The 144,179-nt window shown below is 42.0% G+C and overlaps 2 protein-coding genes across 2 annotated transcripts; both read left to right on the top strand.

Moving 5' to 3' along the window:
• The first annotated feature begins 26,236 nt into the window (after positions 1–26,236).
• On the top strand, positions 26,237–89,396 carry FRMPD3 (FERM and PDZ domain containing 3). Its single transcript, XM_037062786.1, has 14 exons — positions 26,237–26,385; positions 29,448–29,550; positions 34,026–34,071; positions 42,865–42,969; positions 47,197–47,304; positions 50,043–50,174; positions 51,620–51,739; positions 56,911–57,047; positions 57,386–57,512; positions 59,592–59,681; positions 61,751–61,930; positions 73,957–74,101; positions 83,108–83,929; positions 85,506–89,396. Exons 1-14 carry the CDS (start codon positions 26,238–26,240, stop codon positions 88,541–88,543), a joined length of 5,301 nt encoding a protein of 1,766 aa, XP_036918681.1. The 5' UTR covers position 26,237; the 3' UTR covers positions 88,544–89,396.
• An 11,100-nt stretch (positions 89,397–100,496) lies between these two features.
• On the top strand, positions 100,497–123,580 carry PRPS1 (phosphoribosyl pyrophosphate synthetase 1). Its single transcript, XM_037062784.1, has 7 exons — positions 100,497–100,786; positions 111,395–111,578; positions 112,857–112,955; positions 114,230–114,354; positions 116,928–117,101; positions 121,056–121,215; positions 122,569–123,580. The coding sequence occupies exons 1-7, from the start codon at positions 100,665–100,667 to the stop codon at positions 122,659–122,661; spliced, it is 957 nt and encodes a 318-aa protein (XP_036918679.1). The 5' UTR covers positions 100,497–100,664; the 3' UTR covers positions 122,662–123,580.
• The last annotated feature ends 20,599 nt before the right edge of the window (positions 123,581–144,179 follow it).

Below are 144,179 nucleotides of genomic sequence, written 5' to 3'. Positions count from 1 at the left end.
GAAAACAAACACAGGGAGGGTGCCAAATGAGGAAACAAAGAAATGGCCCAAATGAAGGAACAGAACAAAACTCCAGAAAAAGAACTAATAGGGAGAAGTAGAGATGAAGTGGGAGACACACAGAGGAGGTACATAGCTACTGGGACTGTGGATGCTGGCACCAGAGAAATTGGGGTGCCAGCAACAATTGAGACAGGTAGAAAAAGTGGGGCTGTGTGGTGCGTTTGTTAAGAGTGGTAGGCAGCTGCTTTGTAAGGAACTCTCCAGCAGCGGCTGGCACACCCCAAGGGAGATTTCAGCTTTGCTCACTCAGAGTGAACGGCAGAGAAGAACTGTGCACCCTGCTAGTATGGCTCAGTGCACCCAAATACAGTAGATGAGTGGAACCTTGCACACCACCTGTCTTGCCCTGCATGCACCCAGAGTGAGTGGAGGAGGGGAACCCTGTGCCCTGCTGCTCTGGCACTGTGTCCACAAAGACAGTAGTAGGGGGAACCATGCACCCTGCTTGTCTCGGGCTCCATGCCCAAGATTGACTCACACTGAGTAGCTGAGTGGCTGATTTGAGCCTGGAAGCTCATGGAAGACCAGGGCTGGAGGCCAGGAAACTGTGAATGGTGCGACCCAAACCTGGTCCCTATCCTCTCAGAACCAAAGGAAGGGAAAAAAGCAAAGCTCAGCCCCCTCTTCCTGTAGCAGCTAGGAAAACCAGCATAACTCAATGAACAGGTTTAAAGTCAGCAGGAGGCTTATTATTACCTTTTTTTCCTTTTTGGATCCTCTTTCTTTTTGTCCCCCCTTTGTTTTCTTGTTTTCTTTTTTTATTCTTCATCCAAGTAAGACAATAAGACAGAAGTTACAAAAGGTTGAGAGACAGATAAAAAAGGGGGAGCACAAGGCTAACCTCAAAAACCCAGAAACTGAGACAAATGTCACTTTGCTATCCCACAGAGCTGGCATTTTATTGTGTATGTGTATTATTATTAGCGTGCAATTGTTTTTTACTATTTTTATTTTATTAGTATTTTTTAATTTCTCTTCCTCATATTTAGCTTTCCTCAATTTATTTCCCTGTTTAATTGCATTGCTTGATTGTTTTTCTGTATTCTCACTCTGTATTGTGTTTTAATCTTTCTTCTTTCACTTTACCCAATGCTTGATCAGGTAATTTATATTCTGTTTATCCAAGTCATTTATTTCTTGTCATATTATTGTTGTTGCAGTACTATTGTAAATAATTCTTGTTCTATACAATTGTACATACTATATAGCACTCTCCAGGATCTTAGCCCATTTCACTTTAACTCTGACAACTAGTATTGTTGCGGTCAACTCTATTCTCTCTCACAGTACATCTACTTTCTATAATTTAATCTCACTATATCTCATCATCTAACCTTGCACAAGCACTCTGTTTTCTGGATTCAGCTCACAATCATCCTCCCCTCTAACAAGAGCCTTATCTCTCTTGCACCTTTTATAAAAAGTAGCTACTCGTGTGAAATATCACAGTTAACATTATATTAACCCAAAGAATCTTCTACCTCTTCTCAACTTGCTGGTATTTTAAACCCGATAAAATACTCTCTTGCTGTTTTACTCCATTTTGCCTACCCCCTACCACTGAGCAAATACAAGAATAGGTGAGACCTGTGAACATCAAAACTGGAGGAGAAAAACCACCAATGAAGGAACCACCAAAAAGTACAAACCCAAGTACAACAAGAGAGCCCACACAAACAGAAGAAAGGGTAAACCTAGAGCATCCAGACAAGGAGATCAGAGACCACACCACTGAACCTCATGGAATTCCTACCATAGAAGTTCACCCTACAAAGAAAAGTAACAAAGTGAAACATCAGAAAGCACAGAAACAAAAAGAGTCATCGAAAATGGTGAGACAAAAAAAGAACATGCAATCAAAAGGAATGGAAAACTCCCCACTAAAAGAGCTAAATGAAATGAAAGTAACCAAACTATCAGATATAGAATTCAAATTAATAGTTATAAAGATGTTCAAGGAGCTCACAGACACTACAAGGAACTGAGTGAGAACTACATCAGCATAAAAAGGGAAATACAAACTATAAACAAAATCAAGGAAGAAATAAACAATAAAACCTCAGAAATAAAAAACACATTAGAAGGAATTACAAACAGGCTGGATAAAGCAGAGGATCGAATCAGCGAGTTGGAGGACAAGTTAGAAAAAGACTCCCAGATAGAGCAAGAGCAAGAAAAGAGACTCAGAAAGAATAAACAGTTGGTGAGGGAACTGCAAAACAACAGGAAATGTAACAATACCCAATGTAATAGGGACACCAGAAGAAGAAGAAGAAGAGAAGGGGATAGAAAACCTGTTTGAAAAAATAATAATGGAAAAGTCACCTAATTTGATGAGAGAAAAATTCACACAAATCCAGGAAACACAGAGAGTCCCAATCAAGAGGAACCCAAACAGGCCGACTTCAAGACACATCATAATTAAAATGGCAAAATTCCAAGACAAAGAGAGGACCTCAAAAGCACCAAGGGACAAAAATGAAGTAACACACAAGGGAGCCCCAATAAGGCTAGCAGCTGATTTCTCAATGGAAACGCTCTAAGCCGGAAAAGAATGGCAAGATATACTCCAAGTAATAAAATCCAGAGGCTTGAAACCCAGATTACTCTACACAGCAAGGCTCTCAATTAAAATGGAAGGCCAAATAAAGAGCTTCCCAGACAAAAGACTAAAAAATGCACCTTCACCAAACCAGCTCTGCAAGAGATGCTAAGGGATTGCTTTAAGAAAAGGAATGGAGTGAGATAGAGAAGAACACAGGTATGAAAAAATGGCCATGAATAAGTACCTATCAATAATAAGTAACCTTAAACATAAGTGGATTAAATGCTCCAATCACAGGAGATAGGGTAGCCAAATGAATAAGAAAGCATGACCCACACGTATGCTGCCTACAAGAGACCCATCTCAGAACAAAAGACCTAAATAAACTAAAAATGAAGTGCTAGAAGCAAATATTTGAAGCGAATGAACAGCAAAAAGAAAATCCAGGGTAGCAATATTCATATCAGACAAAATAGACTTCAAAAAAAAAAAAAGCCGTAAAAAGAGACCGAGAAGGTCACTTCCTAATAATCAAGGGAAGAATACATCAAGAAGACATCAACATTGTAAATATATATGCACCCAACATAAGAGCACCCAAATACATAAAGAAAATATTAAAGGACTTCAAGAAAGATATTGACAACAATACAATTACAGTAGGGAATTTTAACACCCCACTGTCAAAAATGGACAGATCTTCCAAATAAAATATCAACAAAGATACTGTGGTATTGAAAAATGCCATAGATGAGCTTTTCCTGTGTTCCTGGTGCCTTTTCAGCTGCTGTTCCTTTTCTGGAGCCTAGAGACTTCCGCCAAGATGGAGGCATAAGTGGAAACACTGTGCCTTCTCCCACAACCAAGTTTGAATACAACAAAGGTTTGGAGAACAAAGACACAGCCACAAAACAGAAAATTGAATAATACGGAAGTCCAACACCCACTAACCATTCAACGGGGATGGTAAGAGGGGCGGAGCAGGGTCGGGTAGGAGAGATCCCCCAACCTATGCACACAGGGAGCCCGGAACCATTTGGGATGTGGGGCAGATTGACTGCGGTTGCACATTCGAGCACATTGACACGGACCACGCAGGCCCCAGGGGGTGAGGGCTGATGGCGGTGGCACACTCGCATGCAGTGGGATGAAACGCGTGGGCCGGGTCACGGTGGCAGCTGCCACACCTGTGGGGGCCGTGGCAGGAGATGGCAGACAGATGCCTTCATTCCTAATTGACCCCGCCCCCACATACAGTGTCACAACCCAGCGACTTAGTTGCCCTGCTCTGGTGAAGACGTAGGGATCCGATCTTGATACGTAACAGGCATGAACAGCCCAAAAGATGGCGCAAGAAGAACTCAAAGTCCCAAAGCCAATAACTCTAAGCGACCGAGAAATTGCCAGCCTCTCAGAAGCACAGTTCAGGACACTGTTTATCAGGATGCTCACAGAATTGGTTGATTATAGTCACAAATTAGAGGAATATATGAAGGCTAAACTAATTGAAATGAAGGGAGATGTCCAGGAAACCAATAGTGATGGAAAGGAAACTGGGACTCAAATCAATGGAATGGACCAGAACGAAGAACAAAATATCCCACCAGAAAGGAATGAAGTAACGAGAATTCAAAAAAAATGAGGCGAGGCTTAGGAACCTCCAGGACATCTTTAAACATCCCAACATCCAAATTATAGGGGTACCAGAAGGGGGAAAGAAACAGCCACGAGTGGAAAACTTATTTGAACAAATAATAAAGGAGAACTTCCCCAGTCTGGCAAAGGAAATAGAGTTCCAGGAAATCCAGGAAGCCCAGAGAGTGCCAAAGAAGTTGGACTCAAGAAGGAACACACCAAGGCACATCATAATTACATTAGCCAAGACTAAAATGAAGGAGAGAATCCTAGAAGCATCAAGGGATAAGGGGACAGTCACCTACAAAGGAGTACCCATCAGACTGTCAGTGGATTTCTCAAAAGAGACCTTCCAGGGAAGAAGGGGCTGGAAAGAAGTATTCCAAGTCATGAAATCCAAAGACCTATAGCCAAGATTGCTTTATCCAGCAAAACTTTCATTTAGAATGGAAGGACAGATAAAGTGCTTCTCAGATAAGGTCAAGTTCAAGGAGTTCATCATCACCAAGCCCTTATTATATGAAATGCTAAGGGGACTTATATAAGAAAAAGAAGATGAAAAATATGAACAGTGAAAGGACAGCAAACTCACAGTTATTAACAACCACACCTAAAACAAAAGCAAACCAAGGGGACAGCTAGATCAGGAGTGGAACCATAGAAATGAAGAACACATGGAGGGTTAGCAACAGGGGAGTGGGAGGAGGAGAAGGGGGGAGAAGGCACAGAAAATAGCATAGACAGTAGGTAGAAAATAGATAGGGGGAAGGCGAGAATAGTGGGGGAAATATAGAATCTAAAGAACTTGAGACACGTGGTTATAAACTAAGGGGGCGAGAATGGTGGGGGAGGGAGTGTGCAGGTGGAGGGGAATGAAAGGGGGGAATAGAACAACTGTAATGGTATAATCAATAAAATATATTTAAAAAAACTAAAAAAAAAGGAAACTGCCATAGATGAAATGCATTTAACTGATGTATATAGACCCTTTCATTACCAAAGAAGCAAAATACACATTCTTTTCAAGTGCACATGGAACATTTTCAAAGATAGACCACATGATAGGACACAAAACAAGCCTCAACAAATTCAAGAAAACTGAAATTATAGAAAGTATTTTCTCTGACCACAAGGGACTGAAACTATAAACCAACCTAAATGAAAAACTCAAAAACACTGAAATTCATGGAGATTAAATAGCATGCTATTAAACAATGCATGGGTCAAGAAGAGATTGAGGAGGAAATCAGAGTCCCTAGAAACAAATTAAAATGAATTCACAACCCCAAATTTATGGGACACAGCAAAGGAAGTCCTGAGAGAGAAATACATAGTTATACAGGCCTACCTAAAAGAAATAGAAACATTTCAAATAAACAACCTAACCCTATGCCTACAAGAACTTGGGGAACAACAACAAAGACAACCCAGAGGAAGTAGAAGGAAGGAAATAACCAAGAGCAGAGCAGAATTAAATGACATACAGACTAAAAGCACAGTTCTATGGATCAATGAATCCAGGAGCTGGTTCTTTGAAAAGATAAACAAACTTGACAAGCCTTTAAACAGGCTCATCCAGAAAAAGAGAGAGAGGACCAAAATAAACACAGTCAGAAATGAAGGAGGAAAGATTACAACTGATACCACAGAAATAAAAAGGATTGTAAGAAATTACTACAAAGAATGGTACATCAAAATATTTGAAAACCTAGGTGAAGTGGACAAATTTCTGGAAAAATATAATCTTCCAAACTCAATGACAAAAAAGCAGAAAGCCTGAATGGACCAATAACAGCAGATGGAATTGAAGCAGCAATCAAAAAACTCCTGACACACAAAAGCCCTGGACCAGATGGTTTCACAAAAGATTTCTATAAAGCATTTAAGGAAGATCTAACCCCTATCCTTCACAGACTGTTCAAAAAATCCAAGGAGATGGAACACTCCCAAACTTTTATGAAGCCAGTATCATCCTAATCCCATAACCAGGTAAAGACAGGAGAAAGAAAGAAAGAGCGAGAGAGAGAGAGAGAGAGATACAGGTCAATATCGCTGATGAACATAGATGCTAAAATCCTCAGCAAAATATTGGCAAACCGCATCCAGCAATACATTTAAAAGATCATAAAAGATCATATACCACGACCAGGTGGGATTCATTTCAGAAATGCAAGGATGGTACAACATTCGCAAATCAATAAATAAAATACATCACATAAACAAAAGCAAAGATTAAAATCACATGATCATATCAATAGAGGCTGAAAAAGCATTTATAAGGGACAGCACACATTTATGATTAAACCACTCAGCAAAGTGTGAATAGAGGGAGCATTCCCCAAATTAATAAAAGCTATATATGAGAGGCTTACAGCCAACATCATACTCAATGGACAAAAACTAAAAACATTCTCTCTAAGATCAGGAACAAGACAAGGTTGTCCACGTTTACCCCTCCCATTCAACATAGTATTGGAAGTTCTAGCCACAACAATCAGACAAGAAAAAGAATTAAAAAGTATCCAAATTGGACAGAAGAAACAAAACTTTCATTGTTTGCAGAGTATATTACAGTGTACATAGAAAACCCTACAAACTCCAGCAAAAAACTGCTCAACCTAATAAATGAATTTGGCAAAACAGTGGGACACAAAGTCAATATTCAGAAATCAAAGGCATTTTTGTACACCAACAATGAAGTATCAGAAACAGAAATCAGGGGGAAAAATCCATTTGATATAGCAACAAGAAAAATGAAATACATAAGAATATATTTAACCAACGAGGTAAAAGAGCTGTACACAATAGTGAAGAAAGAAATTAAGGAGTACAGTTCTTCATAGTAATTTCTTACAATCACATCTATTTCTGTGGTATCAGTTGTAATCTCTCCTCTTTCATTTCTGATTGTGTTTATTTGGGTCCTCTCTCTTCTTTTCTTGAAGAGCCTACTTAAAGGCTTATTTTGTTTTTCTTTTCAAAAAACCAACTGCTGGATTGATCCTTAGAATTGTGCTTTTAGTCTCTATGTCATTTAATTCCGCTCTGATCTTGGTTATTTCCTTCCTTCTACTTGCTCCGGGCTGTCTTTGTTGTTCTTCCTCGAGTTCTTGTAGGTGTAGGGTTAGGTTGTTTGTTTGAAATGTTTCTATCTTTTTTAGGTAAGCCTGTATAGCTATGAACTTCTCTCTCAGGGCTGCCTTCACTGTGTCCCATAAGTTTTGAGTTGTTGTGAGTTCATTTTCATTTGTTTCCAGAAGCTTTTTGATTCCTTCCCTAATTTCAATCTTGACCCATTCGTTGTTTAATAGCAAACCATTCAGTCTCCATGATTTTGGGTGTTTTGGTTTTTTTCCTGTGGGGTTGGTTTCCAATTTCTGTCCCTTGTGATCAGAGAAAATGCTTGCTATGATTTCAATTTTTCTGAATTTGTTGAGACTCGTTTTGTGTCCTATCATGTTGTCTAGCTTTGAAAATGTTCCATTTGCATTTGAAAAGAATTAGTATTTAGCTTCTTTGGGATGAAGGGCTCTATATATATTAGTTAGGTCCATTTCATCTAGGTTGTTGTTTAATGCTGCAATATCTTTGTTGATATTTTGTTTGGAAGATCTGTCCATTTTTGACAGTGGGGTGTTAAAATCCCCTACTATAATTGTGTGGCTGTCAATATCTTTCTTGAGGTACTCTAGGATTTTCATTGTATATTTGGGTGCTCCTATGTTGGATGCATATATATTTATGATGTTAATGTCTTCTCAGTGGATTCTTCCCTTGAGTGTCATGAAGTGACCTTCTGGGTCTCTCTTCATGGCCCTTTTTTTTTTTAAGTCTATTGTGTCTATGAGAATTGCTACCCCGGATTTTTTTTTTCTTGTCCATTTGCTTGGAAGATTTGTTTCCATCCTTTCACTTTCAGTCTGTGGTGGTCTTTTGACCTGAGGTGGGTCTCTTGTAGGCAGCATATGGGTTGGTCATGCTTTCTTATCCATTCAGCTATACTGTATCTTTTAATTGGTGCATTTAATCCATTTACGTTTAAGGTTATTATTGAAAGGTACTTATTCATTGCCATTTTTGTACCTGTGTTCCTCTCTATCTCTCTCTTTTCCTTCCTTTCCTTAAAGCAGCCCTTTTAGTAATTCTTGTAGAGCCGGTTTTGTGGTGGCGTATTCTTTTAGACTTCTTTTGTCTTGGAAGCTCTTTATTTGGCCTTCTATCTTGATTGAGAGCCTTGCTGGGCAAAGTAGCCTTGGTTATAGTCCTCTGGTTCTCATTACTTGGAATATTTCTTGCCATTCTCTTGTTGCTTGGAGTGTTTCCATTGAGAAATCAGTAGCCAACCTTATTGGGGCCCTCTTGTATGTTATTTCCTGTTTCTCCCTTGCTGCCTTTAAGATTCTCTCTTTGTCTTGGAGTTTTCCCATTTTAATCATGATGTGTCTTGCAGTGGGCCTCTTTGAGTTTCACCTGATTGGGACTCTCTGTGATCCCTGGATTTGTGTGACTTTTTTTGTCAACAAATTAGGGAAGTTTTCCCTCATTACCTTTACAAATTGATTTTCTATCCCTTGCTCTTCTTCTTCTCTTTCTGGTATCCTAATTTTTCGGATATTATTATGTTTCTTATTGTCTTGCATTTATCTTAATCCTTCCTCATTCTTTCTGAGCCTCTTTTCCTTTACTTGCTCTGTCTGTGAGATTCTTTCTTCTTTGTCCTCCAACTCACTGATCTGCTCTTCTGCCTCATTGATCCTGCTTTTCATACCTTCTACTGTATTCTTCAATTCAGAAATTATATTCTTCATTTCCTCTTGGCCTTTGCTGATGGTTTCTATTTCCTTTTTCATGTTGATATAGTTTGCGATGAGTTCACTGTAGCTCCCCTGCAGTTTCTGGTAGCTCATTGTAACCTCTTTTAATTTCCTGATAACCAGTGCTTTGAATTCAATATCTAATAGTTGACTTGCCTCTATTTCATCTAACATGCCTTCTGAGACTTCCACCTTTCCTTTCATTTGGGGATTGTTTCTTTGTCTTCCCATTGTTTGTGATACTCTTCTTGTTGGCCTCAGCTTCTTAAATTTATCTGTTCTGATTCCCTGGGTTTCTGGTGTGAACTTCTGTGGTAGAATACCTGTGAGATTCAGTGGTGCAGTCTCCTGTAGGTATCTTGGTGTTCTCTGCTTCTACCTACTCCTTTTTTTTGTACATGTGTGATCATTTGGAGGGGGAGGCAAAATGGTTTATGATAGCGGAAGAGTATTTTATGTTATTTACAGTCACAGTCTGTAGAGAAGGAATAGAGAATCTTTAGGCTATGTATAGTGTTAACCGTACTCTTCGACCTAGGTTGCCACTTTTTTTTTTAAGATTTTATTCATTTATCTTTAGAGGGGAAGGTAAGGAGAGAAGGAGAGAAACATCAGTGTATGGTTACCTCTCCTGAATCCCCTGCTGGGATTGGCCTGCAACCCTGGCATGTGCCCCAACTGGGAATCCAACTGCAAGCGTGTGGTTCGCAGGCCCGCACTCAATCCACTGAGCCACACCAGCCAGGGCCAGCTTGCCACTTTTAAGAAAGGATGGACAGAAGATAAGTCTCTTGTTGGGAAGGGAAGGCTTGTGAGTTGTATCTAGAAAGCAGTAAGGTTTTGGGTGGTAAGATTTTGAGGTAAGGTGAGAGTGAAGGATAGTAACTAGGTATAGCATGTGAGCAAATAGAGTTAATCACTACAAGAATACAGGTACTTGTAAGGTGGTCTAAGGTCCGAGAGATGTGTTGTGAAGTATTTGCCATTGTATAGAACAGCTATTATATACAATAATATTCGAGCAACATTCACATGACAGACTCTATGTGATCTGTCTGAATGGGGGTCATAGAGCTTGGGTAGTATGCCAAAGGAAAGCAAGTGATGTGAAGTACAGAAAATTACCAATACAATGTGGAGGAAGGAACAGGGGAAACCTGTCAACAGAGACCCATGAAAAGATGCTAAATATTGCTAGCTATCAGAGAGATGCAAATTAAAACCACAGTGAGATACCACTTTACACCAGTCAGAATGGCCATCACAAACAAAGCAACAAACAAGAAGTGTTGGAGAAGTTGTGGGGAAAGGGGGACCCTAGTTCACTGTTGGTGGGATTGCAGACTGGTACAACCACTATGGAAAATAGTATGGAATTTTCTCAGAAAACTAAAAATGGACCTGCCTTTTGACCCAGCAATTCCACTGCTGAGATTATATTCTAAGAACCCTAAAACACCAATCCAAAAGAACCTATGCACCCCAATGTTCATAGCAGCACAATTTACAATAGCCAAGAGTTGGAAGCAACCTAGATGCCCATCGGTCAATGACCGGATCAAAACACTATGGTACATTTACACAATGGAATTCTATGCTGCAGAAAGGAAGAAGGTAGCAACATCATGGATGGAACTGGAAAGCATTATGCTGGTGAAATAAGCCAGGTGATGAAAGACAAATACCATATGATCTCACCATTAACAGGAATCTAAACAACAAAACAAACAAGCAAGCAAAATATGACCAAAGACACTCAAATACGGAACAGGCTGACAGTGACCAGGAGGGAGAGGGGAGAGAATCACAGGGGAAAAGGGGAAGGATTCACATGAACAAGTATAAAGGACACATGGACAATAACTAAGGTGGGAGCCAGAAATGGGAGGGAGGTTGGGAGCACTGGGGGTGGTGCAGGGCTGGGAATATAAGACAGAAAACTGTACTTGAACAAGAATTAAATAAAACAATTCTATGGTACATTTGCACAATGAAATTTTATGCAGCAGAAAGAAAGGAGGAGCTACTACCCTTTGCAACAGCATGGATGGAATTGGAAAGCAATAAGCTGAGTGAAATGAGCCAGGCAGTGAAAGACGAATACCATATGATCTCACCATTAACAGGAAGGTAAACAACAAAACAAACAAGCAAGCAAAATGTAACCAAAGACACTGAAATTCAGAACAAGCTCACAGTGACCAGAGGGGAGACGGGAGACAATTTCAGGGGAAGGATTCACAGAATCTAGTATAAAGCATATATGGAGAACAACTAAGGGGGGGGGTGAAAATGGGAGGGAGGCGGGGAGCACGAGGGGGGTGGGCTGGGATGGGAGTGGGGGATAGAAAACTGTACTTGATCAATAATTAAATAAAAAATAAGCTAAAAAAATTAAGGAAGACATAAACAAATGGGAAAATATACCATTTTCATGGATTGGAAGAATTAACATCATCAAAATGGCCATACTACCCAAATGGCGATTTATAAATTTAGTGTAATACCTATTAATGTACTAATAGCATATTTCACAGACATAGAACCAACACTCGAAAAATTTAAATGGAGCCATAAACAATCCTGAATGGCAGCAGAAATTTTGAGAAAGAACAACAAGTAAGAGGAATCACAATACCTGATATCAAAATGTATTACAAGGCCACTGTAATCTGAACAGCCTGGTACTGGCATAAGAACAGATACATTGACCAATGGAATAGAATAGAGAGCCCCAAAATAAACCCAAGCCTCTATGGTCAATTAATATTTGACAAAGGTGGCAGCGGCATAAAATGGAGCAAAGATATCCTCTTCAACAAATGGTATTGGGAGAGCTGGATAGCTGCATGCAATAAAATGAAACTTGACCACCAACTTACACCATACACAAAAATAAATTTAAGGTGGATAAAAGATTTAAATGTAAGTCTTAACACCATTAATGTCCTAAGGGAGAATATAGGCAGAAAATAGTTTCACTGATATGTCCCCTAGAGCAAGGGACATAAAGGAAAGAATAAACAAATGGGATCTCATCAAAATAAGAAGCTTTTGCACAGCTAAAGAAAACAGCATTAAAGTGAAAAGAGAACCAACTGTATGGGAAAACATATTTGCCAGTGGTACCTCACTCAGACAAGGGTTTTATCTCCAAAATATATAAAGAATTGACACATCTCCACTCCAAGAAGACAAGCAACCCAATTGAAAAATGGGCAAAGGAGTTGAACAGACACTTCTCCAAAGAGGACATACAGGGGATCCAGAGACACATGAAAGGATGCTCAGTATCGCTAGCCATCAGAGGAGTGCAAATTAAAACCACAATGAGATACCACTTTACACAGGTAAAAGTGGACGTCAGAATCAAGGCAACAAACAAATTTTAGAGAGGGTGTGGAGAAAAGGGAACCCTGGTGCACTGTTGGTTGGATTGCAGACTTGTGCAACCACTATGGAAAACAGTATGGAATGTCCTGAGGAAACTAAAAATGGAACTGCCTTTTGACCCAGGAATTTCACTGCTAGGATTATATCCTAAGAATCCTGAAACACCAATACAAAAGAACCTGTGCACCCCAATGTTCATAGCAGCACAATTTACAATAGACAAGTTCTGGAAGCAACCCAAATGCCCACCAGTAAATGAATAGATCAAATTATGGTACATCTACGCAATGTAATTCTATGCAGCAGAAAGAAAGAAAGAGCTCCTACTCTTTGTTATAGCATGGATGGAACTGGAGAGCATTATGCTAAGTGAAATAAACCAGGCAATGAAAGACAAATACCATATGATCTCACCATTAACAGGAAGGTAATCAACAAAATTAACAAGGAAGCAAAGTGTAGCCAAAGACATTGAAATTGAGAATAGGCTGTCAGTGAACAGAATGAAGAGGGGAGGGGATAGAGAGAGGAAAGGGTGAAGGGTTTACAGGAACAATTATAAAGGACATGTGGATAACAATGGGGGGTGGAATTGGGAGAGGGAGGCTGGGAGGACTGGGGCAGTGGGGAGGGGTGGGGGGCAAGACATAAATAAATAAATAAAATTTTAAAAAAAGAACTAACAAAATAGAGAGAAGAAATCTACTAGATGCAGAGTTCAAAACACTGGTTATTAAGATGCTCAGTGGACTTAGTGAGAACCTTAGGAACATAAAAAAGACCCAGTCACAAATGTAGTATACAGTAATTGAAATGAACAATTTATGGGGAATAAACAGTAGAATGGATGAAGCCTCAAATGAAATCAATGATTTGGAATATAATGAAGCAAAAAACAACCAATGAGAATGGCAAGAAGGAAAAAAGAATTTCAAAAAAGAAGGATAGTATAACGAGCCTCTGGGACAACTTAGCTGTACCAACATTCATGCCATGAGGGTGCTGGAAGGAGAAGAGAGTGAGCAAGAAATTGAACAACTATTTGAAAAAAAAATAGAAAGAAAACTTCCTTAACTTGGTGACATAAATGGACATACAAGCACAAAAGCGCAGAATCCCAAACAAGATGAATCCTAAGGAGTCCACATGAAGACACATAATTTAAATGCCGAAAGTTCAATATGAAGACAGAATCTAAAAAGCAGCAAGAGAACAGCAGTTAGTTACCTACAAAGGAGTTCCCATAAGACCGTCTGTTGCTTTCTCAAAAGAAACTTTGCAGGCTAGAAGATCTTGACAAGAAATTTTCAAAATGATGAAAAGCAAGCATCAAAGCCAAGATTGCTCTATCCAGCATAGCCATCATTTAGAATCAAAGGAGAGGTAAAGAGCTTCTATGATAAGAAAAAGCTAAAGAAATTTGTTACAACCAAACCAGTAATGAAATGTTAAAGGGTCTTCTAGAAGAAGGAGAAGAAGAAGATTAAAAATATGAACAATAAAATGGTAATAAATACTTATCTACAATTGAATCTAAAAACCAAAATAAAGAAGCAGAACAGAACCAGAATAATAGATACAGAGAATGCTTTGATGGTTACCAGAAGGGAATAGAGTCAGGGGGATTGGCGAAAATGGTGAAGAGATTAAGAAGTACAAATGTGCAGTTACAGAATAGTCACAGGGATGTAAAGCATAGGGAATATAGTAGCCAAAGAACAGAAAACTGTACTTGAACAGCAATAAAATTCAAAGGTATTTAGTAAAAAAAGAACATTTATGCATGACCCATGGACATAGACAACATTGTGGAGATTGCCTGTGGGAGTGGGGGTGGCTGGTTGGAGGGAAGCAAATGGAAAAATTGGAACAACTGTCATAGCATAAACAATAAAATATAGGCTCTGGTCAAGATCGAGGCATAGGTAAACACATCTCACCTCTTCACACAACCACAGCAAAAATTACAACTAAACTACAAAACAACTATCACCCAGAATCATCAGGAAACTGAGCTGTACGGAAGACCAACAAGCAAGGACATGAACCCCCCAAAACCTAGGATAAGCTAAGGAGCCTCTGGGACAACTTCAAATATACCAACAATTGAATCATAAGGGTGTCAGAAGGAGAAGAGAAAGAGCAAGAAATTGAAAACTTATTTTTAAAAAGTGACAAAATTTTTCTAAATTGAAGGAAATAGACATATAAGCAAGGAAGTACAGAGAGTCTCAAACAAGATGGACACAAAAAGGACTGCAGCAAGAAACATTATAATTTAAATGCCAAACATTAAAGATAAAGAGAATCATAAAAGCAGCAAGAGAAAGGCAGAGAGTTACCCACAAAGAAGTTCCCATTAGACTCAGCTGATCTCTCAACTTTGTAGGCTGGAAGGCACTGGCAAGAAGCATTCAAAGGGATGAAGAGCAAGAACCTATAACCTAGATTACTCTATCCAGCCAAGCTGTCATTTAGAATCAAAGAACAAATAAAATGCTTCCCAGATAAGGTAAGACTAAAGGAGTTCATCATCACCAAGTCATTATTCTATGAAATGTTAAAGGGACTTAAGAAAAAGAAGAATATCAACACTATAAACATTAAAATGGCAATAAATTCACAACTATCAACAATTGAATCTAAAAAACAAATAAGCAGATCAGAAACAGAATCATAGATATGGAGATCATTTGGAGGACTATCAGTTGGGAGGGGGAAAGAGGAGAATCAGGTAAAGGTGAAGGTATTAAGAAGTTATACACCCCAGAAGTACAGATTGACAGGTATAGAATAGACAGCAAGATGTTAAGAATAGTATAGGAAATGGAGTAGCCAAAGAACTTATCATATTTTGCTGTGTATAATGTGCACTTTTTTGTCCAAAATTTTCAGGGGAAAAATGATGTGTATTTTACATGGGAATAATGATTATATACTATGAGTATAATCCATGTATGATGCATACAAAAACATGGGTGCACATTATACACAGCAAAATGTAGTGTATGCGTGACCTGTTGACATGAACTAATGGGGGAGATTGCCAGAGGGAATGGGGGTACTGGGTGGAGGGGGAGAAAGGGGATAAAATTGGGACAACTGTAATAGCCTAACCAATAAAATATAATTTATGAGCCCTGGCTGGTGTAGCTCAGTGGATTGAGCACAGGCCTGTGAACCACATGATCGTGGTTCGATTCCTAGTCAGGGCACATATCTTTTCCTCTAAAGATAAATAAATGAAATCTTTAAAAGAAACAAAAAAATTAAATATAATATAATATAATTTAAAAAAAGAAAATACACCCTGGCTAGTGTGGCTCAGTGGATTGAGTGCCAGGTTGGGAATCAAAAGGTTGCTGGTTCAATTCCCAATTAGGGCACATGCCTAGGTTGCAGGCCAGGTTCCCAGTAGGGCCATGCAAGAGGCAACCACATGTTGATGTTTCTCTCTTTATCCCTCCCTCCTCCTCTCTCTAAAAATAAAACAAATAAAAAATAAAGCTTTTTAAAAAGAAGAAAATAGGAAAAAATATAAAACAATAACAAGTGTTCGCAAAGTGTGGAGAAATCAGAATGCTTGTGGTTAAGCATGTAAAATGGTGCACTACTATAGAAAACCATATAGTGATTTCTCAAAAAATTAAATACAGAAATACTATATGATTCAGCAATTCCACTTCTGGGTATGTATCCAAAAGAAGTGAAAGCAGGTATTCAAACAGATATTTGTACATCCATGTTCACAGCAACATTAGTCACAAGAGCCAAAAGGTAGAAGCAACTGAAGTGTCCATTGACAGGTGAATAAAATATAGTACATATATACAGTGGAATATTATTCAAGTTTAAAAAAGGAATTCTGACACATGCTACAACATGAATGAACCTTGACAGAGTTACAACTAAGTAAAATAAGCTAATCAGAAAAGGCAAATATTGCACGATTCACTTATACAAAGTTCTTAGAATAGTGAAATTGATAGAGACAAAAAAGTAGAATGGTGGTTGCTAGGGACTGGGTAGAGAGGGGGTTGAGGAGTAAGTGTTTAGTGGGTACAGAGTTTCAGTTGGGGATGATGAAAATGTTCTGGTGGTTGCACAACAATGTGAATGTACTTAATGCCACTGGGCTATATACTTATAACCTGGTTAAAATGGTAAATTTTATGTTACAAATATTTTACCACAATAAAATAAAAATAGTTGGAGTAGAGGAGAAGATCGCCTGTGACTAGGAATTAAAGTTCTCAGACAATGTGTGGACTACCCAAGAAGTTGTAAATAACAACTAAGAGGGGGAAGCCCAGAATCACAGAGGTGGGTGGCAGGGATGTTTCTCAAAGGAGAGGGACATTTGCAGAACAAAATGAGTAATGGTCTGGAAGGGGAAGGCATGGCAAACAAGAAAGACACCTACCCTACCTAAAGGTCTTGAGATTTGAAAGGGAAAAAGACAAAATAGCTCCCACTTCAGAGGGCTGGTGGAGAAGTGATGTCTTCATGGAACAAATCAGTGCTACATTGGGAAAAAAAAGTGAAGAGCACTTTCAGAGAATAAATTAAGGATATAGGGAAATTTGCTGTGACTAAGAGTTTCAGAGGATGCTGTGGAAGAATTCAAAGGGAAGAGAATGGTGGCATTAGTGCATGAACACACTACAGTGGAAATGAAAGTCTGTGCTCTAAGGGATGACCAGAAGTGAGTAGACTTGTTTGTAATGGTGACTGAGGTTAACAGGCATTTAAGGCCTCATGGGATGAGTCTCCCCTATGGGAGAGTGGACTTAGAGGTATAGAAAGTCTTTTCTGGGACTGGGGTCTCCAATATGTGCCCTCATGTGGAGACTCAGGGAGGGTGCTCTGACAGTCACCACTGGGATGGCCCTCAGTTCACTTGCAAAACAGCAGTCTTCTGGATCCTCCCACTGAGCCTGGTCATCCCCTGCTAGGCAACTGGTCAGTCCACATGTGCTTGGCAAAAATCATGTGGGAAAATTGGCTCAGGAGGTAGTCAGACCGAGGTTAAAATGGTAGTTCCACCACAATGTATACATGTGTATGTCCTGGAGCAATTTACTCAATACTGTCCCAAAAATATGTTTTCTTATCTATAAAATGACAATAATACCACCTACTCATGGGTTTTTGTGAGGCTAGAGTGAGGCAATATGTGGACAGTACCCAGTGCACAGTGAATCCTCAAGAAAAGGCAACTACTGTTTTCTGCACTGTCCTCTCTTTCAACATCTTCCTTGCCTTATTCCCAGAAGTTATGAGTACTTAGGTACTTCTGTTGACCAGACTTTTCAATAGGGCTAAATAGCATCCCATTGTCCAGATTTTTCTATCCTTTCCCCTGATGCAAACTCACCTGTCTTATTTTATTTAAAAAATTATTGTATTTTTCCATCATCATTTAACCCTTTACATCCCCCTCACACCCCACAATCACCTTACCATTACACTTTCCATGTCCATGAGTCCTTTTACCTTTTTGCTTGATCCCTCTATCCCCTAACCCTCCCATAACAGTCATCCTGCTCTCTTTCTATGAGTCTGTCCCTACTTTCTTGATAGTTCAGTTTGTTCATTAGATTCCACATATGAGTGAAATCATGTGGTATTTGTCTTACTGCCTTATTTCATTTAGCATAATGTTCTCCAGGTGTATCTATGCTGTCACAAAGGGTGAATTTTTTTATTTTTTTTTATGGCTGAGTAGTGTTCTATCATATAAATGTCCCATAATTGTTTTATTCACTCATCTATTGATAGACACTTGGGCTGCTCCCATATCTTGGCTATTGTAAATTACACTTCAATGAGCATGGGGGTGCTTGTGTTCTTTTGAATTAGTATTTTGTTTTTTTCCCCAATAAATTCCCTAAAAGTAGGATCACTGGGTTAAAAGGCAGATGCATTTTTAATTTTTTGAGGTATCTCCACACTGCTTTCCATAGTGGTTGTACCAGTCTGCATCCCCACCAAGAGTGCAAAAGGGTTCCCCTTTCTCCACATCCTTGCCAGCCCTTGTTGCTTATTGATTTATTGATGATAGTCCTTCTGACAGGTGTGAAGTGACATCTCATTGTTGTTTTAATTTGCATTTCTCTCATGATTAGTGAAAGTGAACAGCTTTCCATATATCTATAGGCCATCTGTATGTTCTCTTTGGAGAAGTGTCTGTTCAGGTCCTTTGCCCCTTTTTTAATTGGACTGTTTGGGGGGGGGTGGGTGTTGATTTTTGTAAATTTTTATAAATTTTGGATATTAAGCCTTTATCAGATGCCTCAGCAAATATGTTCTCTCATTCCATGGGTTGTCTATTTTCTTGATGGTTTTCTTTTCTGTGTAAAAACTTTTTATAGAGCAAAGTTTGATGTAGTCCCATTTGTTTATTTTTTCTTTTGTTTCCTTGCCTTAGAAGATATATCACTAAAAATATTGCTATGAACAATGTCTGAGATTTTACTGCCTGTTTTCTTCTAGGATTTTTATGATTTGGGGTCTAATTCTTAAGTCTTAAATTCATTTTTGAATTTACTCTTGTGTGTGGTGTAAGGTGGTCTAGTTTCATTTTTCAGCATGTATTGTCCAGGTTTCCCAACACCATTTATTGAATAAACTATTTTTTAATAAACTGTCTTTAGCCTATTGTATGTGCTTGCTTCCCCCCTCAAATATTAATTGACCATAGAGACTTGGGTTTATTTCTAGGCTCTCTATTCTGTTCCATTGATCTATGTGTCTATTTTTTGCAAGTACCATGCTGTTTTGATTATTATGGCCTTATAGTATAGTTTGCTATTAGGTAGGGTGATTCCTTCAACTTTGTCAGGATTGCTATTCTTATGTGGGACCTTTTATGGTTCCATGTAAAGTTTTGAAATATTTGTTCTAGTTCACTGAAATTTATCATTGGAATCTTGATAGAAATTGCATTGAATCTGTAGATTGCTTTGGGTAGCATGAAGATTTTTATGATGTTAATTATTCCTATCCATAAACATGGTATGTGCTCCCACTTATTTGCATCTTCCTCAATTTCTCTCTTCAGTGTTTTATAATTTTCTGAGTACAGGTCTGTTACATCCTTGGTTAGATTTATCCCTAGTATTTTATTCTTTTTGAAGCAATTGTGAATGGGATTATTTTGTTAATTTCCCTTTCTGTTAGTTCATTATTGGTATATAAAATGCAACTGTTTTATGGATATTAATTTTGTATCCTGCTATTTTGCTTAACTCATTTATCGGTTCTACCTGTCTTATTTCATATCCATTTAGTGGCCTTTGCATTCTCTCCTGGGGTAAATCTGATTCCACCAGTGAGTCCTCTGCATGAATTTATGTGTCCTTTCTCCAGGATAACATTTGTGTTTTAATGAGACCTTCAGTGCCATAACCTAACTTTAATAAATGTACCACAGTACCCCCACTTGATTGTGGCCTTCTCATTCTCTGAGAATAACATTCTTTTAGATCCTTGCTTTTCAAAGTGTGGTCTATGAACCAGCAGTATGGACACCACCCTGGAATTTGTTAAGCTCTCAGACCATACTCCAGACCTATGGCATCAGAATCATTATAGTAATATCTCCAGGTGATTCATATGCACATTCAAGTTTGAGCAGCACTGCTGGGGTAAGGAGCAGCTAGCCAAAGTGAGGGCTCCTTTATAGGAAGAAGGAGTTGTGTTTGAGCTCCTTATAAGAGGCTTCAGAGCTCCAGGGATGAGGCTCCCATCCCTTCCAGCAGGAGAAGATGGCATCTCCTGGGGTTCCAGTTGCCATGCTGGATCCCTGGAGCTTCCAGGAGAGTCAGGCTCCTGTGATTTGAATAAAAGGGCTAATTGGCCCCACAAGGCTCCAAATCTTGCCAGTTGTGAGGAGAGTGACAAGACTCCCCAAGGAGCTGACCAAGTGTAAAGAGAAAGAAGCTAAAGGTTGATGCTGATGCTTTGGAATCTAAGCTGTTGTATCTCTATTCTGCCAAAAAGTGTTAATGAGAGAGCATCAGCTCAAAACCTTTCCATCTATTCAGTTCACTTGTCCTTTAGCCATGTTCTGCCTAGCAATAGTTCTCAGTGTGAGCTCTAGGAACCTGTCCCTCTTTGGGCAGTTTGGGGAAGAGATTGGTTTAGCCCACAGAGGAACTGCAGTCAGGGAATCCCCAGGGAGCCAGGTTGGGTCAGAGAAAGAGCTGCCTGGAAAACAAGGGAACAGAGTGCATTGTGGAGCTGCCTGTTAGAGGCAGAGTTGATGGTGGAAGGGCCTGCACTTTATGAAGTGGGTGAAGTTTATCTTTAGCTCTCTTTCTCTGCTCCTCTGGCCATCCCAAACAATGCTACTGGTAATACTGCCATGTCTGCATGTGCATGATACATTTAACCTTCCAGAGTGCTTCTGTAGCCACATTTTATTTTATTCTACCAGCAACTCTGAGTGAATGGGATCAGATTTAGGTTCATTAGTATGTGGGGTAGCCATCCAGAACTGGCCAGGACAAGGAGTGCTGCTGGCCATAGGGTTGGGCCAGCCCTGTAATGGAGACTCAATAGCCAGAGAGTTCAGGCCCCTGAGTGGGTATAGGCAGGGGTGCTAGGGTTGTGGACCCTGTCTGAGAGATTTGGCTCCAGCTGGGCTGCTAATGTGGTTCACTTCCCTGGGTCACTTCTTCACTTACCTTGGGGGCTGGGATGAAGGAGGAGTAGTAACCTAGCCTATTTGTCAGGACAGTTAGAGACTGTGAGGGAATAATGGATGTGAAAGCACCTTTTCTCAGATGAGGTAATAAGTATAAAAATGAAAAAAATTGCCTGGCTATAAAATGTCATCATTAGGCAGAAGAAAAAGGCTAGGCCTTTACTTGGGTCACTGACTACAGAAGGTAAACATGGCTAGCACAGGGTTAGGGGATACCTTTGAGAGCCTTAGGTCATAAGGAGACAGAGTGAAGGCATTGTATTCTTTGGACAAACAAGAGAAGAAAATAGCAGGGCCTAGAAACAATGCTGGGTGGGGTGGAGGGACTATAAGTTTTGGCTGCTTCATAATTTTGTTCAGAGTTGCCTTGTTTGAAGGGACCAGAAACCAAACATCTTTTGAACTCATACTGTTTATTTCTCCCAGGAGAGAACTCATGTGACCTATGGGGAGCTGAGCTCCTGTCATCCATTTTTGCCTTCAATGTCACTCCCAAGTGTCCAGGCACTTAGAAAATTTCAAAGGAACTGAGCTATAGGTACAGAAAGATGTAAACCCTAGGAGGGAAGGGACAATTTCCATTTGCATTTTAAAATGGCCTTCTGGTCTGTCAGTGAGGGTGTTTCTTCTCTGATCACAGATGGCTGGGAAGGCCCAGATGGTATGAGGAAAGGGTTGCCTGCAGGATCTGGGGAGGACCTAGTTAGGGACCGTTTGTCCAACTCAGTTAGGAACAACCCCAGGATGATGTGCTCCATTCACACCCAGAGACATGTCTGCTTTGTCTGTGGGAAAATAGCTCAGTCCCTTGTGGGAAGATGGGGGCCACCCATGCACAGAACTAGGCTTCATGTCTCTCTTGTCATCACTGGTCATTTTAGCACAATGCTTGCCTGTTCCATGGATCCCTCTTCAGTTACTACACCTCCTTCTCTGAATACACAACTTGGACATTAATGCTGGACTTTGTATACTATTCTCAGTTACCACTCTAATTCTTTTGTTCAGTGTATACTTGTCTCTTTTCCCCCTACTAGACTGGAAGCTTTTCAAAAATATATTTTATTTATTTATTTTCAGAGAGAGGGGAAGGGAAGGAGACAGGGGGAGAACTATCAATGTGTGGTTGCCTCCCATGTGTCCCCCACCTGGGAACTGGCCAGCAACCCAGGCATGTGCCCTGACTGGGAATTGAACCACGATCCTTTGCTTCACAGGCCCACACTCATTCCACTGAGCTACACCAGCCAGGGCTAGACTGGAAGCTTTTTGATGGCTGAGATCTGTAACTTCTCTTTCCCCGGAGCTCTGATTGCCTGAGTAGGCATTCAATAAATACTTGTTGATGGATTAACATGAGTCAAAACAGTAAAGCAGAACACTTATGTCACAAAAGGCTCTTAGCTTGTTGGTTCCTCTGGTTCCAGTAGTGTCCATTTTCATCAATATTGATGGTACCTGGAGGCCCAATGAAAACTTAAGTGTCTCCCATTTTGATAAAAGAAAATGGCAGCATACCGAGTCTGCAGTGGTCAGGGAACCCTGAGCTCAGAACACTACTGAGTGCTTCCACGTTTGTCTGGATCTTCCTTGCCAGTGTCCCTGCTCCTTGTGTCACAGGCTGCACAGCCCAATGGGCTCTCATCCTACAGCCTGCCCTGGCTGATGCCTGTGTCAGGAATGAGCTGGTGTCATCTGAAGAAGAGGCCCTTTTCATGCCAAAAAGATCAGATGGCAAGAGGCAAAAGGCTCATTTCAGAAGCAGCCTCAGGGGTGAGGAAAAAAACCCCAGCAGCTACAGGAAGATGTTCTCTGGCTCCCTTCAAGGCCAAGTTCCTGCTTGCCACCTGGAGCAGAAATGAGAGAGGTGCTAGCCTGACACCATCTTTGCTGAACCCTTCTCCTGGGAGGGTGCCTATCCAGGACACCACCAGCTATGTTCCAGCATCTGAGTGATTTTCTATTAAAAAGTGACCATTTATATTACCAGTGTGGGAGGAAAGGGGCCAGTTTCTTAATTTATTTTCGTCAGGCTTGACCTCATCCCAGCAGCCCCTTTTGGCTTCTTTTTTTTTTCTTTCCATTTTTTTATTTAATTATTTTTCAAGTACAGTTTTCTGTCTATTACTCCCATCCAATTCCATCCCCGTACTCCCCCCGCCCTCCCATTTCCACCCTTCTCAGTTGTTGTCCATGTATCCTTTATATTTGCTCCTCTAAATCCCTCCCCTATTTTCCCTGAAATTCCCTCCCCTCTCCCTCCTGGTCACTGTCAGCCTGTTCTCTATTTCAGTGTCTTTGGTCATATTTTGCTTGCTTGTTTGTTTTGTTGTTTAGCTTCCTGTTAAAGGTGAGATCATATGGTATGTGTCCTTCAACACCTGGCTTATTTCACTCAGCATAATGCTTTCCAGTTCCATCCATGATGTTGCAAAAGGAAGGAGCTCCTTCTTCCTTTCTGCAGTATAGAATTCCATTGTGTAAATGTACCATAGTTTTTTGATCCAGTCATTGACCGATGGGCATCTGGGTTGCTTCCAACTCTTGGCTATCGTGAATTGTGCTGCTATGAACATTGGGGTCCATAGGTTCTTTTGGATTGGTGTTTCAGGGTTCTTAGGATATACTCCTAAGAGTGGAATTGCTGGGTCAAAAGGCAGGTTCATTTTTAGTTTTCTTAGAAAATTCCATACTGTTTTCCATAGTGGTTGTACCAGTCTGCAATCCCACCAACAGTGAACTAGGGTCCCCTTTTCCCCACAACCTCTCCAGCACTTGTTGTTTGTTTCTTTGTTTATGATAGCCATTCTGACTGGTGTTAATATAAATTTTTGAAGTGTTTGTTCTATGTCTGTGAAATATGCCATTGGTACTTTAGTAGGTATTGCATTGAATCTATAATTGCTTTGGGTAGTATGAACATTTTGATGATGTTAATTCTTCCAATCCATGACCACGGTATATGTTTCCATTTATATGTGACTTCCTTGATTTCTTTCTTCAGTGTTGTGTAGTTTTCTGCATACAGGTCTTTTCCCTCCTTGGTTAGATTCATTCCCAGATATTTTATTTTTGTTTTTGCTATATCAAATGGGATTTTTTTATTGATTTCTGCTTCTGCTGTTTCATTGTTAGTATACAAAATTGCATTTGATTTCTGGATATTGACTTTGTAACCCGCTGTTTTGCCAAATTCACTTATTAGTTCGAGCAGTTTTTTGGTAGAGTCTATAGGATTGTGCATGTACACTATCATGTCATCTGCAAACAATGACAGTTTTGTTTCCTCCTTTCCAATTTGAATGCCTTTTATTTCCTTTTCTTGCCTAATCGCTGAGGCTAAAACTTCCAATACTATATTAAATAGAAGTGGTGAAAGTGGACAACCTTTTCTTGTTCCTGATCTTAGTGGAAAAGCTTTTAGTTTTTGCCCATTGAGTATGCTGTTGGCTGTAGGTCTTTCATATATGGCCTTTATTATATTGAGGAATGCTCCCTCTATTCCCACTTTGCTGAGTACCTTTATCATAAATGGTTGTTGTACCTTATCAAAAGCTTTTTCCACATCTGTTGATATGACCATGTGGTTTTTGGCTTCTTGAGGAGTAACAGGGCCCAAACCGGCTTGTGTGCAGCTAGAGTTGTTGTGGCTGAATTCAAATTAGCCATAGTCTGCCTTTATTCTAGAGTTCTTTTATGAGAATGACAAGGCCAGAACTTTGAATTTCCCTTTTATACAATTACTTTCTCCTCCCCCCATAAATAGTTCTAAAGTTCTCTCTAATTACTGAATATGTGTCCTGATAAATGAACTAATTGTTTAAAACCATTTGTTAGTGAGGTATTTGGTATTCTTAGCTAGTAAATACTCATTCTCATAGTGTGAGAACCTTCCACTTCTTTTACAAACTTTATACTGGTTTGATTAATTAGCTCCTGGCCCTCTGTATCTTGTTCAGAACCACTCTGCCTGGAATCCTAGTTTTCAAGGATATATGCACTGAGGCTAGGGAACTCAACCCATTTGTTAAGCCAGAGGGTAGAGTGGTGCCAAGTCAGGGAACTCAGGCCCTGGGTTTCTTGCTTCTGGTCCCCCCTCCTCCACTTCCACCTACCCTGTCCTACCTATTGGCCATCCATTCCCCTCTTTACCTCCTTCCCTGCCACTGTCACACAGTGCCCTCACCCCTCAGGTCTTTTCGTTGTAATACTTAGCTCAGAGACATACTTCTGTGCAGTATGCCTTGCCCTGGCCCTTGCTGTGGAACCTTTATAAAGTCCTTGTGTAATTCATAACCCTCAGTAACTTAAGCTGTGGGCATTGAAGAACCATCTGTAATCCCTCCCAGGTACTGGGGCAGTGATAGTTCTTCTCCCAGCTCATCTAGAGTTCTGTTCTGCTGGCAGCCATAAGGCACAGCTCCTCTTCTTGCCCACAGGAGCCATTTTTCAGTTATTCCATTTACTGAAATTAGTTGGCATTATGTACAATTGTGTAAGGCAATGGTCCTCACCATTAGCCCATTTGTTTATATACGCCATCTAAATGTTTTATTGTTATATATCACCCAAGGGACATTAAAGTTTAAAATCGCTCAAGTACTGAATGAAGGTGCTCCACATTCTGAAATGACTTCACAGTCCTTCCCTACATACTTGCTTATTTTGTAGTCCCTTCCCTCAGAGTTTTGGTTTCTCTTAAGGAGGTAATAGCCAATTCAATGGATAGTACCAAATAACCTTCAGAACAACACACTTCCATTTAGGCTCCTTTTAGAGTCCCAATATCTTGAGGAAAGGACTGACTAATGTCAGGCTCTGGCACCAGTGTCGTCTATTGACTCTGGCTCTGTAGACAAGAGACAAGTGGCTTCTCCTTTCCAGACTCTTCTTTCTCCAATCTGAAACAGGAGGCAGTCTTTGCCTCTGCTGATTTCAAAGGATGCAGGAAGTTAAGTGTGTGAACTCCCAGGTGCCATGGCCGGCACCCTAATTAGTGTAACTTACATCTGCTTCTGAGGTTTAGTTGCCTTTGCATCTTGTTTTGCTCCCATGTTCCCCTTCCCTTAGTCATGTGATGCAGGAAGAGAGTGCAAATGATATGGAATGTGAGCAACTGCCAGCAGAGACACTGCGACAAGTGACCATTCACCGAGACCCTATATATGGCTTTGGCTTCGTGGCCGACAGTGAGAGGCCTGTGGTGGTGCAATCTGTGAGGCCAGGTAGGTGTCCCTCAGATACCCCCCTGGCCCTGGCTCCTATCCTCCAACACCCACACATCTTCCCAAAGAGAAGAGCTCCTGAGTACATTGTGTTGGCAAATAATTTATGAAGAGTGGGTAAAGACTTGCCAGCCAGTTACTGTGTGAGGGAGCTGGTCTTTTAAGACTGACTGACATAAGTTTTTGAGGCTGTGTGGTGCTCTAGGCAGAAGCTGCAGTTGATAGTTTAGTAGGGGTCTGGATCTTAATGAAGCTTTCCATTTGCCTAGAATCTTCATAGAAGAGCCATACTGCCTTGGATGAAAATTTTAATTTCAATTCAACAAGTATTCATAGATTGCCTACTCTAAGACCAGCAAGGTTGTAGGGAAGTACATGATGTCGTTCCTGTCCCCAAGAATCTAACCATCCAACTGCAAAGACTGGTACACACTCATGAACTACGTCAACCACTGAAGACTAGAATCAGGATTCAGACCATAGGTGAGAGAGGAGAGGAAAATGAAATCTCTGAATGCATAGTGGCAACAACAGTAAAATAATCAATTTACCATTGACTAAGCACCTACTGCATGCTTTACATAATCTCATTTAATCCTCACAGCCAAGCCTGCAAGGTAAATAATATCATTGTCATCTTATAAATGAGAAAACTAAAGCAGAGAGGAAGAGAGATGACTTGAGCAGGGTCACTCAGCTAGAAAGAAACAGAGGCAGGATTTGTAACTGAGCCTGACTGATACCATGCTGGGGAAGCAGGGCTTGAATGGGGCCATGTGAGATGAAACAAGCAAAAGCCCCACCTGAACAGTGAAACATACCATCATGAATGAAATAGAAAATGGCTTAGGCACTGTTTTGTTCCAGATCTGCTAGGCATTGACAGAAAGGATAGGCAGAAAGCAGCTTTATTCCTGACTTGCTGGGCCTGAGGATTTAGATGTTTACAACAGTTTCTCACTTAGTCAAGAGGAGCAGCCAGAGTAAAAACCTTTCTAGCAGAAATTTGATAAATTTTGTAATCCTCAAAGGAAAAGAAATAGATTTTGTAAGCTTTCTCTTCAACTAGAGGGCATGGAGAAAAAAAATCAATTCAGTACAGGAGTTTGTGGCTGACCCAAGACTCCCAAGTCAGTCATGCAGTTTGGCAAAAGGTTTTTGGTTTCAGAGTCTCTGATCAGAAGTCAAATTAGTCCTGGGTAAGAGGAACCAGATAAGACTTAGTGACAGGACACCGGGAACCTCTTCTTTCACTTCAAAGGAGACAGAATTCACAGGGCCAAAGGTAGCCTTGAGCTTCAAGTGGTATAATGAAGAAGAAGAGTTGGAAGAGTAGAGAGAAGGAAAGCCACTAGAAAGGGCCACAGAAAGCCATGGGACTGGCAGGCCAGTCCAGTGTAGACTTGGGCTGATTCACAGAGCTGTTTATGCCCCAGGTGGCCCCCATATGCACATGACTTTTTTGATTCTATATTTGAGACCTTAAGAAAGGACAAGAAGTATCCTATAGAGAAATGAGTATGGTTGAGCATGCCAACAAACCATTCTGTGAAAGCAAGAGAAGATGAATGCTACCTACCACTGCCATCAGAGAGTTGAGTTCCATAGGACATTTTCTATTAAAGGGAAGGAAGGGAGAAAGGGAGGGAATATGTAGAGTGGCCTCCACTTAAAAGATTGACATTTATGGCAGAGGTAGATAAAAGGAATGAAATGAAGAAACCGTCCTTCAGAAGGTATAACTAACAGTTATCAAATTCTTACCAACATCAATCAATTGTTTTAAGTGCTATACATTCATCATCTCAATTATCCTCCCAGCATTATTATGACCTGTAGGTCTAAGTATTTTCCCATGTTACAGATGAGGAAAGAGATTCAGGGAAATTAAATGTCTTGTCCAAGGCCACACAACTAATAAATGGCAGTTGGGATTAGAGTCCAGGTCTGGCTGACTGCAAAGAGTGGACTCTTCACCACTATGCTTTCTGCTCCTGAAGTCACTGTGCTGTTGAGAGACTTGGCTGAGGGGGTTGAAGGGCATTGCCATCAGAATGGTGATCCCTGCTGGATGAACTGGCACAGCCACCCTCAATACAGGCCACATGTTCCAGAGCCATTGAGTTACAAGCTCAAGTGACATAGTTGCTTGCATTTTGTTCATGTTTTTGGAGTTTGCATAGGACACTTCTTTGTAGAGAGAGGAAGCACTTGAAATCTGGCCCTTTAAAGTGGACACAAACAAGAGTTCAGATTGGTTTGAGATTGGAACATGTCATTAAACATTTCTTTTGGGTTTGAGTGAGGCTGGGTCTCATTTCTCATTGTTTCTGAATCTGTGAAAAGCTTTCCTACAAGAATATCTTTGCTAAACACCAAGGGCAGCACTGCCTGTACCACTCGACCCCCATGCTTTACCTCAACCAAGAAGATAATGTCCCTCAAACAGACCTGCTTTCTTAACCTCAACAGTAAAAATGGGAATGAGAGAAAGCAATTTCCAACTCCCCATGATTTAGAATATTTGCCTTCCCCACCATCGTTTATTGGAGAAGAACATCCCTCAGAGTTGAAAGAAAATAAACCCTTTGGGTTTTTTAGTCAATCCCCCTGTCTCCAGGCAAGTGAATTTCTAAATATTTCAGAGCAGCGAGTATGAATAGTGTTCAAGTAAGAAGATTCTTCTCATCATCTGTACCACCTCCAGTAGACTGAAAGTCATTCCCTAAGCCTGAGCTTGGTGAAGTGGAAGCCTGTGTTCTTTTTTAGAACCCAGCCAGGACAACACTAATTTGCCTCATCTGAGGCCTTTGCTACCACACTGCCCCCATCCAAAGGGGGTCCACTTCATTGTCTTTCTTTAGTCCCCTGTCCTCCATCTTCCACAGGCAGCAGTGGCAAAGCTCAAACACCACCCCCCCCCACCAGCACCACTCAGCCTCCACCATCTCCTACAGGATTCAGCACACACTTCAGCTTCCTCAGACACTGGGAATTCCCTCAGAACTGAGCTTTCCCAGCAGTGGCCCCAAGCCCTCATACCTGTCTCCTCTCCTCTGCAGGAGGCCCCGCTGAGGACAAGCTCCTGGCTGGTGACCAGATTGTGGCTATTAATGAGGAGGACGTGAGTGAAGCCCCCAGGGAGAGGTTCCTAGAACTCATCAGGTAACAGGTGTCATTTGGATCTTGGCAGGAACTGAGTACTCCCCCTTCTTCTGTCCCACCAGTGGCATAGGGCTACCATGGTCCTCCCTGGCACTGGAAGAGGAGACCTTTCAGGAACAGCAACCCTAGCCAGGGCTCCTATCTATGTAGGACTTCAGGGTTCAGCCCTTCTGGGACTCTAGGGGCCCTCATACACTCTGGTTTAGCCTTCTCCAGTGATGTGTGCAGACACAAAGAACAGCCTCCTGCCAGAGCTTCCCTCACACTTTCTAACTCACTACTCACCTCACCCAAACCCCTTGGTTTTTGACTTATTGTGCAGTGGGACAAACCAAGTGACAAATGAGTACCAAACAGGGAATTAAAAGAACACCCTGAGCCCTGGCTGGTGTAGCTCAGTGGATTGAATGTGGGCCTGTGAACCAAAGGGTCGCTGGTTCGATTTCCAGTCAGGGCACATGCCTGGGTTGGGGGCCAGATCCCCAGCAGTGGGCAACCACACACTGATGTAATTGGCCAGGTGTGGGGCCCATGCATATGTATAAAAAGAAATTTTAAAAACTACACTCTGACATAAGCACAGTGTAAACAAGACATTGTTTTTTACCTTTCCACCCCTCCCTCACCCCCACAAAAAAACAAGAAGAAAATCAAAATCCCTGGCCAGTGGTTTGAGGATGGGAACCTGCCATTGTGGATTTTACTCATGGTATGCGTGGCTCCTTCATGACCTCCACATGGGGGCAGGTGAGAGAGAGAAAAGAATATCAGGGGACCACAACCACCTGTATGTGGGAATAATCACATTGACTTTTTCCCTTCCTTACACCATTCATACCACATACCATATACTCCATGCACAACACACACTCACACACATACCATGCCACTACATAATGCACACATACACCATTCACGCTACATACCATGCACATGCTCACCACATACCATGCCTTAACATAGCACTTACACACCACATGCCATACATACACCCTATCACAACACCCACTCACATACACCACGCACACCACATACACGAGGTGGTGTTTCTGTCCAGAAGGTATCCAGCCATGTAATATGAAAAATAGAAACATTTACAGAAGAAGAGAAAAGGTACAAAGAACATTGAACATAGGACAATGAAGCCTCAGTCCCCTTCAAAGTAGGCACCTTAGGACCTCACACACTTCTCCCAATCTCCATCAGCTACCCTGTCATATTTTCCCGAATGTCATCAATAGTCTAAAATCGCTTCCCTTTCCTTTTTGTTTTTAAGATTTTACTTACTTATTTTAGAAAGAGGAAGGGAGAAAGAATTAGAAGGAGAGAAACATCAATGTGTAGTTGCCTCTTGCATGCCCCCTACAGGGGACCTGGCCTGCAACCCAGGCATACGCCCTAAACTGGGAATCGAACTGGTTATCCTTTGATTCAGAGGCCCACACTCAATCCACTGACCCACACCAGCTAGGGCTTGAAATCTCTTCCTTTCAAAGGTGGTTTTAGTTTGGGGAAAATCCAGAAGTCACAGGGCACCACATCTGGGCTGTAGGGGGTCTGAGTAACCTGGGTGATTTGATGTTTCACCAAAAACCTCTGCACAAGACGTGATGCAGGAGCGGGTGTGTTGTGGTGATGAAGCTGCCAATCACCAATCACCTATACCTATGGCCTTCTGATTCATCTGAATAGTTTCCAATAGTTTCTGCAGAGGAATGATCAAGCTTAACACAAAATTTGATGCAGATCTGTTGCCTTACTTGCTTAGTCATTTTGCATGCAATAGCCACACAGTACTGCCATGCTCAGTCAATGGCATCTACCACCCCCACTAATATAATGCAGTCATCATTGTTCATGCACATGCATTCCAGTCTACTCTCCTTGGCTGCCAGGTTACATTGATGTTACACAAACCATTCTCATTGTATTATTAATGGCTGGAATTTTTCTGGACAGACTTTGTATGCTCACAAATACACTGTGCACACTGCATACCTCCAACACCATTTACTGTCTATCTTATACCATGCACACAATACACAGACACTGTGCACCCACACCCACCCCACACATACACCACAGATTCATGCTATGCTACCACAAACCACACATACCATGCGTAATACATACCACACAGCTTGCACATACTCATAACATGCCACCACACAGTACACACATGCTTATATCTACCTGTGCCACATGCTCACACACACATACATACATCATACACAATCCACTACCTCACACTCCCACCACATGCACACATACATACCACCCACACATACCCTTACATAGACTTGTTGTTAGGGAATGAAAGGACAGGGGTGCAAGTTTTAAATTCCATGGGCTAACCTTAGTTTGGGGGACCCCAAATGCAGCCATGTGCTGTCTCTCACTCTCTTTCTCTGCCTTATGTAGTCTATTCTATCTCTGCCTCCATCTCTTTCAACCCTTCTTGGTTCAGAATAATTTTATTGCACTCATCTTTCTTGCCCTCCCAAAGCCCACCTTACCCTGAGCCCCTGCCTCACCTTCAAAGGCAGACTTAGTGCTTTGAGTATGCAGCAGCACCCTTTTGCTAGCTCTAAAGGGATTTGGAATCTTCTCTCTTGAAGTCTAAAGCAGGCCTTTCTCGAACTGCCCCCTTCCAGCTCAATATATTGGAATGTGTCTGGTCGCTAATGACATTTAGTTTGTCCCTTCTCTAAGTTCAGTCATCCATTGTATTCCACACTTCTCCCTCTATCACCACACCAGTATGAAGTGTGTTCTTTTAACCTAATCAGGACATGTTTGGGTTCTTTCAACCCAACCTCTAAGAAGTCTTTGCTTTGCTTCCAGGGAATATCTTTATACCCTAGAACAAGGTAGCCCAATCTTGTGAGGGAGTCCAGAGCTCTTTTGGGGTCAAAATGGAGCTTGCTCACTTGATATCCTTAGGGGCTAGTGGATCATTCATTCACTAGTTCATTCATTCATTAAATATTTATTATTGAGTGTCCACTGTGCACCAGACACTGTTCTAGGGCACTGAATATAAATCAGTGAATAAGACAGATAAAATCCATGTGCATTAGAGTTTACATTCTAGTGGAATTAAATACACTATCAGCAATAAACATGATAAATAATTATACAGTATACTAGAGGCTGACGAGTGTTACTGAACTAGAATGTGCATCAGAATAAAGATGATTGGGAGTACTGAGCACAGGAGTACAGGATGCAACTTTAAATAGCATGGCCAGTGTCGGCCTCATTGAGAATGTGACATTTGAAGAAAGTCTTGAAAGAGGTGGGCATGTTGGAGAAAGAGCCAGGGCCAAGGCTCTAAGGCAAGAGTGTGTCTGGCATATTTGGGGAACAGGAGAGAATTCAATGTGTGGAATGGGGTAAGGAAGGGGGAGAGTTGTAGACACTATAAGGACTTCAGCTTTTTTCTACTTGAAATGAGGAGGTGTGGCAGGGGCTGGAGCAAATAAGTCACATAACTAAATATGTTCCTGCTGTCTGTAAGAGACAGATTTTTCTGTGGTGTTTTCCCTGGAACACAACTCCTTCTTTCTCCTGGGAGCTTCCCAGACCCTGGCACTGATTCATCCTGGAACTTTGCCTCACTGAATATGCATAATGTTCCAGTCTTTAAGCAGAGGCCTTGGCTTTTCCTGAATCACCAGAATCAAGGGCAGTTTTCACTCTTTTTCTGGAATACCTTTATTCCCCCCAAATTTTGAAAAAGGCCAGCAATGAGAGGGGATGCTCCTTCAAGGCAAACTCCTTCCAGTAATTTTAGTTATTTTAAAGGATTATGCATTCCTAGGAGAAAATGTTCATACCTCACAGCCTGTTTGATCATTGGCATAATTCATGTTGGAAGAGTTTCAGTTTCTCCATTCTTTTGAATACTTGCTATCGGGAGAGTCTTGGCTTCCATATGTGGCTCCCTGGCTCATGTTTTTGATCATTCAATTAAAACAAATCTGTTGAGTGTCAGTCATGGTGACCAAATGACCTCCTTTGGGGTTTTCCTTTGAGTTTCCCCTCTTGCTTAAATACCAAATTGCCAATAATCATAGTACATGGTTCCCAAGACTGAGTGTATGCCCTTTGAGTTTCATAATTCCAGCCTTAAGTTTTTCTTGAGAATTTTCTAGTCTGCAGATAAAATTGCCCCTAAGGTTTGGGGATTTCTACATAGAGAATGTGAAAAGGAATATTTAAAATCCTGAAAAATGACAACCTCAGGGATAATGGTAACACCATTCCAGATGCCTGTGTGAACCTATATAGATGGTGTGTGTCAGCTGCCACAAATGATGGAGGTAAGGCAGCCATGCAGATCCTCAGATTGCCCTCTGTCCTAATCTATATACCTAAATGCAGCCCAGGGGGAAATTCTGGTGTTGCTTCTTGTGCTAGATGAGTACCTAGTGCATGATACACTACTCTCCTGTTCCCTCTTCTCTCTTTAGGAGCACTAAGGAATTTGTCGTTCTTACAGTTCTGCATACTCATCAGGTGAGTGAGCTTCTTTGCTATCTACCCTTCTTCCTGACATGAGAGGACTCTATATTGAAAAGTGACAGTGATGAGAGAGAAGGTGGGAGAAGAGACTAGGACCAGTATTTTGTAAGCCAAGGAATTAGAACTAAATTTAAAACATACCTTCTTAACATCTTGTCTACTCCTGTGTCCAAGGTTTGGGAATTTTAAAGGGCTATACAGTGCTCTGTGCCCTCTGCTTTATCCCACTTAAGCTGCCCACCTCCACAGTTCTAGAGGTACTTTCCAGAGATATTATCTACTTCTTTTTTTCTGTGCCCTATCAAAATTTATCTGTCCAGTGTTTAACTCCCATAAAGTCCTTGCAGGCAGTGAGTGCAAATCTTATTCATTCATTCATACAGATATTTACTAAATGGCCTGCAATGTATGAGACCACTGTGGGTCTCATACAATGTGGGGAATTCAACATTAGTTTCTGGGGAGGTACGGTTCAACAAACAGATTGAGCTGTGTCCTGGTTCAATCACTAATTGGCTGTGTGATCAGTTAAAAGTTCAGTTTCCTTTTCTGAATCTGTATCTTTATCTATAAATTGAGGGTTTAGACTAGAACAGTGTTTCCAAAATTTACCTGATCATATAGTCAGCAGGATTACTTATTAAAAGTGAAAATCCCCAGGCTCCTCTCCTTAAGAGTTGGATTCACAAGGCCCAGTGTCCATTGCTAGGTTATATCCTGATAGTAATTTTAACTCAAATGCACAACGTCAGGTATGAACATTCCATGTGCAAAATTCAGAGCCTTCCTTACACCTCCAGTCTGGTTGTCCCTTCCCAGTGTCTACAACACTCCCCTATACTCCAGCACTGAGGTTTCACTCCCATCCTATAGCCACACCTGTTGGGGGTGAGGAGCATGAAAGCAGGGGAGGCTTCACAGAGGAGGATTCACATGAGCTAGACCTTGAAGGATGGGGCAGGATTTCCCAGGCAAAGATGGGAGGAAAGATTTTTCCAAAGAAAGATGACATTTTGTGTAAGGCCAGGGACAGTGCACAGGTACAAATCAGGCTGCATATCACAGGCCAAGTTTTCATTTCTTTGGGACACATGCGCAAAAGCACTATTGTTCAGTCATAGAATATATTAAATGAATAATTTATCAAAGAAACCACCATACCATTTTCCAAAGTGGCTGTGACATTTTACATTCCTGTGAAATATTATATTTATATGTATTTATTGTATATATCCCTCATTTGAATATCAGCTCCATGAGGATAGAGACTGTTTTTTGTTCACTGCTGTATCCCCATTGTCTGAAGTAGCACCTGACACAGAGATGGCACCTGATAAATATTTGTTAAAGGAACGAAGGAAACCCAACTACCAGCCATCACAGCAACCTAAATTAAAGTGTCCAAACTTAGCTGCAGAATTAAGAGGCAAACACTCCCCCTATCTCCGTCTCAACTGTTATCCCAGTGCCATCACCCTTTGTCCCCAGTTCTGATGCCCCCACTGTCCTATTCCATGGCCTCTTTGCTAAGGCCAGACTGTTTTCCTTCTCCTTGTACATTTCTTAGCTCTTACTGCCCTGCAGACTTCTGTCCTTGTTTTAGTCCATGTCTCTTCTAATAGATGGCTGTTTCCTTTAAGACTTGGCATATGACTCATGTCTTCTAAACACCTGTTCCTGACTAACCTTAGTGAGAATTTCTAATTCATTCATTCATCAAACCTTTACTGAATGCCTACTGTTCTAGGTGTTCTTCCAGACTAGAAATATAGCAGTGCACAGGACAGACATGGTTGCTCCCTCAGAGAGCTTAAATTCTAGTTCTTGGCCTTGTGATCTCTAAACTCTTTGAGCATAGACATGGAAGAGCACATACACACAGGGGTGATAATCAAAACAATGAGCAACCTGTACAGTACGGGCCATCTAATCAGAATGTAAGCTAATAGGCACTGGAGTAGAGTCTTGAAGGCCCCCTAACTGTACCGGGTGTTAACCCTTTGGTTGATCATGTGTAAAGAGGTCCCAGAGAAGAGGTCAGGTGGCACCCAGGAAGCGTAGGGCAGTGGCTACATACCAATTAGTGTGAAAGAATCCCTCAGTATTTTACAATAGGTATGGCCATACCAGTGCATCCTGACTGAATGTCAACCTTGCATACATACACAATTGATCCTCATTATCCAGATCCCATGTTTGCAAATTCACCTATTTCCTAAAATGTATTTTTAACCACAAAATTACCACATTTTGCTTGTATGACATACTTTTTTGCCCAAACTTTTGAGGGAAAAATAAGGGCATGCATTATACATGGTTAGCAGTAAACTGTGGGTGCACATCATACATAGCAAAATACAGTACTACTCACAATGCTTTCCTGGTCATTTGCAGACATGTGCAGATTATGAAAAAAATTGAGTCTCTTAACGCACACATTCCTAGCTGAAGTCAAACAAGGCAACAAACACTCTGTCTTGTTTCCGCAGTCATACAGAGGTGTTCCAGAGGTTAGAGGTGGTAGGGCGCAGTGCAATGTACTGCAAGAAACTCTGGCTGTGGTGACGGTTTCATGGGGTCTGAATCCCAAGTCTCACCCCTTTAGTAGGGTGGCCTTAGGAGAATCACTTAACATTTCAGAAACTCATTTTCTCCTGATAAAATAAAGGAAATAGAATCTACAGGATTAGTTGTTTTTAGAATTTAAGATTGTAATATATGTAAGATACACATGTACACTTTCCCCCTAGTAATGACTGTTCAGTATTTATTAGTTCAGTTTTCAAAGTGACTTTTTAGACCATAACCACTGTGAAGAACAAAAATTTACAGAGAGACTCTCCTCTCTAAAGCTATAGTGAAAGCTTCCTGAAGACTGTCAGCATATGTTCAGTATTATAGCCCCTATATCACAGAACATATTAATAGCACTGTGTCCAAAGTAGATACTTGGCATCTCATGGGTACATGGAGACTGCTGCCTCTTGCCAAACCCTTGTTATGTTCAAGCTTACCACTTTTTCCAGAAGACAGTCTCCCAATCGATCCGGAATGTGTTCCAGTGATTTATTTTTAATTAAGAGACACAAGTAAATCTGATGCTCAGTAGAATTTAGGAAACATTGGACCAGAAAATGTCTAAGACTCCTGGTAGTTCACTCCTACATTCCATGGTTGATAATGGTCTAATATAGTGGTTCTCAACCCTGGCTATGCAATGGAACCCCCCCTCAAGAAGCTCTTACTAATATTAATACTTGGGCTGTAGCCCTGAGTGCATTAGAAGCCCTGGGAATGGAGCCCAGGCATTGGTCTTTTGAAAAGGCTCCCTAAATGATTCTGATATGTAGCCAAGGTACGTATTATGAACTACTGGTCAAATATATAGTCTCTTTCATATGGCATTTTCTTTTTAACAGAGGGACTTGTACCATGGCAGACCATTTGGGGGATATATTGGGCAGTCACAGGGGTCCTTTCCCAGGGCCACTCAAATCATTCTGCATAGATAGCCACTTATTAAGCCTATATGCATTTAAGGCTGTTTCTTAATCTTTGAGTGGCCAACTATTCCCCATTATTGACTGAATCTGTATTAATTTGGTACTGTTAGACCTTGGCACATAGTATGTCCTCAATAAATATTTTTAAATAGATGAAGTACTGGATTGTCCCATAGAATGGCCCTGGTAAAGCAAGCAGACAGTCCCTTCAGATGGTTCTGAAAACTTAGCCTTTACCCAAAGAGCCACTCTCTGCTTAGAGCCACCTGGCCAAAAGAAAAAAAAACACCAAAATAATAGGAACCACAGAAGAAGCATTGTTTTTCCACAGAGCTTCTTGGAGTATAGTGCTTGGAAGTTGGTAGGTACTCAAACAGTATTTGCCAAATTGATTAAGTAATTCATTATTAACCTTAGCAATCAGCTATCTTTTTTCTGTGCTGCTCTATGCTAGGTGCTAAGGGGAGACACAGTAATGTAAAATGTCATCTCTTCTATAGTCTAGTGGGGGAGGTGAGCCCCATTATCATGTGGATTAACAAGGAGTACTATAGGAAACCCAGGGAGGAGAATGGAGGAGTTGGGAAGGATTCAGGATCAATGTAGAATTTGAGCCAGGTTTTAAAGATGTCATTTATCTGAGCAAAAGGGACACTGGAGGCCATGGAAGTCAGGGGTGGTGAAGAGAGAGTATGAGATGGGCACAGAAGAGCTCAGTGTGTCCAGGGAGCTGTGAGCACAACCACCTGACTAGGTAATAGATGGGAATCATGTGTGGCTTGTGGGGGACCCTGGAGGATGGAGAGAGGACATGTCCACCTCTAGGCAGTTCCAAGTCAAGGAAGGAAGACCACCTGGGTCATTTATTAGTGGGCCCATGACACCAGGATAGCTCTTTATTATCTCAGGGTCCCGTAGTGCTTGCTATGGGACTTGCTTATAATTAGGCTCAGGTGTGAAAGATAGCAAGCCATCAGAAAGAAGAATCAGGAGGCTGTCAAACCTTTAGGAAACTGAGCTTCATCTCAAATTTTTTTCATAGTTATCAAAGTAGGGCTTTATCATGCACTAAAATGTTTGGCCATATACTGAACTTTGGCCAATACATAAGTGAGCACAACCCCAAAATCTGTACTAATAGAGCCATCAAATTTTAAAATGACCAAAGAATTACCAGCTTCTGAATTCAGTTCTGAAGGAGAGACAGGATCTCTCCTCTATTGCTTATGTTACCCAGCTGCTGGCTTCATATTTTTTTCAAGGGGCTTGCAGTGTCCCAGTGGCCCTTTAGCAATTCTAGTCCCATGTTTCAACCAAAAATTCATTTTAACCAGAAAGGGCACCTATTGCAAAATGAGGCTCCCAGCTGCATGAAGGAAAAATGGGTTAATGAAGAGCTCAGATGTCTCATCTTTAAGATGCTCAATTAATCTATGCTTAATGGGTTAGGACATTATCAACAACATAGATTCCTGGTCCCCATCCCCTCAGAGATTCTGACTTTTTAAGTCTGGTGTAGGTTTAGGACTCTGTATTTTAACAAGCGTTCCCTAATAATTCTTGTCATCAGGAAAGTTTTAGAAACAGTGTGTGACTGTATGCTAATGAGTTAGTATAGGGGTCAGCAAACTTTTTTGTAAAGGGCCACATTATTTTAAGCTTTGTAGGCCATACATGATAGCCCAAAAGCAGCCATTGGCAATATATAAATGAAGGGCATGGCTGTGTTCCAATAAGCTTTATTTATTTAAAAAAAACATTTGGTATGCAGCATTTGGCCTACACATGCCCATAGTCTGATGGTCCCTGAGCCCCTGAGCCCCTGAGCCCCTGAGCCCCTGAGCCCCTGATCCCCTGAATTGTGTTCATTACTCCTCCCTCATACCACATTTGTATTTGACCAGGGTCTTCTCAATCCTCAATATTTTAATTCAAATGAGTGATCTCAGTGTTCAGAACTTTAGGCTCCATAGCTGAGCTTTGAATATGCTTTGATACAGGGTAACCTTTGAGAGCCCCTTGTATCCACACAGCAAAGCAGGTATCACTGTGTCAAACCATAGGGCTAGGTGTGACTCCGTGACATGTGGCAAAGAACAACTGGCAATGAGTGAGTCGCAATCAGCCATTGAGGCTGAGTAGTAAGAATAGGATGGAGTCTTAGAGACCAAAAGGGCAAGGGTTAATGAGTAATGGGGCACAAATAAGTTGAAAATAGCTTTATAACAGACACCAAAAATGATTATAATCCCTGAAAATATTGGCAATTCCACTTATCCCTTCATGATTTTGTTCCCTTATATCTGAATCTTTTGTTTCAAGTGGTATCTCTAGGATAGGATCTAACCTTGGACTTTTTTGATAAGTATAGCAAGGAGGCTATTCCTTCCATACAGGTAAATACATGAAAGAATACCAGTTGGGGTTCTTCGTACATTTGAATATATTCAATAGGACCAAGGTAGAACTATAATCAGTGGATGAAAGATCAGGAATGGACTTTCAGCTTTGGCCTGCTGTGGGGAGCAATTCACTACTCCAAGACTCAGGAAATCTGGGTTCTAGTTTCAACTCCACTATGAAATTACTTTGATAACTCTGAGTAAACCATATCATCTTCCCAGGCCTCCATTTCCTGTCTAGAAATGAAGGGTGGACAGCATTTCCCATTCAGTTCTCTAGAGATGCCTCTTTCCACACGGCACAGGAAGGTATCCCATGATAGATGATTGCAGAAAAAGGGTATCTGTCAGGTAGCATGAAGATTTTGCTTGACTCATGTCTGTGGTGCCCATGGAGTCAAACAGAGTTGCCTGAACATAGCTACAGATCTCTTTATCTTGCTCCTTCTTTGTCTTCCTGCTACAGCCTGCATGATTGGAGCACTAAGATGTGTAACACACAAAGGCATTTCTCAACTCCCATGAACAATCAGTACTGTAATCTGCAATGATCTCCAGCCCTGTATTTCGTTGTAGTATATCATCTGCAGCCAACAAATTGACCCTGTGTCTCAGGATAAGATGCCCAAGGTTCCTTTAGTTCAGTGGTTTCCTACATTAGCTTCATTTTGAAATCATCAGAAGTTTAAAAAAATACCAATACATGGGACCCATTCCTAGGAATTCAGTGTAATTGCTTTGGAGTGGGGCTTGGTCATCAAAATTTAAAAGCTCCTTCAGTGTTTCTGCCATGCAGCTAGTACTGAGACCCACTGAGGTTTTGCTGGACTCAGGTTGAATAGGTGGCTTTCTGCAATCTGCCTTATATGGGGAATGAGATTGCTGGTTGTGGAAGAGAACACAGCTAGGGCCAGGGCCCATGACCTGATGAGGACATTTGTTCCTGCAGTGTCTTTATTTTAGGGCCCTGCCCTCCTGTGGCTGATCTGGTAAATTAATCTCAACCCAGAATTAATGGCAGAGAATAGTTAATGTATGGCCTTCTGAGATGGCAGAGACCTTAGGGACCTTAACATGAAGGAATTCTGGATTGTAGGACATGAAGGCTTCCTGACAAGGCTGGTAGGGGAGGTGGTTTGAAGGAGCTCCAACCTGATTTCCCCCAGTCTCCCTCATCTCAGAAAATAACAACGCTGTTTTCCCTGTAACTCCTCTCTTTTCCGCCTCCTATATCCAATTCATCAACATATTGTCCTGGTTCTATTTTCAGAATATATCAAAAATTCACTCACTTTTCATCATCTCCATTATTACCATCCTAGCCCAAGCTGCCATCATATTTTAACTGTATTTTGGTGGTAGACTCATAATTGGTCTCCCTACTTTGGCATCACACTCCTATACTGTTTTCCACACAGCATCCAGAGGGGTCCTTTTATGAATAAAATGCAAGTCAGACCCTATCTGCTCAAAACCATCTAATGAAGTAAAATCCAAAATTCTTGCCATGGATTACAAGGCCCTACATGACAAAGCCTCACACTACCTCTGTAAGCACAATCCCTCTGAACCACCACCCCTCAATCATTCTGCTGCATCACACTGGGATCCCTTGCTGTTCTTCACATACCCCACTTTAACTTCCACATAAGAGCCTTTATTGTTCTTTCTAGATGGATGGCTTTGTCCAGATAGCCTCATGGCTTCTCTCCCTCACTTTCTCCAGGTTTTTGCTTAACTGTCACCTTCTCAAAGGGGTCTTCCCTGGCCATCCTGTCTAAACTAACACCCCCATTAACTTCCACCCTCACTCAGACATTCTCTTGTGGCACGCCTTACCCTGTTCAGCTTGTCCTCATAGTCCTTATTTGCTACCTAAATTATATTAGTTCATTGTATGCTTGTCCCTGCTAGAATGAATGTTCCTTGAGTTCAGAGAGTTTTATCTGTCCTGTTTACCACTGAATCCCTCATCACATAGAACAGCTCTTAGCACATAGAAGGCCCTCCCTAAATTTATCACATGAATGAATAGATGCACCTGAAGACATGACTCCTGTATTTCCTACAATACAAGGAGCACGCAGGAAAGACTTAGTTTCAGCATTTGCTAACCATGTATTCTGATGAATTTGTGGGACAATTCTCAAGAACTAGAGATACTAGCTGAGTCTATGAGCATTTCATAAGGAATTGTATGAACAAAGTGGCAGAGAGCCCAGAACTGGAAGACCAGGACACCTGGGTAAATCCCCAATATCTATGTTCCTGAATAGTATATAAATTGTAGATAAATCATTTTGGAGTGCTAGGCACCCTTTCTCCTACACCTAAAATAATATTTTCTACAAGCTGCCTTCCTAGGGGAAGGGCATAGCTATAAGATGAATAAGATCGATAAAAATCACCACTTAGGTCTATTTCACATTAAGAAAACCAAATACATAGAAATTCACTGTATGTTATTGTTAAAGAATTTTTTCAAACTCCCTTAGACCTAAAGCATTAATAATGAGATTCAGTCTACCCAAATTTGATTCATTCATGCCCAGTTTTTTCAGAACACACAAATCCTAGGGTGGGGCAAAAATAGGTTTACAGTTTGTTCATATGGAAAATACTCTAATACAATAATTAAGAAATGGTAATACAAAAAAACTGTGTTTTACATACTCACAACTGTAAACCTACTTTTGCCTCACACTATATAAGGAAGCACTTAGCACATTGCCTTGTACCTAATAGGGGATTAATACTTATTTATTGACTTATTGACAAGTAAGGGAAGGTGTACCCTCTCTGAGACATCTTAACTCTGGTGTGGCAAAGGCCAGGTTTGTCTCAAGAATGGAGAACTCACTAGCTCTCTGTTCTATTTCCAGTCCCCCAAATCTGCCTTCATCAGTGCTGCCAAGAAGGCCAAGCTGAGATCTAATCCTGTGAAGGTCCGATTTTCTGAGCAGGTGGCAGTTGGAGAAACAAATGCAGTAAGTGCAGCTTCTGCTCTCTTTCCTCACTCCTTGGCCAGAGTCAACTCTGCCTTTGAGATCTCATTTTGGGGCAGTTGCTCATCTGAGTGGACAGCATTATGAAGGGGTTAAAGGGGGAGACCTCAGGGTTCTGGGTATATAGCAAGTGAGGAGTGTGTGTCATTCAGAGAGGCCCTGGGCATTGTGGGGAGAAATAATATGTTGTCAACTCACTCAAGACCCTCATGTTGCTTTGAGAAATTTCATCTCTAGCACAGTAGCTTATGCTCAGAACAAGTGCTCTATAAACATCTTTTGGCTACTTAATAGAAACAGGAATGAAGTAGTGGTTTTCTGAAGACCCAGAGAGAGAGAGTGGCTAATGAAATTAAGGTCTCTTCACAATGAAGTGGTCCTGCACCTCCACATCTTGACTGAAGAACTGTGCAGTGAAAGGTGAAACAGACTAGGGAAAATGATACAGACTCTATTAAGTCACAAAGCTTTTTATTAGACACCTGCTATGCTCCCAGCATTGCAAGGAATATGAAGTAAATGTGTTTTCTGCCACTGGATATGTTTTGGTGATGTTGGGGGGTGAGTGCTTCAGATGGAGAGAGTGTAGGATACCCCACTGAGTGGTATGGTTTTGAGGAGCAGGTGAAGCTTGGCAGCTCATACTATGTACTAGCCAATTTGGGAGGTCATGGTCCACTTGCAGTCTTTCTCACTTCTATGTGGGGTTTACATGAGCTGAGCTGTCTTCTCCAGATAAGCAAATGAGAATAGGTAGGTTGAGAGCAGAGGGATGTGTAGTAAGCTATCATGGATTATGGCCAGAGTCCCTCAGGAATCTACAGATGTTGGTGATATCTGGTTGGGGTAAGGTGGGGTTGGGTAGTGGAGAGGGATAGCCAGAGCTACCAGCCACCTGTGTGCTTTTACAGGCTGTCATGCCCTGGGCTTTTGGGAGGCCCATAGCCTTTATGTACTGAGGCACAGCTGCAGTCAAGAGAAATTAGTAGGCCTAGACTGAGTGGGAAAATCAGTGGGGCAGAGGCACTCAGAAGGTACAGAAGACACAGGTGTCTTTCATTTCCATTTGCCTGACTCTTCTTCCCAAACTCAGCTCAGGCCCTCCTTCATTACTTTTGGAGGAGGACTATGAAGCCCAAGGGACTAACTACAGGGCCCCACTGGTAAGCTGTCTGAATAACTGGTGGTTGGACTTTACTTCAGTCCTAGGAGAAGAAGCTAAAGAGAGGCAGGGGTTGGTGAGAAGAGAGGAAAGGGAGGAATATGGAGTCACTGCAGATCAGGAAGAAGCAGACCCTGAGGTCCAAATCACTAAGAGGATGTTTATGTCTTGAGACCTTGAAAATCCAGAGAAAATGTAACTTGATGTTGTAAAGTATAGACAGGTGCAACCTATTGAATCTCAGCATTATAGAGTAATCAACCAAGGCCAGGCCACTCAGTAAAGAGCTCCCTCCCTCCCTCTTTTACCTTCTTCCCCTCCTTTTTTTCTCCCTTCTCTTCCTCTCCCTTCCACTCTTCCTTCCCAATTCTTCCCTTCCTCCACCATGACTTCCCTCCCCATACATGTGTCTCAGCTAGCCACAGGCAGAATCAAGCCCCACTCCAGACCAGTCTGAATGCAAATACCCCAGAGCAGCTGAGGCCCTCCCAGGTTATTTCTATTACTGCTAGACAGGTCACTAGGTGTGGTATGAGGCTCTTATCTGCAAGAAGGACAGACATCAGTCTTCCCATTATAGTTGTGCTCAGGAAATTATATGATGTCACAATAGCATACCACCACCACTGCCATCAGTATGGACCATAGCAGCCTCACTATTGGTTGGGACTTGGGGGAGTCCATGTATATCATCACTTTCCCTTCATGTTCCAGTGCTTTATTAAGCAGCCACAGAAAACAATAAATCCTGTGGGTGGTCCTTTCCAATTCTTTTTTAAAACAAGATCAATTAGGTAATTATCTGAGTTCGACCCAGTATGCTAAATAAAACCTGCTACCACTGAGTGTCATCAGCATGGGGATCTGAGCCTCTGGACTTAGCAGGAGCAAGGTATCTTGGGATCAGGGAGAGAACCAGGTAGTCACATATTTTCAACTCTATAACCCATAACTTCCCACCATGGCTTAACTCCTGGCTCCCCACCACTGCCAACTATACCCCAGCCTGGGAGGATTTATTTGTTCATGCTTTCATACTTTTCCTGTGACAGTACATAAATCTCTCCTGTTCTCTTATGGCTTCCTAATAGTCCACACCCAACATCTCCTTCAAAATAAATATCTAGCCCTGGCTGGTGTGGCTCAGTTGATTGAGTGCCAGCCTGGGAACCAAAAGGCCACTGGTTCAATTCCCAGTCAGGGCATATGCCCAGGTTACCGGCCAGGTCCCCAGCTGGGGATATGTAAGAGGCAACCACACATTGATGTTTCTCTCTCTTTCTCCCTCCCTTCCCCTCTGTCTAAAATAAATAAAATCTTTAAAAAATAAAAAATAATAAAAATCCAGTTTACCTCATCTGGGAAAACTTAGCACCTGTTGGTATGTCTTGGTTTTTAATGGTTTTCTAATGACTTCTTGTATGTGCACATATGCATACACACCAAGTCACCTCAACAAAAGTGTAAGACTAAACCCAGGTCTTCTATTTTTCTCCATACCCACCATGGGGCTCAGTACAGTGCAGGGCATATAGTAGAGGCCCAATGAATATTACTGAATTAAGGAATCTGGCCATCTTATGCAGTTTTTCAGTTTCTGGAAAACTGATAATGTTGACCCATGGGAATGGATGGATTCTTGTGATGAGTCTAATCATTCAAGTAAGCACATATCAAGCACCTACTGCCCATATATTCATCAGTAATTTATTGAGCACCATCTGTGTGCCAGGGACTCTGCTTAGTGTTATGACTACAAAGATTAAATAGAACATGGTTATTGTGTTCTGAGTTCACTGTTCAATTATGAAAGACAAATACTTTTCAAAAATATGAGAAGAGCACTGAGAGAGGAGTGTATAAGCTGCTGTTGGAACATGTGAGAAGACCAGGTCCAAGGACCTGATGATACTGGACAAGGTTTTCCAGAACGCATATTTAAGCTGGATTTTAAAGGATGAGTAAGAGTTTACTGAGGAAGGAAAGAGAAAAACAGAGGGAACAGTTTTTATTTTATAAATATTTATTGATAATTTAACATGCACTGCTCTATAAAGTAGAGATATCTGGGCCAGGAAAACTTTTGCTAAGGAATAATCAGGTATTCAAAACTGGGCTTTTTCAGTGGTTCTCAATCAGGGTCAGTAGTATCCACTTACAGAAAACTTTTGGAAATGTCTGGTGCTTTTTTGGTTATCCCCATGGTTTGCTGTGTTATTGGCATTTAGTGTCTCAGGGTCAGAGATGCTAAGTGTCCTGCAGGGAATGAGACAGTCCCTGAATGATGTCAGAGGTATGGAAGCATGAAAGAGCAGCATGGGTACCTGAAATGGCAAGACATGACTCTGGGGAAGTAGGCAGGTGCCAGGTCAGGAAGGACCTAGGATATCACAAGGGAAGGGGAACAGTAGAGCAAAGATATGGATATAGAAGTGAACTCAGTATTCAAAGGGCCTGATGGAAAGGGAGGTGTCCAGAGATAGGAGTGAAGTGGGCTCCTAAAGAGGTAGCCTATCAGCTCTTCAGTATGTGCTGGTCTTTGTGGGTCAACCACCATTCTAAGCTGTGGAGCTTTGAGCCACTGTAGAATGTGGGTATGCTGTGGCATCAAATGGTGAACTTCTTAAAATATATATATATATTTTTAATTTTTAGAGAGAGGGGAAGGAATGGAGAAAGAGAGGGAGACAAACATTGATTGGATGCTGGTTGCCTCTTGCAGGCTCCCAACCAGGGACTTTACCCACAGTCCAGCATGTATCCTGACCAGGAATCAAACCAGTGACATTTTGGTTTGTAGGATGACACCCAACCCACTGAGCTACACCAGCCAGGGATCAAATGTTGAACTTCTGGTATGGTTCAGTGTCTTAGAGAATTTGGTTTTGGTGTCCATGCAACATTATTAGTGATCTGCTCTTTCCTCTGTCTCTTTGTCCTTTCATACCTTTGGCTCCCTGTCTCCTTCTCCTTCTAAACTCCTGCTCTGGGTTCTTTCTTTCTTCTAAATGAGACCTTCTCTGCGTACTTTCCTTATGTATTCACAGAAAATGATGAAGAAAGAAGCTCTTCTCCTCATCCCCAATGTCCTGAAAGTCTTCTTAGAAAATGGGCAGATCAAGTCATTCACGTTTGATGGCCGGACCACTGTTAAGGTACCTACAGAGTCTCCCGTCAAGTCAGCATTGCCCTCTGCAGAGCACACACAGCTGCTGTTCCCCTAGTTGGTTTTTCTGATTCTGCACAGAGCTGTTCACTGTCAGAGCAAAGTAGCCTTTGAGCTCCTGCTGCTGTGAGCACCTGGCTGTAAAAACACATTCCTCGGATGATAGTGGGGGGGTGATTTATGAGCCCAACTGTGTGCCAGTGATTGTAAATGTGTGTGTGCATGCCAAACGTGTGTATGTGCATGCATACGTGTATATGTGTGTACATGCATATGTCCACATACATCTACTGGTGAGCTGAGTTTTGTTGGTGTTACACTGGCTCCTTCAAGACTCAGGAGCTAAGGATGTGAAGATCATTAAACCACTTAAAAAGCAAAAGTGATTCATATTGATACACTAACACCTATGCCAATTTATACACAGAAATCAACAAACTCAATCTCTGGAGATAAGCTTAGCCATGCCTTGCTTTTTAAATGACAAGCAGATCTTAAGCACTGAACCAAGATTTGAAAAGTCCAGCAACAGTCCCTTTGACTATTCTTCTTACAGTAAGAGCAATTACTAATTCTTAATGGCTCAGCCAGGTGTCTAAAAATTATAGCAATTTCCTCAGTCCTGAGGAGGATAAACAATGATAAAATTAACACCCAGGTTCAACTCTGCTCCGGGACAGAAATGCCTGCTCCTGTTTCTTCTGAACTCTCTCCAGAAAGAGAATGCCATTTCCAGAATGAATGTTTCAATGTAACCAATGCCACTCAGACTGATGGTTGGCTACAGTGCCTGCCCAGAAAACCCACAATGGCTCAAAGGTGTTCTGAGGTACCCATGTGGAGACTAAGACAACCCTATAAATCAAGAAACCCCTGGGCCAGGAAACTTTCCCTAATAGGTGCTCTGAATTGGCCTTGCCAGTGGTTCTCAGCCAGTGTTGGCACTGCCTTCTTCCAGACAACTTTTGGAAATGTCTGAGGTGATTGGGGGTCATGTCCATGTGTGCAACTGGAATTTAGTCTCTCAAGATCAGAGATGCTAAGTGCCCTGTAGGGAGTGGGACAGTCCCTGAATTATGGAGCATCATCCTGCCCAAAGTGCCAATAGCGCCGTAGTTGCAAAATGCTCAGCTTACCCTGTGTTAATTGAACCAAGAGTTTGGAAAGCACATATCTGGGTGGATCCCCCATGGGACCTAGGACCAAAACACACTCCTTAGTGTGCCTAGGGATAGTCTTTTGGCAATTGAATGTGTCAACCTATGGGAGGAGCATTGAAGCAGGACTAGGTTACCTAGGAGTATCTAAATGTCCCAGGTGTGGATATCTCTTTGTGTCAGAATCCTCCTTGGTGTTGATTCATGTCCCCACACTGGAGCCTTTACTCACCTCCCCTTGGAACCATCTCCAAGTGTTCTCCCACCTTACAACATCACCACCATTGTGACTTTCAGGTAGCCCCGGCCTTCTAGGACAACAGTGATCCCTGGCTTGTGATCTCACTCTGACTTTAGTGTGGGCGGGGTGTACACTGGCTATTCATTGGGACTTGGATAGGCTGCCAAACACTTGTCCCAGAGAGAAACCTGAGTGAATTGACAGTCTGGCACAGGGGCTGTTATACTTGTAACACCAGTTGGCAATCACCAGTTTAGCCATCCATAATCCCAATGCAGCTGAACTGCAAAGAAAACCTCATTTGTTACTGCCAAAGCTCCAGAAACACTGGCACCTCTTACTACTTGGATAATACAAAGAGATAGTCTCAAGTACCCACCAATTTCCAGCTGAACATTTGAATGCATCACTGTCTTTTTCATGGTCACTGAGGGGCTTTTTGGCAGCTCTGGCTGTAAGGGAGCTTCACTATCCAAAGCCTGCTTCTTCCAAGCTTTTGGGGGCAGAGTGATGCTGACTCCACAGACACATACTCTGGAGCCCAATGTGGGCTGAAGTCACAGCAAATAGATGGAAGAAGTTTCAAACTGACATTTGTCTAACCCCCACGGATATGTTTCCAGACACACTAATATTAAAAGTAGGGCAACAGAGTAGACAGAGCCCAGAAGTATTCAGATTTATGACTGTACACAAGACCAGTGATGTAGTTCCTGTGTGCGAACACATTTTTCAAGTTGCTAAATTGATTGTCTCTAAAAGTCAACTACAATAAAAAATGAACATTTTGCCAGTAACTCAGGTCATTCAATTTAGGTTTTGATTTCAGAAAGTCTATTTTAATCATATAATTGTAGCTTTGCTTTTCGTAAATTCCTAAATAAAGAGTGGCGGGACAAACCAGAGTGAACATTCTTACACGAGAAAGTAAAAGAAGAACAGCACAGTGCCTGACACTTAGTAAGCACTCAGAAAATAATTTGTTAAAAGGAGGAAGAGAAGGAGAAAGGGGGACCAGCAATTACACCTTCTTTTGCTATATGCCTGGCCAGGCCAAATACAGAAACACTTCTTTCCACCCCCTACACCGTTGGTGTTCCCCAGGATCCAGGCCTCTAAAGAGCACCCATGTGTCTCTCTCCTCATCCTGGAGCACAATGCCTAGACCACCATAATGGCCAGTATCTCTGTCTGGCCCACTTTCCCAGCCTCAGCCTTCTCCCCAGGACTACCTTTATTGGTAGTCAGTTACCCTTACCCATGTTTGGTGCTTAGAGTAGCTTAGAGATAGAATTTAGCTCCCTCTCAAGGCTCTTTTCTCTTCCACAGGATGTGATGGTGACATTACAGGACCGTCTTTCCCTGAGGTACATTGAGCACTTTGCTCTTGTCCTTGAGTATGCTGGGCCAGAACAGAACCACAAATTTTTGCTTCTCCAGGAGAAGCAGCCCCTGGCTTATGTAAGTTACTCTTTTACCCTGGCTTGATAGCTTTGCATGTGACCTCTACTAGAAAAGGGGACCCCAGGCACTCTCTTTCTGGAAAATTTATAATGATGTATTTGGCCAGCTCCCAGAAGTTACAGTTCTCAATCAGAGTCTGTACTACCCACCTCCAGAGGGCTTTTGGTAATGTTCCTTGTGACCTAAAAAGGGCATGAAGATTGTTAGTCCTGGTCTCTAAGGGAAAGGTGTGGGGTGGTAACTCACTGCATGGCTCCCGGAATGCTGAGTTGAAGAACATTGCCAACTCTCTTGTCTCCTGGAAGCTGTGCCTGCTAGACTTTTCTGCCTCAGAGAGGAAACTTGGCCTTCACTTGAAGCCTATTAATGAAAGGGTCAGGCAATGGAGCTTAGTGAGACCAGTGAGTCCAGAACAAGTGTTGGATGGGAATGGGCTTATTGGGGCCAAGGATGGGCAGTATGTCACCCATATCAACTTCCAAGGCAGAGTAGGAGACAGTGTCTTACCATCTTAGCTCTTGTCATATGGAAAAAAGGCTGGGCAAATCCAGGATGGCTGCATAGTATTTCACCAATAGTGAAGCAACAGGAAGAACCAAAGAATCGACCAGGGCCAATCAATATTCCCAGAGAGGGAGGGAAGGAGTTGGGGAAGAACAGTTGGGAAGAAATGCCTAAATGGAAGTGAAACAAAAACCAGAATCAGATGCAAAAAATGAAAGTATTTGGGGAAGAAAAATTCTTCAAGTTTAGCTTTCAGCCAAATGCAATCTGGGGACTCACAGGTTCTGATATATGAAGGGAAGGTTGTGGGTGTCATGCTTGGAGGGAAGCCTAAATGCCTCCCTGACCCTCAAGAGGTCTTTTGAATCCAACTGGTCTCTTGTTCCAAATGGGATTTTAAACTTTTTTATTGAAAAAAAAAAACACCAAATATACATAAGAATAGGAGTCATATAGGAAATTCTTATTACCCAGTGCCAGCTTCAGCAGTTACTGTTTTATATTGCCTGTTTGTTTCATCTATACCTCCAAATGGCATTTTAAATCTTTGATTTATCTTCTAATCAGCAACTTACTCTGCTTGAGTCTGGGCCCCTCTACAAGGTGAAGGAATTAGTCCCACAGCAAGAAAAGAGTCAGAGAAATTCCCAGGAGCCCTCTCTTCAAACCTAGTATCTGGAAGTTTAGACCCAATTGTTGATAAAGGGCACATTCTGGATAAATGATTCAAAAATTCTAGTCATTTGGGTCATAAGGGTAGAAAAGAAGGGTGGCACCTCATCACTTTTCTTTAAGGGTAATTGGAATTGGCCAGGTAGGAGACAACACCCTTGCTCCGCCCAAAGCCCCACCTTGAGGAGCCACCAAGCTGGCTCCTACTAGCACAGCCATTGATTCCCAGATCTCTTTGCCTCCCACCTCTCATCCCTGGGATTCAGGTGGTACAGCGGACACACTATCATGGAATGAAATGCCTCTTCCGAATAAGCTTCTTTCCCAAAGACCCTGTGGAGCTGCTGCATCGGGATCCTGCTGCTTTTGAGTACCTGTACATCCAGGTAGAGTCTGATTTGAGATACTCAGAGAGACAGACCATTAGACAAAAAATCAGGCAGGCTATCACAATGAAGTTGCTATATAAGTTTTTCCAACCTCCAGGTAGCTGTGAAGGCCCTTTCCTTTTCAGCTACCACTGTAGAACATGGCCAAGTTGATTGGCCTGGTGACGTAAGCCGGCTGTGTCTCAAAGTCCTGTTGTTTGTTTACACAGATCTCATCAATTTTCAGGAGCAAGCAACCCCAATAACTCTGGCACCATCACAGTATCCAAAGGTTTAACAAGCCCATTTAGGTACACAGGGGTTCCCAAACCCCAGTGCCTAGCTCCAGTAAGGAGATGATTCCCAATTTAGTTCGTCTAGAGACATTTACTCTGGGCCAGGCCCTGTGTTCACTGCTAGTAATCATGATGAACAAAGAAATGTCTTACTTGCTAGAGCTCAGAGATATGCGTATTTATATTTATAATTAAATATAAAATAGTGTAGTGGGGTGTGATGCCAGTAGCAGCATTCAGGAAGCAGTTTCCCAACTCTCCATGGGAAAGGATCATGAAGACTTCACAGAGGAAGTGATGTGTGCATGCTCTTAGTCTTGAAGGATGAGTGGATGTTTCCTGTGTGCAGAGTTGGAGTGGAGGGGCACATTCTACACAACAGGACTTACATCTGCAAAGGCTTGGTAGCATGGAACAATATACCACGATGCAAGGGCTTTGAGCAATTTATTATAGCTGGAGTGCAGAATGTGAAGTAAGGAGTGGTAAGAAATGAAATGGGAGAAACAGGAAGCAGATGGTGAAGGGCTTGATAGGTCATGGCAAGCATAGGCTTTAAAATGCTTTAGGGTAGTGTTTCTCAAAGTGTGGTCCCTGGACCAGCAGCAGAGGCATTAACCAGGAACTTGTTGGAAATGCAAATTCTTGGGCCCTAGTCTAGTCCTACTGAATCAGAAACCCTGGCATTTTGGCCCAGCAACCTGTTTTAACAAGACTTCTAGGTGACTTTGATGCCCAATGGAGTTTGAAAACCACTGTTTCAGGGCAGTGGGTCTTAACTCTGGCTGTACATTAGAATGATCTGGGAAGCTTGAAAAAAATGCTTTTTACCACCCAAGACCAAATAAATCAAAATCTATGGGAATCAGGTCCAAACATTTACATTTTCTATATTCCTCATGTGATTTTAACATGTACCTAAAGAAAACCTGTTGTAGGGTTGGGGCACAGAAGTGTTGAACGGAGAATAACCTGGCCAGATGAGCAATTTTGAAAGAAAACATCATGCTAAGGAAGCTTACACCAGCTAGGAAGTCATCACAGTGATCCGTAGAAGAAATAATGGGGGCTGGAATCAGGGCAGTGATGGAGGAGGTGGGGTAGGGTGCAAGAGATATTTAAAAGATAGAATTGATGAGCTTTGAGTTCATAAGTGGTAGAGGTGGTATCATTTCCCAAGTTAGGTAGTAGGATGAGTTTGAGGAAAACATGAGCTCATTTTGGAATGTGTTGAGTTTTAGGTGCCCATAAGATATACAGAGTGCTTCAATGGAATTCTATGCTGCAGAAAGGAAGAAGGAGCTCCTACCCTTTGCAACATCATGGATGGAGCTGGAAAGCATTATGCTGAGCGAAATAGGCCAGGCAGTGAAGGACAGGTGCCATATGATATCACCTTTAACAGGAATGTAAACAGCAAAACAAACAAGCAAGCAAAATGTAACCAAAGACACTGAAATACAGAACATGCTGGCAGGGTCCAGAGGGTAGAGGGGAGAGAAGCACAGAGTAAAAGGGGATGGACTCACATGAATAGGTATGAAGGACACATGGACAATAACTAAGACGGGGGGGTGGAAATGGGAGGGGGGTGGGGAGCACTGGGGGGGTGCAGGGCTGGGAATACAAGAAAGAAAACTGTACTTGAACAAAAGTTAAATAAAAAAAAGATATACAGAGTGCTTGATAAGAGGGGACAGAAACCCTCAAAACTCATCTCTGGTGATGTCTGATGGAGATGTGGTATAAGACATCATGGTTGTCCTTGCTGCCCCTTCTGACAACCTAAAATGTTACGGACATTTTTCAAACAGCCTTGGGTTTCTTTACCAGCACTTTGACTCAGTTGTGATTCCTCTATGAATTTGTTAAGTTTAGTTCTCAGTTTATTTGCCCAATATTTTTTTCATTCAAGCTTCCGGGGATCATCTTGTTTCAAATATTTTGGATTTTTGTTACAAAACATATCTACCCTCTCTCTCTCCCTTTTGTGATGATATAGACTTCAGCTGTATTCTTATTCTTCCTTTTTAAAAATATTTTATAGATTACTTTTAAAATTTATTTTTCAGTTATAGTCAACACACAATATTATATTAATTTCAGATGTACAACATAGTGAATAGACACTTATATACCTTATGAAGTTATCACCCTGATGATTCTAGTACCCATCTGGCACCATATATAATTATTACAATATTATTGACTGTATTCCTTATTTTTTATTGTTGTGCATTCCTTATTTTAATATTGAACAGCTTTATTGAGATCTAATTGACACACAACAAACTGCACATATTTAAAATACATAACATGATAAGTTTTGACACATGCTTAAACCCGTGAAACCATCACAGCAGTCAAGATACTTCATATATCCATCACCCCCAAAGGTTTCCTCAGGTTCCTTTGTACTTTATCTTCATATCTCCAGGCAACAACTGACCTTCTTTCTGTCAATAGATTAGTTTGCATTTTCTAAAATTTTATTTAAATGAAATTGTACACTATGCGAACACTTCTTTTCATCTGGCTTTTCACTCAGCATAGTGCTTTTGAGCTCTATCCATGTTGTTGTGTGTATCAGTACTTCATTCCTTCTTATTGTTGAGTAGTAGTCAATAGTATGGATGTACTAAAATTTGTTTATCAGTTCATCTGCTAATGGATATTTGGGTTGTTTTATGGTTTGGGCTACTACAGGAAACAAAGGTTCTGTGAACATTCATGTGCAAGTCTTTGTATGACATATACTTTCTTTTCCCTTGGGTAAATATTTAAAAATGGAATGGTTTTATCATATGGTATCTACCTCTCCTTAACTTCTTAAAGAAATTCCAGTACTATTTTCCAAAGTGGTTGTACCATTTCACATTCCCACCAGCCATATATGAGAGTCCAAGTTTCTCCACATCCTTATCAGCACTTGGTATTGTCAGTATTTTTCTTGTTTTAGTCATTCTAATAGTGTGTAGTGGTATTTCATTGTGGTTTTCATTTGAATTTCTCTAATGACTATTTAAACATTTTTTCATGTGCCTATTTGCCATCTTGCATCTTTCTGTGGTGAAGTGTCTATTCAAATCTTTTGCCTACTTTTTAAAATTGGGGTTGTTTGTTTTCTTGTTATCAAGTTTTGAGAGTTATTTATGCATTCGAGTTATTTATTTGCTGCATATGTTATTTACTGTTATTTTCTCCCAGTCTATGGCTTGTCTTTTTAGTTTCTAAACAATGTCTTTTCACAGAGCAAAAGTTTGAACTTTGAAGTCTAATTTGTCAATTTGTTCTCCTATGGATTATGCTTGTGGTATCACGTCTAAGAAATCTTTCCATAACCCAAGGTCACAAAGATTTTCTCCTATCTGATTCTAGAAGTTTTACCATTTTAGATTTTACATTTAGGTCTGTGATTCATTTTGAGTTAACTTTTATACGTGGTACAAAGTACTAATCTTTTTTTTTTTTTTTTGCCTGTGGATATCTAGTTGTTCTAGCACTATTTGTTTAAAAGATTATTCTTTCTCCACTGAATTGCTTTTACACTTTTGTCACAAATCCGTTGCCTATATGTATGTGAATCTATTTCTGAACTATCTTTCCTATTCCATTGATCTACCTGTTTAATCTTTATGCCAACATCACACTCTTTGGATTACTGTAGCTTTATAATAAGGCTTAAAACCAGGTAGTGTTTGTCCTCCAACATTGTTCTACATTTTCAAAGTTGTTTTGACCATTCCAGGTCCTTTGAATTTCCATGTGAACTTTACAATTCACTTACTAATTTCTGCCAAAAACCAGCTGTGACTCGGACTGGATTAAATCTATAGATAGATTTGGGGAAAATTGACATCTTAATAACACCAAGTCTTCAAACCCACGAACACAGTATATTTTTACATTTATTCATGTCTTCTTTAATTTTTCTCAGCAATGTTTTCTAGCTTTCAGTGTAAAGTTCTTTCACATATTTTGACAGATATATCCTTAGTTTTCTCATATTTTTGATACTATGGTAAATGGTTTTAATTTTAATTTCAATTCTAATTGTCATAAGCATGTAGAAATGTAATGCATTTTTTATTTTAATCTTATATCCTGCAACCCTGCTAACTCATTAGTTCTAGTAGATTTTTATAGATTCCATTGGATTTTCTATGTAGATGATCATTGATGTAGCATTCCTTCTCCCGTTTCTCCTATGCTGTGGTGATATCACCATGGCTCCCTAGTCCCTTAGCTCATCCTGGATCCACTTCAACATAATGGGCAACTGGTTTAACCAAGAGTGAATCTTTGATAGCTGTGACTCCAACCCTCAGAGTTTGGGAACTATCATACCCTTGGCCAGTAGCTCTAGCACTCCCCTTTTAGTATAGCATAAGAGAGACTGACTCATCAGTGCTTTTTGACCTTCATACCCCAACAAACAGAATATCTGCCTCACCTCTGCAATCCATCTCTCATCCTAGGTTTCTGGGCCAGAGCCCTGTAGAGAGCCCCTCCCAATGTCTTTCTTCTTTTGTTCCCATCTGAGCTGGGGAGGGTTCAGTGAGTAATAACATGGAGGGGTTCTTGTAAAAGGAGTAAATAAAGGAAATGTCACTTTTGTAGCAACCTAGATATTCTGCTTACTTATGCCAATGAGTGTACCCATTATTGAGAAGAGAACCATCCAATATCTGCTGAATGAAATGAATAGTATCTCTGAGACCTGAAGTTTCCCTGTTACCCCTTCCCCAAAGGCAGAACTTTTCTCTTCTCCTTGATCTAGAAGTCTCTAAATCAAGGCACTAGGATGCTTTTCTGTGATGGGAGGTACTAGATGGGTGGGTGAGGAGGGGATGACTCCTTTAACTAACAGGTTTGGGTTGTCCTGTTTCACAGAGCCGGAATGATGTTATCCGAGAACGCTTTGGAATGGACCCCAAGCCGGAGATGCTTTTGGGCCTTGCTGCCCTCCACATCTATATCACTGTTTCAGCCACTCGACCTAGTCAGAAGATTTCACTCAAGAATGTGGAGTGAGTTGTGCTGAGATCCTTTGGGATGGGGCCCTTCTAAAACTATGTAGGAAGAAGGTGCATTGTTTGAGTTGTGCTATATTTTTCAGGAATGTAGATCTGGGATGGGAATGAGAATTGGTGTTCCTCATACCTAGACCATGATGTCCTTGAGCTACAGTTTATACTGGGGAACTGTGGCCAATGTTATTCTCCTTCTCCACCCCACCAAGGCTTTCTCCCAAGCTTCATTCCTTTGTCTCTGCCTCTCAGATTCAGTCTGTTTCTGTCTTACCATCATCCTTTCTCTGTTCCACTTTGTCTCTCTCATTAATTTCTTACTTTTCTTCCGCTTTTAGGAAGGAGTGGGGCCTGGAACCCTTTCTTCCCCCCTCCCTCCTGCAGGGCATCAAAGAGAAGAACTTCCGGAAATCTCTCTCTCAGCAACTGAAGGCTCACCAAACACATCCTTCCAGTGGCACCAAGGTACCCAGAGTAGGCCATTGGGCACCCTGTTCAGGCACTAGTGGCCATGGAGGTTCCTGCATGGTTTCCAAGCAGGCCTGGTCTTCTGGGGATCCTCCCCACTGTTTTCAACTTGGGTACAATGCAGCTTGGCTGGATATGGGGAATGATTGTAGAGAGGGGATTTCCCCAAGCCTGAGCCTCCCCCAGGGACAGCTCAGAAGCCAGTCACTGAGAAAGCCCAGGGTCCTTTGAGTAAAGGAATGAAGATGCAGTAAGAGAAAATTTTCATGCCATTTCACCCATTTAGTCAGTGCTGGTTGAGCATCTGCCATATGGACAGCACTAGACCCTGGGTAGCACATGTTTTCCATGAAAGTGACTGCTCTTTCTCTCATTTAATTTCTGATTTATTAATCCTGGGATGGGGTATTTTGGGAGATAAAAGCCCAGCCTGGTGAGACAAGGCATGATTTGGAAAATGGGTCACTGGGTGGCATGTTGAGGACTCAGTTTACTGCTCTGCATTCCTGAATATTCTTGGGCACCCTCTGAGGACCCCTCACTCTTGCTCCCCCAGCCCTGTATGCTCTTCTCATGCTTGTGAAGCTCAGTATGCTTGTGTCTAGAAAGCAGGAGGGTGGTAAGAGGCACTGAAATCAGCATGCAGATGTAGGCACAAGACACTGTCACCTCCATTTACTCCACCTATTTCAGATTCCTTGCATTACCAACTAGCTTCTCTTTTAAGATGCAAATTTCCCCCAAGAGTTAAGTCATTTATACCTTCCTGTGCATATTTAATCAGATTGTGTTCTTCCCAGAAGAGGAGAACATCAGTGCTCCCAACTATATCCTCAGCAAACATTATTTTTGAGGCTCCCCAGTCCTTAGACTGGAGATTCTAAGTTGAAGAAGGCCTGATTTCCAATCTCAAGTTGGGGAAAAGGCTATTGGGGAAGCACCAGTTAGTCACAATACAATGCAACAAGCATGGGACTCTGAAAGCATGCAGAAAGAACACCCAGCCCAAACTGAGGAAGGCAGAAAAGGCCAGGAACTGGTGCATTCGATGCCAGAGCTGAGTCTTGATAGACAGACTATCAGGAGTAATTGGCAGGGGCAAGACTTTTCCAGGGAGGAAGACCTGTTTTCACAAAGCCATCAGGACATGAGAGAACATGGTACATGAAAAGTAGTGGAAATAGTTCACCATAAGCCAGGACAGAGAGTTCAAGGAACACTCCTCGGTCAGGGGAAAGTAGGAGCAGAGAGGAGGCTGGAGAAGTTGGCAAGAGCCAGTTCATGGAAGGTTTTGTGTGCTGTGGAAAGGGGTTACACTTCATCCTGTAGGGCAGCCAAGAGCCACTGAAAGATGTTTAAGCAGGCAGCTGATGGGATTAATCGTATATTTAAGGATGTTTCCTATAAGAAGCATGGAGGCGTTGAGGAAAAGGAGTGTCAGTAATGAAGGTAACCTGGCTGCCACCTGTTAAGGGGGGGGGCATCAAGGCAATGACCATGGGGCTAGAGAAGAGGGTTGGATAGACAGGAGGTAGAATCAAGATGATTTGGTGACTAGTAGACTTCTCAGGTAAGAGGATGAGGGAGGAGTCCACTGTGACTCCCAGGTTTCTAGCTGAAACCCCCAGGGGATGCTGCTGTTACTATTAGAGACTTTTGTATAAGTAAATGCCAGAGGAAGAGCAGGCTTGGGCCTTAGGTGTGCTCAGGATCAAAGGTTTGGGATGGCTAGTACCTAGTGACCATAGGGGATCTCAGGAGACAGGTATAAATGAAGTAGGGGGTCTCACAGTTGGAGAAAGGTGTTATAATTAACCCCCCAAAGTGAGTAAGCTGGATTCTTAAGGAATGAGGATCAGGAGGAAACAGAGGGTTTAAGAAGGGATAGGGGTTGCTAGAAGCAAGACCTGTCTGAAGGGGAACCTTCCTGCAGTTTGTCCGAGGGTCTCCTCACACTCCCACAGTGTTCTTGCTGACTCTATGCTATCCTGAGATGTTGACACTCCTTCCTAAGAACACAGGTTTGCTTTTGTGTGTCTCAAGTTTCTCATCTTTTTGAGTGGGTTGTTTCCACAGGGCTCCACAATACAGGCAAAGCTCCAGTATCTTCGAATTCTGAATGAACTTCCAACCTTCACTGGCGTTTTGTTCAACACTGTGGGCCTGGTCAGTAAGGGCAGTGGGATTGGGTGGGAGGGAGCCCTGCGTGGGCACTTTCCTTGGTTGGAGGGCAGGAAGGACTCCATCAGAGCTTTAGGATGACACTTTATCTCAGCAAATATTTCTGAAGGTCTTCTTCCCTCCTATTCCTCCTTCTTCTCCCTCTCCCCTCCCATGGTGCTCTGGTAAAATGGTAAAGTAGGAGGTGATTTTTGTTTTCCGTATTCCTCCATGACCCCGCTGTGTCTCCTTTCCTCAATTTCAGAAGTTGGCAAACTTTTCAAATAAAGGGCAAGATAGTGAATATTTTAGGCTTTGCAGTTGGGCTATGCACATGTCACAAATACTCAGCCCTGCCATTGTAGCATGAAAGCAACCATAGACAATGCATAAACAAGTGGGCATGGCTGTGTTCCCATATCTCTATTTATGGACACCAAACTTTGAATTTCATGCAATTTTTGCATGTCACAAAATACGGCTATTTTGAATATTTTCCGACCATTTAAAAATGTAAAAGCCCTGGCTGGTGTAGCTCAGTGGATTGAGTGCAGTCCTACGAACAGAGTACTGTGCCCAGTCAGGGCACATGCCTGGATTCCAGGCCAGTTCCCAGCAGGGGACACACAAGAGACAACCATACATTGATATTTCTCTCCCTCTCTCCTTCCCTTCCCCTCTAAAGAAAAATAAATAAAATCTTTTAAAAATGTAAAAAAACATTCTTAGCTCATGGGCCATATAAAAACTAGTGGTGGGCCAGACCCTTATGACCCCACAGCTCCCAACCCCAGGCTTCTTCAATTAGTATGTTTTCCTCTGCCTACCTAGGGCTTCCACTACAGCAACATTCTTCTCAGGAGGAGGAGGGACTGCTGGTCCCCCTAAGACTGTGCCCCAGGCTAGTTTACCTTAGTGAGCTAAGGGGAAGGGAAATTCAAATCATCTTGCTGACTGGATCCAAGTGCTTGTCATGCTCTGGGGAATAAACTGTCATGCTCATGGGGCACCAATGGAAAGGTGCTTATCAAAGTATCTACAGCAGATAGAAGAGGTTCCTTCAGGGTGATGCTCATACCCCAGAATGGGCCAGCAAATGGCTCAGGCTTGATGGTGCCAAGTAGACTGTCAGGATCACTTAAGGGAATTCAGTCCACTCAGCACAGAAGTAACCATTTACATACTGGGATTTGAGGATCACTGAAAACCCACTGCCCCCTCCCTCCATCCCACTCCTTTGACCCTGCTACTGCTAAAATTCTTTTTTTTTCATCAATGTATGGTTGCTTCTCGTGCATCCCCTGCTAGGAACTGGCCCCTGTCAGGAACTGGCCTGCAACCCAGTCATGTGCCCTGACTGGGAATCAAACCGCAATCATCTGGTTCGCCGGCCCGTGCTCAATCCACTGAGCTACACCAGCCAGGGCTCTATTGCTAAAATTCTTATAGGCCATCCCTTTGGGTTAAGATTGATGTAGTGTCTATTAAAGGGCAAATATCTTCTTAGGGAGAGAGATCCCCCATTAAGTGCCCAGTCAACCCTTAACACTTTAGACAGAGTTACTTTTTGTCTATTTAGCTTTTGGCAACCAGTGAGAAGTGAAAGTTTGAGTGGCTATTTATTGGGGTCGGGGGTTAGGGAATAAAGACCAAACACAGGATGCTACCTGTTCAAACAGAGTACTGGGTGGATGCCTTAAGTGGCCTGCAACAACAAATGGAAAGTTGGTGGGGCTTGATAGGAACAGGGTGCTATAAAGGCACCAGAAAAAGCCTCCCCTACTTCATGATTTTGCTACAGCCAGCTCTGCTGCTACCCACTTCACTCAACCTGCTGCTGAGGCTAAGGTATCCATTTGGACAGATAACCTGGGGCCCTTTCCTGACAACAGGAACATCCAAGACCATTTTCCCCTCAAGGTTGTCCTCCTCTGGCACTGAGCCCCAGATGCTTGTTTCCAGACTTCCCAGCAGAACCGGCCCAATGCTTGTTTTCTATTTCCTACTCCTATCTCTTCTCCCTGCCTTCTCTGCCTTTCTTTTTATGAATGCTGCCCACCACATTTGGGCACCAGGATGAGAAGCAGTCAGCCACCACTCTCCTGGTGGGACCCCGTCATGGCATCAGCCATGTTATTGACCTCAAAACCAACCTCACCACTGTGCTGTCTGAGTTCAACAAGATCAGCAAGATCCAGCTGTTCCGGGAGAACCAGGGCGTGGCCCGAGTGGAAACCAGCATCATGGATGCCAAGGTAAGCCTGGCTTTGTGACTACTTCTCCCTAGGGTTAGGCCTTGGGAACAAAGAAAAAAATAACCTTGAAAAAGAGAGTTTGAGCCTGTCAGGTGAGGTTATTCTGAAGTGGTTCCAATTGTGAACCCATTTGGGCTCATCTTTCTTGTCTTTCTCAAACCTGTGGGACATGCTATCTTGACCACATATTAAGGTCAGTCAGTGCTAGGGAAAGCTAGGGAGTGTCTAATCAACCCATAAGAGGTCTTTAGCAGTAGGAAGGGGAAATGGAGAACTTGGAGCTACCTCCAGGCCACCACTCCCCAATCTTGTGTCATAGCACAAATAGGAAATTATATTCATGTGGAATAGTGGGGTAAATGTTCCCCAGAAACTCTAGCCACCCCAGGTCTTGTCTGGCTGTTCCAAAGCCTGAAGGGATATGTGTATACCAGTTGGAGAGCCCTGACACAGGCATACACACTTGGAATCATGCAGAAGGGGATGTCTGAGTATGTAGATAAGATCTAAGGGAGGCCTGAGGAGGTAGCAGGTAGAACCTGGTCCCCATTTCACCTCCCAGAGTCCACCTCTTCCAGAACCTTACAGCCTTTCTCATCAATGATCTCATTTAGACTACCGGGCAGCTGTTGCCTGTGCAGATTCAAGCAGCCTTGATCTGCCACGACTCTCCAGGTTGAACATTCAGTGACGATTATGCATGAAGGCAGGCCTGCTTGCAATTTGGTGAAAGGTATTAGAGATGGGGCAACTTTCCTTCTTTAAAGGATTTCCCAAGGGGAGATGTTTTAGCAGATTAAGAAGTGGAGCATTTGATGTTTCTAAGAGAGCTATTTTTGTCTTTGTTAAACCCAGAATGCTTTACATTGTTACTTTTTTCATGTGATTCACAGGAATGCCATTGGTTTATGAATGTGGCTGGAACTAATATTTAATTGGCTTATGAACACTTCCTTAACTAATAATTGCTTCCCTGCTCAGACGTTGTTGAGTAAAAAGCCAAATTGGCAGGTAGGGAAGGGGTTGGAAAAACAAGACATGCCGGAGAGATGTGGCTTCCTGAGAAATAAAGCAGAGAAACAGGACTTCTGGGCAAGATGGTAGTGTAGGTAAATGCAATACTTGCCTCCTCCTACAACCACATCAAAATTACAACTAAACTACAGAACAACCATCATTCAGAACCACCTGAAATCTGGCTGAGTAGAAGTTCTGCAACTAGGGAATTAAAGAAGAATCCACATCAAGACTGGTAGGAGGGACAGAAATACGTAATAATCTGGTCCCACACCTATGTATGACAGGTAAAAATCGGGAAGGATATCTCAGCTGCAGAGGTCCCCCTGACGAGTGAAGGGCTCCAGGTCCCCAAATTCAATGCCAGGAAAAGAAATCTTCATAATTTCTGGCTGTAAAAACAAGTGAGGATTAAGGCTGAAAGAGACGGAGGGCTTGTAGAGTTCCAGGCTATTCCTCTTAAAGGGCCCATGCATGGACTTACTCATACTCATTCCCTCTGAGCTCCAGCACTGGGGAAGCATCTTGAAAGGCACCAGGACATACAGAGAGGAATCGAATTATCTTATATCAGGGTGAGAGATAAGGGGACACCTTTCTCCCAGATAGAAGAACTGGCAGAGGCCATTGTTCCTTTAATAAGCCCTCTTTTAGCAGAGCTAGCAGGTAGGTGTCATATCTGAGTCTCCATCAACCTGGCTCACACTGTTTGCCTGAACCTGGTGATTTGTGGATGCCCTGTTTTACTCAGCTTTCAGATACACCCAAGCAGTTTCCATTGGCTTTTCCATACAAATGGTCTGTCTTGGCTCATGCTTAAGATTTTCCTAAAATCTCTCAAACAAGTAGCACCTGGCTTCAGTGTTCCCAGTGCCTCTCGCTAAGTGGCCCCAAGCTTAGGAATATCAGTAGCCAGCCTTAGTATGCAGCTTGGCCTCACCCGGGCACCTCCAAGCCCAACACAGCTAGCAGCCATCTGCAGTCATTTTGTAGGTCATGACCAGCAGCCCTGGGCTGACCACTGACATTGGCCAGCATCTTCCAGGAGGCCCCAGAGCCAACACACCCAGTAGACAGCTTCAGGCCATATTGAAGCATCACCACCCAACCACCTCCACAAGTGACACACTCAAGGGGCATACTCAGCTGGCATCAGAATCCTGCTGAAGTAAATCTTGCTCTGTGTGGTGGGACCTTGCACAGCTGATCCTCCATGGTAGTCAGTGGACTCATTGGTGGTTGAAGCCAGTCCTTGTAGCTGACTGGCCTGGGGATAAATCCCTCCCGTTGACATGCCAACAGCAACCAACTATAAGATGAGGGTGCAAACAGCCCACACAGTGGGGCACACCTTGAGTGCCCAGCTTGGGTGATCAGGAAAGCTGTGCCACTGGACCCTACAGCACATCTACCACACTAGGCCACTCTACCAAGCCCAGGAGACATAGCAACTCTACCAATTACATAGAAACAAACACAGGGGATGCTGTCAAAATGAGGAGACAAAGAAACGTGTCGCAAAAGAAAGAACAAAACAAAACTCTAAAATAACTAAACAATGGAGACAAGCAATCTACTAGATGCAGAGTTCAAAACACTGGTATAAGGATGTTCAATAAACTCAGTGAGAACCTCAATGGCATAAAAAAGGACCAGTCAGAAATAAAGGACACATTAACTAAAATGAAGAATAACTTACAGAGAATCAACAGTAGAGTAGATTAATTTGAGAATCAAATCACCAATTTGGAATATAAGGAAGCAAAAAAATACTGAACCAGAACATCAAAAAAGAAAAAAACAATCCAAAAAAAAAATGAAGGTAGTGTAAGGAGCCTCTGGGACAACTTCAAGCATGCTAACATTCCCATCATGGGGGTTTCAGAAAGAGAAGAGAGAGCAAGAAATTGAAAATGTATTTGAAAAAGTAATTAGAGAAAACTTCCCTAACTTGGTCAAGAAAATAGACATACAAGTCCAGGAAGCACAGAGAGTCCCAAGCTGGATGAAGCCAAAGAGGCCCATACCAAGTCACATCATAATTAAAATGCTAAAGGTTAAGTACAAAGAGAGAATCTTAAAAGCAGCAAAAGAAAAGCAGTTTCTCAGCGAGAGCTACCTACAAGAGAGCTCTGATAAGACTGTAAAGTTGATATTTCAATACAAACTTTGCAGGTTGGGAGGGAGTGGCAAAATGAACTCAAAGTGATGGAAAGCAAGGATCTACAACTGAAATTATTCTACCTAGCAAAACTATCATTTAGAATGGCAGGACAGATAAAGAGCTTCCCTTAAGAAAAATATAAAGTAGTTCATTACCACCAAACCAGAATCATATGAAATCCTAAAAGGTCTTCTTTAAGAAGAAGGGGAAAAAGATAAAAATATGAACAATAAAAGGACAATAAATATATATCTACAATTAAATCTAAAAAAACAAAAATAAATGAAGAAGAACAGGAACAGACTCATAGAGAACATTTTTTTCTCCAATTTTTTTATTTAATTATTTTTCAACTACAGTTTTCTGTCTATTTCATAGAGGACATTTTGATGGTTGTCAGGTGGGAGGGGGGTCTTGGGGAATGGGTTAAGGAATTTGGGAGTACAAATTGATAGTTACAGAATAGTCATGGGGATATAAAGTACAGCATAGGGAAAATAGTCAATAATATTATAATAACTATGTATGGTGTCAGATTTATTGGGATGATCACTTAGTAAGTCATGTAATGTCGGATCACTGGGTGAACACCTGAAACTAATAAAATAATGTATGTCAGCTGTAATTGAAAAGTACAAATCATTTAAAATTTAAAAAATAAATAAATAGAGAAACAGCTTCACAACAGAATCTTCTTTGTTCTACAAGTGATTGTCAACCTTGGCTGTACAATAGAATTTACTTGAGAGCTTTATATAAATACAGATACCTGGGTCCTACTCCCAGTGATTGTGGTTTAATTGATTGGGGCGCAGCCTTGGCATCAGGTTTTATTTATTTTTCAATTCCCAGGGTGACTGCAGTATAGCCAGGTTTGAGAACCACTCACCTCTGGATTCAGATCTCTGGGAGGAACCAGGCCAAGCAGGGTCAGTGGGGTATTTCCTGGGTGAGGAGCACTTATCTTATTTATAGGAGTGATCCAGTCACAGTTGTGGGCATGAATGCTGCCCTGGAGTGGCTACACTCTTATTGGGGAAACTTAGACTCACAAAGACACATGGCTTACTTTAATAAAACAATATTACAAATTCCATAGAGTTCTGGAATCAGACAGACCAGGTTCAGAACTCACCTACACCAGTTCTTGCCTGAGTAGCCTTGAAAAAGTATCTTAACCTCTCTGATCACTGCAAAATGGAGTACCTATCTCTAAATATTGTCATTTAGGATTAAATGATAAAAATGTATGTAAAATGTCTTAGCACACTGCCTGACACATTATGAGTACTCACCAAATGAGATCTGATATTTTTTAAAAAAGCAAAACATTACAAAAATTCAAAATCAAGTACAATTTGTAGGCAAGCATGGCATGGAGCATGAAATAAAAGAACAGGAAGGGATTAAACAGAACTATCTTCCCACAAGAAAGTGTTTTAAGCTGGATACTGAAGTGATAGGCATGGATTAATAGAGAGAAGTAGGATGTATTCACAGGCAGAGAGCAAGCATGGAAATAAGCAAGATATATGTGCATATTGACAAGCATAGTTGCTTGGTTGGAGAGAAGAATAACAAGAAAAGAGATTGGAGAGATTGGGGGTGGCAAAATATGCCAGTTTTAAGCTACACTGGGGATCCACTGTAGGCCTGGAACAGAGGAGTGACAGAATGAAAGCTGATTTGGACCAGTTTTCCTGATGGACAGGAGCAAAGCTAATGTGAATGAAACCAGGGAGACAAGGAGAGGATTGTGGTGCTAAGAGCAAGAGTGAAGTGATAAAGTCAGGGCCTCAGCTGGAGGGACAGCAATGGTAATGAAATAGAATGAATGAATGTGAAATGTATAGAACAATTAAGAATGTGCATGCATCTCCCCCCACACATTCCTCTCTTGCACATACAATGCACATGCTTTATTACACCTAACCTTTATTGCATGCTGCATGTAGCCAAAGTTCACTGAAAAATGGTGCTATGCATGCAAACACATGGGTGTGTGGAAAGATGAGAGACTACATTTGGAGATAAACAGAAGATCTTGTTGGTGAGTGGAGGGAGCTAGGAGAAGGTTGCACTTTGCTGAGTGGGAAACAATGAATGGTTAGTTAGATGTTGCAACCGTCAGGTGAGATAGAATTCAGGTATGCCGTACTTTAAGCAAAATGTATAGCCTTGGCTGGTGTGGCTCAGTGGATTGAGGGCTGGCCTGTGAACCAAAGAGTCACCAGTTAAGTTCCTAGTCAAGGCACATGCCTAGTTCCCTGTAGGGGCTATTTGAGAGGCAACTGCACATTGATGTTTCTCTCCCTCTCTTTCTCCCTCCCTTGCCCTCTTTCTAAAAGTAAATAAACAAAATATGTTTGAAAAATGTATAAAATATATATGAAAAACCATAACAATTGTTCATTTTATATTAAAATGTTTCTATTTTGTAAACAGATTTATCATGTGCAGTAGACAGAGTAATGGTGTCCCAAAAATGCCCATGCCCTAATCTCCAGAACCTGTGAATATGCTGTGTTATATGGCAGGGAGGAATTAAGATTGCTGGGGGAAGTAAGATTGTTAATAAACTCTCCTTACAAGAGGGAGATTAGCCTGAATTTTCCAGATGGGCCCAGTGGTATCACAAGGGTTGTTGTAAGTGAGAGAAGCAGAAGAAAGGGTTAGAGTGATGCAATATGAGAAGGAGTCAGCCCAAGTTGCTGGCCTTGAAGATTGGGGAAGGAGCCATGAGCCAAGGATTGTGGGTGGCCTCTAGAAGCCAGAAAAGGAAAGAAAACCCATTATCCTCTATAGCCTCCAGAAGGCAAAGTGATGCAGCACTGCACACTCTTGATTTTAGGCCAATAAAACATGTGTCGAGAACTGTGTTAGAATAGATGGATTTACCATAGGAGAGTTACCATAGGCATGTTAAAATACAGAGAAGGCCAGAATTAATTTTGGCTGGAGGATTAAGAAAGCTTCTTCAATTCCTGGCTGGTGTGGTTCAGTGGATTGAGCACCGGCCCGCAAATGGAAAGGTTGCTGGTTCAATTCCCAGTCAGGGCTCATGCCGGGGTTGCAGGCTGTGCAAACTAGCCGGACCTAGTAGGCCAGGTCCCCAGTTGGGGGCATGTGAGAGGAAACCAATCCATGTTTCTCTCCCTGTCTCCCTCCCTTTCTCTCTCTCTAAAAATAAATAAAAGCTTTTTTTTTAAAAGGAAGCTTCTTCAAGGTACTTGATATCAGCAATATCTCTGGTTACTGAGTGGTGCCTCTCTCCATATATGTGCACAATGAGAAGGATTTGAGAAGATGGGGTTAGGAAAGCTCTTTACTGGAGAATGGCTTCCCTGGGCTTAGTAGGAGTCAGTACTTAGGGTGAGTGTCATGCTGAAGCCGGTTCACTCAGCCGCAAGAGAGCCAGTTGTGTATATCTGTCCCTATTCTGCTTTCAGTGATATCTCATTGATAACTTGAAAGTGGCCATGGTGGGAGTATGTACACCAGGGAAATTGTTACACACTACAAATCAGGACTTCAGAGAACTGGTCATTAAATGTTTACCAGCACACCACTGTAGAGGGTACAATAAAGAAAAAGACTGTCTGAATTCATTAACAAGGAGCATGGAAGTTAGAAGACAGACTTGGCCCATTTCCACCTATATATGCCACTGTGGTCTGGAAGTATTCTGGAATAGCCTGATAAAAGTATCATTCACTTAAAGTAATAGTTCTTAGCTCTGACTGCACATTGAAATCGTGTTCGGAGTTAAAAGACAACAAGAACAACACTGGATGCCCAGACCCTTCCTCTCAGACCATTTAAACTAGAATGTCTGGGAATGAGACTAGAGTGTATAAGTTTTTATTTTCTTTTACTTTTTTAAACTTTAGAGTATATAGGATATTTCCCCTTTTGATTGAATTTGTTGGGATGACATTGGTTAGTAAAGTTATATAGGTTTCAGATGTACAATTCTATGATACAGCTGTACACTGTATTGTGTGTTCATCACCCCAAGTCAAGTCTCCTTCCATTACCATTTATCCCCCCTCTACCCTCTTCTACCTTCCCAAGGCTATGTAGGTTTTTAAAGCTTCCCAGATAATTCTGATATGCATTTGTCTGGAGAACCACTGCCTTAAAGTGATATTCTGCCTTGCCCCTAAATTGTCTGGCTATGCCCAATTAGCCTTTCCCAATGATGTGGAAGCAAGAACCCAAACATACTGGTCCTCTGGGGCTCAAGGACCATCATCTTATGCCCTTGCCCTTCAAGACCCCTGAATTCCCATTCTTTTCCCATTTTCAGGGATATTAGGGTGATCTGAGGCTACCCCAAGACCAATCCCCTCCCTAGTTGGAATCCCAAAGTACTGGGTGCCTTCCAGCTGCCAGAGCACCTCAGGAAGGAGATGGGGCTGGAGTATATCAAACTGTACCTTCTTTTGTCTCGCTATATCTCCAGATCCATTCTTCCTTTCTCCTTCGCCATGTAAAGATGGCCTGGGCATATATTTAGTTAGTTTTAATTCAGTTTACTTGCTCTTAGTGGAGCACACACAGTCTGGGGCAGAGACAGCACTGGGCTGTTAGTACACCCATTACCACAAAAGCATACAAGGAAAGAAAAGAAGCCCTCTAAGGAATGTCGTGAAGGATCTCTTATGGCCCAGTGTGTCTCCTATTCTCGTGTTTGAACTTTATTGCTCTAGTGTTTTCTGTAGGGACAAACATTCTGTTAGACATCACGATCACTAAAATCCTATTTAAAAGAAAATGTTGTTTTTGAAGGTTTCTAAGAAAACCTATCCAACCTCTTTGATTGCCTGCCTTTGATTTCATTTTTACCCCTGCTGGCAAAAAAAAGCATCTGTGTTTCTTTTTCAAGCTGCATTTGGCTTGTGCCAGGGCCCACTTGACTGTGTGGGGATGCAGAGGAAAGGTTCCTGATGTGCTGTGCTATGCTGAGCCAGCTGGGGATGTGCTTGACTCTCTCTGTGCATAGGATTTTGCTTTCATGCTACTTTATTACTGACATCAAGCTATATTTGGTTTAAGAAATAAGAGGGGAAACTGAAGTGAAGCCAGACAGTTAAGTCAGTCAGCCAGTTAGTCACTTAGCCTTCAAATTGTCCATCAGCCAGCTGACCAGCCAACCAGGCAATTTAACTGGTCACGATGTCAGACTATTAGGCTTTTAAGTATTCTTCTTGTCCTGCAGCCAGCTTGTCAGCCAGGGCATCAGTAGGTCAGACAACCCTGAAACCAGTTAGTCTATCAGTTTGTCTATCAGTCAGCCAGCCAGTCAGCCTGTACTTTGGTCAAATGGTCTCTTACTTTTCAACCAATGGCATTTCCTCAAAGAAGCTCTCTCTAGCTTCTGTAGCCAAATTAGTCACACATGCACACATTTGCACCCACCCACCCACACACTGATGCAGGACATTACAGGTTCTGAGCACTCTCTGTACTTTTTCTTCATAGTGCTTATCATACCTTGCAATCATATTTATTTCTGTGATTATTTGGTTTATGTCTTAGTTTCTGCTAGATTATAAGTGCCATGAGGTCAGGAACTATTTTGGCCCTGTTCTGGGATGAGTAGCTGCAACTTTCAGTGAGCCATGTTGTTTATAAGCCATTTAACCAGTGGGTAGCAGCTTGCTGGGTAGACAGAGTAGAGTACAGGAGCATTTCAGCCACAGGGACCAGCATAGGTTAAGGTATGAGGGGTGCAATAACATGACATCTCTGGCAAACTGTAAATTGTGTGTGATTGCTGGAGCATAAGATGAGGGGCTGTAATGGAAGGAGAACACAGACAGAGTTAGTGGGAGATATACTTGGAGCTATACATTGGGTCCAGGTCCTGAAGGAGTTTGTGTGACAATAGAAGGCAGTGGGTTTTAGGTGATGAGCTATTTGAGGTTTTAAGTGACAAGGAGACTCATATTTTAGAACATGACTTAGGCAGCAATATGGGAGTGAGATGGAGTGAAGTGGGTAGACACTGGAGGCAGGGAGTTCAATCAGAAGGCTATGGAGATTCTGAGGTATGTCCCACCTTTTCCATATCACAAAAAAAGTCAAGATTGGTATGGCACACTGCAATAAACAGATGAGGCAGCTTGTGGCCAGAGGCAACAGGACCCAGAACCTGAGGGGTTCAGGATCTCTGTATACTTGTCACCCACTCACACATACCACTACACATTTTGGTCTTAAAAGATGATGATGAAGGCCTGAAATAAAACAGTGACAAAAGGGATAGCTATGATGTCTGTGACAGCTCCAGGGGCAATACTAGTGAGTCTTGGGTACTCATAGTAATGGTGGTAGCAGCTGTTCATAACCCTTCTTCCACTGATGACAGGGGATGAGACAGAAAAGGGTAAGTCTCTCCCTGCCTTCCCCTGCCATCTCATTGCCCTTCTGTCTCTACTTTGTTGTACACAAAGTTGACCCTTCGTTGTGGGTGAAAAACATTCATTAACTGGAGGTACAAACATCCCCTCTGTCCCTTGCTAATAATGACCCAGAGGTAACATCTCATCCTGGTCTCTCCCTTACTGTAGAAAGGAACCATTGCTTTACTTGCTGATGGTATTGCATAAGCTCCACAGAAGCATTGGTAACTCACTGCCTGAAGGGTAGAATTTGAATACCTTACTCTGACTTGCAGTGTCATTGGATATACAATAACTATTAAACAATTCAAGATAAGATTCTTTTCAGCACAAGATTGTATGATATAGACATACCACGTTATGTGTTCTGAGATAGAAAAAGTGCTCCAAAGGGAAAAAGTCTGGAGATAGTGATTTTGAAATCCCAAGCACAGAGATGAAAGTTTATGCCATAATGATGAACTAAGGGTTGAGGACTGAGCCTGGGATATGGATTGGGTGGAGAGGTTGTACAAATAGAGATGGCCAAAGACAGAGAGGGATGGAAATAGAGATTACAGAACCAGAGCACAGTATCACCTAATGGAAACAGAAGCCAAGAGGAGAATTTCCAAAGGGGAAGGTGATCACTGTTGGCAAATGAAAAAAGCAGAGAGGTATGAGTGAATACAAACTATTGTATTTAGCTGGAAAGAAGCTTCACTCTTAGATCAGGTGGCAAACTGTGGCCCATGGACTAAACCTGCCCCACCACCTATATCTGTAAATAAAGTTTTCTTAGAATGCATCACATCCATTTGTTTAGCTTATGTATTATTTATGGCTGTTTCACACTACAATAGCAGAGTTGTTGCAACAGCCTTGTATGGCTCATAAGGCCTAAAGTATTTACTATCTATCCCTTTATCCGAAAAGGTTGCCAACCTGGTCTGTTTGAACTACAAAATATTTAACTTGAGCTGTGTGCTGGAATTCTGAGAGATAGCAAAGGAAACTGGTGCAACTTTAACTAAAAGCTGAGCTGGTGTGGATTCAGAATGGTTCCCAAGGTTTCAGACAAAGAAGGCTAGTCTACTTGGTGACCAAGTTTCATCACATCTCCATAATGCCCGTTTATACTGCTACTATCCTAGGGGAGGCCCTAATCATTTTTTGCCTAGACTGGTGAAGTGGTGGCCTTCTTTCTGGTCAGGAAAGGGACTCATTCCCTACTCTTAATTCTTTTAACTCTTAATGCCTGGTCTGGGAACCCTCAAAAGTCAAGGTAACCCATAGCCCTTTGGTCCCTCTTTAGCAAGTACAGTTTTCAGTAGTCTTAATCTGGAGGCCACTGCCCTATCCCAGGTACAATGCTCTTGTGCCTAATATCCATCTGAAAATAATATCTATTTTCAAGCCACACTTTAAAAATTACAATGTAGATATTGGGAAGGTTTATTGAAAAAGTGCTGATTTTTTCATTATTTTATTTATGTATATATGTATTTATTTACTTGGTGTGTCATTGCTGAGTCTTTGAAACAGTCAACTAGCTAGTCCCAGGATTAATTTAACTGATTTAAGGTCAGGAACAGAAGTTAGCAGAGTATGCTAGTATTGCCCAAAGTGGGTTAAAAACAACAACGACAACCCTGAGAATACCATGAGATATTCTATTACAATAGATTTTTTGTCAAATAATTTAGAAAAGTTGGAATACTGAAGCCCCCCTCTTGAATTTTGGCAGTGCACATTAATATAGTAGAGGATCTGAGAATTCCCATAAGTACAATGATCTGTATAGCTTTGTTTAACCCAGTGTTTCGCACATGCATTTGACCAAGGAGCTCTTTTAGGGAGCACCAATTATCTTAAGAACACTTTTGGAAACAGAAAGAAAACTGGAACACATGAAGGTCTAAACAGGCCTAAAGACCAGAAAGACTTTTGCCTGCAAGGCGCAGTGAGGACTTCATTGCATGGAGTTTCCATGTCCAGGAGCTGTTCTGGGTATCATGGTCATTTATAGAGATGATCAAGAGATAGCTTACATACTCAAGGAAGTTCCCATTAAGGATGTTCCTCAGTCTTGCCTCAACTTCTAGGTTCATCCAGCTTTCCCAGCTGGCCTGCATATCTTCTGGGCTCTGAAAACCCCAATAAAAACCACATGACAATCACATGATGTTTTATAATTTTAGTCTTTATTGGTAAAAGTGGTTCATTAATTAAATGTGTAATTAAGGTTAATTTAATTTTGGTATTGGGGTAAGAGTTTACTATAATTTGATTCTCCAATCAAAAGAAATCATTTGTCAGGCTAAGTGTCCCGATTTTTGGTTCAGAAATTGTGGTTTCCATAACCATGCAAATTATCTTTTCTTTACTATCATTCTCCAAGAATTGAACCTGCCTTCCTTCTTCCCATATCCTCATGTTTCTTCCCATCTTTCCCCCAGCCTCTGGTGCTGTTGATGGAGTGGCCTGAAGCCACCAATTTTGCCTGCCTGATTGCAGGGTACTGCCGCCTCCTGATGGATTCCAGGAAGATGATCTTCTCCAGGCCCACCAGCCAGCCTCTTCCACCTCCAATGATCAAGGCAGGTAGGGCTCAGCCTCAGTTTTCAGTGTGGCAGAGGCCCTTTGGACCCTAGAGACATGGAGGGAGGAGCTCCACTGATTTAGTGCTCACCCCATTCTGCCAGCTCCTGATTTACCAGGAGCTGACACTGTACCACTGCATCCCATTTGGCACAAGCTGGTGGAAGATACGACTTGCCTTCAGGTGGGCTTGTCCCATGAAAGATGCCTGTGCCAATACAAGTCAATATAAGTCAATATTGCCTGTGCAATAAAGTCAATATAAGATAGAAATGGCAAACAAGCAATAAATAGAACCAATTAAGGAATCTCCTTGAATCTAAGGTAAAGCTTTATAGGTACATTGATCTAGGAGAGATTCCTGAAGTGGAAGCTGAAGCTGAAGACAAAGCCTTTCTTTTGTGTGTCATGTTGTGAGGGGTGGTTTGACAGCTGCCTGCCAAAAGAGGCCACAGAAGATTGGGAAAGACTGTGCAGGCACAGAGTCCAGTCTATCAGGTGGTTTAGAGTTGGAGGGGAGGACCACTAAGAACAAAGTCAAGTGCAGCCCCCAGACAGCTGAGTGAGGCCACTCCTCAGAACTGTCCCGATGATGGCACAATCAGAGGCCTTGGGGAAAATCAGTGCAATCCAGATACTGCTTCCCATAACCAAAATGGGAGGAGAAGGAGGAGACTCAAAGAACAGGTACTCCATATGTTAGATCTAAGGCTCACATGCATGCATTGAATGTTCCCCCCACCCCATCACTCAAATATCACAATTGGAAGCTGAGACTCACCACCAAGTAGTTACCCTCCTTACATGCTGAACTCACTTCCTCCACTTGCCTTGTTGGTTAACTATTTCTTTTCTCTTCAAGTCTGTCTTACCTTGCAGCATGGTCACATCTGATCTAGACTGAGGAGTTTGTGAGTAGAAACTCACAGCTTATGGATGACCCAGCACCCAGTGGTCTATGTACCTACATACACCCTCTCACCTCATTTTCTTCATCACGAACATCGCAACAAGCTGGTGTTTTACATTTCGTAACATTGTCCACAGGAATTAGAAGATAATCCACCAAATACAGAGTTGGGAAAGGATAGGTGTCCACAAGGCATAAGGCATGAAGGTGGCCACATAGAGAAGCAAAAGAACTAACTTGGAATAGAAAGAACTCAGGGATTCAAGTTGCCACAGGTTTCCAGGCAAATTGCTGCAAATGTATAATGGCCAATTGATCACAAAGACAGCATTAGCATTGTTAGTGTCACCTGTGGTCTTCCTCTCTGTCATCACACCTATGTAAATTATTACCTCTTACTGAGCAGGGTGGAGAGGGAGAAAGGGAAAAGGGAAGGCAGAAGGAAGAGCCTGCAGCTCAAGTGAGGACAGATTTGAAAGTGAGGGTTGTTATGGGTCTATTTTAAGAAGTCCCTTGGGTGGTTCTGTAGTCCCACCTTGCCTTCCAAAGGGTTTCAGTCATCCCATCAGCACCCTGGCCAGTGTTTTCATTAATATTCCCCTTGCTGTGGAAATAGTGGCACTACATGAGGGACACAGGCTTCTTGTATCCCTTTAATCTCACTGAATACATTCCATGTTGCATCATGTTGCTTTTCCGAAGGCAAATCAATTTCATTGCATTATCTTGCAGCCTAGAAAGAACGTTTATATAAAAGTTAGACATGGCTTTGGAGCCTCTCCCTAATTCCTGGGAACCCTCATCCTTGGACCTGCATAGTGATGGGGGCACAGGCTGCATCAAGCACAGGGCCTTTCTGTCCATGCAGGAGCCAGATGGACCACCATGGTGTCCCTACTCTTTGTAGTGTTTGACCACCCCAGGGACTTGGGGCAATGCCTGGGCCCAGTACTTAGTCTTTTGGATTATTAGTTGCTGGGTTGATAGCAGCCACCCATGGTTCTAGGCAGGTGGGACAGGATGAGTCTCATGGCTCTGCCTGTCAGGGGCTTGTGTGCACAACTTATCCCAAGGCCCCAAGGAGAGGAAATGGCAACAGCAAGCAGCACCATTGAGGAGACCTCCATCCAGGTTATAGTGATGGGTCACCAGTTCCTGGTATAATGCTGAGAATGGCTTCCTCCATCAACCCCCACTTTCATCCCAGAAGAGAAGCTCCAGTGCTGGGTTTGGTTTAGCAAAGGCCTATAGGGAACTGTCATTCTGCCAACTTCATCTGTTTTTATTTTCCTCAAGAGAATAGGGCTTCAGCCCACTCAGAGCCTGGTCTCTCTAACCAGGTCTATATTCTTGTACTATAGCAGTTGCTGGCTGCCAGCCAACCCAACCCCATACTCAGCCAACTGGGCTTAAAGAATCCTGTTAAATCACCAACCAGAAAAGACAAAGCATCACCTCTTCTCTGAGACACAGAAAAAAGAAAGAAAATGGGGATGTGGAAGGGGAGAGATTACCTGTTGGGCTTTATCAGTAGTTTTCCCGAAGTAGGTATTTCACCTATTCACTTGGCAACTTTCTCCAGTATTCATTATGTTCCAGGCACTACAGATATAGCTGTTAATGACAGATATGGTAACAGAGTTTATATCCTAGTGGGAGAATGCAGACAGACAATGGAAGGGATAATGCCAATACAGTAAGTGCCTTTGCACTTATATAGAGGAAATGCAACTAACATAACAGAACAGCACCTGGTCTTGAGGACACAAGTTAGAGCAGGTCTCAGACAACTGCTAACTCTCTACCTATACTGGGATGACAGGAATACAGAGGCCACTGCCATCTGTCTCGGGGGAATCCAGGAAAATAAAGCATTGGGAGCCCCAGTTGAGGTCACAGCAAGAGGAGGATTTTACTCTAAGTTTTCTCCTATGGTTAGAAAACAGTTTGGTCTGGTGAATTCAACATTCTGGTTAATGGCTGGCTTACTGATTTTCATATAGTTAAAACACATTAACATGCACAGAGTAATAAAGCAATAGTAAACATAAAAGACTCTTTTTTGATGATTCAGAAAAGACATGAGGTTCTAGCGAGACCTTTTGGTCATTTGTTCTTGTGATCAATAATGATCATCAGACTGTAGAATATAGCAAGACCAATTAATAGAAAGTAGGTTGTATCAATGTTGTGTTCACTGTATATATGCATGTGTATATAGTATTTTTTTAATATAGCTCCAGTTGGATCACCGTCTTGCTGTTTGGAAGCCTTTTTAAAAGTCAGTCTTCTGAGTGGGAGAGTACAGAGGGATGGACTAGGGCATGCCCTTGGGAGATACTGATGAGCAATTTACAACAGATTTGCAGTCTGGGAGACATACTGTTCCAGACATCAGCCAAACACACCTGGCTTTACTGGCATTTCTAACCATGTGTGTGAGGGAGATTTAGGCTTCTTCAGGGACATTTTCTCCTCTGACAGTCCCTTGCTACTCCTCAGATCTGGAAATCATAGCACCAAGTGGTGGGCTGTGCATCACCTGGCCTTGACAGCCTGGTGTTGAGAGATGATTCCATTTTGCAGGGAGAGAAGCCACTCTTAGATCTCCAGACATTGTCTTAGAGGAGATACCACCTCTTTACTGGACATACCCCTGGGAGCCACCTCTGATAGCAGCCAATTGAGATTGTTAAGCTATCTCATAGTTAATTAGCACCTGGTTCAATGCCAGAACCTGTTAACAATACCTGAGGGTAGAGACCTCCTGAACTGACACTTAGAGTTTCTGACTCAGTGCTGCCCTGGAGCTCTTCTGTAAGTCAGAGAGGGTCATTACATACTATTTCACCAGCTGATCCAGAGTTCCCTAGATACAGCCACTAAGGCCTAAACTGAACCCACTCAATGAAGTTACATTGATTATATTTAAAGGGACAACATGGCCTATTGAAAACAGCAAGGGCTTGGGACCCAAAGTCAGAGAAACTTGGGTTAAAGTCCCTGCTTTGCTGTATCTTAGCTGTGTGATCATGAGCAAGTTCCATAAGCTGAGTCTGAGTTTCCTCATCTATACACTAAGGATAATAATAGAACTTACCTTATGAGAGATTGACAGGATCGTGTGGGATGAAGTCCTTTCTAGTGCAAAACACACTTTTGTTCTTTTTTACAATGATTAGAAGTTGATCATGTGTTCAGTGCTTACTTCTTTTTATCAAACAGCTTTATTTAGATATAATTTCCAAGCCATAAAACTCACCCATTTAAAAAGTTCACAACTCAATATTTTTAAGTGTATTTAATATATTCACAGGGTTGTACAATCATCACCACAATTTAATTTTAGGATATATTTGCCCCTCCTAAAACAAACCCCGTACCCATTAATACTCATTCCCTATTCCCTTCCTAATCACACTCAGCCCTAAGCAACCACTTATCAGTTTTCTGTCTCAATAGCTTTGCCTTTTCTGAACATTGTAAATAAATGGAGTTGTACAATATATTGTCTTTTTGTGGCATGCTTTTTTCACTTAAGCATAATGTTTTCAAGTGTCATCCATGTTTTAGCATATATCAGTCCTTCAGTTCTCTTAATGGTCAAATAATAGTCCATTGTATAGATAGACCACATTGTGTTTATCCATTCATCAGCTGATAGACACTTGGGTTGTTTCGACCTTTTGGCTATTCTTAATAATAATGTAATAAACATTCATGTACAAGTTTATGTAGGGACATATATTTTCATTTCTTGTTGGTATATACCTAGGAGTGGATTGATATTGCTAGTCAGATTGTAACTCTGTGTTTAACATCAAGAAACTGCCAAACTGTTTTTCTAGAATGACTGCATCATTTTATACTCCCTTCAGCAATGTTGAAGGGTACAATTTTACCATAACTTCACCAACCCTTAATATTGCCTGTTGTTTTTATTACATCTATTGTAGTGGGTGTGAAGTGTATCTTGTTATTTTGATTTGCATAATGGCTGATGATGTTGAGAATGTTTCCATGTGCTTACTGGTCATTTGTATATCTTTTTTGGAGACACATCTATTCTAACCCTTTGCCAGTTTTTAAATTAATCTATTTGAACATAACCTACAGATTTCTTTCCAGACTTTCAATTCTATTCCACTTATTTGTATGTCTACCCTAACATAAGTACCACACTATCTTGATTACTATTGCTTTGTAGTAAGCTTTGAAATAGAAAAATGTGAATCCTGCTAATTTGTTCTTTTTAAAATTTGTTTTGGTTATTCTGCTTCCCTTGTGATTCCATATGAATTTTTGAATTAGCTTGTCAATTTCTATAGAGTCAGCTGGATTCTGATAGGGACTGTGTTTAATCTGGAGATCAATTTGGGAAGTATTGCCATCTTAACAGTATTAAGTTTTCCAATTCATGAACATAGAATATCTTTCCATTTGTCTTTCCAAATCTTTTTAAATTCCTTTCCCAAATTTTTAATGTATGGCTAAGTTTTTTCTTTTTGGTGCTATTATAAATAGAATTGCTGCCACATTTCATTAACAGATTGTTCATTGCTGGTGTATAAAAACACAATTAATTTTTGTATATTAAACTTTTATCCTGCAACCTTGCTGAGCTTGTTTATTTCTAATGCTTTATTATTTGTGAATTGCTTCAGATTTTTTTTTTTATGTACAAGATTGTACCATCTGGAAATAGAGACACTTTTCTTTCTTCCTTTCCAATCTGGATGTCTTACATTTCATGTACTCTCTAATATTCCTGGCTTTTAGTACAATATTGAATAGAAGTGGTGTAAACACAAATTCTGGACTTTTTCCTGATTTTGGGGGGAAAGCTTTCAGTCTTTCACCATCAACTATGATTGATATTAGCTATGGGTTTTTCATACATAACATTTTACCATACTAAGGAAGTTCGCTTTTATTTCTAGCTTGTTGAGTTTTGTCATGAGATAGTGGTCAGTTTTGTCTAATGATTTTTCTGTGTCCATTGAAATGATCATATGGTTTTGTCCTCTAGTTTATTAACATGGTATGTTACCTTAATTGATTTGTGGATGCTAAACCAATGTTGCATTCCTGCAATAGCTCACATTTAGTTATGGTATATAATTCTTTTTATATGTTGCTGGATTCAGATGTCTAGCATTTTGTTGAGCCTTTGTGTCTATATTTATAATAAATATAGATTTATAGTTTTCTTGTGTTGTTCTTGTCTGGTTTTAGCATCTGGGTAATATTAGCCTCATAGAATGAGTTGAGAAGTGTTCCCTCCTCTTCTATCTTTTGGAAGGGTTTAGTATAAATGCTTCTTTGAGCATTTGGAAAAACCTACCAGTAAAACCATCTGGATCTGACCTCTAGTTTTTTTGTGCAGTGGGGGATAATTACTAATTCAATTTCTTTTCCTGTTATTGGCCTGTTCAGGTTTTCTATCTTCTTGAGTCAGTTTTAATAGCCTGTGTATGTCTAGAAATTTGTTAATTTCATCTAGGTTATCTAATTTTGGGCATAAACTTATTTATTATTTTTCCTTATAATCAATTATGTATCTGTAGAATCAGTAGCAATGGCCCTTTTCTCATTTCTGATTTTACTAATTTGAATGTTCTCTCTCTCTCTCTTTTTTCTTTTTGGCTTGGTCTGTACAGCTAAATGTGTGTCAATTTCATTGATCTCTTCAAAACACCAACATTTATTTATTTATTGTTATTCTATTACAGTTGTCCCAATTTTCCCCCCTTTGATCTCTCTCCATCCCACCCCCCACTCCCACAGTCAATTCCTACACTGTTGTCCATGTCCATGGGTCATTCATACATGTTCTTTGACTATTCCCCTTCTTTCCATCATTATCTCCATCACCCTTCCCCTCTGACTACTGTCAGTTTGATCCATGTTTCCATGTCTCTGGTTCTGTTTTGCTTGTTAGTTTATTTTGTTCCTTAGAGTCTTCTTATAAGTGGGACCATGTGGTATTTGTCTTTCACTGACTGGCTTATTTCACTTAGCATAATATTCTATAGTTCTATCTATCCATGCAGTTGCAAATGGTATGAGTTCCTTCTTTCCTTCTGCTGCGTACTATTCCATTGTGTAAATGCACCACAGTTTTTGATCCACTCATCTATACCAACTTTTAGACTCATTGATTTTCTCTTATACTCTATACATTACAATTTCTTTTCTTTTTTTGCTTTAGATTTAGTTTGCTCTCCTTTTTCAAGTCTCTTAAAGTAGAGTTTAGGTTTTTGATGTGAAATCTTCTCTTTTTTTTAATGTAGGCATTTAGAGTTATAAATTTATCTGTAAGCACCAATTTAGCAAGATCCCATAAGTTTTGGTATGTAGTATCTTCATTTTCCTTCATCTCAATATATTTTCCCACTTCCCTTGTGATTTCTTCCTTGATCCATCAGTTCATTAGCAATGTTTAATTTCCATATGAATGTGAATGTCCCAAATTTTCTTCTGTTATTGCTTCCTAATTTGATTCTGTTGTGCTCAAAAAACATACTTGGTATGATTTCGTTCATTTTTAAATATATTGAGGCTTATTTTATGATGTAACATAAAAGATCTATCATGTGGTCTATCTTGGAGAAGATTCTGGGTGCACTTGAGAAGAAGGTATATTCTGCTGCTGTTAGGTGGTATGTTCTATAAATTTTTTTGGTTTACAGTGTTGTTCAAGTTCTCTATTTCTTTGTTCATCTTCTGCCTAGTTGTTCTATCCATTATTGAAAGTGGGGTATCAAAGTCTCCAACTATTGCTGTTGGATTGTGCTGTATTTTTAAGTGCCGGCATTATGCTTTTGTGGTGGCTGTAAGCTCTAGTGACAAGCAACACTGACACCTTGACCCTGTCAAACTGGAATTTGAAAGGTATTTTGAAGTTTTGATTTCCAACACCTTGACCACCATGATGAACTATACAGTAGTAGTTAAAAACATGGGCTTTTTGGTCCTTCAGACCTGGGCTCAAATCCATACAGTCATTTATGACTCATTTGACCTTGGATAAATCACATAATCAACTGGATCAGTTTCCTCTGTAAAATGGGGATAATGATAGCACCTACCTCACTGGATTGTTGTGAGGATTAAATGGGATTATATCTGATGACCTTAGTGTAAATTAGTGCTTACTTGCCACCTGTCAGATAGTAAAGTGATTTGGCATTGTCTGAGTATTTTCTCACAGATAACATGGGAAGGGGCCCTCAAAACAAACTAAGAGAGAGACATCATTCAGAGATGAAGCATTTGATACAGAAAATCCTCAGAGGCATAGACATACCATCATTAAAAGCTGTTGACCAGAACATTTTACTACATGTACGTGTAGCAGATAAGCTGGCCCTACATGAATACAGAGCAATAATGAGATTTGAGGAATTATAACAATGTTCCTCCCATCCTCTCCCCCATATATGCACATCCCAGCATGCTTCCTACATGCTTTACACATTGAAATGCCCAGAATTCTACTACTAGAGCTCTATTCTTTTAGGTCCCTCCATTGACAGTCTTCTTTGAAGGGTAAATTCTCAGGCATTGTACATAGCCTATTTTACACTTTCCCATGAAAGCAGTAGTAATTTGTCAGATTTATTTCCTTCTGCTAGAAGAAATCTAACATAACACAAGAGTGACAGAGCACTGGGGGGTTGAAAAGGCTCTGAAAAGGGTGGGGGCAGGGACAGTTCCAAGAATGACATAAAACGAATGCCACTTATTTAAGTATGCTTACAGCTGACTCTCAGAGCAGACCTATCCATGTAAGAGTCCACTTGTGCCCTGACACCATGGTTTTTACTCCTACCCCAACGCACCCCATGCCTTTTCAAATTTCAGAGGTGATGGGGCTATTAGCAGCTCAGGCCATTCTGTTCTACTCACTGTACTTTCAGGATCAGTAGCAACATGGGCAATTGACTCCCCTTTCCCTAATTTCTAGCAGCCATTTAAGGCTGTGTTGGTACTTACCACCCAACTGTGCATCAGAGACCCAGTCCAGAGACCACAAGAGAGATCAGCCACAGTCTGTAGTACTAGGGCTCATCTGTTGATTCTCTTTCTGGGTTTAGATTACATGCACAGCGCCCACCGCCCTGTCACTGGGGGCCACCTGGGGAAAAAGGAGAGTAGTTATGTGGGCAGCATGGGCACCAGCCCCAGGAAGTCAAGCCACTGCACGCCCCCACCTGCCGACTCTGAGCTTGTCAGCTTTTGCTACCTCCACATGCGGGAACAAAGAAAGGAGCAGGAAAGTCGGATGGATGTCAACGAGAATTTAATCTTCTTTGAGGAGCCCAGGCCCCGGACCAAATCTGACCCTACATTGAAAAGCTCTGGCCAAGGTCACAGTGTGGTCCCTGATGACTTCGATGCAGCCAGCCTGGACCATGAGCCTTGTGCCAGCAGGACCCGGTCTTATACCTTGGACAATTCCCTTGGGGCTGAAGCCCTGAATTTCTACTGTGACTCTTGTAAAACCAAACTCCAGGAGCATCTGGGCCCTCACAAAGGTGGGAAGCCCAGTTCCTCTCGTGACAATATAGTAGATTTGATGTCCCTCCCACCCCCCGGGAGTGAGGAAGAGGAAGAGGAGGAAGATGAGAGCACTTCACTGTTACCTGCCATTGCTGCCCCACCTCCTGGTTTCCGAGACAACAGTTCTGATGAGGATGATTCCAAGCGCCGGGCTGTCCAGAGCCAAGAACAAGGACGCCATCTGCGTGGGTTCCTGTATGATGAGATTCCGGTGACACTGATTGACAGCATGCAGACCCGGACTGTCAGAGATCATGCCCAGGAGCTAGACGATGCCCTTGTGTCCACTCTGCAGGCTCTAGAAGCCCTGGCAGCCTCAGAGGATGGACCACATGCCCCAAGCCCACAGACTGCAGGTAACAGCCCATTCCTTCTCCCTCTTGCCTCTTCTTCCATGCAGGACCAGCAGCTGACATTGTTTTTTCCCCAAGCAGAGATCAAAGTCACTGTATTGTGTCAGGGCAGCAAATGGGCCAGAGGTGGTTCAGATAGTATTAGAAACAATGGTGCTATGGGAGGGGTCTACTGCTCAGCTCCAGCTAAAGCTCTGGCTTTCGCCATTCTATCTCTGGAAATGTCTTGCAGATGGACCCCAGGGATTGGGGCTGTGACAGCTACAGAGCCAGGCCAGATTGGAGGATCAAAGCAAAATTGTGAGAGATATAGAAGACAGGCAAAGAACACCCAGCATGCACATGACTGGAAGAAAAATAAAACAACCTAGTAACCACCTAGTAACCTGGAACCAGGGGAGCCAGGAGTTTTCATTGCTGAAAATAGAGGTCTTTGTTCTGCCCAGAGAATGGGCTTTCAACCAGATGCACCCAAGTCCTGGTTCTACTCATTTTCAGTGTGGCCCTGGTGAAGCACTTACCTTCTCTGAGCCTCACTTTTGTCATATTAAATGGGTTTGATAACAATAGTCATGTCTCATAGAGTTGTTTTGAGGCTTAAATGAGTTCATTCAAGCAAAACACTTAAGCACTGACTAGCACATAGGAAGGACTCAGTAAGTGGTAGCTATTATTATTAATTATTATTTGGTGGGAAAACCATACAACATGCGTGCTATTCTCTGTTCCACATACACATATATACATCTTGTAGATAAACACACATGTCAGACATGTACCCATAGTCATACATACATACATACATACCTCCATAAACTTACATCTTAAAAATAAGTAGTCAGTGGTACAGCAATAGAAAAGGAATAGGGAAGAGTAAGGCATATGAAGAAGCACATGAGGTGGGAGAAAGTGTTGACAGAGAGGGTGAAGAAGTTGGAGTCAGTAGGAGCCCGCCTGGTCAGAGAGAGTACCGATTTCTGCCTTTTCTGTATTTAGGATATCCTTGCTGTCAGGCAGCCTCTATGTGTTTGGGCCCTGCAGCTGGCATTTCTCTTTGCTTAGAGTCTGGAGCTCTAAGCACTACCTGCTCCCAGGCTAGGGGCCCGTGTGGTAGCCAGAGGGAAAAAAAAGCTCAGCTAAATGGCCTTAGCTACAAGGACTATAGGAAGGCCTAGCCAGATGAGGAGGACCAGATAGAGAGGGACATCTTTTTGCCAGCCCTTTTTTTCTAGGACAATTAACAAAAATGTCAAAAAATATTTTCTAGTTGTAGAAGCTAAAAATAGTGATGATTAGCATGTTGTTTTGCATGTTAGTTTGCCATGAAACTGCCCAGATCTTCTCTGTGCCTCTTTTGTTCTCTTCTGGATTCCAGCCTCTCATAACCTCTCCCTAGCTTGCTTCTTGACCCCTCCCTGCAGTTCTCCCACCCTCAGCCCTGCAGTCCCCCCAGATCTGACTGATTTTCCCCAGCTTGCAGTACTGCTGGCTAATCTTGACCCCCATAAACTCTCTACATATGCTTGGGAAAGGACGTTATCTCAGTTAAGTGCAGCAGGCCCTGTCCCTGTTCCTCCAGGTCTGATTGTGCTGGCCACAATCACCCCTGAATCATCGCTGGACTCAGGCCATGAAACCAACTCTTCAGAGCTCACAGACATGTCAGAGATGATGTCTGCCATGAAGCATCAGAATACCACCTACTTCCTGGCGCAGCACCTCAACAAAGACAGTCTCCTGGCCCGAAAAGACCTGCCTTTCCGGATCCAGAGCTGTGCAGCCCAGGCTGTTCTCACAGCCCCTTACTCTCTTGGGCACCCGGATCCCAACCCATCCCTCCAGCCAGCTGTCACAGGCCAGAGTCCTGGCCCGACTGGCGCTCGGAGGAAGCTGCCCCAGTCAGAGGCCCAGTCACAGCGAGAGCGAACATACACCCTGGCAGTGCACCCAGCACTGTCCCCACAGCTTAGTGAGCAGAAGAATCTGAGCCTGCTGTCCCCAGTTCCTGAGGACAAAGGGGCTGGGCACACTAGGACAGGCCTAGGGATGTCACTGAGGGTGGCCACACCATCCTTCAGTGAAGAGCAGGTCTCTGAGCTAAGGGAGAACCTGCCAAAGGAGGTCAGGTTAAGCCCCAAGCTTATCCTGGACCCAAAGGGCAGTGTGACCCCAGCTATCATCTCAGCTGCCCTACAGCAGGTAGTTCACAGTAAGAGTCTACCTGCCCCTGGCGGGGCCTTGGGCAACCCCTCCGGCAGTGGGGAAAGAAGGCTGGAGGCCAGCATGGGGAGGCCTGAGGTCAGTGTGGGAAGGCCGGAGCTCAGCATGATGAGCAGCAGTGCCAATAAGAATCTTAAACTCAAAATGAGTCCTAGTGTTCCAGAGACCTCATGGAATTCCCAGCAGCAGCTGAACCCACAGATCTCTTCCAGCCCCAGAACACCCACAGGCAGCCAGGCTGACAGCCCGCATCTTTCCCCACAAGAGAACAGGCTGCCTATTCAAAGTTTCCCTCCCAAAAGCTATCTTTCAAGAGTTAATCGAGACTCAGTGAGCAAGCAAGCTATAGGTGAAGTGGCAGGCAAGGGTGGGCCAGACAGTGCTAAGCCTTTGCTGCACAATCAGGGCACAGGCTCTGGCCAAGGGGAGAAGGGGCAGCTAGAGAGGACACCCCAAAGCAGCAAGCTTGAAGAGCCCAGCCTGGTTTCCCGAGCTGGATACCCCATAGCTCTGCAGAGTCCCAGTTGCCAGTCAAGAGGCCACAGCCCCAGCTTCCAACCACAAGGCCACAGCCACATCAGCCAGTCCCAAGACCAGAGCCCCAGCTGCCACCCTCGAGGTCAGAGCCCACTGAGGCCCCAAGTCACCAGCTGTCAGGTGAGCACCATGCCCTCTAGGAAGGTTGAAACGACCCTGGATGGAGCCCAAATGGCCTCTGAAGGTCCCACAAAGCCCAAATCATCTCGAGGTCCTTTCCGGCTACGCAATTTATTTTCTGCCACCTTCCCAACCCGCCAGAAGAAGGAGACTGATGAGCGGCAGGCCCAGCTGCAAAAGGTAAAGCAGTATGAGCTGGAGTTCCTTGAGGAACTTCTAAAGCCACCAGGCCAGGGGGAGCTGCCGGGCACTGAGTACCTGCAACCCCCAGCCCCAGGCCGCTGCAGTTGCCAGCTACGCAGCAGTCCCTTGCAGCAGGGGCCTGGCATGTCCCGTGAGCAAAGACGCAGTTGTGATTGCAAGCGTGTGTGCCGAGGGGGTTGGCCGCAGGTGTCCCAGACACCACTGCCTGGCCTCCAAGGGAGGGAGAAGGACAAGGTCCTACCTACCCAGAGGCAGCCAGAGGCAGGCCCAGACTTGAGCCTCAGTAGTCCCACCAATGTCCAGCGCATCCGTTCCACCAGCCTGGAATCCCGAGAGTGCCGATCAGATCCTGAAAGTGGTGTTTCGTGCCTGACCACATGTGCCTCGGGGGGTGAGTGTCTGGGAGCTCCCAACTACAGGAAACTGATGCGCCACTACAGTATCAGTGAGCTGGACCAGAGTGACAGGGCCTCACTGACCTTAGATGTCTATCCACACGCACCCCTGGGCATGCTACCCAGGGAGGCCAAGGAAGTAGAGGCAGGCCTCCCCCTTGGCTTGGGTCTGAAAAGCAAGTGTCTGGAGTCACCAACCCTGGGAGACCCTTCATATGTCCAAGTTGCCCCTGAGACCAAAGGCCCCAGACAGATGGCTGTATTCTCATTGCCAGAAGAGGTATACCAGAAGCCCACTGAGTTGGACGAGGACAGTGAAAGCAGCAAGTGCTGCTCTATCCGTTACTGCTTCTACTACCGCAAATGTGACATGGCAGATGATGTCAGCGATGGCAAGGATGAGCTCTCCTACTCCATCCCCATGAAGATCCTGCCTGGCATGAAGTTGGATGAGAAGGTGGTACCTGTAGTGAGCAGGACCCTCCAGGTGCTAGATGCCACCACTTGCAGCAGCAGCAGCCCTGAGGCCTCTCGCACCCAGGAGATTGACCTCCGGGTATCCACCTTCGAGGGGAGCCTGGCCAAGATCAATGCCCTGCGGGCCCATGCGTATGGCCTGCCTGATGGCTTCCTGGCTGCCCGGCTGGACACAAATGAGCTGCTGACAGTCCTGCAGCAGTGTGTGTCCAGCCCTGAGGCCCGCGCCCCCAAGCCCTATGTCTCCCAGATATCTGAGTACAAGCTCGAGCTAGCTCTCAAGTTCAAGGAGCTCCGGGCTTCCTGCCGCCGAGTGGCCAATGTGGACAAAAGCCCAACTCACATGCTGGCAGCTATCACAGGCAGCTTCCAGGTGCTGAGCAGCCTCATTGAGACCTTTGTGCGGCTGGTGTTCATTGTGCGCTCTGAGGCGCAGCGCCAAGAGCTGTTGGCCAAGGTAGAAGAGGTGGTGAGGAACTACACCTTCCTGCTGCGTGCTGCTGAGGAGTCCACTGCCCGGAATCTTAAGCAGCAGCAGCAGCAGCAGCAACTGCAGCAGGCAGCAACAGCTATAGGGGTGGCCACAGGGCATCCACCAGGATCCCCAACTTCAGCGACTGTTATGAGCACATTCACCCACTCCTTAAAAACCCTTATTAAGTAGGGCATCTGCCCAGGCCTCTCCCCTACCCTAGTCTTAGCACCAGGTTTAAGCTTTGTGGTCTTTGCATCCTGTGGTGAGTGTATGTGTCTGCTGAGCCTATAAGGGGCTAAGAGCTCTCTGTCTCCAGGGAGCAAAAACTCTGCATCAAGGCTACCCCTGAAGTCTTCAGCCTGCTGCTGCCCTGTGTATCCTCACTCCTCTGGCCTCTTCGTGTCACTGTGAGGGCCAAGGCCCCCTCATCACTATGCCCTCTGCAGAGCTGTATTTTGTCTCTTCTCTGGGGCTGGGAGCTGACATCAGGCTCACTTCTTGCTCCATTTTTGGCATGAGGAAGCCAGGGCCTGAAGCAGGCCAGCCTGATGGCCTTGAGTTTGTTCTGATATCTGTTCCCCTCCAGGGAACAGTGGCAGTAGCAGCAGATCACAGTGACAAGTGGAGAGGAAAGGGTACTCTGTCCAGATATGCCCATCGACCCTGGGCTCACACTCACTTAGCAGAAGCCACCCCAGAGGGCTCATGCCCTGGTGGTAGTCCTGCAGAAAACAGCCACACAGGCAGTTTGCAGCCAATCCAACAAGCTTTCAGACTTGGGAGCCCTCGCCCCCTAGGCCTAGTAGCTCCACACCAGCCATCCTCAAAGTGCCCTGTTCCTCACTGATGGGCAGGGCAGCTCAGTCCACTAGGGAGCAAGCATCTGGGATCACCCCAATCATTCTAGTTAAGGTACCTGGTGAAAATGTCGACCCTGAGGAGACCCAGCACAGGCCTCAGAGCCCACCTGGCCCAGCATAGCACAGGGGTTGTGGCTGCAGGCATGTGGCTCCTCTCTTAACATCTGTACCAGACAGACTGTCCTTAGGAGTCGACTTAGCTACAGATTGGGTATGGGGGGTGGGGGGAGGGGGGAAGGGGTTTGGGGATGGTGGATGTTGATGACTATATCTTAAACTGCTAGAAGCTAGCGTGATATGTTAATCCTGAGTATATGCTTTTGGCTGTGTATTGACCCTGTGGATTTGTCTCTCTAAGAAAAGAAGCTGAGCGCCTTACCAAGTGCAGTCCTGCACCTATCTGTCTCTCTCTCTCTCTCTCTCTCTCTCTCTTCCTGCCCCCGGAGTCATCTGGAAGGGAATTCACACTGTTTAGCATCTTCCTTGACACACATCTACTGCTGCCGTCACCGCCCCCCTACGACCTTCCTGGGAGTGAAGACACGGAGTCCCTACTGATTGCCCCATTGTAGGGAACAAAGAAAGCCAATGTTCTTCTGTATAGATTGCTTCTCATCCACCTCTCCATACCTCCCCATTTCCCACATGCTCATACCCTGTGTCTGCCTCTCATCGTCATTACATGAGACACCCATGTGAAATTTCCCATTCTTACATGAGTTTTATAAAGATGTACACTGTGCTTAATCCCCACCTATCCTTGGTATCCCTAGTGCAATAAAGCCCCCTCGAGCGGTGATTCCTCCGAACAAGGATTACAGGACCTCCTTCTGTAGAAGCCAGCCTCCATCTTCCTTGCCTCTCCTCCCACAGGACCAAGTTGTTTAATGGGCCACAGATGCAGCCAGTGGGGAACTGTTTCCCCCTTGACCATTGCAAGCGTGAGTGCTGATATGGTCTTCCTCTCCTCCCAACTTCTTAATCCTGCACATTCGCCGCTCAGGCCCTGCTTGTATCATTCTACCCCCATCCTTCACCTCTCCCTCCACCTCATGGAGAGGATACATTTTCTAATGTCTGTATATAGTATATATACTACATAAAATATAAATTATATATACTAATTTATGTCTTGTTTTTCAAACAAGAATGATTAAATCTATTCATCTTACTATCCCAATAAGCCTTGGTGGTGCCTCTTTGTGGGTGTTTTTGTATCCTTGAATTGTTGGTTGGCAGCAGCACTCTGAGTGTTTGTCCTGTGTTTCTCTCCTTCCATCTACCTGGGATCCGGTGGGTGATGACAGCTAAGGATGCTGCTCCTTCCACTTCCCCTCTGCTCCTCTTAGAAGCCTCTTTTTTGTCACAGGAATTGTATACTGTCTACTTATTTCTCTTTCCCCTGGCTCTCCTGGCCACCGTGGCTGTGACCTCAGAGCTGAAGGGGGTAGGGGTGGAGTGGAGGCAGAATGTGCTCTGTGCCTAATGCACTGGATGGCCTGGGAGACAAGGGACAGGGCTTTAGGCCAGCTTTCAGGATGGAATTGGGAAATGGGGCCTCTCCCTTTGAAAGGTGTACTGTCACCTCAGAGTGTAGCCCAACTGCCTTATGGTTGAGCAAATCCCTAGGAACAGCTGCCGGCAATTTATTGGGTAGATAAGAGAGAAGCAACAGGACCCTAGGCAGGGCTGACCTCTTCAGCTTTTCAGCAAATAACTTAATGGGGAGAATTTATTTTGTTTCTCAGTTCTTTTATTTCTTTTTTTTTAATTTTATTTATTTATCTTTAGAGGGGAAGGGAAGGAGAGAAGGAGAGAAGGATTGGTGTATGGTTGCCTCTCGTGAGTCCCCTGCTAGGAACTGGCCCACAACCCAGGCATGTGCCCTGACTGGGAATCGAACTGCATCGTGTGGTTCGCAGGCCCGCACTCAATCCACTGAGCTACACCAGCCAGGGCTCTTTTATTTCTTTTTGGTAATCTCAGGTCCCTACTAGCTTATGAGGTGCATTTGTGCCAACTAGAAAAGGTTTCTCCCTGCTGCACACTGCTACACCAGAAGATGCATTAGGAAAAAGAAAACCACCTTCTGGGTGATATTGGCTCTGCAGGCACATGGGTTGGTCATTTGAGCTCCACCTAGCCCTGCTAGCCTCATTGGCCTGGTGCACATAATACACAACCATGTATAGTGGCCCCGATTAGTCATTCCTTCCCAAAGATTGAGCACAGAATTTTTTGTGTGTGTGTGAGCACAGAATTTTTTCATGCCCGCAAAAGTTGTGGCTAAAGCAGTTAGGAAGAAAAACACAGAGGAGTAAGAGACAGTGTAGTCATGCTAGGCTACTCTGTGTGTTCCCCAACACCAAACCAGAGCTCCATTCTGCATGCAGAAGGCCACCAGGAGTGACAGGCTTAGCCTTGGTGGCCAAGCTCTTCTGGGAGCTACTTGCCAGGTATCCTGTCCGGCTCAAGTGAAAGGCAGTACCAGTATACTGTGAGGCCTGCTGCTTTTCAACATGACCTGACTGGAAAGTCCAGACACTTGTGCCCCCTTTGGCCCTGCAATACACTGGTAGCTCACTACAGTCAGAAAGCATGTGTATTTGGTTGTATACCTAGGTGCATAACCCATACAGAACCCGGCACATAGTAGATTTTCAATAAGTATTTGCTGAATGAATGAGTGTTGAATTGAGATGATGGTCATGAGAGAACCCTCCCAGGCCTTTGTACCTTCTCTGGGCCCTTTCTCCTGCAGGAATGATTAATCCAGAGCAATACAGTTGGACAAGTCCAGGCAGGCTGCTACCTCCTATCAAAGGATAAGGAGTTGGGTCTATCATTCAGCATCCTGCTGACTCAGCTGTATTTTACCAATAACTTTCACAAAACTTTAGAAACTCTTCTGAGGGAACTGACCAGTGGTCTCTTTTTCTGTGGACCCAGAGTAATGATCTGCAGTAGCCAGGAACACTGGGGGAGCCCATTTTTCTACCAGCATCTTCCACATGCCATCTTTGGTCTGAGCCAGAGCCTGAAGCAGATGCTCCCTGGCCATCCCATACCAGACACCAGCCCCCAGAGCCTGATGCATGCATTTCTGATTTCAACCAATAAAGGGTAATAGGTCCATGCTATTGGAATGGGCCTGGGATGCCTGTGGTGCTGGCACAGTCACATTTTCTCAAGTTGTTGTCAAGGCACTATGAATAATAGGCGATTTCATCAGCAATGAATTGAAAGGACCTTCCTCAGCCAGAACGTTGCCTGCCAAAGGGGCATGAAGGGCTGGGGGGTGGGGATCAGCTGCCAGTATGGGGAAGGGGAATGAAGTTATGTCTTAGGCTTTAATTCCTCCAAGCAGCCACTAGGATGGGATTAATAACTGCATCCCATTCCCCATCCTGTAGGCTGGAAGCCAGACTGTGTGTGAGAAGAAGGAGGTCCTCCATGGAGTGCAAAGAAATGACCTCTGAGGGTTCAGTCCTGGGCCCTGGCAAAATGTCCTGGACTCCAGGTGGGTCTCTTGGTTCTAATGCCTTATCCTCCTGGAAGCCACTGTTAAGTGGAAATTATGGAAGCCCACCTCTACACAGGAACAGAACTGCTTATTTAACTTCAGTATATCTAGCTACTTCTTCCCACCCATGCTCAGACACCCACATATCCAGTCCTTGGGTGCTTGCCACGTTGCCAGCATCATGGGGATGTGCTCCAGTGCCCACACTGACATTTCTACCTGCAGGTTGTGGACGTACCACCTAGGAATGAGCTCAGTTTTAGCTTCCCTGCCCTCTTACCATGGTGTCTATGTTTCCTTCCCAGTGCTGATTCCTCATTCTTATTTTTGTGGCTTTGGCTAAAAGGAATATGCATTTGTACTATGTTGGGAGCCTTCCACAACACAGAAAAGTTTATCCCTGCCCTGAAATAAGTAAAACCAACTATGTGTGAGCACTTGCCATATGTCAGGCACTGTGTTAAGAACTTTACATGCCCTGGCCAAGTAGCTCAGTTGGTTAGTGTGTCATCCCAATACACCAAGGTTGCAGGTTCGATCTCCGGTCAGGGCACATACAAGAATCAACTAATGAATGCACCAATAAGTGGAACAATAAATCAATGTTTCTCTCTCTCTTTCTCTCTAATAAATAAATAAAAATAAAAAATTTTACATGCATGATCTCATTTTATCTTCCTAACAGTCCTTTCAGAGAGATACTGTGATCATATCTACTTCTCAGAGGAGAAAACTAAAACCTAGAGAGGTTAAGTCCCTAGTCTGAGGTCACACAGCTGGTAAGTTTTCAAACCCATCCCAGACCTTGAACTGCTACCACACAGTATTTCGTCCAGCAGCAACTTTGAAGCACTTCCTCTTGGAAACATGCATGGATACAGCCACACTCATGATACAATGACCTGTAATTGTTGCTTGGGGTCCAGGTGGGTTGTAACAGGTCATTGATAATGTTGGAGTGTGAGGCATGGGATACTGCAAGTCCACCTGAATGCCGCCCCCCCCCCCCCAACCACACCTCTCTTCACTGGATTTCCCTAGTGCCACACACATCTCAGACCCAGGGGTAAAGCAGTATATGTGCATGGAAGTTGTAAGTACAGCATTTGCATCCATAAGGGCACCATCAAAATTATGCCCCTCCACACCACTTTCCTCAAACTGGGGTCTAAGTCTCCCAGGGAACATGGTAATGTACCAGCAGACACAAAAGCCACGGTTATGATGTGGCCCATACCCCTGATGTATTTGCATTTTTCTCAAAGATTTGTGAGGAGAATATTATGAATATGATACATTAAATATTTGTATGTAAAAATATAAAGAGGAATGCAGAAGTTGCCTTATAAAGCATACATATCAATTTAAAGACATTTGAGACTCCTAACTGATATATCTGACTACATTCCCATACCCACCTGTCCGGCATCCAGGTTCACTATCTTCAGACATGCTTTGGTGGAAATGTGGGACAACTCAGGGTCTATCATATGAGCTCTTAGGAAATGACTTGCAACTCCAAACCATCAGCCAGCATCCCTATGACAACTGGAGAGAGTTCGATCTATGGTACCCACTGATTGCATCCCACTTGCATCCCATTCCCATCCTAGCAGTTTGCCAAATTATGGTTGTATGCTCAAGGCAGCAGGAGAAATTATTTTCAATGACCTTTAGGAAAGAGAGCAGTTTGGCTCCTAGGATTATGACAGAATGGCTTAAAAAGCAAAATTGGCTTTGGTTCCCAATCTCTGGTTACCTTTCCTACCTCTTTCTCACCAGGATGTCCTGGGTCCTTATATATTCCTCTGCCTTCTCAATGCCCTATATGGTGACAACTCTCTAGGGCTGCCCTTCCTTCAAAACAACCTCTTCCTCCTCTTCCTTGCTTCAAGCAAAAACTGACTGATAATATGGGTATTTGTTAGTTTTTCAGTCATCTGATGAACAAATAAAGCAAATTGTGCTGTGCCTAAGGGTTTCCTGAAAAGTTAGATATAGTCTTATCTAATACAGAATTCAATGAATCTGATCTTTTAATTGGTGTACATGCAGTGTGACCTTGGTAACATGGCTATTGAAAATCCCTTTTTTCAATTATGATATTAGGCCAATGGGGAATGTCCAAGCCATTGAGGTGATATGTCCTCATTGCCCTTTCTAGGACCCCAATTACTCCATCCCACAGCCTGCCCCCCTTACCTCATACAAATCTTAGAGTAAATTTGTAACATGGGCAAGCTGTTTGCAGTTTCTTGGAAGTAACAATTCCTGCTTCTTAGTAGGAATTACAGGTCAAACAAGATATATGATAATGACTGGACTCTTGGCCACCAAGGACAGAGGTATCGGTAGGAAAGTGAGAACCAGGACCCTTTTAATTGGGCACAACAGCAATGTACAATGCCCCTAAGAATATGAAAAAATGTAAAGAACCAAATAGAAAACAGATTAACTCCCTGATGAACAATGGAAAGACTGCAATTTTACTTGCAGTTTCTGCAGCTCTGAGCCCATGCTAGCTTGGCTCTGTAACAAAGCTGCAAGCATAAGCTGTGCCCATTTTGTTCTACTTGCAGCTCTTCCAAGAACTAGCTGTGTGACCTGGGGCATTTGCTTCACCTCTCTGAGAATCAGTTTCTTGCTACATAAAATGATTGGGTTGAACTAGAGGGCCTTTTAGCTTTTTTAAAAGGCACATTTTCTTTACATTCTTTAAGGGTTTTTAAAACAAAGGCAAGTAGTTTTATCATCACCCAAACACTACTCAGTCAGTAATTAAACTGGGAGAACCCAGCAGCTCATGAAAGCTAAACACCAGAACAAACCACAAAGTCCACCTGGCCTAGGTGTTTTCATCTAATCCCCTTCTGTAGTGGTGGGGGGAGGTGAGGCTGAAATCTCCCATCTCTTAAATCCCTAGATGATTCTAGCCCCCAGGGACACTGACCTTGTACAATAGTCTACATTCACAGGAAACCAACTCATGGGAGCCCTAGAAGAATGAAATGTATCCAAAGGGTTCAGCTAGATCTTGCTTATTAAGGTAAAACAAGCAAACTTTGCTTTCTTATATAAATCTTCTGAAACAGGACTTCTCATAAGATACAGTAATGTTAATAAAACCATACTTACATATGTGTCCTTTTCTCTTTCAAAGGAATCCTATCCTGAATCCTTTTCAAAAGCCCTTGACTCACCCTCTAATTTATCTTCAGTGTCAATCCAGGTTTCAAGTCAAATTATTAACCATGTAAAATGCATCCACTCCAAGGCTGGGTCTGTGCAAGAGGCTGGGGGAGGCAGATACCCAGTCTCTACCCTCAAAAGAGCTTGCATGCTTGCTGAAAACAGAGAACATGGTTTTGGTAATCAAGGGCCCAATGGAAAGGACAACTAAGCTGGTGAGCTGGATGTGGGCTGCAGTATATCAGGCAGTCTCTACAAATGTGATGCACTTTGTGGTGGCCTTTGAAAGACCTCTGATATGCTTATAAAAGTGAGATACCCAGAATCACTTTAGCATTGAACTCCTGTTGGCTGAAAAAGTAAAGGTTGGGGTATGAACAATGAGGACAGGTCACACAAACATGGAGAGGGAAAACTCAGACATAGGCAGGAAGCTGAAAAAAGAAAATGTCTTGAAAGAAATGTTAATATCCAGAAGGAGAAGGAAAAGTTGTCTGAAGATGACAAGGAGGTACAGCCAGTTAAATGTGTTGCTAGAAGAAGACCACTGCCCTGGGATTGAAGTAGCAGGCCCAGCAAAGGGAGATTTTGCTGCAACTATTGTACTTTCTAGAGCTGCATGGAGTGGGAAGAGAGAAGGAAGACTTCTTTCTCTGCTATTATGGTAGTCATTTACAAGTCTATAAAGCTTTTTGAGGAAAAGGGCCATGTTTTATTCACTTTTATAATCTGAAGGCTATCGCTTCTCGGCCTTTTGGCTAAGATCAAGTGTATAATTTGAAGGCTGAGCACTGTGCTTTGCCGGTAGTTGCTCCCCTGGAAATGCCTATAGGAAAACTGAGTGATTAAACAAATGGATGAATTTAGACTGTCCTATGAGGCAGGGGGGATGAAGGGGACCCTTCCAATGCAGAGGGTGTTTTAAAAATTCTCCCAGTGGCCCTGAGCTATGGAGGTAATTGGAAATATGAAAGATGGGCAAGAGGGCATTCTTCATCTTGTTTTAGAACAAAATAATTTGTACTTTTCCCACTCCCTTTCTTTCCAGCTGAGGAATCAGATTTCCCCTCATCAAGACTCTAGCCCTTGCCCTCAGTACCCTGAAAATGGCATTCAAAGTTCCCTACAATCTGATTTTGTGTGGGTCAGGTTCAACCAGAAAAAGAGACCCTGTAGGAGATTTATATTAAGGGACTTATTGTGAGGAATTGGCTTATACCATTTTGGGGGCCAGATAGGTGAGTCTGAAATCCATGGGACAAGGCATCAGGAAGGTCAGGCTGGAATTATCTGGCAACAGCTGAAACTGCAGTTCATAAGTGAAATTCCTTTTTCCTCAGGGAAATTTCAGCTTCTAAGCTCTTCCAACTGATTGAATCAGACCCACCCAAATTATCTAGGAAAATATTCTCTACATAAAGACAACTATTATAAATGTTAATCCCATCTGCAAAATACTTCCACAGCCAATGCCTAGATTTGTGTTTGATTTAATAAGTGGGACAGCCTAGCCAAGTTGACACATAAAATAGACCATCATTAGCTGGTATTGCTCAGTGGAATGAGCATCTGCCTGGGAACTGAAAGGCCAGTAGTTAATTCCTGGCCAGGGTGATGGCCTGGGTTTCGGGCCAGGTCCCCAGTTGGGGGCACGTGAGAGGCAACCAGGCAGTGTCTATTTTGAGCTCTTAATATCTCAACATACCTTTCCTTGAGGACCTCACCTCCTCCTAGGGCTTTTGTTAAAATTCTTCTCTAAACTTCCTATCCCCAGGTTGTAGTCCTTAGTCTTTCAAGGCCCATTTCCTGCAGGACTCTTCCAAATCTTCAACTTCATTGCATTTTTCATACCCCATCCCCATACTTAACCTTATTTTTCTAGGTATCTGTCTTCCCTGGTAGGAGCAAAAAATCGTGTACTATTCATCCCTGGTGTGCCCACTCTCCAGAGGCCCTGCCATATGGAAGGATTTGGGCACATTTCTTTTGAATTATATCAAACTTAGAGAACATACTCCACCATTTACATATAACACATCCACACTCCTTTCAAACCTTCCCTTCTTAGGGTCCTTATGCCTGCTCCATACACATTGTCCATTTTCTGATGGCCTAATTTGTCCATGTTTGTCCAACTTTAAAGGTCTGATGACAATTTTTGTCTAAATTATTCAAGACTACCTAACTGTAGATATTGCCTAAGGCCCACCTACTCTTCAAAAGTAAGCCCCTCACCAACTGGTTACCTTTCTAGGGAGAAAAAAAAACCAAGAATAACAGGGTTATTTACACACACAGCTGGGAATTTGTGGATGAGATTTCCTAGTGTTTGCCCTAAGGGGATGTTTAGCTTTAATGAGTTGATTATTAGATAATCTAATAGCTCATTCCTTTATCTTCCTCAGGTCTTTGCCTAAATGTTACCTTCCCAGATAGGCCTTCTCTAACTACCCTTAAACTGTACACCCCTCTCCATCACCACCCTGCACATTATCCCACTTCTTTGCCTGATTTTTCTCCACAGCACTTATCAGCATTTGACATATTATATATTTTATTTATTTATGTGTTTGTTGTTTGAGAGCGTGAACTCCATGAAAAAAGGGTTTTTTAAAATTTTTTTCTGCTGTATTCTCTGTACACAGAACAGGGTCTGGCACATTAAAAGTACCCAATAAATATATATTAAACAAACTAATTCCTTAGGGACAAACACTTTATAGTCTCCTCAATGTCTAGCACACTGCCTTGGATGCAATAAAGCACTCAGTAAATATTTGATAAATGAACTGTGATGAAGACTACTAATATTCTATCCTATACTTCCTTCTCCAAGTAATTCTATACACCTGGGCCTACATTAAATTTTTGAACTTGTGAAAGTATGACAAAGAGAGTTCCTCCATGGACACCACTGAAAATGGAAGTATGAGGAAGATAGGCTGCTGCTTTGAGTATTTTCTGCCTTTGCCACTTGAACAAACCCCTACCCATCTCTGGGTTCCAGTTTTACCACATGTAAAATGAAGCTAGTAGACCAGATGATTTCTGAAGTTTCTTCTATTTGGGGGGTTGTTGGTAACAAAATATGTTTATTTAGGCTTGATTCCTTGATACATCTATACATGTAAAAATATATAATCAAAAGTCGAGGAAATAATAGTCAGGTTGGTGTCACTTTCCCTCCTCTTCTGCACAGCCTTCCCAGTGGCCCCCTTTCCAGCTGCCCCCTTCAAAATTCTGGAGTGTACAAGATAGGTCATTTCTTTTTAAAAATATTTTATTTATTTATCTTTAGAGGGGAAGGGAAAGAGAGAGGAGAGAAATATCAACGTATGGTTGCCTCTGCCGAGGACACACAATGTATCTTGTGTCCCCTGCCAGGAACTGACCTGCAACCCAGGCATGTGCCCTGACTGGGAATCGAACCGCCATCCTCTGGTTTGCAGGCCTGTGCTCAATCCACTGAGCTATACCAGCCAGGGCTCAAGATGGGTCATTTCTTGACAGCTTCTGCCTGAGTTGTCAAATCTGCCACGTTCTGAGCAGCCAAGAATGTGGTGCTCATAACTAAAATTGTATAATTTTAAGTTGCATGATTTTTAATTAAAAAATGCTAGAATTGTACTTTTACTTCTAACCCACAGTTGGAATATACCTAATGAAAATATGGTATAAGAATAAAATCTCTCTTTGGCCCAATTAGCAAATATCATAAAAATAATAAAGCATGGTGTAAAAGGTCACATTAGCAATTTGCAAATGATGACGTTGGGGTTAAGGGAGGAAGGTAGGACCAAAAACCAGGTTCTTTGAATCATTCAGGGCTCTTTATCTGAAGTCCAATAAATACACTATATTTTGTCTCTTTTCCAAGTGTTAGGTAAATCAGACTATTATTGCCCAGATATTTTGGAAAACTATACTCCGTCCAGACGTTAGAAACAAGAAACAGCTTTCCCGTGCAGTGTCTGTATTATTCAGGCGGTGAACACTGTCACTTTCCTCTGGAGATTTGTCTTCTAGGCAAAGGTGACACTACCGCAATTGCAAAGGGCAAACAAACCCATTGAATGCGCCTGTGTTAGGGGTATCTCTCTGTGACGGAAATGTGCTTTAATCCTGCCCCATTCATATACAGAAATAAAAATCGTTCATGTTCGGCAACATGTCAACTTGTTCAGAAATCTCCCTTTCATTTTGACGAACTCTGGCTGCCATCCTGATAAACAGATTTTCTCAAAAGAAACTGTAAACCAGAGCCAGACTGACTTTCTGGTGCTGAAGAAGGAAAAAAAGACTGTGGCTCATTTCCCGCTTGCGGAACGATGTGTCCTTACACGTCACTAGCATCTTTCCACCCAGTTCAAGCGCGGAACGTTTAGGCGCTTTTTAGCAATCTTTCCGCTACTGACAAGCTGTGGTGGGCGGGGCTATTTCTCAGCCTCTCCCCTTTCATGGCCTCCAGCTAATATCTGAAAGTATTGGTTGTAGGTGGAGCTACAGCGAGGACCTGCCCCTCTCTACCTCTCAGCTAATCGGGGTGGGTGGGGTGTGGACTTTCCTGCTGGCCCCGCCTCCAGAGCCCTGGGCAATTTAGAGCCGCGCGCCGGTTGGGAACGTAAGATGGCGGAGTAACTAAGCAGCGGTTGCTATTGAGTCTCTGGCCTGACTTCAGTTGGGGTCTCGGCAGCAGCAGTTATCGCTGAGCAAAGAGTACCTAGGGTAATTGGCCAAGATGCCAAATATCAAAATCTTCAGCGGCAGCTCCCATCAGGACTTGTCCCAGAAAATTGCTGATCGCCTGGGCCTGGAGCTAGGCAAGGTGGTGACTAAGAAATTCAGCAACCAGGAGACCTGGTAAGGATGAAGTTGGGACCCCGACTGGCCTCACCTGCCCAGGCGGCAGGAGCGATACTTGGGCAGCAGGGTGGCAGAGGGAAAGGAGCCGCCGATGAGTGCTGAGCCACGGGGTGTTGGGGGAAGGGTCAGCTCTGATGCTAGCGTGCTGCACGGGCTGTTTCCGTTATTTTACCTATGGCGGGAGGGTCACATTGGTTCTCACTGTGTGATGGAGTGGAGTCAAGATTGAGTGTAAGGCGAAGCTACTGGGTTTGAATGTTGATGGCTGGAGGACCCAGCTCAGGGATAGTAGCTTCCCAAAGCGATGGGAGGGGAAAGACACTTCGCTTCGGCTGTGGAGACACGTGGCTTTGTCGCTTCGCCGTTGAGCCACCTAGGCTGGACAAGTGCATGTTCACCTCTTGGACCAGCTTGAGTGGGCGAACGTGCTGAATCCTTCTGGTGTTTTTTCTAGAATCTAAGGAGTTTTTAAATTCGAAATTGTGTTGGCTGCGGTACTGAGGGAAATGAACATGTGCTGAGGGCGCCAAAATTACTACTGAGGACTTCCTTAGATTGGCGAGCGTTGGCTCTTCACATCTTTAGAATCTTAGGCTTGGAGCCATACTTATGTTAAATCTAGTTGATCCGGTAGGGATTGATGCATTAACTCTGCATCCTGATTGCCAGCATCTCAGCTTGAGCCATCCAGAAAACCTTAAAGAAACTTAATCCGGTAGTTGTTGACCTTCAGCAGTGCAGCAACTGGTACAGATAATACAAAAGCGTATTTTTTAGTAGCAAAGTCTATCCTGAATTTGTCCACTTCTCTTGGCACTATGGGAAATTTACTCAGCAGTTTCGAAAATTAAGATAATTGAGGAAAGGTAATAGAGTGGAAGACATGGATCAAATAGTGCGTTGCAACTCGATTTTTTTCTTTGCCTTGCTAGTTAAGCTTGTTCCTTCCCCCTTTCCATTCTCCTCCTGCACCTTGAGGCCATCTTAGAGATAATTTGGGTGTCTTAGCCTTTTCATTCCCATTCCACCTAAAGGTAGAATTGTCTGGTTTTGATAACCTACTTTGTGTTTTGTTGTTATCCCGATGATCAATCAGAGCAATACTCACAGTATTACAGTCAATCTATTAGGGGAAAGTTTACAGCATACCTAATGATTAGTTAAATAACATTGCTTTGAACATGTTTTCCTAAATGCTTTTATTTCCATTTTTCTGTCTTTAAACTTATTACCAAAGTTGTTATACTTTGTAGACCCCACTGATAAAAGCATGCATCTGTAGTGGACCTCTTCCTTCTGAATGCTTGGTTATTGTGCCACTGGTTGTGATGCAAATGATAGTGTAAATACTGATGTCATCTGTAACCACTTAATACCTTAGTCAAAAGAGGCTAGCCAAGGTGCTGTCTTTAGCTTTTACCACACCGTTATGACTCATGGGCTGTAATAAAGAAGACAAAACAAGACCAGACATTTCAAGTGACAGTATAGCTAGGGAACAAGAATGATTTTAATTTAGAGGATTTTTTTTTGTTTGGGTCCCCTTATAGAACATTGGTTATTAAATCCTTTTCTTGTGCTTGTAGGAAAAATATAGAGACTTTATTTTTCATTGTGTTAAGCCTTCACCCTCTGCATAATGCAGCACACCAGAACTTGAGGCTATATTGGGAGAGAGGAGGGAGAGAACAGCTTCATTTTCTACTGATTGATTTATCTGAATTTATCAGCAATCCCAATCTACCTTTCTGAGATGTAAGACTTATTTCATTTTTATCTTTTAAAAGATTTTATTTATTTTCGAGGAGGGAGAGAAACATCTACTATTGCCTCTTGCATATCTCCAACTGAGGACCTGGCCTGCAATCCAGGCATGTACCCTGACCAGGAATCAGCAACCTTTTGGTTTACAGGCCAGCGCTAGATGCACCAAACCACACCAGCAGGGACCTGATTTCATTTTGAAACAACTGGACAGTAACATGTGTGGAAACATTGGATAAAATTAAGCCCAATGTGGAAAATTGCTGACAGTTTAGGTCTCTCTGTTTCTGGCTTAATCATTAGCTTTTTGGTTTCTAAGATGTTCTGAAATACTCATTGAAAATAATTGAATTATGTTGCCTATGGAGCTTCCCTCCACCAACCTTAGGCTTTTAAAAAAAAAAAAGATTTAACTTATTTTTTATTTTTAGAGAGGGGAAGGGAGGGAGAAGGAGAGGGAGAGAAACATCAATGTGTGGTTGCCTCTCCCAGTGCCTCCAACCAGGGACCTGGCCCTCAACCCAGGCATGTGCCCTGACTGGGAATTGAACCAGCGACCCTTTGGTTCACAGGCTGGCACTCAGTCCGCTGAGCCACACACGCCAGCCAGGGCACCTTTGGCTTTTTCACACTGCAGAAATGATAACTGGAGCCCTGAGTGACTCTTGGGATTTAAAGGTCATAGGCAGGGCAGTGGGTGCTATGGGTCATCAGATGGGGAACTGCAGAGCCCATCCTCAAGTGAGACAGTTTTGATATTTTCTGCAGTTTCACAGAATCTCAGGGGTTGATGCTGTCCTGAGCAGAGTGGCTTTTCTTCTGAAGTCAGGATCATCCGTTGCTGTCCGGTTATTGAAGAAATGTGCATACATATAGGTAGGATATCACACAAGTACTTAAGAGAGGTTAAACCTTAGGCCCTTGACTCAGAGAACCTGGATTTGAATCCTTAGCCTTTTTTTACCTCAATAGTCTGGTCTGTAAAAAAGAATCTACCCATAGAGTTATTGTGAGGATTGAGATAGGACTGAAGTTCTTAGAATGTCGTTCAACACAATAATAAATGTTGGTAAGAAGGGGTGGTGAAGGTATTGCAGAAAATATGAAAAATATAGAAAATGTTGAGTAAAAAGACATTCCCCCCAAATTCCACCACCCAAGACAAACTGTTCACTTTTTGATGTATGAACTTCTAGATGTTTGTGTTTATATGCTTTTTCAAAAATATAAGACACATAGCTTTCTTCACTTAGCAATATATTTTGAATAGTTTCTCCCCTTAATATTTAGTCTACATGGCTTTAAACACTATAGTTTGTCTTAGGGTTTTACCATAACTTTAGATAACCAAATCCCTATTAGGTATTTACAATTTTGATCTAATGCTTTTAATATGAAGACCCTTGAATGTAAAACTTTGACCATTTCTGATTACTTTCTTGGGGTAAATCCCTAGAAGGGAAATTATTAGGTTAAAGGGTATATACCATTTTTAGGCTTTTGAATAACTATTGCCAAATTGCTCTCCAGATAAGTTGAACTAATTTCCACTTTCACCAGTAGTAATCACAATATTGATAACAATGAATATGTAGTGAATACTTAAAATGTGCTAGTTCCAATGCTAAGCTCTTTATGCACATGGCATATTCAATCCTCTCAACACTGCTGTGAGGAGTTACCCATACTATCCCTGTTTTGGGAATGAAGGAACTAAGATTCATAGATTAAGTAACTTGTCCAATTCTGGGTGTTATTTTTTCTTTAAAATTTTTGCTAATACAATATCTCATCTGATTTTTAAAACTTGAATATATTAAAATTTTGACTTGATTCTCATCAAACCTTGGTTTATTTGGTTATTCTGGATAGGCAGAGATGGGAAAATTTTTATTTTTGGTTGCCTAGGATTTTCCTAAGAACTATATACTTTAGTTAACCCCATGTATTTTGCACATTCCAAAATCTGTCTAAATTCTTGAGATTTTCTTAATACCACCTGCTTTTTAGATTCACTTTATTTCCTTTTTGTATTTCTTAACATTCTGTGCTCTTTGGATGCACTTATACCTGATGGTAAAGACAGGGTGAAGAAGAAGCTAGTTTTCTCATTGGATGGACATAGGCAGTCGTCCATCCTCTCCAGAATAGCTGGGAGACAGATTGGCCCAAAGACATTTGGAAAACACACCATTAGCTAGATGGGAAGAACAAGGCATGTCTTTAAATTGCTAAACCAGGTCTTCCCACTTGGACCCTAGAATTGTATACCGTAGATTATGTTAAGAGCAAACAGGTTTTAGGCACAACTGTTGTACCATCATTGCCTAACTTGTCTCTTAGACTTAAAGGAAAACATAATTTTGAGGATTCATTGAACTGTTTATTGATCAAGCTGTGTAGTCTGGGTGTAGTTTATGAGCTTTGTAAGGCTTTATGAAAGTCTTGAACCCTATAATACTTAGGGAGGAAAGAGATTGGTCTTCATTAGTGAAGTAAAGAGTTATGCACAGTAAAACAGGCAGTGTCTTAGTTTCCTTGCACTACTTTATGTTGAATATAGTTAAGAAAATTTTAAAAGTAATTAATGCATTCCTGGTCATAACATCCTTCTATGAATGAGGGGAAGTTTTAGTCCTTAGTTTAGCTTTGGAAAATGGCATAACTGTTGGTTATCATCAAATAAAGACACCAAAATGGTACTAGTGATTGTGTTGGTGGTGAGCTGGTGATTCTTTTAAGAATTATTTTTCAAAACTTATGTGCTGTTGGAATATGATTTTTAAAGGAATCACCTCTGTTAAAGCTATGTATTTAGCAAATACTCTCTGATATTTAACTTGGCAGTGGTAATTTTAATATTTTACCAGCATTCAAGAAAGGATTTGAAGTGTGTTTCATTAGAGTACATATACAAAACGTTCATTAAGTAGATACATCAGAACCCTTATAGTAGGGGTGTCAAACTAATTTTTACCAGGGGCCACATCAGCCTCAAAGCTATATTCAAAGGTCCGAAATAATTTTAGGACTCTGTAAGTATAACTACTCCTTAACTGTTAAGGAGTTGAAATTACATTTGGCCCTTTGAGGGCAACTACAAGGCTGATGTGGCCCTTGGTGAAAATGAGTTCAACACCCCTGCCTTATAGAACAAAGGACAGTAGTAGTTGTGCCAAGAATCTGGCATAAAGTGATTATGGAAGTTTAGTGTTTGTTACTTTACTTTGTTATGGAAGTTACTTGTTTGTTACAATACAGTGTTTGTCTGTATTCCTTGCCTCCCTGGCAGCCAAAGGGGTAAAGGTATGTGCAATTGATTATGTAGTTTTTATTTTCATAAAACTCTTTGGATACTTCCAAGCACAAAATTCTAAGAATTCTATGGGTAGGATCCTTAAGTAATGATACTGAGTAATGTAATGGACAATATAAGCAATGTTGTGGTATTTTTTATACTGTCTCTGATAGTTGACATATTTGTAAAGAGAGATAAACCATAATGGTCTAAGCATGTTGTTTCCTGGTCTTGATAACAAGAAAACTTTAGAATAGATCATTAGCTCATCCCTAATACATATTGGATCAATTGTCAAACTGCTGTTTACTCGCTCTTAAGCAAACAACTTGATTCTGGCAAGTGACTGTCTGGAGCTCAGATGTCTGTATACTTGATTGAAACAAGAGCCATAGGCTCCCCATACCAGATGTCAAGGACACAGTTGACTTCTTATATGAAATTAATGCACTTGACTTTTGTTCTCCCCCAGGGAAGTGGAGATTTTCGTCAAGGAGGTGAGGTATAAGGGATGATTGTGGATAGGATTAAACTTTTCTTGAGTTTTGAAGTTATTCAAATACTTGAAGTACTAGCTCAGGACCCTAGAGTTGTGCAAGGGACTCTTTTAGCCTAGAATCTCTCAAAGAGCATGGAATGTTTGTAAAGTAAAGGAAATCGGAGAAGTCCCTTTAAACTACCACTGCCTCTTATTTGGGCCTAGCACAATGCTCACCTTCCAGAATAGGCTCGCCTCCAGGAAGTGTTATTTAGTTCTATTTGTGTTTTTTAAAATTTTAATATATTTATCCCAATATACTCAAGATATTAAAATTTTAATGTAATCAATACAAAAACTGGTACATATTTTTACTTTTCTATATAATGTCTTCTCAGTAGGGCATGCATTTTATATTTATGGCATCTCTCAAATCAATTCCTCAGTCATACTAGCCACATTTCATGTTCTCAATAATCCCATGAGGTCAGTGTCTGCTATTTTGGACAGTGCCATTCTAGGACCTACAGTTTGGGGAACATGCAAGTTGCTTTCCAGAAAGCCTTCCCTGGCTTCCTGCTGCCATCAATTTGAATTTTGAAGAATGTCTTCAGAAATCAATTTTGGCATTTGGCTTAGTTGAGATTGCTAACATATTCAGTGTTTCTTAACTTTGATATTGATAATAAATAAATGTCAGGTCAGCTGGGTCCACAAAATTGCTATAATCATTATGCTGCTCAGTATCACTATTACAGGATCCCACCATAAAATTCTTTATAGCTATCACACCCTGTTGGGCCCATCAAATTGTAGTTCTACCCAAAATTAAGTATCAGTTGAATATCTATAAAGTGATATGAGCAGATATATCAAAGCCTTTTGAAGAAATATGTTGGACCCACTTGCCTCTAGTGTGAAGTGGGTTACTTTTTGAGGGACAACAAAAGTCAGTCTTTTGAATTTTCATAATAAGCCTGCAGAAGGTTCATATTCTGTCTAAAGTGAGTGGATCCAAGGGGCAACCTAATCCTGAGGGATATTCATTCATTCATTCATTCATTCATTCATTCATTCTTTGTGTCATATTGACACTGGCTTGCTGGATATATAGATGAGCATTACACATCTTGTCCCTACCTTCATAGAGCTTGCATTCTGGTGGAGTACAGAGACAATAAACAGTTGCATAAAAAATAAGGTGATAAGCCCGGACTGGTGTGGCTCAGTGGATTGGGTGTGGCCTGTGAACCATTGGTTTGATTCCAAGCCAGGGCACATGCCTGGGTTGCAGGCCAGGACCCCGGTTGATGGCATGTGAAAGGCAACTGATCAATGTATCTCTTCCACATCGTGTCTCTCACACACTGATATTTCTGTCCCTTTCTTTCTTTGCTCCCTTCCCCTCTCTCTAAAACTAAAAATTAAAATGTAATGTGATAAGAAATTTTGGTATTTGTTTCTGGTTTGTTTTTACATTTTGCTTTTATTTTTCTTGCTTTACTATATAAACTAACACCATTCTAGAGGTGGGATCCTTTCCATTGTTACTAGGATTGGAAAGAAGTGATATTAAATAGTAATTATCACCTATATTAGCGTCTTCTGGCAATAAGTGATCTCCTGCTGAGGTATTTTCTTGATCAATAGGTGGCATCAACCATTGTGATTTATGCCCTGTCTTCATGTACTGCACACACACACACACACCCAAATGTGCACCCACAAACACCTCCACCTAGAGGATTAATAGGGAAACGATGTTCTGAAGTGTTACTGAGGTTATTATTTTTATTTTTAAAAATATTTTATTTATTTATTTTATACTGAGGGGAAGGGAGGAAGAGAAGGAGAGAAACATCGACACGTGGTTGCCTCTCATGCACCACCTATGGGGGACCTGGCCTGGCCTGCAATCGAGGCATGTGCCCTGACTGGTAAATTGAACGAGTGACCCTTCAGTTCATAGGCTGGTGCTTAATCCAGCTGGTGCTGGAGCCACACCAGCCAGGGCCTAGATTATTATTTTTAAATTATAAGTTATTATTGGTAAGGTTCCAAGTATAGATATTAATTTTTTCACTTTATGGTAAAAGATAGCCCTACCCTATAGTTAGAGTAACTTCCTGTGGGATTGTTGAAACAAGACTTACTAATTGGACCATAGTAGAGTTAGCATAGAATGATGGCAAGGACCACATGTGTTTTATTCTCTGTTGTGTCTCTGGCACCTAGCACAGTCACTGACAATGGAACAATTTATATTTGTTGAGTGAATTGGCCAATATGGTAGATTTGGTACTGTTTGCTGTAGAAGGCATCTTTATGGAGTAGTAGTGATTCAGTCATTATGATATTTCTACTTTTATTATATATGGGTTGTGATACTCACAGATGTTATATCAAATTTGCATTCATGAACTTCCAGTCGATATGGAGGTGTAGGCAGACATGGTTCACCTCTTCATACAACCACATCAAAATTACAACTAAAATATAGAACAACCATCACTCAGAACCATCAGAATTTGAGTTGAATGGAAGTCTGACAACTATGAAATAAAAGAAACCACATCCATCCAGACTGGTAGGAGGGGTGCAGATGCAGAGTGGACTGGTCTCTCTCCCAGGTATGATAGATAAAAATTCAGGAGGGAAATCTCAAGAGTGAGGAGTCCTAGAGTCCCAGCCCCATACCAGGCCCCTTAGCCCAGTGTTCCAGTGCCAGGAAGATAAGTCTCCACAACTTCTGGCTGCAAACATCAGCAGAAATTGAGTCAGTGGAAAAAACTTCTGGAGCTTCAAGCAGTTGCTCTTAACCCACACACTAACTCATCTACTCAGACTCACTCCCTCTGAGCTCATTCGCTCTGGGTCAGCACCAGAGTGGTAGCTTGAAGAGCACCAGTGGTATACAGGAGAAACTGAAGTATCTGGCATCAAGACAAGCGGAGGCCATTGTCCCTTTTCTAAACCCTCCCCCCACACAGCCAGCAAGCTGGTGCAATAGCTGAGACTCCATCAACTTGCCTCACACTGTTTGACCCACCTTGAAGATCTCCAGAGACAACATCCCTCCCACCTTATGGGCCCACCCCAGCTGCTTTTCCATATGAGTAGCTGGTCTTGACTCATGGTTCACAACTTCTTAAACCCTATCAAATAAGCTACAGCTGGCCTCAGTGAGCTTCAGTCCCAGGACTAGCAGCAGCCAGCCTAGATGCACAGCTTGGCTTTACCTGGGAGTCTCCAAGCCCGGTGCAAGTAGCAGCCCTCTCATATTACTTTATATCTAAGGCAGGATGGTCCTGGGGAAAACAAAGGTAGGGGTTGACCTTGGCATGCACCATCTGGGAAACCTCAGAACCTGTGCATCCAATGGACAGCTACAGACCACAGTGGAGCACCACCACCCTGCCCTTGCACAGCTGATCCTCCCTGGAGGGCTGAGGTTGGTGGTCAGTGGTCCCAGCCAGTCCTTGCAGCTGACTGGCCTGGGTAAATCCCTCCCATTGATTTGCCAACAGCAACCAAGGCTCAACTACAAGAGGAGGGTGTACTTAGCCCACATGAAGGGCACACCTAGAATACCCAGCTTGGGTAATAGGGGAGGCTATGCCACTGGACCCTACAGGACACCTAGTACATGAAGCTATACTACCAAGACATGGAGTCAAAGCAGCTCTGCCTAATACATTGAAATAAACACAGGCTGCCCAAACGAGGAGATGAACATGGCCCAAGTGATAGAACAGATCAAAACTCCAGAAAAAGAGCTAAGTGAAATGGAAATAAGCAGCCTATTAGATGCAGAATTCAAAGTACCAATTATAAAGATGCTTAAGTGGGGGGGGGGGGACTCTGCCCACAGGGCCCCCTCCAGCTGGCACAGATGAGAATAAGTCTACCAAGACATGATCTGCTTGGGGAGGAAAGGTGGTCAATCTCTCAAAGAAGGGCCAAGAGCCTTTTCCTCCACGGGCTTGTATTGGGTTCATTTTACACAGGAATAGAGGTAAAGCTCATTAATCATTGTCAGGCAGTAAGGATCAAACAATAGATAACATACAAAGAACTATGAGGTCTTATTCTGAGTCAGGGTCTGTTAGCTAAGGGGCTACAAAACTTTGGGAAACAAAGCCATTTTCTGCTCGGACCCTTATCATTTGAGAGCATTCTTAGCAAAGCAGGTTTTACAGTATTTTATGTATTCTTTCTTAGGCCTGATCACCTGGGGAACCCGCCCTTTCCAGCACTGGGCTGTACTACCCTCTGTCATTGTTTCAGGCTTAAATTAGGCAGGGGAAGTAAGGCAGCCAAGAGATTAGGAGACTTCTCCCAGACAGAATGAGGACTCGGGCTATGTCGAAGCCAAGGGGCGAGGGTCCATCACCCCCTTTTGCTATAGCCCCCCAAGTCCTTCCTTGGGGCCTCCCCATGATTGTGCCTGTCTTAGGTCATTCCCCCCTTGGGGAATATTATCTGTCATTGGCTAACTGATCAAGCATTAGGTGCCAATTATGGATGAAGTAAAAGGAGCAGAAGCAGTGCTCCTGCCAGGGAGATAAACTTTGTCTCCTTAATGGCTTATGGTCTGAAGGTCCCTCACTCAGCCTTAGCCATGGGGGGTGGGTTATAGCTTCTGAAATCAGGCATGGCGGTTCCCAACACTTAAGGAACTTAGTGAGGACCCCAGCAGCATAGGAAAAATCCAATCTTAAATGAAGGATACATTAATTAAAATCAAATTTGCATTCCCATGTCTCATACCTGAAATAAAATTATGATTCAGTTACTTGTGAGTACTTTAGCCAATCTTTTTCATATCACGTCCTATGTAAAAATAGGTAATATTTGTATAGTGCAGTGGAGTAAACTGAGGTAGTAAGCTGCTTCTGTTACAAGGGCCCTTCCAGGTGATCTCCTGAAGTTTCAGGTGTTTGGTGTTCACATACAGCTATAAACCATTCATAGCATACTAGTAGAAAGCTATGCTTTTTTGATCTGTCTGTAGGAGTATGATGCTCTAAGATATATTGTTTTTGTTGTCCTTTTCTGGTTTTAGTGTTGAAATTGGTGAAAGTGTACGTGGAGAGGATGTCTACATTGTTCAGAGTGGCTGTGGCGAAATTAACGACAATCTAATGGAGCTTTTGATCATGATTAATGCCTGTAAGATTGCTTCAGCTAGCCGGGTTACTGCAGTCATCCCGTGCTTTCCTTATGCCCGGCAGGATAAGAAGGATAAGGTAGGAGGAGAATCTCCCTAATTAAAAAAAATGATTTTAGTCAGGGGAAGTATGAGCACTTGCCCAAAGTTATAAAACTTTTTCCTTAATCATCAGATATGTATTTAGAGAATATTTTAAAATCACATTCTCTTAGGCATTACCTGGTGTTTAAAACAATTGACATGTGATTGGTTTATATAAAGCAACACATTTGTAGTATGTGTATTTTGTTCTAGTCATCATATGTGACTTTTGGTTAGTTCATTGCTATTATTTAATTGTATCAGTAAGACTAAGCACCAGCTCCCATGGAGTAGAATATTTTTTGAAACTATTGCAGATCCCCGGGACTCTTCTGGTATTAGAGTTGTGATGTTTTCATAAAACGTGAAGTCTGTTCTCATTACACACACACATACCCCTTGCCTTATTTATCTGGTATATTAGGGACTCAGGTATATACATAAAACTTTGCAGATCTGTTTTGTCTATTATAATCAGTTCCCAATTTTTTTTACATACAATGCATGGGAAAGGCCAAATATTTTTATCCCAATAGAGCAGGGAATAAACTTATTTTCACCAGTGGCCACATCAGCCTTGCAGTTGCCTTCAAAGGGCTGAACGTAATTTCAATACCTGAACATCTAAGGAGTAGTTACATTTATACAGTCCTAAAATTATTTTAGCCCTTTGAAGGTAACCTTGAGGCTAATGTGGCCCCTGGTGAAAAGGAGTTTGACACCCCTGCAGTAGAGTATAGTGCTCCTACAGAGTATAGAGTAAAGGGCATGGGCTTTGCCATTTTACAGTGCAGCAGATGTATTTACCTATTATTTAATGGATTGAGGTTGCTGGAAGGTTGACCTTTAGATAAGTATGGGAGCGGTATAATTTACAAAGTAAACTATAACATAACATGTTAGATGTTATTCAGGTTTGAGTATGTATATGTTAAGATATTTTAATAACAATGTCTCAAAGAACATTAAATCTGCCTAATTTAATTTGAGCATTGGAAACACTTGACTGGGTTGAAAATATGTATGTTAGGAAAAATGAAAAGTAGGAAGGTGTTTCCTGTCATGTAACATGTATCCCAAATTGGAAAAGTGACATTCCGCTTAATATTTGTGATAGATTTTGATCTACTTGAAGTCAGTGGCCATGTCACTTTCTTTGAATTTCCTGGTAGGCGAGTGCCTTAAATATAGTAGGTACCCAATAAATAAATGCTTTTTGTGCAAATGAATTGCTTCTGAAATTGGCTTTTTTTTCTTCGTCTCCTCCATTTAGAGCCGGGCTCCAATCTCAGCCAAGCTTGTTGCAAATATGCTTTCCGTAGCAGGTGCAGATCATATTATCACCATGGACCTTCATGCTTCTCAAATTCAGGTATCAATGGAAATTAAACATTAGTTTAGGTTTTTAGGGATTAGAAAGGGAAGAGGACTGATAATGCTGAAGACTGCAGAGAGCAAAATATTCCTCAAATACAGCTCAAATAAACTAGATATTGACAATATTTTAAACATTCTCATATTGAGCTTAGTTCATGTTCTTAGTCACTTGGAGTCATTGGAAAGGGAGGCAGTCATGTTTTCTGGGAAGAGTGTAAGTTTTGGGATCAGACCTAGTTTGAACACTGACTCTGGCACTTAATACTTTTAAAACGTTTGGCAGGTTATTTAATTTCTCTGAATATATACTGCTTTGCTATTGTGATTCTTAAGTAATATGTTAAAGTCATAGTATAATGCCTGCTCGTGACAGTAGCCAAATAAGTGGGAGTTGTTATTGTCATCATTAAATTTAGAGCCACAGATATTGGAACCTATTTTCTAACATAAACCCAGAGTAAGGGGAGCAGAATACTACCTTATGTGTATACTTTTTATTTACTTCTTTTTTCTTTTTCTTTTTTAAATATATAATCTTCATTATATTTTTCCGTTACCATTTAGTCCCCTTATATCCCCCATCCACTTTTGATACTTTTTAAAGTGGCTTTCAAATCATTGTAATTAGAGGCTTATGGCAATCCAGTGAGGTATATAGGGCAGGTGATTACCCATTTTATAGAAGAGGAACAAATTAGTTGAACAACATAACTAATCTGTAGCAACTAATATTAGAACATAGATCTGTTTTCTAGTTACTTTCTGTGACAAGTTATTATAAATACCTTCCAGTAAGTTTATATACTATACCATCTCTAAATGGTTTACCAGTTAGCTTTTGTTCCTTAGCATAAAGCAGTGGATTTTATTATCTCATGAGTTATGTACATTGGCTGGGCAGTTCTGGTCTCAGCTGAATTTGGCCATTTTTTCCCAAGGGCTCACTCTTGTGCCTATGATCGATCAGTTGTGGGTTAGCTGAGGGCTGGCTTTGTCCATTGTGGCTGGGTTCTCTTGCATAGCTTGGATCCAAAGAGGCTATTTGTACAGTCTTCTACACTGAGCATACCTTCTAATCAGTCTGAATGTTCCAGTAAGGTATTCTTTGGGCAAGTCACTGTTCTCGTTGGTCATTCACAAATGAAAGAGAAGGGTATACCTTAGACTCACACAATGTTACATGTCAAATTCATTCAATAAAAATAAATAAATAAATGGAAATGGAAGATAAGGAAAATGAAGCAAAACTGACCTAGTTTCTTTCTACAGGGCTTTTTTGATATCCCTGTGGACAATTTGTATGCAGAGCCAGCTGTCCTGAAGTGGATAAGGGAGAACATCTCTGAGTGGAGGAACTGTACTATTGTCTCACCTGATGCTGGGGGAGCTAAGAGGTATGGTTGAAATTCATATTATGCTCAATGTATTGGGAGAAATAAAATAAAAATTAATATACTGGGAAAATCTTACTATTGTCATAAAGTCATTTTTTTATCCAGGTGACAATTTTTAAGTACTTCAGAGTGGATGTACTGATAACTAGGACATAGGCTGGATATAGTTTTACTCCTCTTCCTGGCCTGATTTACTACGTTAAAGACAAGACAGCAGCAGAGGGGCCCCAAATAGTTGGGTGTTGTGGGCCTGCCTGTAACCCATTAGTAACTCGGGGCTAGTGACATTGATAGAAGCCTGTTAAAAAGGGAAGGAAATATGGTTTTGAAGTGAGTGGCACCTGCTGTCAAACCACATAATAATAGTGGACAAGTAAGCATTTATACACTTCTTAATGCTGTTGTTTGTTAGACCATTTTGGTCCTTTAGATAAAAGTATTAAGCAGGAAGGAAAATTAAGCATGGCAATTTTATTTAAACTCAAGACCTTAACATTTAAAACGAACTGCCAGGGATTGCAAGTTGTAGTGCTTTATAGCTCATATGGTTCTGACTAAGCTTTTGATTTCCTTAGCGGGTCACTCATTAGTAATGCATTCAAAAGTGAGAGACATGCTTCTTAGCTCTTCATATGAAGAGTTACAAAATACAGATGATTTGGAAAAGCTAATTCAGATCTCTTTAATAGCCTTCAAATCTTCAATGACTGTTTCTCTACAAGTTCTTTATTTCAGTTACTTCAACAGTACTGATAAGCTGAGAACTTGAATTCTGTTATTCAGCCAGATGCCTTTTTTAGGATCAGGTAATCACAGTTACCTTTTGGAATACTAGAGATACCAAAAATAACCCAAAAATATCCCCTAATGGTAGTTGTCATACTTGTCTTAACTCATCATATATTGTTTTCACATCTTGCCATGGGAGTTAGAAAATAGTCACATTCAAAATAAATAATCAAGCAGGATTTTCTTTCCAAAGTTGAAAACCTGCTTTTATTATCAATAGACAATTTATTGCAATATGTTTGTTTTTATTTGTAATTTTATTATAGTGAAGGAGGGGTTTCAAAGTGAGTGGCCGTCACTTCTGTGTTGGCAGGATTTTTTTAGTAGGGAGAGATCACTGTGTAGTTATAACTTGCACATGGTTCTCCCCTCCAAAGGCATAGGGAATGACTTTTTCTAGCCCTTCATGCTGTATTAATCACTGAGTTTGTTGGCTATTTTGTGTGGAAAGTTTGGGATGCTTGAACTAATTGATCATGCATTTGCCTTGGATAAGTAATCATTACAAGCAGATTGGTTAGTCTTGATGTTCTGTGCCCATGCAGTAATAGTAAAATGAACACAGGGTGTGGTTCATTTAGATCAAGGTACAAATATTGCCTATCTGTGGTTCAAACCTTGTGTGTTCTCTATTATATGGTTACAGGTTCTCCCCTATATAGCACAAATCAGATATGTGACCATCATCACAAGGGAAACAGAGCATAATATTCTGGTGGGATCAGTACATTAAAAGAAAATAAAAGCACAGGTCTCATCACTTATGATGAGGATGGCACAGTGGAGCATGGATATACTGCCACCGGGACAGTGGCATTTATACTGAATGGATTTGTATTTGAGTGAATGATATGGCACTTTGTCACCGGACAGATTTGTCTTCCATCCCACCTTTTAGTCTGCTTTTTATTATCTTGCAAAAAAGAAAAAAGAAAAAAAGAATCTCCTGTTTTGATTTGGAGGTACTTTGTACAGCAAGGTGACCAGTTTGCCTGGTTAATTAGTATGTAACTTTCTTTCTAGGAGTTGTTAAAGGAACTCCCAAGCTTGGTGTCCAGGTATAGTTGACATAGATAGTTTGTGCATCCCCGAGGGGAGTGTGATGAGGGTATAGGCGCTGGAACAGGCTGAGAGCACTGCTATCCTCAAGTGAGGTTCAGGTTCACTTCTTACCACATCCACATGTCAAATTGGGACAGTCTGCATTCCTGCCATTAGTTAACCAAGTCTTCTCTCTCCCCTTCTGCTGCCAATCCATTAAATGAATGTGCCTTAGCATTATACCACCTCCTGGAACTGGTGAGGGCATCTCTCTAGCCCCTACTGTAATCCAGAATGCATATAAGGTTGACTGATACATTTATAAACTACTCTCAGGATATAGAGACATTAGTTTATAAAACCCAGTTTGTGGCCCTGGCTGGTGTGGCTCAGTGGACTGAGTGCGGGCCTGCAAACCGGACAATTGAGGTTTGATTCCCAGTCAGGACACATGCCTGTGTTGCAGGCCAGTTCCCAGCAGGGGACTCATGAGAAGCAACCATACATTGGTATTTCTCTCCTTCTCTCCTTCCCTTCCCCTCTAAAGATAAATAAATAAATAAAATCTTTAAAAAAACCCAGTTTGTGATGTCAATAAAATAACTGCCTTCTTCCGGCCTTGGGAACTATTTAGTTTCTAGGAGTATTCTCCCCCAGAAAACAAGCTCATTCTTTAGTCCATTTATTTTTGTCTTAGGAGCCACACATACCCAGGTTTCAACTGCCAATACCCTATTTTGCAGAGTTACCTCTATTGCAGACCGGTTGAATGTTGACTTTGCCTTGATTCACAAAGAACGGAAGAAAGCCAATGAAGTGGACCGCATGGTGCTGGTGGGAGATGTGAAGGATCGGGTGGCCATTCTAGTAGATGACATGGCTGACACTTGTGGCACAATCTGCCACGCAGCTGACAAGTGAGTGCCAAGCTGTAGGGCTTTTGGTTAGAAGTAAAAAGCTGACTTATGTGAATGCCTTAAGCCTACTGATTCTTTCAGAAACTGAGAAACTGAAACTGAGTGGAAGGATGATAACTAGCTTTGGGAGTTTTTCCTCACCTTAGGCTTGCATTTCAATATGTATAACTTGATGAATACATCTCACCTTTTCTGAAACTGAGTGGAGGGATGATAACTAGCTTTGGGAGTTTTTCCTCACCTTAGGCTTGCATTTCAATATGTATAACTTGATGAATACTCTTCCCCCTCCCCCGCAAACTTCCTTAGTGCTTTTTTCTCTTTATTGTGCTAAATTATATATAACATAACATTGGCCATTTTGAGTGTAAAATTCAGTGGTGTTAGCTATATTCATATATATATATGATATATATGTGTGTGTATATATATATATATATCATATATTTCTGGCTATTTTGTATGCAGTGCATAAATCATATATAGTGCAATTATCACTGTATTTCCAAAATTTTGCCATTGCTCTGAATACTTTTGATTGTTTTTTGTGTGTTTTAGTGAGTTAAAATGGAAATACATAGGCCTGTGCAGGCAGAAATAATATTCTCATTTATATTTTACATAAGCCAGAAACCCTGGTCTTACCTCTTGAGTGTTCATTTTAGCTGGTAATACCTTCATTCATATTACTTCTCATTTCTTGCCTGTTCTAAATTGCCTTCCCTCTCTTCACCCTGCTACCAGTCACCAGTCTCTTACTTCCCCACTCCATCTTTCTTTTTTTTTCTTTTTTAAAATATATTTTATTGATTATATCATTGCAGTTGTTCTATTCCCCCCCTTCATTCCCCTCCACCCGCACACTCCCTCCCCCACCATTCTCCCCCCCTTAGTTTATAACCACGTGTCTCAAGTTCTTTAGATTCTTTATTTTCCCCACTATTCTTGCCCTCCCCCCTATCTATTTTCTACCTACTGTCTATGCTATTTTCTGTACCTTCTCCCCCCTTCTCCTCCTCCCACTCCCCTGTTGCTAACCTTCCATGTGTTCTTCATTTCTATGGCTCCACTCCTGATCTAGCTGTCTTCTTGGTTTGCTTTTGTTTTAGGTGTGGTTGTTAATAACTGTGAGTTTGCTGTCCTTCCACTGTTCATATTTTTCATCTTCTTTTTCTTAGATAAGTCCCTTTAGCATTTCATATAATAAGGGCTTGGTGATGATGAACTCCTTGAACTTGACCTTATCTGAGAAGTGCTTTATCTGCCCTTCCATTCTAAATGAAAGCTTTGCTAGACAGCACAATCTTGGATATAGGTGTTTGGATTTCATGAGTTGGAATATTTCTTTCCAGCCCCTTCTTGCCTGTAAGGTCTCTTTTGAGAAATCTGCTGACAGTCTGATGGGTACTCCTTTATAAGTGACTGTCCCCTTATCTCTTGCTGCTTCTAGGATTCTCTCCTTCATTTTAGTCTTGGCTAATGTAATGATGATGTGCCTTGGTGTGTTCCTTCTTGGGTCCAACTTCTTTGGGACTCTCTGAGCTTCCTGGATTTCCTGGAATTCTATTTCCTTTGCCAGATTGGGGAAGTTCTCCTTTATTATTTGTTCAAATAAGTTTTCCACTTGTGGCTGTTTCTCTCCCCCTTCTGATACCCCTATAATCCGGATGTTGGAACGTTTAAAGATGTCTTGGAGGTTCCTAAGCCTCTCCTCATTTTTTTGAATTTTCATTTCTTCATTCCTTTCTGGTTGGATGTTTCGTTCTTCGTTCTGGTCCATTCCATTGATTTGAGTCCCAGTTTCCTTTCCATCGCTATTGGTTTCCTGGACATCTCCCTTCATTTCAATTAGTTTAGCCTTCATGTGTTCCTCTAATTTGTGACTACAATCCACCAGTTCTGTTAGCATCCTGATAAACAGTGTTTTGAATTGTGCTTCTGAGAGGCTGGCAATTTCTTGGTCACTCAGAGTTATCAGCTTTGGGACTTTGAGTTCTTCTTGCGCCATCTTTCGGGCTGTTCGTGCCTGTTCTGTAGCAGGATCAGAGCCCTAAGGTGTTCACTAGCGCAGGGCAACTAAGTCGCTGGGTTGTGACGCTGTATGTGGGGGCGGGGTCAAAGAGGGACTATGGCGTCCCGTCTCCTGCTGCTGCCGTCACCGGGGCCCACACGTTTCGTCCCACTGCACGCGAGTGTGCCACCGCCGTCAGCCCTCACCCCCCGGGGCCTGTGTGGTCCGTCTCACTGTGCGCGAATGTGCGACCGCGGTCAGTCTCCCCCACACCCCAGCTGGTTCCGGGCTGCCTGCGCGTCTGGGTTGGGGGACCTGTCCTGCCCGACCCTGCTCGCTGCTGGCTCCGCCTCTCTTACCATCCCCGTTGAACGGTTAGATGTAGTCGGACTTCCGTATAATTCAATTTTCTGTCCTTTGGTTGTGTCTTTGTTTCTCCAAACCTTTGTTGTATTCAAACTTGGTTGTGGGAGAAGGCACAGTGTTTCCACCTATGCCTCCATCTTGGCAGAAGTCCCCCCACTCCATCTTTCACATTGCCTTCCTACTTGCTTGTCTTCCTAAAACTAAGGTCTGAACCTACCACTCCTCACCTTTAAAACCTCAAGTGGCTTCTCATTGTGTGAAGTCCAAGCCACTATGGATAGCATTGTCTGTCATAACTTTTTTTTAAAACTCTTGAGTGTGCCTTGCCCAGGCCCTGGCATTTGGGTGCTAAAATGGTATTTGTGTACTAGATGAGTCTTGATTTTTCTCTTGGAGTGGATATTCATAAACTGCCTTTTGCCTCTTTGTATTAGCAAGGCAATGCTAATTGCTATAATAGATCAACTCCCTGAAATGTTGGTGGCTTAACATGGTAAAATTTCTTTCTCATTCATGGCATAGTCCAATGTGAGCATTCCTTTTTCAGTCATATGGCACTGCACCTTTAACATGTAGCTTCCAAGATTACTTTGAAAGATATTTTCATTTTGGCCAGCCAGAAAGGGAAAAGAGCATGGAATATTGATTACCCATGGAAGATTTTTTTTCAATACTCACCCAAAGATATGTTTTATTTGAGAGAGAGAGAGAGAGAAACAAACATTGATGTCAGAGAAAAACATCAATCAGTTGTTTTTGGAGAAAAACATCAATCAGTTGCTTCCTGTATGCACCCTGACCAGGGATTGAACCTGCAAGCATTTGCTGTATGGGATGATGCTCCAACCGACTGAGTACCCGGCCAGGGCTACCCATAGAAGATTTTTATAAGCTCAGCCAAGAAGTGGTGTACATTGTAGCTGCCTGTATTTTGATAGCCGGAATTAAAGTTGCATGGCCACACCTAACTGCGAGGCTGGGAAATGTAGTTCATCTGTGTTCCCAGAAAGAAGAGGTGGTGGATCTTGCTGATTGCAGCATTCTCACAGTCCTATTATATGAATCCAGACCTATTCAGATAAGTTCTTAATCTGGTTCTCTCCCCTTGATAAGGACTGAATTGTGGCTCCCTAAAAGTTTTGCATTAAAACCCTAACCCCTTCAGTGTTATAACATTTGGAGACGGGACCTTTGGGAGGTATTTAGATTTATATGAAGTCATGAGAGTGGGGTCTTGATGACTGGATTAGTACCCTTCTTATAATAAGAGACCAGAGAGCTTTCTCCCACCTCCCCCTCCATGCATGTGGAGGCCAAAGTAGTCAAAGAGGTCGTGTGAACATTCAGTGATATGGCAGCCACCAATAAACTTAAGAGAATGGGCCTCAGAATGAAACCTGCCTTGCTGTCACCTTGATCTTATACTTTTCACCCCCCAGAACTATGAGAAATAAAATTCTGTTTAAGCCACACAGTCTGGTATGGCACCCAAGCTGACTAAATAAATCATTTCTTCCTAAGTCAGGTACTACAGTGACAGTAAGATTAATCAAAATCACCTCTGCTTTTTCCTATAGACTTCTTTCAGCTGGAGCCACTAGAGTTTATGCTATCTTGACTCATGGAATCTTTTCTGGCCCAGCCATTTCTCGCATTAACAATGCATGCTTTGAAGCAGTAGTGGTCACCAATACCATACCTCAGGAGGATAAGATGAAGCATTGCTCCAAAATACAGGTGAGGATGAAATTCATGTGGAACAAAACTCCACCGAGTATTCAGGAGGTGGTTATACATGTTGAATTTACTAGAAGGTTTCTTTTGACTCAAGGATTTAGTGTGTCATCAGGATCTGTGATCCAAGAATAAAAAATCCACCCTGGCTGGTGTAGCTCAGTGGATTGAGCACAGGCCTGTGAACAAGAGGATCGTGGTTCGATTCCCAGTCAGGGCACATGCCTGGGTTGCAGGCCAGTTCCCTGCAGGCCAGTTCCCAGCAGGGGACATACTAGAGGCAACCATACATTGATGTTTCTCTCCCTCTCTCCTTCCCCTCTAAATATAAATAAATAAAATCTTTAAAAAAAATCCCATGCTTAAAAACTCAGATTCTACCCTGGTTGGTGAGGCTTAGTGGATTGAGCACAGGCCTGCGAAGCAAAGGGTTGCCGGTTCAATTCCCAGTCAGGGCATATGCCTGCCCGGGCTGTGGACTAGGTCCTGGTTCGGGGCATGTAAGAGGCAACCACACATTGATGTTTCTGTCTTTCTCCCTCCCTTCTCTAAGATAAGTAAATAAAATCTTAAAAGAAAACAACAACACAGATTCCTAGACTTCAGAATTTTTGAAGGATGGACCCCAAGAGTCTACATTTTAACAGGCTCTCTCAGTGACCATGATACTCACTCAAGTTTGCAAGTCTGTGTTTTATACTTTGTGTGTATGTCACTCTTAACTATTGGCCCTCCCAGATGTAATGTGAAACCTTTAAACTGAGGGTTTATTCCTTAGAACTCCAGTGTTTCTCAGAGTTGCTCTGAATCAAACTAAGTTAATTACCTAGTGTTCTTGTTAAAATGCAGGGTTTTGTTTTGTTTTGTTTTTATCCATCCAAGACCTACAAAACTGGAGGTACTGGGACCACTGCTTTCAAATAATTCCCCAAGTAATTGTTAAGTTCTCAAGTTTGAATGCTATTACACTAAAAGAGAAGGCCTTTGCTTAATTTAAAATCTATACAATAATCCATTAGCTTTCTGAAATATGTAGAATTGGGGGGTTGATATTTTTCTTAAGAGATTTTTTTTCAGGTTAAATATTCAGTCCTAAAAAGAATTTAAATGTCAACCCACTACCATCTTAGTGAGTCTGATTCAGAAATTTTCCTCAATAAGCCTTTTAACTCTGCCCTACATGGTTATATTAAAGATGTTATGAAGAATAGCTGGGTGCAGGCTCACAAGGGGAAACAACACAGTGCAGCAATCTTAAGAGGAAGAACTCTCATTAGGATACTCATCAGTGTCTGCAAATTGGCCAGTCATCTCTATCTACATGATACTAACCTGGTGTTTTTCATGTTTTTGTAGGTGATCGACATCTCCATGATCCTTGCAGAAGCCATCAGGAGAACTCACAATGGGGAATCTGTTTCCTACCTGTTTAGTCATGTCCCTTTATAATAGAATAACTTCTGAGGCTTTTAAAAAATAAAGTGAACCCCGACCCTTGTTTTCCCATGGTGTTCAATGAAAAATTCCGCAGAAGACCCAGCTTGCTCCAGTAGCTTTCTATATCCCATGCCAGGTATATTAATGTTTCTCTAAAATTAGGGAAAGACAGATGGAGACTAACTGCTCAGATTTCCTACCTGCATTGTCTCACTCTGGCTTCTCTGATTTTGTGAGCCTTGCAACTTTCACTATAGCTCAACTGCTGCAGGATTTCAGGTTTTGAAGGGTGGTTGTGTGGGGGCATTTATGTGATTGGGGAAGCTCAGCTTACTTTCATGTGAATGCTTCAGGGTTTCATTGGTTCAGAATTACTAGCAACAAAGCCAACCCAATCCCCCATGCCTGTAATGTGTTACCTGTTCTCTAAGGTCTATACTAAATTACAAGAGCCCTAGGCAGCCCAGAATCCAGCTCAGGTGGGGGCCTGAGGTAAGGCAGCACACAACTGAACAGATGCTTCTTGGTAGGAAAAAAGCTTGATACATCACCCTCTGCTAGGGAACTGTTGCTTAGTCTCTTTTGTGCCTGTTTCTTTTCATTTAGTTTGACACTTTTCCTGGCCAAATACCCTCTTGGGCCCAAATCACCATCCTACCATAGTCTTCTGGAATGCAAACCTCACTTTTTGCTCTGCATTGTTTAACATTTACATGAGATGTTTTGCTATAGCTTAATCTTCCTTAGCTCACTACCACCATGGTAGCAGGTTCTAGGTGGTGTCGTAGTGCCTTTTGATTAATTTAAGTATTTAATTTTTATCTTCTTTTATCAGATCTTTTGGCCTCTCCAATGACTTGAGCTTTCTGTTAAAAAGATTGATGTTAGTAGCTCTTGTAGAGGAAACTAATAAAGTATCTGTGTTGTGTGATCGTGGGTTTATATCATATCTGTACTGCTCTCTTTGCCGAAGCGCCTTGCTGCCCGATGATAGTTCTTATTTTTTGTTTCTAAATTATTAGCTGCATTGTTAAGCCAAGAGGAGACATTGACAACAGTTTCATATGTATAGTAATTCTATGCATTATACCTCAACTGTAGGATGTCTACAGGATCTGGATGCCTGCTGGATCTGGATAGTAATTAGGTCTTAAAGAGAATAGTTTCTGTAATTTATTCACTTTGAGCCAATTTTGCCCAACAGTAAAAGTGTTTCTTAATCAGTAGTTGACACATATCTGGTTATTAATTGCAGCCCTTCTGGACAAAAACTGTGGAAGCTAAATGTGCAAAAATTAAGAATGAATTATAACACATTCTAAAATTTTAAGCAACTTTCTTTGTTTATCATCAAATATGGGCATTCTTTCATTTTGGGGAGCTACATGCTTCTGGAACTTTATGAAAATTGTTCACTTATCTTGGTTCTGGTTTTGTTTTCTTTGTATTTGATTTGAGTATTGGGATACGTATTTTACAATGAGTCTTTTGAAAAAAAAAGTGATTCAGAAGAGAGCAAAGTAATCTATGACTCTCTAGCCCTCTTTTCACCCAAAATCTTTGCTCTGGGAGAAGCTGATGTGGAGCATCAATGCCATAACTTGCTGATTATGCTATTTCCTAACATATTGGATCAGTTGGTCAAGGTTTAGCCATGTCATAATATTTTGACATAAAGTTTCTACTGTGGGTACCCTTGGTTAATGTAGTTCCTTGGATGAGGTTTTGAGGTCATTCAAGAAAGGATCTCAGTCCCTATTTTTTTTATTGATCCCTATCCCTGGGGGAAGGTCAATATTCAATTTCCTGTGAGACTTAGCAAAGTGCCCTAATCACCTCCAAGGCCATTCTTATTTTCTCCAGTGGGAGAGCCAAGTGTCCTGGATGGCAAGTAATTCTTCACTGGGGAAGAGGAACAGACCTGTTGAGCTGTGAGTAGGCAGCACTGAAGCTGAAGGGAGCTGCAGTGAAAGCAGTTGAAATTACCCACGAGAGCTATATGATTGTTTCTGAGCAAAAAGCATCACTAGGTTGTATTTCACATTCCTTCACCTCCTCCCACCCTCAGAACCAGAGAAAAGGAGATTAGTTAGACCAAGGCTAAGCTTATCAAGTCCCCAAGCTAATGCCTTAATAAAATACTAATTTCACCTTAAATTGGACTGTTAAGTTTTTTCCAGATTTGGAATGGAAGCACTTTCTGCTAAAGGGTTATTTAGCCCCTTCATTTATGTAGTTCTTAACCTGGGGGTAATCAGGATCATGAAAAGCATGAAATTTGTTAAGAAAGTATTATCTCTCCCATTGACCTGCCCTCCCATCATCTCCTGAGTAGCCCTTGATTGTAGAGGAAAGAGAAGAGGCCTCAGGAAAGGAGCTGGTTTCTTGGCACCTCCCCCACAAACTCCTAAAGTGAGAATGAAAGAAGAAAGCCCTGCACCTACTGCCCAGGGCCCACCAGAGTATAGACTACTGAGGGAGGAAGTTGCCCTATTTGTGGAAAGAGCCCTTTCAGTCAGGAAATGGAGCCAGCCTCTGAACCTCCTACCTTTTAGCCAGATGCTTCTCAGTTGATTGGCTTCTGGAGCCCTGAGGCCTGGGTTCCCCTGCCTCTTGTTTGCCTTTGTGGCGCCTTTGCAGAGGATTTGCTTTCATTGTGCTTGACAAGGCCTTTTGCATCCAGTGCAAAATATGACTAAAACAGGTTCTGTTATAGAAGGGTCATGTGTCTTTGGAGTCCTCAATATTACATGGAAACTGAGGTTACCAGAGTTATCTATACAGTCCTCTGCATAGCTACCAATGGAGAAAGGAGGATTAGAATGAACACAACCATGGGGTTGGAACACATACCACATTTAATTCACACTTCATTTCCAGGCTAAGGATTGACCAATCATGTGTCTATTAGTCATTTTGCAGGTGATTCTTCAAAAACATGCTTGTCAACCTCTCACCCCTCAGAACCATTCACTGGCCTCTGGACACTGCTGCTTGGAACAAGTGGCTTTTGCCATGACAGTCATAGTTTAAAGGCAAAGGGTGCTAGAAGTAAAGATTTTTCCCTCTTGTTTTACTTTTCTGCTATGTTTAGGTACCTGTTTTTCCCTTGTAGAACTTTTTCACCAGTCTGAGACCCGCTGTATAATAGTGAAGCAAATTCCACTCCAAATTATAATGGATAAAGCTCAATGTTTCATAGAGTCTTGGTTCAAGTGTTTTTTCTTTTTTTTAAAATATTGTATTTATTTATCTTTAGAGGGGAGGGGAAGGAGAGAGGGAGAGAAATATCAATGTATGGTTGCCTCTGCCAAGGACACACAATGTATCGTGTGTCCCCTGCTGGGAACTGGCCCGCAACCCAGGCATGTGCCCTGACTGGGAATCAAACCTTGATCCTCTGGTTCGCAGGCCCGTGCTCAATCCACTGAGCTACACCAGCCAGGGCCTCAAGTGTTTTTTCTAAATCATCTTTTTCAAAGTCTAGGTCTTTGTGGGACAACTGCAGGGGAGCTAAGATGTTAATGGGCATATTCAGATCCCTTGTACTAAACACATGCACTAAACATGTATGTTAGGATCAGGTCTTGCCATTGATTCTCAGGTTGCTCTTTCTGGAATGTTTCTGCTGGGGTCGGTGATGTCAACTGCCTCAGAGAACCTTGTGCTCTTAAAAACCTGTGTTTTAAAAAAAAAACCTTCCATGTAAAAAATCTGTTATTTTATAGATAAGATTAAATATAAGGGTAGATGTTAAATCAGAAGTAAGGCCAGATAATTAGTTGCCAGATCTGAAGAAAATTGTAGTGGAAAGTTAGTTTCTGAGAGTTTGTCCTAAGTCTGATAGTAGGAAAGTGACTTGCAGTCATGTTTGGTATATTTGGTTGGAGGAGGAGGGTTATCATTTCTTTTCAGTATGGAATCAAATGGGATAAAGGATATAGAAAGTAATGTGAAGAAGCAATGATCTTTTCTCTTCTAATGTGAAGAAGCAATGATCTTCAGGAAGTTACTTTGACCTAGAAGACCTTTGGTAATGGTTGTTAAGTTGCTGCTCTACCTGGGCCTCAAAACTGCAAAGTGCAGGGCTTGCAGGAGCTGGACAGATTCCTACTGCCTCACCCTTCTTGAGACTGCTTTTCTGTCTCAGCATTGCCAGCCATGAGAAAGAAGTTACTTCTTGACTACCACCTTCCATTCCCCTCTGCCCCGCTGTTCTGTTCTGAAGCCCAGATGCCATTAGCCTTTGATGTTCTTAAGCAGATGTTGCCATGAAGCTTCTTAGGCCCTCTGTTATAGAGAATGTTCCCTTGGGTGTTTTCTTGTGGAGTGAAATGGAAGGAGAAACAAAGGGGCAGGGTAGATTTTTCCATCCCATCCTCTGGTAACCTTACCAGCCCCAGAACCTCAAAAACCTGGCTGGCTCTTTGTTCTTGCTGAGTCCATGTGGGTGTGATCTCTCTTTACTGTTGGCCTATTGTTCACTCCTCCATGACAGCCTGCTATCCCTGCCTCATGCCCTAAGGAAAGCCAGAGGGTTTCCACTGGTCACCTGAGTCAGATTCTTCCATCATTTTCCTTTCCCGAGCTCTTTTCCCCAATATATATTTCTCCAATAGTCCAGTTAGCAACTATAGAATTAAATATAGAGGAAGAGGAAGCTCATTTTGAAGCAAAAATATGTGAAAGTGTGCAGTGTGACAACAGGCTTTATTCCCAATCCCATTTGCTTTGCTTTGTTTTTTCAACTGGCTTGATTTTTATATTCTTCAAGTTTACATAGCCACACTGAGTTGTTCACTTACTACAGCAGCTGGTACTTCACCCATATAGTTCCATGAGTTCACTCACATGTGGTTTTGATTCAGGGTTTGAATATAAAACAAGCCAGGCTTGATCAGTTCATTTTGCTTGGGCAATACATTGAACAGTCGTTTTTGACTTCAGCATATAAATTAGCCTGGGGGCACACCACCAATTCAGTCTTCACCCTCAAAGTTCAAGGGGTAGGGCCTCTAATGGCACAGTGGGTGGGAACTTTGAGGTGTGGGAGGGCCTGCAGCAAGGCAGGAGAGGAGCATCCAGGGAAGGGCTGCCAAGCTGTTGAAGCTTGGCTGTGGACACTCCCTTGCAGTCCCCTTCTTGTACCCACCATCTAGCCCATGGGGCTTGATACTACTGTCCAGCTGCCACTAAGGGGAGCCATGCAGAGAGTGGAGGGCCAGGACATCTGGGGAAAATGACTTTGAGTAGTGGCATAACTGGCAGCTTCAGCACCTGTCAGTCCTCCAGGTCTCCTCTTCCCTTTTATGCATGCCGCCAGCAGCCAGGATAATGGTAACCAATTATCAGAGGGAAAGTGCATGAAGTGTAAGTGTATAATTTGAGGTACTCTCTTCTGGAGGGAGAAACAGGACATTACAACTTACTGCGATAAGGACTATGATAAGGATTTGATGGGAGCACACTAAGCCAGTGTTGGGAGTCATGAAAGGCTTCCTGGAGAAAATTACTTTTACTCTTCAAGCAGTTGATTAGAAGTTAGTCTAAGATGGAGTGGGGAGAAGGGAATTTCAGGCAAACAGAATAGCATGTGCTTACCTGGACAACCACAAGAATGTGGCTAGTGTGTATATATGTGTGGGGGTGGCATAGGATGAGCTGTGATGAGTGGGGCCGGTGAGAACATATCATTGATCTGTTCAACAGTAGATTGACCATGCACATAATATCCCAGCATAGTTATTAATAGCACTGCTTTTTCACTCTTGAAAGTGTTCTGGTTTGGATTGTACGATAACCCTATCATATGGTAACCCTACTTGTAAGACATACTGAGGAGTTTCAGTTTTATCATGTGAGCAAATAACCAGTGAGAATTTTAAGCAGGGCACTGACAGGATTAGATTCACACAGTTAAAATAATAGACTAACAATAATGTGAAGCATGGATTTGGTGGGGGCAAGAGTGAAGGAAGGGAGACCAGTTAGTGAGTGATGCAGTGGTCCAAGAGTGAGATGGGGGTGGCCAAGGCAAGACAAGTGTTCATGAAGGAAACAATATGCAATATATTTTGGAGGAAAATGCAACAGAGGAGTGTTAGGAATGTATAAGAAACAAAGGAAGGAGGAACCGGGTGATCTGATCCAAATGTCTTTACCTGATCTGCACTGAGAGGTGGGCTGAGTCGGGGTTGACTTCAGCACCAGCAGAAGGCAGGAGTAAGGTTTTAAGAAAAAACTTGGGGTTTGTGAGGGGGTAGGGGAGGGGTTAGTCTCTTGTTCTTCCAGGCAGGTACCTCAGGGTTCCAGGATGTAAGCCAGGACAATGTGTTAGGTGAGAGGCCGAGCTGTCCTCAGCTACAGGAGGGTCACTCTGGCTACTGGATATTGTGGCTGGCACCAAGTGTTTGTTATGCTCATTGTGAGAGTTTCAATTAAGCCTCAGGCTACCAAGTGAGTCAGGACAACTGAGTTATAGGCAGTTCAGAGGGATGGAAACTGGCCTGACTGGGCCAGTAGCAACCTGGCTTGTTAGGGGTCTGGCCTGACCCTTTCAAGGAGATAATGAAGTTCTGGCCAAGATGGAGGAGTAGATAGGGATGATTTACTTTCTCACGCAGCTAAAAGAAGGATAACAATCAATTTTAAAACAACAAACAACAAGAAGTGCCATAAAATCAAACTGCATGGAACTCTGACAACCAGGGAGTTAAAGAAACATTCATCCAGAAAAGTAGGAGGGGTGGAGACAGGCAACTGGGTAGAAAGGACCTGCAGCAAGGCAGCAGACCACCAAGGTGAGGCAGGGCTGGCATAACATAAAACTATAGACTCAAAACCTCTACCTGTATAATAACATGGGGGTTGTAATGGCAGGAGAAACTCCAGATCTCATAGGAAAGTTTGTTGGAGAGTGGGGCTAGAACAGAGCAAGTGGGCAGCATTGATCCCTCTCTGATACTTCCCCCCCACACAGCAAAGAAGGTTGCCCTGCCCTGGCAAATACCCAAGGCACCACCTCCTTACAACATAACAGGTGCACTAAAACAAAGAAATATGGCTCAAATGAAAGAACAGATCAAAGCTCCAGAAAAAGAGCTAAGTGACAAGGAGATAGACAAACTATTTGATGCAGGGTGCTAAACACTGGCAATAAGGATGCTCACAGAATTAATTGAGCTCAGTGGCAAAATGAAGAAGAAAATGAAGGCTATGCAAAGTGAGATAAAGGAAAATGTACAGGGAACCAGCAGTGAAGGGAAGGAAATCAGGACTCAAATCAATGGTTTGGACCAGAAGGAAGAAAGAAACATTCAACCAGAACACAATGAAGAAACAAGAACTCAAAAAAAAAAAAAAAGAGGAGAGGCTTAGGAACCCCCAGGACAACTTTAAACATTCTAACACCCAAATTATAGGGGTGCCAGAAGGAGAAGAGGAAAAACAAGAAATTAAAAACTTATTTGAACAAATAAGAAAGGAATCTTCCCCAATTTGGCAAAGGAAATAGACTTCCTTTGGCTAGGAAGTCCAGGAAACTCAGAGAGTCCCAAAGAAGTTGGATCCAAGGAAGCACACACCAAGGCACATCCCAATTACATTACCCAAGATTAAAGATAAGGAGAGAATGTTAGAAGCAACAAGAGAAAAGGAGACAGTTACCTACAAAGGAGTTCCCATAAGACTATCAGCTGATTTCTCAAAGGAAACCTTATAGGCAAGAAGGGGCTGGAAAGAAGTATTTAAAGTCATGAAAGGCAAGGACCTACATCCAAGATTGCTCTATCCAGCAAAGCTTTCATTTAGAATTGAAGGGCAGATAAAGTGCTTCCCAGATAAGGTCAAGTTAAAGGAGTTCATCGTCACCAAGCCCTTATTATATGAAATGTTAAAGAGACTTATCTAAGAAAAAGAAGAAGATCAAAAACTATGAATAGTAAAATGACAACAAACTCACAACTGAGTGAGGAAAAGTTCAGTTCAACAACTGAACCTAAAAAGCAAACACTAAGCAAACAACTAGAATGGGCACAGAATCACAGAAATGGAGTCCACATGAAGGGTTATCAGTGGGGAGGGGGAGGGGGAGAATGGGGGAAAGGTACAGGGAATAAGAAGCATAATTGGTAGGCATAAAATAGAAAGGGAGAGGTATAGGAAATAGAAAATAGAAAGAATGGTATAGGAAACACAGAAACCAAAGAACTTATATGTACAACCCAAGGACATGAACTAAGGGTGGGGGAGAATGCTGGAGGGTTGGGGGTGCATGGCAGATGGGGAACAAAGGGGAGAAAAAATAGAGCTACCGTAATAGCATAATCAATAACATGTGTAAAATTTTAAAAAGGAAACTTTAATTTCAGCTGTAAGGAGACCCTCCTTTCAAGTTCCCTGCCTATGCCCCCTACAGGGAGTGTCAGAGCACACCTATCAGGGACCTGGGACTTTCATCCCAGCTGAGTTGTATTGAAGTCCTCCTTCAGGGGTATCAGTGGAGACCATATGAATCCACCCCAGAGTTCCACCCCAAATTGGCAGTTATGAGGTGACCCTTCCCTTCCTGGCTGGGTGGCATCAGAAGATCTAATAGGGAGCTAAGACTTTCAGCATCACCCAGCAATAATGAGGGCACACCCTGTGGTGTCAGTGGAGGCCCTGTGGTGAGCAGTATTTGAGGAACTCCTACTCCTCCAGGCCAGGAGGTATCAGTGGAGGCCTGGTAGAGGCTGGAACTCCCAACCTCTCCTAGCAGTAATAGGGAGGTTCATAATTTGGTTGTCAATGGAGGCCGATTGGGAAACTACACTTTGACCCCCTTCACACTGGAGGGTAGTCATAAGGTGGTGTCCTATCCCATCTTTCCTTGCTGGAGTTGTATCAGAGGTAACCAGCTAAAACAGATGGCTTAAATAAGATCCAAAAATATTTGACAGACACTTCAGCAAAGAAGATATAAAGGATTGTAAATAAGCACATGAAAAAAATCTTCAACATCATCAGCCTTAGGGAATATAAATAAACTACATTGAGAGGTCACTACATACCTGTCAAAATGCTGCAACAAAACCCCCAAAACAAAACAGTGACACCACCAAAGGCTGATGGGAAAAGGGGAAACTGGACCATTCATTCATTCACTAATGGTGGGAATGTAAAATGGCACGGCCACTGTGAAAACCAGTTTGGCAGTTTCTTAAAAAAAACTAAACATGCAACTACCATATGACTCAGCAAGTGCATTTTTGAGCATTTATCTCAGAAGTAAAAACTTATGTTTACACAAATATCTGTCCATCAATTTTCATAAAATTTTTATTCTTGATAGTATAAAACTGGAAATATGTATGTTCTTCGGTGGGTGAATGGTTAATCAAACTGTGGTACATATACACAGTGGACTTCTAATCACACTAGAAAAGAACAAAGTATTGGTATATGAGTATGCAACTTGGATGAATCTACTGAAAATTAGACTGAGGGGAATAAAAGGCCAGTCCCCAAAGGTTACATGTTCTATGATTCTTGAAATGACAAAATCATGGAAATGAAGAATCTGTTCTTCACTTCCATAATAGTATTTGCCAGGGGTTAAGGAGGGAGCAGGGATAGGAAAGAAATGGCTGTGGCTGTGCAAGGGTCACCAGAGGCTCCTTGTAGCGATGGCACTGCTTGTCTGTTCTATATTGATTCTGCAAGATATTACAACTGGGAAAAGCTGGGCAAAGGGCATGTGAGGTATTTATTATTTTTCACAACTGCATGTAAATCTATACTTATCTCAAAGTAAATATGTTAATTTAAACAAAGGCATTGGGACTTTCTGTTCTGTTCTCTGAAGCCCTTGCCCTACTTCTCAACAAAGCCCTGATTGCCATTTCATATCTGGCTTCCTGATATAGCCTTCCAAGTCCGACCTTGGACCCTGTTAAACTGTTACTGTAGATTTTCTTTACTTAACCTGCTGCTGCTGTTCTTGATTCACTCATGTATACCTTCTAAATACACCAAAATAATCCTCATTTTGATGGGGTGGCAGATTATGGGTTAAGACTTTTTACACATTTTCCAAATTCTCTGTAATGTTGTTGTAAACTGTCTATAGTGTTAAAAAGACTCCCATCTCTTTCTGTCTCTCTCTTTTTTTAAGGTTCTTTGTTGGCTTCTATTTATTTTTCTACTTTAGGTAACCCAGATTTTTACCTTGTGCATTTAAAACCCCCTTTACCTTTCTTTATTCTTCCCTACATTTTGCTTCCATTTCATAACCTCTCTCACTTTTTCTTGTCCTTTGCATTCAAACATCCAGAATACATAAGGTGAACCTAATTTACATCTCCACTGCTTTGTGACTATCTGGAGTGTATATTTGCAAAAATGTATCCATGACTCCAATCTCTCCACTGGATGCAATGGCTCCTGGTTAAGTCCTCCTGGTGAGGTCCCCTAGAGAACTTTAATTTAGTTGTTTCTCAATTGAACTTGAGCACCATCCCTAATACTCCACAGTACAAGCCGGCACCCATCAGGCACTCAAGCCAGAAAAATGGAAGTTGTCCTGTACTCCTCCTTCTCCCTCAATGCCTGTCAACATGTCATCAAGTTCTGATGCATTTTTCTTTTCTTTTTAAAGTATATTTTATTGATTATGGTATTAGGGTAGCTCTATTTTTTCTCCCCTTTATTCCCCATCTGCCATGCACCCCCAACCCTCCAGCATTCTCCCCCACCCTTAGTTCATGTCCTTGGGTTGTACATATAAGTTCTTTGGTTTCTGTGTTTCCTATACCATTCTTTCTATTTTCTATTTCCTATACCTCTCCCTTTCTATTTTATGCCTACCAATTATGCTTCTTATTCCCTGTACCTTTCCCCCATTCTCCCCCTCCCCCTCCCCACTGATAACCCTTCATGTGGACTCCATTTCTGTGATTCTGTGCCCATTCTAGTTGTTTGCTTAGTGTTTGCTTTTTAGGTTCAGTTGTTGAACTGAACTTTTACTCACTCAGTTGTGAGTTTGTTGTCATTTTACTATTCATAGTTTTTGATCTTCTTCTTTTTCTTAGATAAGTCTCTTTAACATTTCATATAATAAGGGCTTGGTGACGATGAACTCCTTTAACTTGACCTTATCTGGGAAGCACTTTATCTGCCCTTCAATTCTAAATGAAAGCTTTGCTGGATAGAGCAATCTTGGATGTAGGTCCTTGCCTTTCATGACTTTAAATACTTCTTTCCAGCCCCTTCTTGCCTATAAGGTTTCCTTTGAGAAATCAGCTGATAGTCTTATGGGAACTCCTTTGTAGGTAACTGTCTCCTTTTCTCTTGCTGCTTCTAACATTCTCTCCTTATCTTTAATCTTGGGTAATGTAATTGGGATGTGCCTTGGTGTGTGCTTCCTTGGATCCAACTTCTTTGGGACTCTCTGAGTTTCCTGGACTTCCTAGCCAAAGGAAGTCTATTTCCTTTGCCAAATTGGGGAAGATTCCTTTCTTATTTGTTCAAATAAGTTTTTAATTTCTTGTTTTTCCTCTTCTCCTTCTGGCACCCCTATAATTTGGGTGTTAGAATGTTTAAAGTTGTCCTGGGGGTTCCTAAGCCTCTCCTCTTTTTTTTTTTTTTTTTGAGTTNTCCTAAGCCTCTCCTCTTTTTTTTTTTTTTTGAGTTCTTGTTTCTTCATTGTGTTCTGGTTGAATGTTTCTTTCTTCCTTCTGGTCCAAACCATTGATTTGAGTCCTGATTTCCTTCCCTTCACTGCTGGTTCCCTGTACATTTTCCTTTATCTCACTTTGCATAGCCTTCATTTTCTTCTTCATTTTGCCACTGAGCTCAATTAATTCTGTGAGCATCCTTATTGCCAGTGTTTAGCACCCTGCATCAAATAGTTTGTCTATCTCCTTGTCACTTAGCTCTTTTTCTGGAGCTTTGATCTGTTCTTTCATTTGAGCCATATTTCTTTGTTTTAGTGCACCTGTTATGTTGTAAGGAGGTGGTGCCTTGGGTATTTGCCAGGGTGGGCAACCCACATTGCTATGCTGTGGCACTGTATGTAGGGGAGGGGTCTGAGAAGGAACAATTTCATTTGGTCAGCTCTCAGCTGGCTTTCAGTCACTTTCTCTTCTACCCATAGGGAAATGTGGCCCTTCTGGTGCTGATTCCCAGGTGGGTAGATTTTTTCATGTTCTAGGACCCTGTGAGTCTCTCCAATGAATTCTCCTGTGAAGCTGGGAGTTTCTCCCACCACCACAACCCCCACAGATTCTTTCAATGAGAGTTTTTGAGGGTTTGTTTTCCTGTGCTGCAACTCTGGGTTGTGCAGTGTATCTGGCTCCCCATTTGTTCCTCCTGGTTTATCTGCATGCAAATGTAGGACCGCCCACTCTGACAGCCACTGTCTTGGCTGCCTGGTCCTCCAGCAGCCACCTTGCTGAGAGTCCTCTCCACCCCAGCTGCTTGTCTTTGCCCCTCCTACCAGTCTGGATGACTGTTTCTTCTTTAACTCCTTGGTTGTTGGACTTAAATAGAGTTCAATATTTTGACAGTTCTGGTCATTTTTTTTTGTTTTTAAATTTGTTGTTTTCCTTATCTACCTATACCTTCATCTTGGCCAGAAGTCCTTGAAATGGAAGTTTATCCTCTCCATTAGGGCCTTTGCTGGTGGGGATGGGGCCATAATTTTTCCTGTAGTGTTTAGCTACAGTAGAGAGATTAATATCTATCATTTTCTGTCTTCCCCTTTCCTAGACTTTTTCTATTTTTCTTTTTGTCTGCACCCATTGGTGTTTCCAGGTCGTTGTCTTCTTCAGCCACATTTGGAATATATGAGGCAAAAAGAAAACCCAGGGAACTCACCACAATGTTGTTCTTTGAGTCTGCAATCCCTAGTCAGTTGGCCTCCTCTCTACCTTTCATAGTCTTCTCTTGTTGTTTTATATATACTGTCCAGAGTTTTTTGTGGTACTTTGCAGAAAGAATAGGTAAAGGTATGTTTACTCCATCATGCCAGACTCAAACCTTTTTTTTGACACAAAATATATAAGAAAGTGCACATTATGATAATTTTACAGCTCAATGAATTTCCACAAACTGAACATGAGTAGACCCAGATCCAAAAACAACATTACCATCACCCCCAAAGTCCCCTTTCACCCTCTTTCAGCCACAACTCCCCCCACCCCAGCCTAAAATAGCTCCTACCTGTGTGGTTTTTAGCTGGCTAACCTAGCAGAAGGGCATTGAAAGCTAGAGGCCTACTCTGATTAGCTTAAAGGTCTCTCCATTATCTGTGTGTGCATGCATGCATACATGTGCATGCATACACAATCTCTTGAGCAAGGGCCTGGGGGGGTTTCTCAAATAAGTCCTATCAATTTGATTTCCTCATCTTAGGCACCTTAGGTTTGAAAGTTCTTCATAAATTCAGGTTCAAATTTGGGCCCCATTACTTACCAAAAGTGCAGTTTAGTGACAAACAGCATGGGCTTTGGAGTCAAACCTGAGTTCAAATCCCAGTTCTATCACTTTTTGCTATGTAGTATAGGAAAGGGTATCAACAGTACCAACCTTGTGGCACTGGCGTTGTTGTGAAGATTAAATGAAACAACTCATGTGAAATGTTTAAGTGGTGCTGAGTACAGAAGCCAACCCTCAATCAATGGTAGGTATTACCATTACTAGTATTAGGACTATTGTGAATATTAAATGATATTAAGTTATATAAAGTATCTGCTCCTGGCTGCATGGTTCAGTTAGTTGGAGCATCATCCCATGCACCAAAGGGTTGTGGATTTGATTCCTGGTCAGGGTGCATACCTAGGTTGAGGGTTCGATGCCTGGTCAGGGCACATATGGGAGCCAACTGCTCAATGTTTCCCTCTCACACCGATGATTTTTTTCCTCTCTGTCTCCCTTTCTCTCTCTCTAAAATCAGTAAACATATTCTCAGGTGAGGATTTAAAAACTTATGTAAAGTACCTAATATAGTTTCTGGCACTCAATCTTTATTCTCTTCTTCCTTCCCTGCAGGAGAACAAGAAGAAGTTGTACCAATTGTAACTCCGGCCTCATGGGTTGGAGGGAGGGAGATAAAAGCTTCAGTGCAGAGAGTAGCTGTGCTGTAGTGTAGTTCTCAGGGCCTCCTGGGAATGCACAGTGTGCTCCCTTTTGACAGATTTCCTTCCCTTGCTCAAGAACAAGGTCAGCTCCCACTGTCTTCCTTCATGCACCTACTGAGGACTCTTATCAGTGAAGGACTGCGTAGGGAAGAAAGGAATGCTGGTTGGAAAGCCAGCTGTTCTTCAAAAGCTGAGGTATACCTACCAGCTCTTAAACTATTCTACTTCCCTCTTAGTTTGGTGGAATAAAGTCAATGGAGAGTCCTAGGCTAGTACAACTCCATGCCCTAGCTTGGTCCCTGTGAGTCCTTTACTTTCTCTGGCAAATGGTACCAGCTGCCTTTTCCCAGACTTGCCTCTAGGTGGTTTTCAGCACCCAAATTTTAGGATTAAGGGAAGAGTTTGTCACTAAATATCCAAAATGCAGTTTGACATAAACTTCATCTTTAAACTATGTTACTACACATTTTTGTGAGGAGGAAAGGGTTTCTTGGAGTTAAATAGTGTTAAGGCATTATAGGTCCCCAAAGTTTTGGGGTTGGCTGGCTACTCATAATTGAATGTAATTTTTGAACTCCCAATCCACCTTACTCCACTGCTGGGAAATTTGCTATTGCCTCTAGATTTATGGTGTTGCCCTTCCCTCTGAAGACAGCAGAGGGCCCCATTAGCACAAATGCAATATTAGGGCAAATACATGGGAAAGGAAGTTTGCTAAGGTTCTAGAAGCTCGGTAAAAGTTTAATTAACAGACATGCGAGCAAGTAAATTGGCTGTTCAACTTAATTCCCTCAAAAATATTATCTGAGTTAATAGGGTGCGTGAATAGAACCTTCTAACTGTTCCACTCCTTGAAAATTCATCCAAAATTCCCAAGTCATTTTAGCTGCCTCAACTGGTACTAGGGATCCTGGATTGGGTTGTCATATTTAGAAAATAAAAATACAGAGTGTCAAATAACAACACTGGACATTACATATTTTTCAAATGAGACAGATGCGAGAGGAAGGCAGACCAACTAGGGTTCTAAGGATCTGAGAAACAGCATACCAATGAGTTCCCTGAATTTTCTTTTTGCCTTGTTTAATCTGTACTGAGTGCTGGAGAGGCAGGTTACCCAGAAATGTCAATGGGCACAGGCAAAACAGCCCTAAGAAAATCCACCTTTCTCTAAGGCAAAGGAGCAGGAAAAAGACAGCTTCAAAAGACAGAAAACTTACAGACAATAATTATTTTATGGCAACCAAACACCACAAAACCTGCCCTGCCTGCCCCATGCCAGCAAAAACCTAGTGGGAAGCCACAATGTCCACTCTCACTGGGCTGTAAGAAAGTTCCCAGAACACCCACTAGGGTGGTCTCATAAAAGGCCTAGCATGAGGCTGGGGCTTTCATTACCAATAGGTGGTAAAGAGGCCTGTCAGTCCATAGTGTTGTGGAGGCACCTCACACTCCTCTCAGTGGGGCCCTGGTGGGGAGCCTGAACTCTTACCCTTGCTTGACTTCTGAGTATCAACCAAGGCTGAGTGGGGACTCTAAACTTACATCTCACGTGGCTGTCATCAGACCATGTCCCCCTTCTCTTCCACCAGCAGGGTGTCTGAAGAGTCTGGCCAAAACAGAAGAGGAGTCTGGCTAAAACAGAACGTTGAAAGAAGATGCAAATTCTCATAATACCCCAATTACTCTTCTTAAAAAAATTATTCTTCTTTCCAATAGCCAGGAAGATCTAAAATTGATTGAAAAAAATCATCAATAGATGCCAACACAAGGTTAACAGATGTTAGGATTATCTGACAAAGATTTTAATAAAAATCTTTAATGCTTTAGATTTTTAAATGCACCATCATACAAATGCTTCAATGAGCAATACAAACATGCTTGGAACAAATGAAAAAAATCAAAAGTTTCAGCAAAGAAATTGAGAAATAAAGAGACAATGGGAAATTTTAGAACTGAAAAATACAAAAACTCAATGGTTTAGCTAAACATCAGAACGTGGGGGCCAGAGGGAAGTATCAGTGAACTCAAAGATAAAACAATAGACATGATCCATTCAGAACATTAACAGAAAGTAGATGGGAAGGGAAAAATAAAACAGAATCTCAGGGACTTGTACAATGATAACAAAAGGAAGGAGAGAAGAAAGAAGATGGGGCTTAAAAGGTAACAGAAAGAATAATGGCTAAAAAAACTCCCCAAATTTTGCAGAAGACATGAACTAACAGATTCAAGAAGCTGAGTAGATCCTGAATAGGAAAAACCACAAAATAATCTACACCAAAACACACCACAGTTACACTTCTAAAATCCAAAGAGAAAAAGTCTTAAAAGCAGGGAGAGAGAAACAAAAACTTACCTATAGGAAAAAACAATTCAAATGACAGTAGATTTCTCATCAGAACCATGGGGATGAGAAGGGAATACTGAAAGAAGAGAACTGTCAAACTAGAATCCAGTGAAAATATCCTAAAGGAATGAAGGAGGAAGAATCAAGACATTCTTATATGAAGGAAAATTAAGGACTTTGTTATCAGCAAATCTACTCTGAAAGCATAGCTAAAGGATGTTCTCTACACAGTAAAGAATTGATAAAAGAAGGATCCAAATCTCAGAACATCAGAAAAGAGAAAAGAACATGGTGAGCTAAAATATGGGTAATAACAATAGGCTTTCCTTGTGTTGAGTTTTCTAAATTATGTTGGATAATTAAAGCAAAACTTATAGCCCTGTTCTCAATGTTTGTAGAAATAATATTTAAAACAATTATAGCCCTAGCTGGTATGGCTCAGTGGATTGGGCGCCAGCCGGCAATGGGTTGCTGGCTCAATTCCCAGTCAGGGCACATTGCCTAGGTTTCAGGCCAGGTCCCCAGTGGGGAGGCGCATGAGAGGCAACCGCACATTAATGTTTCTCTCCTTCTCTTTCTCCCTCCCTTCCCCTCTCTAAAAATAAATAAGTAAAATCTTAAAAAAACAATTATATACTTGTAAAGTATACTTAAATAAAGCTAGAAAAATTAAGAGTATGAGAAAAAAGTTATAAAGAGGGAGTGTAAGGGGACATAAAGGAAGATAAAGTTTCTACACTTCATTCACACTGGTACAATATCAACACCAATAGGCAATGACAAATTATGTATATATTATACATTGTCTAGAGCAACTGCTGCAGAAATTATACAAAGAATTATGCAAACACCCTAAAGCACTATAGATAATTAAAATATAATTCTAAAAATGCTACAAGTGACCCACAGGAAGTTAGGAAAAAGTGAACAAGGAAACAAAAAAATCAGAACAGGAAGCAAACAACAAAAAGATGGTCTTGATCTCCAGCATATCTAGCAAGTAATTACTTTTGATGAATAAGGTGTAAATGCAACAATTAAAAGTCTTAGATTGGCATAGTGGATTAAAAAACATGGAAAAAATACTGGCTGGATATTAACTAGACTTCCTGTGGTGATTATTTCACAATATATACATATCTCATCATTATATTTGAATTATTATATTGTACACATGAAGCTAATATAATATTATATGTCCACAACATCTCAACTTTTTAAAGTTGAAAAAATATTGGACACCCAGCTAAGTTTGAATTTCAGATAAATGATGAGTAACTTTTTAGTATAAGTATGTCCCATACAACTGCTCTCTTTAATTCCCCATGACTGCTTGTTTTCTTCTTAATTGCTCATTTCTCCTAAAAATCAGTAGCAGGAAGAAAAACAAGCAGTTGTTTAATTCATTTGTCTTCTTCAAGGAAACTGAGTTGTCTACGAGGTAGATTTCTCTCACAGGATTATTGTGTGTATTAAATGAGCTAGTGGAAATGAAAAGCCTTAGCACCCAGGAGTTGCTCAATAACTGTTATTCTCCTTCTTTCCTTAAACATCAAGGAGAACTTTCAGACATCCTTAGCCTGACTGTGTGGCTTGAGAACTTTCAGACATCCTTAGCCTGACTGTGTGGCTCAGAGATAAAATTCAGATTACCACCTCAGCCCCCGAACTTGGAATGTCATTATCATTTTAGTAATTAATGCTTTTACTGAAAAGATAAGACACGGTTAACAAAAGGTACAAAATGGCATAAGATGAAAAGGAAGTATCTCTCTTATCCCCAGCCATAGTCCTCTATTTCCTCTCCCTGGAGGCAAATGCTCTTACCAATTTCTTCTTCTACAGGAGTTCTATGCATATGGATGCCTATATATAACCATAATTTTCCCCATCAGTGCAAACATACTAGACACATTGCTCCACACCTTCATATACTATTTTTAGCTCCTAATTGCCTGATTGCCATGGAATACAGGCAGTAGATCCTGGGGATCCTTATGAAAAATAGCCCTTTGAAACTTGTTGCTACCACTGTATTAGGATGTTGTCAAGGATGTAGTCCATTGTGTCCCACAACATTCGCTCTGAGGACCCCTGGGAGGAATTCCTGTCTGATCTTTGTACTGAGAACAGTTGTCCTTCTGAGCAATGACTTTGTTTTTATCTCCTGGACATTGTGAATTGTGTAACAAGGTTTCCCCTTTCCTGTTGGCTGCTAGATGCTCACAGCCAACTTTTGGGTCTGTTCTTTGTGGGAGTAGAGGTTTTTATAATATGCACTACTACCCTTATTCTTGGTTCCACTTTCTACCCACCCTTGTTTTTCTTTTTTTTTTTATAGATTTTATTTATTTATTTATCTTTAGAGGGGAAGGAGAGAGGGAGAGAAACATCAGTGTATGGTTGCCTTTCATGCATCCCCTGCTGGGAGTTGGCCTGCAGGGAACTGGCCTGCAACCCAGGCATGTGCCCTGACTGGGAATCGAACCGCGATCCTCTGGTTCGCAGGCCCGTGCTCAATCCACTGAGCTATACCAGCCAGGGCCCACCCTTGTTTTTCTATTTTTAACTTCTGCTGCCTTAAGTTATCTTGTGTGCTCTTGTAAGCTACCTGATATTTTTCCTGAGAAAAGATGAAGTTAGAATAATTAAATAACCATCTGGCTTTACTCACTTACTCACTTACTACCTCCAGTCTACATGCACCCCTCCCTTTGCCTCCATCATATCCTTTTAGCGTTTTCCTGGTACTCCTCTCTGGCTTGCTTGGCAATTATTTTCCCGCCAACCATTTATCTCAGTCAGACTTTATTGTTTTGGGGCCTTGGGAGGATTCTCTTGCTTGTCTTTGCCTCCCCACCTCCCCACCTCCCCACCCCTCATCTCCATATGCATTGTGGACAGCCTTTCAATGCTTGATTTGATCATTCTAGGACTGAAGATTCTGGCTGCTGGCCACACATTAGGACTGTTGTCTACTCACCCAAGGTTCAAACTTGTACCCTTGGCAGCCAGGCCTGCCTTTGCTAATGTGAGTAGTGTGTGCTACAAGAACAGAGCCCTCACCAGCTCAGGTTACCCCTCTGGACAAAGCTGGGCAAAGCTTCAATGGAAGGCTCCAGAGAAGAGATAGATTTTGAAGGGAGCTACATCCCAGAGCAGCTAATCGTGTTTCCCAGGCAAAGGGTTTGAAGGGCCAGGAAGGCAGACTGGTCTCTGGAAAAGAGCACAAATACCCTATAGAAAAATTATCAGCTGTGAGGTCTGTTTCCACACCTGCCACTGAACTGTTAGGCAACTTCAGACATGTCCTCCCTGAGCCCTGGTTTTCATAAAGATCAAAACTCATAAAGATCAAAAGATTAGATGATCTCTAAGGGGCCTTCTAGCTTTAACAGTTTATGGTCATATGCTTCCTACCACTCTTTTTTTGGCCTCTGTCCCACACCTCCTGGGATTTCCTAGCCTCTGTTAGCCAGTCAACATATCTAAACAGGCCAGCTCGTTCTTCCACCTTTGGAGGATATGCTCATTCCCTCTGTTTTGCTGCTGGTCCACCTGTTCTTGGCTTGCTCATAAAACAAGTCTACTCTTCAGCCATAGAAGAGAGGTTCCTGCCATTACAAATCATCTATACTGACAGAGATGCTTCTATAGACTACAGTAGTCTAAATTCCAGTTTAACATACTAAGAAGGTCAAGGGAAGCCCAGCTTGAAGGTCTGATGGTCCACTGCTAGCTAGTTTTATTGTTATTACCATGCATCTGAAGTATTTTCTATTTTGAACTGCAGCATTGTGGCTGATGATAGATGGTCTGGATCACAATGAATGCCATTTTACTGTGGCATTAATTAGCACAGTGATCGTTCTTATGGGAGTTGAAATTCCTCAGAAGCTAACAGTTGCCTTTTTCCAAGGAGTAGAAATATATATTTTTAAAATTTAGAAAAATTTAAAACATACAGAAAAAATAATAGCTGACTCTAATAGTTCATTCTTATGGATCAAGCCATTCTTCACACCAATCACTTGAAGTTGGTACCATTATAATAAACACCTATGTAGCCATGATCCAGATTTAACAAATGCCCCCCCTTTTTTTTTTTGTATATTTACTTTGGATTCTTTAAGAAAGAGAGAGAGAGAGAGAGAGAGAGAGAGAGAGAGAGAGAGAGGAAGAAAGAAAGAAAGAAAGAAAGAAAGAAAGAAAGAAAGAAAGAAAGAAAGAAAGAAAGAAAGAAAGAAAGAAAGAAAGAAACATTGGAGGAACAGTTAACATGCTCTCCATCCCAATCCTCTTCTACCCACCCCATAGGCAACTAGTATTCTGAAGTTGGTGGTTGGTGAAAATCTTTCTTATTTATGTTTTATACCTTATCACATAGTGTATATCATGAACATTCTATAGTATTGATTTATGTTTTTTAAATTTTGCATAAATGGCATCATGATGTACGTTTCCTTTTGAAACTTGAGTGGTTAATCTTGTATCTTGCTATAGTGAATGGCCTTGTTCATACAGTTTCCAGATTCTAAAATGTCAACAATTATGGCCTGTCTAGATGTATCTTCACCATAGAGCTCCTAATTCTCTCACAGCCTTGGGTTTCAAGAGGGTTTCCCATCTGTCGTCCATGGACCAGCTTTATGTCCTTTACAATGAGACCAAGCTAATTAGCTCCCATCAGACCAGTAGCCAGGATTTCCTCAACTTCCAACCTGCCCCCTACCAAATAATATGTGTCTTTATTTGACACCTTAATTTTTTTTCTTCCAATTTCACCAATCCACAGAGTTTCAGTGGATGACTCACAAATCTGTATAAGGCCCAGACTTTACTCCTGATATTCAAGCCTAACTGAGCACTCTATCTGGATGTCTTAAAGGCACCTCAGAGTCACCTTGCCTCAAATTGAACTATTTCTATACTTCTCTCTAAAACAAATCATAACTTGTAAAAGAATTGCCTACACACACAGTTTTAATGTCTCACTTCCATTTACTTTTCTTTTTTAATCCATTTATTCTTCAACCTATTCCCATCTAGCTTCCATCCATTTC

Source organism: Sturnira hondurensis, unplaced genomic scaffold (assembly GCF_014824575.4).
Source record: "Sturnira hondurensis isolate 20B ecotype Veracruz unplaced genomic scaffold, ASM1482457v3 Scaffold0014345, whole genome shotgun sequence".
Classification (NCBI taxonomy): Eukaryota; Metazoa; Chordata; class Mammalia; order Chiroptera; family Phyllostomidae; genus Sturnira; species Sturnira hondurensis.
This window is presented reverse-complemented; position numbering and strand designations above follow the sequence as displayed.

Coding starts and splice junctions, on each gene's coding strand:
- FRMPD3 (XM_037062786.1), top strand. CDS start 26,238: ATGCAGGAAGAGAGTGCAAATGATATGGAATGTGAGCAACTGCCAGCA. Junction 59,682..61,750: donor TGTTCAACACTGTGGGCCTG/GTCAGTAAGGGC, acceptor TTTGGGCACCAG/GATGAGAAGCAGTCAGCCAC. Junction 74,102..83,107: donor ACCTCCAATGATCAAGGCAG/GTAGGGCTCAGC, acceptor TTCTGGGTTTAG/ATTACATGCACAGCGCCCAC.
- PRPS1 (XM_037062784.1), top strand. CDS start 100,665: ATGCCAAATATCAAAATCTTCAGCGGCAGCTCCCATCAGGACTTGTCC. Junction 112,956..114,229: donor TTCATGCTTCTCAAATTCAG/GTATCAATGGAA, acceptor TTCTTTCTACAG/GGCTTTTTTGATATCCCTGT. Junction 117,102..121,055: donor ATCTGCCACGCAGCTGACAA/GTGAGTGCCAAG, acceptor TTTTTCCTATAG/ACTTCTTTCAGCTGGAGCCA.